This window comes from Tetrao urogallus (assembly GCF_951394365.1).
Source record: "Tetrao urogallus genome assembly, chromosome: 3".
Classification (NCBI taxonomy): Eukaryota; Metazoa; Chordata; class Aves; order Galliformes; family Phasianidae; genus Tetrao; species Tetrao urogallus.
The window spans coordinates 83,305,386-83,448,627 of NC_136815.1; the positions used below are offsets into that span (position 1 = coordinate 83,305,386).

At 42.9% G+C, this 143,242-nt stretch overlaps 7 protein-coding genes across 9 annotated transcripts in view; 3 read left to right on the forward strand and 4 right to left on the reverse strand.

Moving 5' to 3' along the window:
• The window catches only part of TFAP2A (transcription factor AP-2 alpha), a gene marked incomplete at both ends in the record, with an annotated part of 14,183 nt that extends 10,379 nt beyond the window's left edge, over window positions 1-3,804 (reverse strand). For 2 of the 3 annotated variants that reach the window (XM_079533091.1, XM_079533090.1), the window contains one exon: window positions 2,460-2,510. In XM_079533091.1, coding sequence (XP_079389217.1) covers window positions 2,460-2,510 — 51 coding nt within the window. Of the gene's footprint in view, window positions 1-2,459; window positions 2,511-3,771 lie in introns of those variants that run through there. The other variant, XM_079533092.1, reaches the window with a different exon arrangement.
• Window positions 3,805-21,733: 17,929 nt separating this feature from the next.
• Window positions 21,734-32,446, forward strand: GCNT2 (glucosaminyl (N-acetyl) transferase 2 (I blood group); the record flags this gene model as incomplete). The annotated part of the gene is made up of 4 exons (XM_079533025.1): window positions 21,734-21,988; window positions 26,213-26,879; window positions 31,074-31,166; window positions 32,256-32,446. 4 exons carry the CDS (start codon window positions 21,734-21,736, stop codon window positions 32,444-32,446), a joined length of 1,206 nt encoding a protein of 401 aa, XP_079389151.1.
• A 1,454-nt stretch (window positions 32,447-33,900) lies between these two features.
• On the forward strand, window positions 33,901-37,035 carry LOC306944607 (transmembrane protein 14C-like). The gene is made up of 4 exons (XM_079533187.1): window positions 33,901-34,011; window positions 34,173-34,274; window positions 36,459-36,543; window positions 36,913-37,035. The coding sequence occupies exons 1-4, from the start codon at window positions 33,936-33,938 to the stop codon at window positions 36,968-36,970; spliced, it is 321 nt and encodes a 106-aa protein (XP_079389313.1). The 5' UTR covers window positions 33,901-33,935; the 3' UTR covers window positions 36,971-37,035.
• A 3,720-nt stretch (window positions 37,036-40,755) lies between these two features.
• MAK (male germ cell associated kinase) lies at window positions 40,756-62,405 on the reverse strand (the record flags this gene model as incomplete). Its single annotated transcript, XM_079533303.1, has 14 exons — window positions 62,010-62,405; window positions 60,875-60,929; window positions 58,757-58,878; window positions 57,675-57,754; window positions 56,019-56,151; window positions 55,754-55,925; window positions 51,273-51,440; window positions 49,720-50,040; window positions 48,594-48,775; window positions 47,936-48,066; window positions 46,712-46,843; window positions 44,603-44,677; window positions 41,773-41,901; window positions 40,756-40,907 (listed from the first exon to the last, which is right to left on the reverse strand). Exons 1-14 carry the CDS (start codon window positions 62,108-62,110, stop codon window positions 40,756-40,758), a joined length of 1,953 nt encoding a protein of 650 aa, XP_079389429.1. The 5' UTR covers window positions 62,111-62,405.
• Window positions 62,406-68,209: 5,804 nt separating this feature from the next.
• GCM2 (glial cells missing transcription factor 2) lies at window positions 68,210-73,047 on the reverse strand (the record flags this gene model as incomplete). The annotated part of the gene is made up of 5 exons (XM_079533053.1): window positions 68,210-69,091; window positions 69,279-69,404; window positions 70,832-70,944; window positions 71,320-71,572; window positions 73,006-73,047. 5 exons carry the CDS (start codon window positions 73,045-73,047, stop codon window positions 68,210-68,212), a joined length of 1,416 nt encoding a protein of 471 aa, XP_079389179.1.
• A 546-nt stretch (window positions 73,048-73,593) lies between these two features.
• Window positions 73,594-95,345, forward strand: SYCP2L (synaptonemal complex protein 2 like; the record flags this gene model as incomplete). The annotated part of the gene is made up of 29 exons (XM_079533913.1): window positions 73,594-73,599; window positions 74,203-74,340; window positions 74,448-74,571; window positions 75,808-75,908; window positions 76,936-76,960; window positions 77,452-77,537; window positions 77,655-77,743; window positions 77,961-77,995; window positions 78,738-78,880; window positions 79,311-79,363; window positions 79,705-79,750; window positions 80,559-80,651; window positions 80,739-80,799; window positions 81,583-81,731; window positions 82,520-82,579; window positions 83,949-84,024; window positions 84,118-84,235; window positions 84,752-84,797; window positions 85,141-85,202; window positions 86,265-86,313; window positions 86,712-86,767; window positions 87,539-87,690; window positions 91,496-91,627; window positions 92,112-92,233; window positions 93,073-93,167; window positions 94,034-94,133; window positions 94,211-94,269; window positions 94,693-94,762; window positions 95,286-95,345. 29 exons carry the CDS (start codon window positions 73,594-73,596, stop codon window positions 95,343-95,345), a joined length of 2,406 nt encoding a protein of 801 aa, XP_079390039.1.
• Window positions 95,346-103,622: 8,277 nt separating this feature from the next.
• ELOVL2 (ELOVL fatty acid elongase 2) lies at window positions 103,623-119,122 on the reverse strand (the record flags this gene model as incomplete). Its single annotated transcript, XM_079533914.1, has 8 exons — window positions 103,623-103,751; window positions 104,194-104,328; window positions 105,127-105,251; window positions 106,299-106,470; window positions 107,363-107,440; window positions 113,317-113,504; window positions 118,836-118,899; window positions 119,054-119,122. 8 exons carry the CDS (start codon window positions 119,120-119,122, stop codon window positions 103,623-103,625), a joined length of 960 nt encoding a protein of 319 aa, XP_079390040.1.
• Window positions 119,123-143,242: the final 24,120 nt, after the last annotated feature.

The following is a 143,242-nucleotide window of genomic DNA, read 5'->3' on the forward strand; positions in this document are numbered from 1 at the left end:
CGGGGCGGCCGCGGAGGGGCGCGGAGCTGCGCGGAGGGACGCGGCCGGAGCCCGGCGCTACGCTCGGGGGGCAGCAGCGGGGCGCCGGGGCTGCTCCTGCTCCGCGCCCGCGCCGCCGGAATCCATCAGAACGCGCAGCGCCCGCCGCTGCCCTTCATCGGGTGCTGCAGAGCCTCTGCTATCCTGGCGCGGGGCGAGAGGTAAAGTTGGTCGATTTTTTTTGTTTGTTTGTTTGTTTGTTTGCGCTTTTTTTTTTCCCTTTTTTTTTTTTTCCTTTTTTTTCCCCTTTTTTTTTTTTTTTTTTTTTTTTTTTTTTTAGGATGTGTGTTCGTTTCTCAATCCTTTTTCTCGCTCTGTCTCTGTCTCGTTCTCCTCTCCCCCGAGCTCCGCCGCTCCGCTCGGGCTCCTCACGCCCGCTCCGCCGCCGCCTTCCCGGAGCCTCCTAGCAGCGGATATTCATGACTATTAATATTACACGAATACTTAATAAGGGAAGAATGGCCGCAAATCGAGCGTGAAGCGCGAAGGCAACTCAAGGCAGAGCCCGTTCTAAATGACGTCCATTGAATGAGGAATCGGTGTATCTAATCAGCGCCGGGGAGAGAGGGAGAGAGAGGGAGAGAGAGACAAAAAGGAGGGAGGGAGGGAGCGCGGCGCGCAGGGGGGACATGCCGCCGCGTCTGGCGAATCACAGGGAAGGGGCCACATTTTAAAAGGTTGCGGGGCATGCAAAAGTGAAAGAGAAAGAGAGCGGAGAGAGGCAGAGGGTGGGAGCCGGGAGGGGTGCGGCGGAGGTGGGAGAACCGTGCGGCGGGGGGGGGTGGGGGGGGATAAGGGGGGGGGGGGGGGGCGCGGGATCCCCTTTCCTTCTCTCCTTCCCTCCCTCCTTTTCCTCCCTCCCTCGTCGTCCCCAGCCCCGGGCGCACCTCGGGCTGCGGCTGCTGAGAGAAGCCGGGCTCGAAGGCGGCGGAGGGGGAGAAGAGCGGCCGCTCCCGGCTCCCGCCGCCCTCCGGCCCGCCGCCCTCGCGCGGGGGGGGCTCCGCCGCCGCCCCGTCCATGCCCCGCCGAGGGGTCCCCGCTCCGCTGTCGCCGCCGCGTCCTGGAAAGTTCTCCTCCTCCTCCTCTTCCTCCCGCACCTCCAGCCCCGCCAGCATCCGCCGCCCCCCACTCGGAGGAGCCGGGAAAAGAGGAGGGAAGGAAGGAACGAAGGGAGGAAGGAGGGCGGGCGGGACGCGGGGGGAGAACGAGAGAGCCGGGCACGGCGGGAGGGAGGCACGGCGAGCGCTCCTCCGTCCGGCCCAGACACGCCGGGCCCCGCGCAACCCGTCCGACTGGCTGCGCGACTCCGGCACCGCCCTCCGCGCCGCTCCTCTGTCCCTATGCCGGCCCCGGCTCCGCACTGCGCCGGGCCTTGACGGGACGAAATCGGCGCCCGCGGGGGCCGGGGCCGAAGACCCGACGGCAAGCGGCACGCAAACGGCTCTGACCCACAACCGGCGGCCTGGGGCGGGGAAGAGGTGAAGCTCTCGCCGTGCCTTCGGCCGACGGATGGAATAATAATTATAACAATCATAATAAAATTAAAAAAAAAAAAAATCTCCCTGACGCCCCATTGCCAGACATCGCATATCCGACAGCTCAGCCTCGCTCCGGGCAGCGGCTGCGTCCCAGCGCTCGGGGCACGACTGAAGCACCGCATCCTTCGGTCCCCGGCGGTTCCTCGGACCCTGCCCTACGCCGCGGCATCGCCCGGCGCCGGCTCGGCCCCAAAGAAGTACATTCGTTCGCACAGTGCAGTCCTTTTATTGATCCGTGCCGCAAGGAGAACTTTTGTGGAACGTGTGAGCGTGGCTTTCGTTGGGGATTGGCATGGGCTGCCCTCTTCGTTTTGCTCTTCTTCTCCTTTTTTTTTGTGTGTGTGTGTCAGACCAAAAGACACTCAGAGCGCGGCCGCACACACACGCGGCTCTGTCCTCCGACCCTAGTTGTTGGGGTTTAATTTTCCGAGCGGTCCATATACGACTGCTCGAAGGCCCTGAGAACAGGGAGGCTGCCCCAGAGCCGCATTCGGGACACGGCCGCACCGGGGAGGGATTTCAGCGGCTGTCCTGAGACGCTCTGCTCCCTTTGTCTCCTCGCTCTTCCTTCCATCCATCCGTCCATCCATTCTTCCATCCATCCATTTATCCGTCCGTCCATCCATCCGTCCATCCATCCGCGCGGATGCGCGCAGCATCCCACTGAGCCTCACGCACAGAGCTCTCCCTACGGCCGGGATTGCTCCGGCTCTCGTTCCGCCGTCGTTCCCCGGGGGCTCCCAGAGGCCCCGGCCCCTTTCGGCCGCTCCCGGCTCGGGGGCACAACTCCTCCTCAACGAAATCCACGGATCGGTGGATGCTGCGCGGCCCCGTTCGCGGCGAATGGCCCCGGGGCAGTGCCCGGTCCGGTCAGGCGCTTACCTCGCACTCCTCATACTTGATGTTATCCGTCAGCTTCCAGAGCATTTTCATGGGTCGGCGGGAGAGGGTCCGATCCCCCCGGCTCGATGCTGCGGAGCGCGGCTGAGCTGTGCAGAGCCGCTCTGCACTGAGCGCTCGGAGATCTCCCTCTAATGGCAGAAACTTTTCCCTTTTGCAGCGCTTTACCCGCAGCCGGAGCGCCTCATTAGCATAGCGACCGCGGCCCAATTGCTCGCCGGCTCCGACCCGCGCCCGCCGCAGGTACGGGGCCGTAGGGACGGCTCTGATGCCCGTGTGCGCCCACCGCGGGGGGGAAAGGGGCCGTGCTCTCGGGCGCGGGGCGTCCTCTGAGCTTTTTCCCCTTTTCTCCCCCCAAAACCAGGCAGAGGGGAAGCGAGGTGCGACCGTTTGCAGCCTGCGGAGGTGGCTCCTGCCCTCGGGGTTCGATGTCACCTTTTATTTTTTGACGGATTATTGAAAAGCCGCGTTCTTTCGAGAACTGTTCTCTTCTCCTCCGGTCCCGGTGGCTGCTCTCCAAAATCCAGCCCCAAATCCTACACGCCACACCCGGACAGAACGGCGAGGCAAAAACACGGGCAGCCAAAAACACACTTCTGCGAACGCTACAACGCAGGGACGGAGCGGTGACACCAGCGAACTTCGTCTGTTCCCTACGCGGAGCGCTCCGTCGGCCCCGCACGCTCTCCCTCCCCCGGGGCCCCTCTTCCCTCCTCCCCGATCCCATTCATTTCGCTCCCCGAGGCGCCATCCGCTCAGACGCTGCGTCCTGCCTCGAGGAGCCCCGGTTTACCCCCAGCGCCCAACCCCGCACCCCGGGGCTCCCCCCGCTATGTACCGCCCGGGGCAGCGCGCAGCGGGCTGCGGTGGGGGCACATCTGGGGCAAAGAGAGCCTAAGTGGGGGTACGTAACCAAGCCTAAGCTGGGTTAGTGCGAAAGTAATACAGATGTGTATACACACACGTATCTGTCCCATTTAGATCGCTTCTATTCGCGACCCCCCGATAAAGGACGCCAATTTCAACTGTAAAAGTGATTAAAAATATATTTGTGCTCACTTTTTTTTTTTTTTTTTTTTTTTTTTTTTTTTTTTTTTCCTTCAGTAAGGAATAAAGCAGCGAGGAGAGAGATCGGAAAAGTCAGGAGCAGCACAGGCACCGAACCCACCCAACCCTTCCCCCCCCCCCCGTGGTCGGATCACGCGTGGGAGCGTCCCGGTCCGTCCCGTCCCTCGATACCCAACTCCCGTCCCACGTAACAACCCCCCAACGAAATGGGGCAGCCCCCCGTTACCTGCCAGTCCCCCATCTTGGCGAGGACGGACATGGCGCTGCGGGCTGCGGCTCCCGCCGCTCACGGGCTGCGGGGAGCGGCGCCGCCGGCTGAATCCTCCCCTCCCCTCACCTGCACCGCGCTCACCTGGGCCAGGAGGGGCCGGCAGCTCCTGCCCGCGCCTGCGCGATGCCTCCCGCTGTTCCCCCCCCCAACCTCCCGGCTCCCACCCGTGGATTTTTTTTTCCCTTTCCCCTCGAGGATTCAGGTCTGATTTCACGCCCCGAGGGAGAAGGCAAAGAAGGGGGGGGGGGGCGAGATTTCCGCCTCTTTACGCGTAGTTAAAATGTGACTTTTTTTTTTTTTACTTCCCCCCCCCCCCCTCTCTTTTTCGCGCACCGCCAAAGTGTATCCGTGGGTGGGGACACCCGTCGGACCCATCCCTTCGCTTCTTTTGCACCGGCACCGCGGTGCGGTGTCCTCCTCGACTGCCCGCAGCAGCGCCGGTGAGCTGAGCTCCCCGGGACGTAGCAGGAACCGGGCGGGCAGCGGGGCCGCAGGGAGCGCAGCGGCTCTTTCAAAAGACACGTGCGGCTCTTCCTTCTTCTTCTTCTTTTATTTTTTTTTTTTTTCCTTTTCCTTTTTTTTTTTTTTTCTCCTCTTTTTTTTTTTTCTTCCTTCCCCTCCCCCCCTTCCTTTCCCTCTTTTTTTTTTTTTTCTTTTTACTTTTCTTTTTTTTTTTTTTTTTTTTTTGGTGCTTCCCATGGAGATGCCTCTCGGATGCGCACCGCCCGCCCTTTATTTGCCTTCCCCACCCCATCCCGTTCCCAGCTCAGCTCCGTTCCGAGACTCCATCTCTGGGGCCGCATCCTTCCTCTGAAATCGGATGCGCGGTGTTGTGTTGTGGGGCTGCCCCGGCTCGGAACGGGGCTGTAGGCTGCTGTTCGCTCGAGCAGAGAGCGGAGCAGAAGGAGGAAAAACTGGCCGGGCATTAAAAAATAATAATAATAATAATAAAAGCATAAAGAGGGATAATTAAGGGAAAAGGGAAAAACAAACAAACAAACACCCACGTAACCCGGGAAGTTCTGTGTGCATCCGATGGTGCGAAGGAAAAGGCAGAAAGGGTGGTGAGAAGAGCCCTGCCGCCTCCACCTGCGGCCGTTCCCAGCTGTCAGCTCCGCCGGAGCTTCTTCTCAGAGCGGCCGTTCCGCTGCGCGCAGCGCCGGCAGTGCGTGGAGACCCACGCGTGGGGCAGCGGAGGAACGGGGCGAGAGGAGAGAGACGGAGAGGAGGAGGATGAAGATGAAGATGTGCTGCCGGGGGTTAACGGGTGGGAAATCTGCATCCATTTCTTTTGTTTCAGTGTCAAATGAAGAGCTTTGAGGTGTGACTGGAACGAAACTTTTTTTGGAAGTGAGATGAAAACTCTTTGGGAGAAAAAAACCAACAATTTTTGTTTGTTTGTTTGTTTGTTTCTTCTGCACGTGGGTCCCGTCTGTCCTTTCATGTTTATTTGCCTGAACCAAGCAACCCGAAACAAGCAAGCAAGCGAAAGCGGGACGGAAAGCAAAGTGAAAATGGAGCGCAGGGTTCAAGCCGGGCGCACGCTGAGGACCGCCGTAGTCGCGCTGCTGAGGACGGTCGGGTGTCAGCAGGAGACGTACCGCACCGCGGCGGGGACACCCCGGCCCCGCACCACCCTCGCAGTCCGGGCCACCCAGGGGACAAACTCCCGAAAAGGGCATCCCGATGTGCCATAAATCCATCCTAAAGCCACCGAGAGCGTTTTGATTCCAGAAGAAATCCGGCTGGTATTTATTGGGATCCTGTTGCTTTTCGAGGTTTCGCTGTTGTACATTTCATTTGTTAAACACGGAGAAGCCCCACAGAGCTCAAAGAGAGGTGCTGCACTTGCAGTTCAGGCATAGAAACTGCAATGTGGGTCATTCCAACTTCTCACACGTTCTCCAAAATGGCTTTTGCACCTGAACTGCAGGCAGCTGGTTGGCCATCCACCTCACAGCTGTACCAACCATGCCACTGACAAATAACTTCCAAATACTACTACTACTACTACTACTAATAAAGTTTTAATTTTTAAAATTCTGCTTTCATTTTTCATCAGCAAAATGGTTTGTTGAAATGATCAGAAGGTGGTACGGGGCGCAGTCACGCTCCAGCATTATTAGGTCTCTATGCAGTGTTGTGCTTGGATCGAGATTTCAAAGGTATGCCATAAAACCTCAGACAGCCCTCCTCCCCCAGGGATATTTATCTTACACATTTAATTGCTCAGTAAAACAAATTCTGAATGCGTGTGCTTGTATGGAGAGGGTTTGGATCGGTTAATTTCAGTACATCCGCTGTTCTGCGGCAGCTCAGTGGGTCTCTGCACCAACATCCCTGGGACTTGGGATTTTCCATCGGTCCTGTGAGGAGGCAGGAGTCAGTGATCCTTGTGGGTCTCTTCCAATTTGGGATATTCTGTGATTCTGTGACTGTGGGGAAGCAGAGGCTGTGCCCAGCTGTGGGCTCCCATCCATCTGCTGAGCTCCTCATAACGCTATCTCCTGGCTATACATGAGGATTCAAGAAGAAAAACAAAAGAAAGTTGTTTAAGGATAGGCCAAATCCCTGCTCTGCTGAAGCAAATCACAGCACTCCACAAACCTGCATGCAGCAGAATAGGGCTCCTTCATCTTACTCTGGTATCACATTCAGACGGTCATTTTTCTAATGGCTTCCCTCTCGATAACGATGTGCAACAAACCCTCAAGAGATGCAATGCTATTAGTTTATCTGCCTTACAGATAACTGAAGGGAAAGATAAGTAACTTCCCCAAAAGCTGGCAGCTGATTTGGTTCAGATCTAGGAAAAGAAACCATAGGTCCATCCCAAACTGACCATTTTGCTCCCATTGCCAGAAAAGCAATATCCCATGAGGTGGTCAGAATCCCTGCAAGAGGTCCCTTCCATTCATTGCCTGACAGTGCTCTCCCATACCCAGCCCTGTGCTCCCCCATATCCAACCCTATGCTCCCCAATACCCAGCCCTGGGCACCCACCCATGAAGCTCCCAGCTTCCCCTTCCAATGACACATTGACTGCATCCACCCCAGCGTGGCACAGTGCACTGGAAGTGGGATTTCATTCTTTAGTGCGTTGAATAAATCATCCTAACAATTCCAAGACGTATTTACGAAACAAAGCCTGGCATTCAGCATGGCAGATTTGAAATAAAATCTACTTTGATATATCTAAGCTAACACGAGAACTGCTGTCTGCAAGGCATATATTTTAATGCGTCAAATAATTACAAAAGGGCCTATTACTGGAAAATGGCTGTTGGAGGCTCTGATGTCCATAACAATATTAATCTGCAGAAAATACTCTGAGTGACTTTTTCACCAAGGAGCTTCCAAGGCTGGAGCCTTTAATCCAGACCAGCTTGCGTGCAGCTGCAGAGCATTCAGCCTTTACCATCAGGTCTCACCATTGTCCCAGCACACCCCACGACACTCCATGGCATTAAAGCACCGCTGCGTGGCCGGAGCGACTTGTCACTAAGATGTATCACTTGGCAGAGAGCAAAACAAAACAAAACAAGAGAACAGAGTGCAGCCTATACCACGGCTCTGGTTTGCTCAGCTCCGTTACGCTCTGTGGTGTATGACACCAGCTCACTGCCGAGCCCCCACGCCGAGGTCTCCTTTCCTGAGGCTCTGGCGCCCCGGTGTGTCTCGGTTTTGGAGGACTCAGCAGCACCACACAGCTCAGTGCTGGGAACACAGCACTTGGGCATGCGAGATTTCTATGAAGACAGCATAGAGATGGTGGGCAACAGTCTGACTGCACACCCTATCCACCCTCCTTCAGATCCAGCCCTGTCCCCTTGCAGCTTCAACCAGAGCCTGGTGACAAAGAGGCTCATGTTTTAAAGCAACAATTAGAATAACAGAGTTTGAGTTGGAAGGGACCCTCAAGGGCCATCTAGTTCAGCTCCCCTGCAATGAACATGGACACCTACAGCTCCATCAGGTTGCTCAGAGCTTCTTAGTAACTCACCCTGAGTGTTTCCAGGGACGGGGCATCCACCGCCTCTCTGGACAACCTGTGCCAATGCCTCAGCACCCTTATGGTAAAATACTTCTTCCTTATATCCAGCTTAAATCTCCCCTCTTTCAGTTTGAAACCATTTCCCCTTGTCCTTTCACAACAGACTCTACTGAAGAGTCTGTCCCCTTCTTCCTTATAGCTCCACTTTAGATACTGAAAAGGCACTTTCAGGTCCCTGGAGCCTTCTCTTCTCCAGGCTGAACAGCCCCAGCTCTCTCAGCTTGCTCACGTAGGGGAGTTCCCATCCCTTGCATCATTTTTTAGGTCCTTCTCTGGACGTGTCCAGCATGTCCACGTCTCCCCTGTACTGAGGACTCCACGTCTGGACACAGTGCTCAAGGTGAGGCCTCACCAGCACACAGCAGAGGGGCAGGATCACCTCCCTCGACCTGGTGGCCACACAGAATACAGAATCACAGAATTACAGAATAGCCAGGGTTGGAAGGGACCTCAAGGATCATGAATCTCCAACCCCCCTGCCACATGCAGGGCCACCAACCTCCACACTTAATACCAGACCAGGCTGCACAGGACCCCATCCAACCCGGCCTTGAACACCTCCAGGCATCCACAGCCTCTCTGTGCAGCCTGAATAATGTAGCCCAGGATATGGCTGGCTTTCTTAGTTCATGAGGATTATCATAATCTTTTCTACATCCTCCCTTGTATCTTCCAGTATACATGAAGTACAGATTTGAGCCTAAATAAAAGAAGTAAAAATAAAGCATTACAACTATCTTACACTCTTGAGGGGTCAGATTCACACAGCGGATGGGCATTACTGCCCCTGTGGGAGATGCTTATCTGTATTTCTCTAACAATGACTGGAACATAAATCCCAGTGTTCTTCAAGGGTAAAGGCAGAGGTAGAGGAAAATCAGTTAAGAAATATAAGAAAATCCTAACAGTATTTGCTGTGATGTCCCGCATAATTATTGGCTGTGGGTGCTCCATCCCTAGAGGTGCTCAAGGCCAGGTTGGGTGAGGCCCTGGGCAGCCCTGCCCACAGCAGGGAGTTGGAACAAAATGTGGGCTTTAATGTTCCTTCCAACCCAAACCATTCTATGATTATATATCCCTTATCTTGAAGATAAGTTGTACACAAAGGAATGAAGAGAATGGCCTCAGGATACAGGTGGGCCAGCTGGACACAGAGGAAGGAGACCAAGACAGCCTGAGTTCTGCTGAGATTTACTCTACCAGAGGTCCTGACATCAGTGGGCTCTGCTGAAGAGAGACCTCTAAGCTTTTGCTTTCCTGCCTTCCAGCTGCTGGCACTTGCTTCAAAACATGCCAGGGATGTGCATGTCTGAGGGGCACGGTGTTTGTTTGGGACTATTCAGAAAACACATATGCTTTGCAAAGTGTCACTGGAAAAACACAGCACGCAAACATAGGCAGGTTATCGCTTGCCCTACAGTCAGCATCGCCTGCTTTGCACTTAACCTCACTAACCTGGAACAGCCCTCCCTGACACCTGCCTTGCCCTTCCCAGCCATTAGGCAGATGGCCCAGCTGTAGGACACGTAGCCCTGCCCTGCCTTTATGTATGGGTGGGTAGTGGTGATGCCTTTGTTTCCCACCTGGGGTGCTTAGTGCTCTTTTCACCAGCTCTTCTATGGCAGCCTCCCTTGTCCCAGTACATCTGGTCCCTAAAGCTGAGGGGAAGCCATCCCAAAAGGTACTGCTCACCCAGCCCTGCCTTCTTCTGCTCTCACAGTTTGTAGAATACCAAGTTGCCTCACAGAGGCAACTTCCTACTGAAGATAACCAGATTAAAATAACCCTGGAGAGGGTTGCCTAGCTCAGGGGCCTTGCCTAACTCCATGCTCCCAGGGTAGGGAATTAGGGCACTTGCCCCACTGCCCACTTCACCACTGGGGATGGATATGGGCAGGTCTTAACCCCTGCCTCTCGCAATGCGCTCTGAGATATGTTTCAAAATAAGCTGCTACTTGCTTAATCCTCCTCCAGACCCGTGGAGGAACCTGAGCTTGGCTAACAGTCCTGTGCTCATGTGGAGCCTCCCCAGAAGGAGAACCTTTCCCCATGAGCATGGGAGCCGTGCTCCCAGTTGGTCCTGGTGGCACAAGTGATGTGAGAACGTCCCCATCTGAGCACACTGAAGCTGTTCTGCTTGCCTCCATTTGATGCTCTTCCTTGGCAGTGCGAAAATAACTTTCTTATTATTACGATTTCATTTCAGAAGGCAAGAGTTGATTGCAAAAGCTCACGGTTTATCCTGTGGGCGAGTGTTGGCCAAACTCAGCACTGAGATTTTAAGCCCCAACTTCCTATGTTAACAGGCAATGCACTGGCTTGGCTCTGTTTACAGGCAGTCGATTGAGCACAAGAACTTAGAACAGGAATGAAAAATCATCCTGTTTGCACCTGCAACAAAATTAGCCCCACAGTGGATGGCCTCCTCTGCTGAATTACAACATGACTGAGCCCACACTGGGGACTGAAACAGAGTCACGTGGCTGGTTAAGAGCAGCATTATTAGGATTATTATCGGTGGCTGGATCAGGCCCAATATCATGCAATTATTCAGTACCTTTAAGTTACAATTAGGTGTGACAGAAGCAGCCTGAGTGGCTGATGGCAGAGAGTGTTTGGCCTTTCTGGCCACACAGCTCCCTGCATGCAGAGCTCAGAGCACAGACAGATGTCAAGGTGAAGCTCACCACTTCACCTGGTCGGAGGGATTTCTATCTCAAGCCACTCACTGCAATGAAGAGCTGTCAGAAGAGGTTTGGTTCCCAAGCTCCAAATGCTGTGGGGTGAAGCTCAGCACCTCGGGCTGTGATTTTGCATCAGGGAGTTCAACAGGAATAGCAGATTCACATCCTATTCTCCAGCCTCATGCCTTCTTTTTTCTTCTTCTTGTGAAGACCTGCTGGATGGATTTGCTTTGGGGAGAAATAAAGGAAAAAAAGAATGCAGCCCTTTGCCTTAAGCAGATACATGTTTCCAATCTGGCCTACCAATCGTGCAGCTGAAGGACATGGGGACAGCCAGTGCTGTCTTTTTTCTTCTTCTTGTGAAGACCTGCTGGATGGATTTGCTTTGGGGAGAAATAAAGGAAAAAAAGAATGCAGCCCTTTGCCTTAAGCAGATACATGTTTCCAATCTGGCCTACCAATCGTGCAGCTGAAGGACATGGGGACAGCCAGTGCTGCTGAGAGCCAGTGGTTGGGAAACCATGGCCTTACCTTATACAGTAATGAGCCTTTTGTGCCTCCTTCCATTCCTGCACCTGAAAAGCATTGCTGCTTCTCTGCAAGAGGCTGTCCTGGCCTTCTGCAGATGAGACGGGCTCTGCCGGATGCCGGGCTGCCCCACAGGGAAGGAAACAGAATTCACGTATGGAAAAGCATGTGTGTACACATAACATTGTACTACACGTGCCTTCAGCTCTGAGTTTGTCCCACCAGATTTTACATACAGCAGAAAACACTGCCTCTGTACAGTGAGCGCCGACCCACCATGTACTGGGAGCGAGCCGCTGCTGCACACGCAGCTTAGCAATGCGTTAACACGTTGTAAAAGGCCGTTTGATCGCCATGGAATTGCAGATGAGCTAAGGACAGAAAACAAGCGGTGATTCATAAATGACTCATTTCAGCGCTTCTCTCCATCGCAGCCGTTGCAGCAGGCCCTGAAACGAGCCCGGTGCGGTCCCCGAGCCCGCAGTGCCCCGATCACTTTGTGCAAAGTGTAAGTACTGTTCTAAGGACTAAATGGAACGCGTGGGTCTCGGTCGTTCCCATCAGGAATTCCCGCATTTAAAGTATAACATGAAAGTGAATATTTCTGCCGTTCGGCCCTCACAAGGCGGGGGTCCCGAGAAATCATCGCGTGTGTGAATGGGCAGATTGAGCCTTCGTGCTTTTCCCGTCGGATTTAAAATCGCATCGCTGATGCAAGCTTAAAACAGCCCTCCCCGGTGCGCTCCCCGCGGGCTGGACGCGGCCCCGGCCACGCCGGCCTCACCCCGCAGGGCTCGCGTTTCGTCCCGCAGCGGAGAACCGCGCCGATGCTCGAGCCAACATTGCCATCCAGTGGCACCGCGGACAAATGACACGGGAGAGGCTCGGCAGCGGCTGGCAAGTGTCCTGCATCGGGTCAGCCGCTACGGGCAGCGGTAAGACAGGATGCCCCGCATCACTCAGAGCACACTAGTGCAGCTGCATCCAGTACGCTGCTTGCCAGCAGCTCGCACCTGTACAATATGTATTGTATTGCAAACAGCGTAGCGTGCAGGAGCAGAAGGTGATTGTTCCCCTATACTCTATGCTGGTGAGGCTGCACCTCTAGTACTGTGTTCAGCTTTGGGCCCCTCACTATAAGAAAGATATTGAAGCCCTGGAGTGTGTCCAGAGAAGGGCAGTGAAGCTGTGAGCACAGATCTTATGGGGAGCAGCTGAGGGAACTGGGGTTGTTCAGCCTGGAGAAGAGGAGGCTCAGGGGAGACCTTATCGCTCTGTGCAACTCCCTGCAAGGAGATGGTGGTGTCGTTAGGGGTTGGTGTCTTCTCCCAGGTGACTGGTGATAAGACGAGAGGGAATGGCCTCAAGTTGCACCAGGTTGGATATTAGGAAAAATTTCTTCCCAGAAAACAGTGGCGAGGCACTGGAATAGCCTGACCAGGGAGGTGGTGGAGTCACCATCCCTGGAGGTGTTTAAGGAAAGAGCAAATGTGGCATTGAGGGACACGGTTAGTGGGTATGGTCAGGGTGGATTGGCAATTGGACTGGATGGTCTCAGTGGTCTTTCCAAACTTAACAATTTTATGATTCTATGAAAAAAATGTAAGCTTTCTTTTCTAGAAAACGGAATATGTTGATTTGGTCTGGGCTTTGGGACATATCCATCATCTGCTAGATCTCTGTGTCTTGGCTGTGCTGCCACTTCTGCTCCTCCAAATCAGCTGGGTTCCTCTCCCAGCCCAAAGGAGCCAGTGACAGACATTCTGCATTGTTGTAACTTAGGGGAGTAATCTGTTCAGTTTTAAGTAGTTGCATAAGAAGAGTCAAAAGGACTGACTTCTTCCTGCCAAAGCTGGGAGTACAGCAGTGAGGTTACTCCACCTCCTCTGAAAGGCATCTGTATGCCAACAGCAGGCCTGGTTGGAGGAAGAGACCAAAAACCTACCTACCTTTGTGTAGGAATGGGGACATCAACAGAAATGGTGCACCTTTAGACCCAATGTAATGGCATGTAAAACACCATAAATTTAATGCTTACACACAGCAGCATCGCTAGAGCTCAGTCCCTAAGCAGGCTGGATATTAAACTGATCAAAGTGGTAATGAAAGTAGGAATTACTCCATCTCAGCTGACACAAGGCAGGTGACCTTATTAAAAAATATGCCAGTGTATTTAATGGGGTAGGGCAGTTTCTTGGGGAATTAATGATTAATGTGGCTATAACTTTGGAGATCTCATAGCTAACGCCCCTATAGTGGAAGAGAGAAAAAGTCTCTCTTCCACTGTAAGAAATGGATGAAATTCTTGGGCTGGGACAGTCTGAATGCAGGTGCATGGATTCAGCTGAGAGGTGTCCCATGCAGATATTGGAAGCTGAGGGCTATGAAAAAGCAAGGAAGCAGGGCAAGCAAACCCAGCACATTTCCTCACACTCTTCCAACCTCCAATCACTCGCACTCCAGTGTCTTCCTGTGATGGATGTGCTTGCTGTGTATTCAGGAACAGTCCTCTCTCTTATCAATATCCCAGCTACTTCTTCAGTGCACCTGTGAGTAGAGGGAGCTTGCTGAGATTTATAGAAAATTATTGGAAAGATCACTGAGCTCATCTAGTCCAACCACCAACCCTTCCCTGCCATGCCCTCTGTCCATGTCCCTCAGTGCTACATCTACCCTTAAACACCTCCAGGGATGGTGACTCCAACACCTCCCTTGGCAGCCTGTGCCAGTGCCTCACAACTCTTCATAAGAGGAAATTTTCCCTAATATCCAACCCGAACCTTGTCATGCCAAATCCAGCAAGAAAATTCTCTAACTCCAATGTGGTGTTAGACAGAAAGAATCCTTTATTCCTCATGATACCTACTGGGCGACTTGATAAACAAGCACACTCTCAGAGTTCAGGTTCTACATTTAAATGTAAACAGTTAAGACCTACATATGCAGTACATTGGCATTCATATTCATTCTTTTCTATTGGTATATGCTAATGTCCCTCTGGTCTTGCATGGTAGCATCCAGGGTGGTCGTACCCCCACTTACTTCATCCTCATTTTTGTCCACCATCAGTTTCACCACTGAGGCTTTTGGCTGACATTTAGCTGTTTTTCCCCAGCTTGGCAAATTCCCACTGCTTGTTAGGCCATAATGAGTAACTTCCAAAACAGTACATGTGAAAATCCAAAGAAAATGTCCTTGTACCTGGTGAAATGCAGAGATAAGTAGTGCATTATGATTCCAGTGCTTCTTGTGAAGCAGAATTAGGCTGTTCACACACCAAGCAAAATTGAAACAGAAAGTTTTAGAATTAGTACTCAGTAGTACTTGATCATTAGTACTTGATTCTTCAATCATTAGTACTTGATTCTTCTTGCTAAATTAATATATTGGTCTTTCAACTAATATATACTGATCCCTATTGCTAAACAAACCAGCCTGTATCAACTTCCCCTGGCACAGCTTGAAGCCACTACCATTCATTTTGTTAGGAGTATGCTCTGCTGCTGCTGCTGCTTCCTGTAGGCTTGGGGAAAACAGGCTTTTGCACACATTCTTTGCAAATAAGAAGGAGTATAGGAAAAACTATCCCAAACATAAGCTAAGGGTTCAAGCCAAGGAGCATTAGGAATGTGAGCAACAGGCAGGACGCTGTAAGTAAGAGGATTTGTGCCAAAGTAGAACAGGAGAAAGATGCTAGGAGAGTTGTGAGACAGCAAAGTGGAGCTACATGTTAAATGGGATCCAGGCAAGCTCCAAAAAGATCCGAGAAATTGCCATTAACTCATTACAAGACTTTGAAAACCCATGTCGGGGTTCCAGCTGCCAGGTGTGTGTGGTAAGTGGCAAACCCAACAAGAAAATCCTGGTCTGAGAAAGGCAGTTTTGCTGGAAGGGACCAGACAAGGGGAGTCTGGCTGCAGAAGCTGAGAATCATAAAATCATAGCATGGTTTGGGTTGGAAGGGATTTTTAAGAAGCTAAGGAATGTGATGTTGTGCAAAAGAGGAGGTTTCCAGTACTCTTCTAACTGTCTGATAACCTCTAGTGACCCAATACAGGGAGACCAGATTGTCTCAGCTTCAGAAATACCATCAGGGGCTGCTTTGGACCTCATGGGGCCTGGCAATTGTGGTCACTGCCCTTCCCATAAGAAGGCCATAAAATGATTGTGTAAGCTGCAGAACAAGAGACAAAATGAGCACTAGCCTCCACCCAAAGCAAGGGCAAACAGAAAGGTGCTTGGGAATGAGAAGCATCTGGGAGCTTGTGGCTGTAGCTCAGTGCTGTTTTGGGTGTAAGACAGCAGAACTAGCAGAGAATTGGGAAAAAGGCATAGGAATGGATGTGATATAGAGCCTGAAGTAGACTGGTTCTGAAGAGGGTGATACTGGTTAGTTGGTGTGAATGGCAAAGGCAGCGGGGGAAAAAAGGAAGACTGTCTTCAGGTCAGAAGCACAAGTTTGGGGCTTACAGTGTGAGATTACCAGCAGACCACCAGCACAGTTTGCTTTACCCAGACTCTTGGTTATATAAAGAGGAGACCTTGACATACAGTAAAGCCTCTGAAGGGAAAATGAGGCAAGGGAAGCTTATAAACCCAAGACAAGCCTTAAGAAAGTGATACTTAGGTGCAACAAAAGGAGCTGTTTTCACTTCTGGGAAGAAAACTGCAGCTGTGTCATACAGGCCAACTTCCTCCACAGTTTGACAGCCAGCCTTTGTCAGTGGCCACAGAAACGTTTGCCATTTGCGGGTGGCTCATCGTGACTCACCAAGAAGCTGGCAGGCTCTAGCAGCCATGGCTGTCTCCTGTGCAGAAATGGAGTGGAAATATCTGAACTACAGAGAAACCCAAGAAACTCCCCCAAAATCCGCCCCTCAAAGCTTATCCTTTAGCTACAGAAAACTTGCAGCTTCTGAAACAGAGACTCATAAGTATGGCTTGTGCAGGAATTTCATCAAGTTTAAAGTTCTTTTTCAAGCCTTAATAATGGGTCTGACCTGGTAAGAAAGACTCTCAAAGGGCAACAGGTGCCTACCAGGAACATCTGAAAGGTAAGTCACTGGAGGAGTAAAAAGATGAAACAGGCATCAAACTGTTTTGTGTGAAAAGATATGAGAGGTGGAACACATGCTAAAAAAGTCAGCTGCCACAGATTTATAATTTAAGTGCTTTTCCTTCCTATTTAGGGTCAATAACAAAATTATTGCACGAGCACTTTTTCCTTCCTGAGTGCTCCTGGACTATTTTGAGCTTACCAAAGTTGCAGTGTAATGGTAACTAGAAGAGATGACAAGCCTATTTCTAAATGATGACAGAGTTTTTTGTTAGTGTTTTCTTACAATTCCTGGGTGTGACAGGATCCCCAGGCCAGCTAAAGCCAAGCAAGGTGATACAGTAATAGAAACAATCAGAGGCAATAGAGAAGGAAAGGAGCTAGAAAATCACCAGGTCTGGACCAGTATGACCTGTAAAGCAGCTGAAAAAGCTGTGCCCAACCTGCTCCTCAAAACCATCAAAAGAAAATTCCAGCCTCTTCAGACCATCTAATCTACAGTCACCTGCTTAGCACTACAAAGCTTCTCTAATGTCTGATCTTCACCTCCACTGATGCTATCTATGCTGATTAGTTCTTCTATCCACAGAGAATGCGGAGAATCATAAAATCACTTGAGTTGGAAGGGACCCTTAAAGGCCATCTAGTTCAGCTCCCCTGCCATGAACAGGGACACTTAGATCGGGTTGCTCAGAGCTCCATCCAGCCTCACCTTGAGTGTCTCCAGGGACGGGGCATCCACCGCCTCTCTGGACAACCTGTGCCAGTGCCTCACCACCCTTATGGTAAAATACTTCTTCCTTATATCCAGCTTAAATCTCCTCTCTTTTAGTTTGAAACCATTTCCCTTTGTCCTATCACAACAGACTCTACTGAAGAGTCTGTCCCCTTCTTCCTTACAGCTCCACTTCAGATATTGAAAAGGCACTTTCAAGTCTCCCTGGAGCCTTCTCTTCTCCAGGCTGAACAGCCCAAGCTCTCTCAGCCTGTCAGAATCAGCTACTCCCTTTCATATTTGCATCAGGCTTTGCTCCAAATTTTTATATATATACAAATTATATATATATATACAAACACAATGTTCAAAGACTTTCTGGTTTTTCTGATTTTTTTTTTCCCCACTAGATAAGTACATATTATTTCAGTCATTCCTGACAGATATTTTCCAGATCTTCACGGGCTTTCTGCTTGTTTTGCACCCAGCAACAAGTCGCAGAGCCAGAACTGTGAGCAATGCAGGCAGCAGGCTGTGGGCAGCTGTGCTTTGCAGATCAGCTTGCTCACAGCCTGGAGGTGGAGTTGTGTTCTTCCTGTGACTGCTGGGGCACCTATAGCTGAGGACAGACTCCCAGTTTGTGCAGACAGCTGAGGCTTAACACTATGCATCTTGGAATTAATTTTTCTCCAGTAAGCCAGGCCTGTGACTGGCTTTGGATCACATCCGTAAGTGGTAGTGCTCAGTAGAAGACAAAATCTGAAAGCCCCAGTGGCCAGACTTGATGCTCCCAAAGGTTCATATTCGTTAAGTTAGTAAACATCCAAATGTTTGCGAAATCCATTGTGAGCCATCTTTGGGCACTCCTCTAGTGCAAATAATAGCAGCATGAGTACATTTGTGCTCTGCTGTTATGCACATCAATCTGCATTACGAAACAGCCTTATCTCCATGCCTTGTCTCTACCAGTATAATCTATAAAATGCAGTTGTATTTAACAAAAGAACACCAATTTCTCCATCACAGTTAGCCTGTCCTCTATTGGAACATACTTAATTACAACTCACTTTTCCTGCACAAGAGGATAGATGAACAGTGAGGAGGATGCAGCGCTGCTGCTCCTGAGCAGCTGGTGAGGGGTGGTTTTTCACACAGGTAAGTACAGGTCCCTGCTGGAAATTAATTGGAAAAGGGAGCAGAAAAGCACTCTGCGTTGGAGCAGTCATGTGTTTAAGTTGAGAATTGTGTGCTCTGCTGGAGACCAGAGAACCTGACATGCTTCTGCTTTCTTTGTATTGAAAAGCCTGCTGCAAATTCAGGCCAAAAATGAAGTTCCTGCAACGTCAGAGGCTCTGTGTTTGAAGCCTGGGAGCACTGCAAGATGATATCAGATGCGACCGTGCGCTGTCTGGCCTTTGGTGTTTGTGCAGACAGATGTGCTCATGTGCTGCATGTGATTAGATTACTTGATAGTTGTGGTGAACCATGTGAGCTGAGCTAGCATTTCCCTCGATGTGTCACTTCGTCTCTCCTCCCACTCGCTGCAAGCACTGCCGCGATGTGACTGTCCGGTGTCAGCCCTGTGCCTGCCTCGGAGCTCCTTTTCAGGTAGGTTTGTGCTTTCTTCCTTTTGAACAGCCACTTTATTGCTGGCTGGCAGGTGTGGGAATGCTCTGAACAGCAGAGAAGGGAGGGCAGGAGAGGGCAGATAGAAAGAAACTCCAACTGTTCCTCTGCCTGACTCTGCTTTCTCCTTTCCTGTGTTACACTGTGGATACACACCTTCTAGCTCAGGCAGGGCATATAAGGCACAGGATAGAGGAGTACACTGCCAGGCAGAGCTGTTTCAAGAGCTTTGTGGAGACTGTGCACATTGCATGGCACTTAGGAGCAGCACAAGACTGAGGGAGTTTCATTCTGATGCGAGGAGCAAAGGATGGGGAGTGCCTTTATGCGCAGAGGTTCAGAGGATCTGAACCAAAAAAAAAAAAAACCCCCAAAAAACCAAAACAGTGAGGAGAAATTGCTTGCTTGCAGTAGCCTCTCTAGATTTTTAACTGGTGCTGCTTCAGTCTGCCAGCTTTGTGTATGAGGGATGTGAAAATGAATGTCGTGATACAGATATTTCTGTCCTAACAACGTAAGAGAAAATGCCAGATAACCCCAAACAGATGTAGAATATGTAATGTTTGTCACTACTAACCAGGGCCAAATAGGAATTTGCAACCATGATGTGCAAAGCCCATGCACCTTGCTTTTTAATTTGCTAGCAAATTAGCTGAAACCAATTACCTATATTGATTAAGCCAGAAGCATTTTACTAAATGCTAACTATATTCCTAGGGTAAAAACCCTTGGTGACTGGAAAGGTCTGTTCCCATTCATCCCCAGGGAAGTCATTTCAATAGCTAATCTTACTGCTGAGTGTGTTTCCACTGTGTGAACTGTACTAAAATCTTCTTTAATGCTGCAATGAGAATTGCCACAATGAAGGTCCAGGGAACAATAAAAAGAAGCTGCGCTGCAGATCTAATTCAGCAGCAGATTTAGTTCTACCAGCACTCCTCCTACATAGCCTCTTGAAATGCATAGTATAGTTGATCTCTTCTGTAAGCACTGTTTTTGCATTCAAAATATGCCAAGGTCGAATACAACCCACGCCGTGAGAAAACATAGATATCATGGTTTTTTTCCATTGCAGTTGCTCATGTGGCTTGAGTGCTCTACTTCTTTGTTCCCTTCCTCTCTGTGTGCACGAACATGTGTGTGATTTCTGCCTGTAACCCAAGGTATGGCTATTATTTCAGAGGAATCATCACAAGGTACAACTAGTTAGAAGCAAAAATGAAACAAACAAAGCAAAAACAAGACAAAACAAATACTTTCGATAGCTTGGATTTCCACGGCAATTATTTGCATACATGTTTTCAGATTTTCAGATACATGCATATACATGTATACATAACTATACATAGTTCTCAAGTCTTCCTCTTTTAGAAGCACCTGGGCTGAGTTTCAACAAAACCCAAACACTCTGGAGGATCTCAACCTTTGATACTTTGGAAAAGTTGCCTGAGCTCTCTGCCGTAAACTGAGATATCCCCAAGGAAATCTTGACTCCTGCAGAGCAACTGACACACCTTCTCCCCGTTTGTGCTACTGAGGTGTTTGTCTGTGTTTACTCCTATAACAAATTATTAGGAGGTAGCAGTGTTTTGAGGTCTGGGCAGGTCTGTGCACCCTGGGACAGCATTCACTAATCATGTGTGAATTTTCCTTCACGGTGATATTTGCTGTGTATTTCTTTGCTAGAGTTGGATAATGATGTCAGCTAAGTATTCACTTCTCTGAATCCTCCCTTAACAAGGTCTACTGTTGGGCTGTGATGGCATTTTCCAGTTGACTTCTTGGCAGTGTCTGGCAGTTCTTCATTATTGCCTGGGACTTTTGCACACCTCCATTCCAGACCTCTGTCTCCATCAGAGCCAAGTGTTGGTGAAGAAGTCTACAATGGAAGAAGCTCAGCATGACCATGACTGCTCCTACTCATTCTTGACTCCCCAGAGAGAAGTTGCTCTTGAAGAAACTACAATATATGAGCAAGCTTAACTTCCAGTTCTGTCCAGTGTTCTGCATTGGTGAACCTTCTGAGGGACATTCTGGGCACAAGTATCTTCTGTTACAGCTTATCGCTGTACCTGATGGGGCTGAAGCCACTGCAGTCCTCAGTAGCTTTGAACTGAGTGTTTGGGATCAGGATGGGAAGAAACAGCCCCAGAGGGCACCAAGAAGAATCTGCCAGTGCCTGAGATAGACTGTCTACACAAGTTGGATGGTATTTCCACCTTTGCATTGTAGCACATTGGATTGCCTAATCAAAGCATTTATTGGTGCAATCTCAGATAATCTAACATTGTTGCAGTGTTATCTGATGTTGGATCAAAACAACATGATGTTGGAAAAAGCTTAAATCCCCAAGAAGTGCTGTTTTATGTCAGGAGATCCAACATTAGCAGACTCTCAGTTGGAAGGGAGTGTTACCAGTCATTTCACCTCAGGCAGAGTCATGCCACAATCTCTGACTGCATGAGTATGGCAATGTACCTGATGCATGCATGGCTCTCAGAAACAAGAATGTCTTGTTAGGAAAACAAAGGTTAGCTTAAATAGTTTCAGTAGTAGGAACCAAGCCTGGTTCTTTGTAATGTGTGTAAGCCAGGAGCTCAACACAACTAATACACGACAGAAAAAATTTTGCAGCTTTCAAACGTAAAATGAATAAAAATATTGCTTCAATATTGTTCTGATGTAATTCTAGACAGAGGCAAAAAGATTCTTAGGCTTCATGCAAACGAGTGTTGATAGCCTTACATGGTGTGCTGCACAAACCTTTCATAATTCTTGAGCAGCAATGATTGATGAAACTTGAATAGGACAGAAAAAAGTTCCTATAAGCGAAAAAGAAATCAGTTATAGAAAAGGTAAATCTGAGTTTTTTTTTTTCTGTTATATTGCATACATAGGTGTTTCATGGCTGGCTAATTCTTTAAAGGAGAGGGAAGAAGGAGCCACAAATTGTATTCAGAGGTAACAAAGCACATGGTAATTATTTAAGTCAGTAATTATGTGATATGTCTGTTTAATCTTTAGGGTGCTGTGGAGGAACTTCTGTCAACAACACGTTCTCTACTCGTGGTGCTCCCACATCAATGATGACTACAGATCTATATTAAAATCAAGACATCAGCTGGATACTGTGCACTGACCTGATGGATGCATTCTCCAGCATGAACCAAGAACAGAAAATGAAATTAACTCTTTGGGGTGTCTGATCTGACCTTCTTATAGGGTTTCACATGTGACTTCTTTTTCAAGCAGCAATGAGTGTACTCAGATATTACTTCTTTGTCGTCCTGATTCTCAGTGTTTCCCTTCCATTTGTTTTCTATGCTATTACTATACATGCACAAAAATCTCTCAGGAGGCTCAAGTTCTCAGTGAGTTCAGCTTTAGCAGAAGACTGTAAAGCACTTACTAAAGATAAGGTGTCCTTTCTGAAGGAAAATGCTCTAAAAACATCCTTCAGAATATTCAATTGCACTGAGTACATCGCACAGAATCACTACATCACCCGGGTGCTGTCAGCCGAGGAGGCGGCCTTCCCCCTGGCCTACATCATCACCCTGCACAAGGAGTTTGAGACCTTCGAGCGGCTCTTCAGGGCAGTCTACATGCCCCAAAACGTCTACTGCATCCACGTGGATGGCAAGGCGCCGGCCGCCTTGCAGCAAGCGGTGCGGCGCCTGGTGGGCTGCTTCCCCAACGCCTTCCTCGCCTCCCGCACGGAGCGGGTGGTCTACGGCGGTGTGTCCCGCCTGCGGGCCGACCTGCACTGCATGAGGGACCTGCTGGCCTCGGCCGTGCCCTGGCGCTACCTGCTCAACGCCTGCGGGCAGGACTTCCCCTTGAAGACCAACTGGGAGATCATCCAGCATCTGAAAGCCTACAGGGGGAAGAACATCACTCCCGGAGTGCTGCCACCAGCACACGTCACTGCACGCACCAAGTATGTGCACCGGGAGCAATTATATTCTTTCTTTTCCTTCATGCTGCCGACGTTTGTGCACAAGGCTCCTCCACCACACAACCTGACCCTCTACTTTGGTTCTGCGTACATTGCGGTCACCCGGCCCTTTGTAGAGTTTGTGCTGCAGGACCCGCGTGCCATCGACTTGCTGGCGTGGTCTGAGGACACCTACAGCCCCGATGAGCACTTCTGGGTGACGCTCAACAGGATCCCAGGTGAGCACACCTTCTGTTTAGTTTCCTGAGGATACATGCCCACAGTAATGGGTGTACACACAACATACACACGCACTTCAGACTGACTTTAATTAAGTATACATCGCTGAATAGAATCATAGAATCATCCTTCCAGTTGCCGGGAACAGTACTGAGAGGAACAGGCAGAGCCAGCTGATCCACACATGGATCTATCATTGGCACAATTTTGGGTTTCTCTATCATGAGATGATCTACACAATATCGGGGCTGCTGGCAGCTGATGGGATGCATCTTTCTTAGAGGGGGAATAGGATTTCTGCACAAGAATTAACTGGGCCGATTGACAGAGCTAGATTGACAGAACTAGATTTGAAGGGGGAAAGGGATGAAATCAGACTTGGCTGTGATAAGCTATGGGATGGCATTTCAAAATTTGAGGAACTGCATGCCAGTGAGATCCTTCAGTCTGCTCTTGAAGTGCTGGGTACAAGGAAGAAAATTTGAGATGTTTTTATACCAATGAGGAACAAACAAGAGGAATCAAAGCCTTGTTTCAGTCCACGAGCAATGATACCACTGGCATAAGCAAAGCTGGTGGGCAGAGCCCTGTAACTGGTATGTCATGATGGACAACACTGAGCCCTTCTGTAGGGACAGGCAGGGCAGGTGATGCTGGGAATGACTGTGAAGGAGGGGCTGGGCTTTACTGAGCTCATAGCTGACAATTGCATGGTTGGGAGCCTCTGAGCAAATAAAGTGGATATCGCTTTTCCCCTGCTATAGGCTACCCAGCCAGGATGATGACACTGATGAACTCTTCATTAAGGAACTAGGATATAGCTCTAGGTCAACCACCCTTAAGTTTATGGGTAACTTCAACTTCCCAGGTGCAATTGGGAATGCCACACTGCTAATACATGGAGGTCCAAGAGATTCCTAAAATATCTTAATGATAGCATCTTAATGTGCCGTTTCTTTACTAAGGGTGAGATCTAAATGTTCATTGACCCCAAAAGAGGAAATTTCCTCTGCTCTTTCACTTCTCTTCAGCTTTACATGAGAAAACATATACACAAAATGAATGAATTTAAAGATCTGTCACTCTTGAAATAGAAGTGCCTGATGTGAAAGCTTTTACTTCTAGATCTTTGCCTGAAAGAGGCAGACTAACATCTGACCTGGAATACCCAAGGCTGGGACCTCCCTTGGTCATGTACATCCCTCCACAGAATTGGTGAATGGTCACCTGTAGTAAGGGAAGTCTGGGGGTATGCAGGGAAAATGCTAGGCCAGAATCGCTTTTATTCCTCATTTGTGCAAGAAGCTTACAGCTGTGAGTATGTGTCCCAGAGAGAGGAAAGAAAAAAAGAAAGGCTCCCTACGTCATTTTTGCTCATATGTCAATGATTGGGATGTAATGAAAAGGATGGATACTTTTATTAGCAAGTAGTGTTTTAAATCACTCTCAGATTTCAAAAGTACATCTGCACCATCCTGATGGCAATATTTCAGTTAGGAGCTGAATAGCAGACAGAAAAATAAGGACAGTTGGCATACAGTATACCTCAGGTAATGGCAGACATGTGGCAGGTAATGCTGTGAGTCAAGCTAAGGGTACAACCAAGGCAGATGGGAGTTCTCTTTGTGCAAGCAAAGTCACATAAAAAATTTAAAAACAAAGAACTGGTTGATGTGGTTCATTAATGTGTTAGCATTGCTACCCAGCATTTTCTGGTATTATTCTTGTCTCATACCCACAACCAAAGGACGTGAACAAGATGTTCCTTGAGAGCCACCAGCTCTCACGTGACTCTGGAATTACTGCTGCAGATAAACTGAAGTTTCAACAAATAGGCCTACTTTGTTGTTGTGGTTTGTTTGCTGTTTTTTTCCATCTCTATATATAATTTATCACACACCAAGCTTCTCACTACAGTAACTTAATCACTCATTACTACTTTGGTAACTCTCGATTCCTCCATTGTTTCTAGAGAGACTCTTGCAATGACCTTTTTAGCAGTGCATGCATCATACTAATTTGCCACTGTGGTTGAGTTTTGCCTCCCAGAATTGTTTCTTTTCTTTTCTTTATGTTAATGCCCACCCTTCAAAAGACACATGTAGACAGAAAGGCAGAAGCTTTTTGTATGATTCCAGTCAGTGACGCTAGTTGAATAAGTGATGCTCTCTAGAAGGAAGTATTTTGTATCTATGTCTGCAGCATTACTCATATAACTAACACTTGTGCTTTTGTTTGCATTTTTCATTCTTTAATAAGGTTTCCTGTTTGAGCAAACACTTCTTGTAGAAATAAGGTATAAAAAAAAAGAGATTTTCCTGTAACTGCTATTGAGTCTTATGCCCACAAAGCTGTTGCAATCTCATAATCAAAACCTTTGTCTCTTGCCAGATCTGCTTAAGGAAGATGTTGCAATGCAGCAAATACACCTGCCTTATGGCAGAATTTCCAGAAAAAATATTCTTGTCCTGTATCCTCCATTCAGGCATTACAGTTTATCACAAAATATAGGATTAAAATATGGTTAAGTCTAGATGCAGTCTTCAGCTGTTAATTTAAGTGTTGCTTTAGTGCAAATTTTCTCCTACTGAAGCCAAACTGCTTTACAACCAATCTTTTGCTTTGCACTAAAATACTACATAGTGATGACAGAGTAAGGAAAGACATGACTTCAAGGCTTTCTGAAAAGCCACAGCTAATAAATGGACTTGCACTCCTTTGCCTGATTCCCCAGTATCTTTGTATCTATCACACACTGGTGTAACAGGGTTCAATGGGCAGCTCCTTGGAAAGCAGAAGCAGAATTACAGCACTTTAAAGAAGTGTTTTCATCTAAACGCAAGCTCATCTGACCACAATGAAAGTTGTGTTGCACATGTTGAGAGACAAAACCTGCAGCCAGCTGCCTGCCTGGGCAGCGGCACCGGAAGACACCAGAGCCACGGATGCTGGAAAAAAGAGCGTGTCCTGAACAGCGGTGCCTTAATTCAGACCGCTGCCTTGAATGAAGCAGCTTTCAACATGCTTCTGTTCCCCGGGGTTTAATTTCCTTCTCAACGAGTTGTGAGGTCTGCTTTAAAGCTTCCCAATCTTGAGTTTATTTTAAATCCCACCCTTGCCTACCAAATTTACTGTTCTAGAGCCTAGATGGCACTACAAGGACAGACCCCTTCCAGGGTCAATGAGCTGTTAACGGGCATTACCGGCCCGGCCCCTCGGGCTCAGTGCCTGCCGCCTGGCAGCAGTTCCAGCCCGCAGGCCCCGGCCCCGCGCTCCCCGTGTCACGGCCATGCAGTGCCGAGCGGCCATGCGGCGTCGTCGGTTAGCGATGAGTCTGACGGTGGTTGTGGTACTGCTGGGTACCGCCGCGCTGCTGAGGCGCCGTGGAAGGAGCGGGGCAGGGGCTGGTAGCTCTGCTGAGGGTGCGGCGCTGGAGCGAGCGTGTGACACGCTGCTGGCCGGGCAGGCTCCCACGCTGCAGGATGGGGGGCTGCGACCTGCGGCCAGGGACTCCTCCTGCAGCGAGTACGTGTCCCACAGCCACTACATCACCCGGGTGCTGTCAGCCGAGGAGGCGGCCTTCCCCCTGGCCTACATCATCACCCTGCACAAGGAGTTTGAGACCTTCGAGCGGCTCTTCAGGGCAGTCTACATGCCCCAAAACGTCTACTGCATCCACGTGGATGGCAAGGCGCCGGCCGCCTTGCAGCAAGCGGTGCGGCGCCTGGTGGGCTGCTTCCCCAACGCCTTCATCGCCTCCCGCACGGAGCGGGTGGTCTACGGCGGTGTGTCCCGCCTGCGGGCCGACCTGCACTGCATGAGGGACCTGCTGGCCTCGGCCGTGCCCTGGCGCTACCTGCTCAACGCCTGCGGGCAGGACTTCCCCTTGAAGACCAACTGGGAGATCATCCAGCATCTGAAAGCCTACAGGGGGAAGAACATCACTCCCGGAGTGCTGCCACCAGCACACGTCACTGCACGCACCCGCTTCATGCACCTGGAACGGGGTGGGAGCAACGTCTCAGGGCTGGTCACCCCCCAGGTGCATAAGGCTCCTCCACCACACAACCTGACCCTCTACTTTGGTTCTGCGTACATTGCGGTCACGCGGCCCTTTGTAGAGTTTGTGCTGCAGGACCCGCGTGCCATCGACTTGCTGTCGTGGTCTGAGGACACCTACAGCCCCGATGAGCACTTCTGGGTGACGCTCAACAGGATCCCAGGTAGGCTGTGGGGTCCTGTCTAGGCATCCATATGGTTTTGTTACTAATCTCACTAAAATAGACCGATGGCACTAACTTTCCATTGCAGAGTGTCAGCTGATTGTGGTGGTCCACCACAGCTCTCTTCACCATGGAAGTACTTCTCAGTGACGTTCACCACTAGGTTGTCATCACTCCTGCAGGTTTATGTAGAAGATCACCCTGATGGGTGACAGCCTGTGTTAGCAACAGTAGTGACAAACCACGGATGATATACTGAGCAATCCCAAATTTATCTTCCTGGGAATTTCTCCACTTGGCCACGCTGTCTTTTGGTGGGAATGGCACCTATAAATGGGCAGCGTGGTGAGTCCAGTGAAATAATAGCTTTTCTGCTCAGCCGCAGTAGCTTGGTCCTCCAATGGCACAGGCCTGAAATAGGCTTAGGTTATAGCAAGCTTCATTGATGTTTGAGCTGTCTATATTAAGGTCTTCCTGGTGTCCTTGAAGAGTGGAAATGGACAGTCCCTGCTTTGAGGAATGACTCTGTTTTGTCATATTGGCTCTTTAGTCCCACGTGTATTTGCAAGTAATATATTTGTGCTTCAAAAGCCACTGTAGGGATTTGTGAATTTTCAGATCCAACTGCACACCTTTGTTCATGGAAGAGAGGGTGTGCATATCTTGCACCAAGCCTGGAGTGTTTCCCAAACATAAATATCTGGCCTCAGAGTCCAGCACAAGTTACTATCATTTTCAAAATCTTTTACAGAATCACCAAAGGTGATTTGTGCACTGTTTCACTGTTTTGAGTGGATTTATGAAGTGTGTCTTGGTCAACCTGATGTGCTGGGTGAGGGTACGGAAGGATTTTCTGTGCGCCATCCTACAAAGCGCAAGAGAAAAGCTTAGATCAGTTGATGGTGCAGAAGGTGAACTCATCTCGTTCCATAAAGAGAGCTGCAAATGAAGAAGCACAAAGTCTTCTTGCTATTGAAGACTGACTACCAGCTTGGCTTTAATTGACACACTGGGTAGATCCTGGAATTACAGGTAAAGGACTTAAAATTTCAGAGTAAATCAGGCAGCCTATTATCCTATTGCATTTCCACCTGAATATGAGTTTATGTGTGATTACAGAAATGCAAAAGCAGTGGCTCATTTTGTGTAAGATATGGATGTCTTTCTTGATGATAGCTGGTAGCTGGTGCAAGAAGGAAAGGGAGTGGGCTCCTTTTTTGAGCCAGCGCATGCAAATCAACTCTCATTGGGATTTGAATGGCAAAAAGAAAAAAAAAAGAGGAAAGGGGAATCTTAGTTGAGGAGCATATTTTGTCGTGCCCTGTGGTTGTGGTCAATGTTCAGAACTGGAGTGTGTTTTTCCTACCACCAGACCTGTGTCTGTGTGCTCAGCACAGTGCTGTGAAATGCTGCTCAGGGGAGAGGACTGGGCTTTGCTTCCCAAATGGTGTTTTGCAGCCACCAGAACTGCACTGGTGTGTTGTGAACTCAGCCACAGCTGACTGGAAAAACGGGTCAGCCCCTCCAACACTTTTACTTTCATTTCTTCCCTTGGTGCGTACTTGAAATTCACTTACTTTGCTGCAGATACTTTCAGATTCCTGTCACATACATGGGTGATCCAAGCCGTGTGAGATGAGAGCTGAATAAAAGTAGAGTGAGGAGCTCACACCTGAATTTATATTAATGCTTACCACCAGCATAACTCTTCAGACAAAGTGTTTTATCAAAAGGTCCTGAGAACAACTTCTGAATGTGAAATCAATTGGTAAGGATTTGACAAAGATGTAAAGGAAAATGCGGTAAACTCATATTTTTTTTTAAAGTGCTGAGCTATGTTATTCTTTACTCTTTAATTAACTTACAAAAATGCCTAGTTTACTTAATTTGAGAGCTGGTGAATAATGTGAAGTCAGTAATTTTGTATTCCTAGAAGGCAGTGCCTCCCATTGTTTTTGTGGATGTCCCGAGGTTGTTCCTGTTTTGTCAGTCATCTTTCTTCCTTCCCACAGCGTCAGCATTTTCCAGAGTTTATCATCACACCACGCTTACTGCCAGCTCTTGTGAACAGGTTTCTAATTTGGAATGACAACGCATGTCCCAGGCCGTTTGAAGAGCATATCCCCTGCCATCACTGCCTCTTTTTGTCTTTTATCAAGTGTTGTCTCTGCGTGAATGCTTTCTGCCATAGAATAACGTCTTCTGAAATTTCCCCGGGACAAAATCTCACTTTGGCATGTTATTTTATTTGATAATAGGCCAGTACGCAGAGGAGAAACAAGATTGTGATGTTCTGCTGGCAGGTATCTCTGTTTATAGAAAACTGCTGCAGTGTTTCTGCTGTTGGATCAAGTGGTAATATTTGAAAGCACCTATCCATAGTTATGAAGAAATCCCTACCTTATGAGGAACACACTATCCTTAAAAACCCAAAATAGAGAAAGAAAAAGGAAATAAAAACCAAAAACTGATGCTCAACTTTTCTCCCATCAAATCTCTCAAAAACAGAACAACAAGAGTGAATAAACCTTTGACAATTACACAGTGCCTTTCTTTGGGTTCACTTTTGCCCTTCACTGTGCTCTCTTCAAGCTCACAGGCAAAACAGTTGTTAGGTTGCAGTTACTGTGAAGATATTGTGCTTAATGCCACTGGGGAAGGAAACAAAAGAACCAGAAACTTCCTGTACTTTCATCTTTCCTTTTCATAGAAGACTGAATTATCACTGGGGTGATGAGTATTTCAGTTACCATTTCAGCACTGAACGTGGCTTCTTATTTGTTCTCCCATTGCTATTTGAGTTTGTGGTTTACAGAGCTACTAGCAGATCACCTCTGTTAGGATTGCAGCTCACTAGCAAAATGAATCATCTAGATTAATACACAGTTTAAACGACACTATGAAAATCAGAAAGAGGGCTAATTGCTACTGAAGAAAAAGGTCAGAAGTGGGGATTAAAATACCTGCTTTACTTTTCTTAAAACTGTATTTGATGGACTCGGGTCCTACAATTCCAAATCAAGGTGTTTTGTTCAAGCTTTAAAAGGCTTGCTGTAAACTGAGGAAAATTACTGTGTTTTTGGTATGTATGTATGTATGTATGTATGTATGTATGATAAGTATGTATGAAATAATATTGCTGCTACTCAAGAGACTGCCAGGGGAGGGAGCTGCAGCTGCAGCTTGCAGCTGCCTCACAGTGCATGGGGAGCAGCCAGAGTGATGTAAATCCTCTCCTCCCTGACCAGTGCTACCAGTCAGTGCTGTTACTTCTACTGCACTTGTTAAAGCTCCTGACTTGCAGGTACTCCTACGCTAAACTCTTTGCATTTGAGCAAGTTACTCTTTTCGTCTTGTAGCAGAAATGCTAAGTCAGGGCTTGAAGCACTGATTGAGCACCTGCTGAGAAGGCAGGGCCAACCCAGAGGAGCTCAGGTGCAAGCAATGCACTGAGTGGAAGGGGTGGAACCAGGATCCACGCCTTCCCAGATCTCATGTTAAGGGTTGATGGAAACAAGGTTATCTTGTTTAGAGGTCCTTGCCTACCTGAGGTCTTCCGAAAGTAAGTTGTTTCTTTCCTTTATTTCTATGCTGCATTTGCACAAACTCTCCCTTACTGCAGCCTGTGACCTTGCTGTCATTGCTTCACTTTCCATTGTGTTACATGCCTGTTTTCAGCCTCGTTAGAAGAATGCAAAAGCAGCATCTATGTTTTTGTACCTGCTGATGTACTTCAGGCTCCCAGCATGTTGCCTCTTCTGCCATTTGATAACTTAGGTGCAATACTATGGTAATTACTTGCTAGGCAGGAAAGAATAAAATATGTTGAGCTTTTTTTATAACCAGGCAAATAAATTATAGGCAAGTGTTTGTGTTACAGTGAGAAGTTGGTGCTTTTCCAGCTTTCCTTAGGGAAGTGTTTTGTGTTTTGGAGATCTTCCGTTACTGACCTGAATTCAGTATTGCAGTGCAGATCAGCTGCAGAGGTTTTCCTAGCTGGAACTATCCAACCATCTCTTGTGTTCAAAGGCCAGTGCTTCATCCTATGGCAGCCATCTCTTTGTTATAGCCTAGAGCTGAAGGTACTGCATTTTATCCCAGTTCCATGGAGAAAAGTCCTAGAGAGGAGAGGTAAAACCAAACATACAGATGTTCAAAAGAGTGACAGTGTTATTTTCTGTTACCTAACTGCAGGTGTCCCTGGGTCCATGCCTAATGCGTCGTGGGAAGGTGACCTGAAAGCAGTGAAGTGGATTGATATGGAAGACGTCCATGGAGGTTGTCATGGTAATGCATATATTCTTCCTCAGTTCTTCTTCTTGTTCATTTAGTGAAAAACTTGACTTCTTCCTGTAGCCCTACATAATGCAAGTCAGTTCTTAAGCAGCAGTTGATCAGAAATAAGACGTTGAAAGCTTTGTCCTTAGGTAGTGAATAACAGTAGTCACGTTAAAAAAAAAAAGCAGTTAGAAATCTAGAACAGTTACTTCTTCATCAGGAACTTTGATAGAATACATCAGAAAGGAGGGTGTGTAGCAACGCTTAATGCTTACAAGAGTTAGCTGACTGTTTTCTTCCAAGTGTAGGGGAATCATCTCGTGGGTGATGGGGAATAGCCCATGTATAATTGTAACTCACAGCATGGGGACACAGAACCACTGATGTAGGCACTGATGCCTGCTGGAGCCACACTGGGTAGGGAACCTCAGGAACTGCAAGCTGACAATGTTTAAATATTGAGGTTTTCCTGTTTCATATTGCTTCATGACATAACATTAGTGAGTTATAATTTCTATGGCACGCTCAATTTTTTTGGTCACTGATTTGTATTTTCTATGATGCTACTACTTTTGGCATGTAAAAGTGAGAGGAAAATAGAATATGTATTTCATAAACTTTTAATTCATTGTTTGTGTTGAGGAGGAAAAAAAAAAAGATGATTTCAGTCAGCTTAAATTGCAGCGGTTTCACATTATTGTGACTACACCAAAATAAGTGACATTGCACCAGTATCAACCCACGTTATTTAGTGGAGAGTCTTGCATAAGTAAAAGGATCAATTCCTCTTCACTGACAGAAGGAAGTTTCCCTCTTTGCTGTGTCTCAGCCTTGTCTCAGAGTCTTAAGTAATAAAACTTCTGGCCTATCTCCTTACTCAGGAATTATGCTTATTATTTACTCATAAGCAATTTCCTTCATGCCATTTTGTTGTTCATACTTACACTGTGTGTCTAGTAAGCCTTTTAGGATGTGGTGTAGATTTATAGTGGCTTTGCAGATAAAACTTATCCAAAGAAAGTTTTGGATCCATAAGCATGCCTGTAAAAAGAAAACCAGGTTCTGACATTTCTTTTATGTTTCTTTTTAATTTGGCAGGCCATTACGTCAGAGGCATTTGTGTATATGGAACAGGTGACCTCGAGTGGCTTTTAAACTCCACCTGTATGTTTGCAAATAAGTTTGAGCTCAGAACATACCCGCTGACTGTGGAGTGCCTGGAGCTGAGACATCGAAAGAGAACCTTGGCACAGAGTGAAGTTCAGGTGGAACCAAACTGGTATTTCTAGCTAGTGAAAACCCAGGACGCATCAACAAAAGTGGTCAGAATTACACCAGAAATCTAATTTCTGTTTTGCTGGAAGAACACATTCATCCAACAGATTTCTTTAGGATGTGCAATAGTTGCAGCTCAGGTCAGCTTGTCTCACTTTGTCTGCAAATCTGTCTTTTCACTTCACATTTGGAGACCAAAATGTGGGAGATTCCAAAAAGAAGCAAGAGGGCACAGCTCTTTTTACAGCTGCCCTGTTTGCACTTTTGTAGTTTTAATGGCCTGTTACCCAGCCCTAACTTTTTTCTTGCTACACTGACATTGCTGCCTGTTTCTATAAAAATGTATATAGAATCAGGCATCCTTGGGACTTCTCATTACCTTAAGGACAAGTAGTGTGCATTGGTAAGCAGAAAGATAACAAGTCACAGTGAACAAGACCTTAAAAAGAGGAACACAATTGGTAGCCATGCATGCAGCTGCCGTTTGGTCAAAGATACAGAAACTTAGCTCACCAGGGAAGTACTGGGAATGGGAGAAAGGTGCTGAACTGCTGTTCTAAAGTCTGTTCTTTAAACAACTGTTGGTTCAAGGTTTGTAGGAGTATAGCACCTTTTGCTATGCAAAAGAAAGATCTGATAGGCTTTCAGGCACAAGAGCTCTTTATGAAAAGTGAAGTCTTACTTATTTGTTTCACTTGGCCAACTAATAGAGCTGGAAACCGACTGACACACAGATTTTGGCCTGCCAAGTGTCCTCAGATCATCATATGTAAGGACACAAAGGGAGGGGGAGGGCAGTGAAAAGGGATGCCAGGACTGAAAGATCAGTAGTTGAGCTTTGGCAGTAAGTCTGTAACTTTGTGTCATGTTTTGACAGGGACTGAGCCTCCTTCCCAAGCTTACTTCTTTTGAGTGGTTAATTAATACGTGTAGGTAACACTGAGCTTCACAGCCCTGTTTTTGTTTCCCGATTGCAGCCACCAGAGGGAGGCAGTCAAATAGCTGAGCTGATACTCATTCCTAAGCCTACCTAGCCCTTCAGCATGCAGTCTCCGAAGCAGAATTGAATGGTTCTTCCTGCAGTGATGACAGGCTGTATTCCTGGGGTTATTTTAGCACGTTGAATGACCCAGCTAGCAGCACGGTGGAGCACCTTGGCTCAAGCAATGGTTCCTGAACAGTATCTACTCCCAGCTTCGTTAAACCACCGCTAACTTCCGTGTCCTTTTCTTTTCCTGACTCGCCGCCATTTACAGCGTCGCTTCCTTTTTTTTTTTTTTAAACGAATGTTACGCTTTTCTGCCAATAAACCCTTTAGCTATCATTGTGCGACTGATTTCTGGGCACGGCCGGTGGCGGCGGCGTTGAGCTTTCCCGCCCGCGGCCGGAACTCCCTGAGGCGCCGCTCCGCCCCGCCTCACGCCGGGAAGCGCCGCGCCAAGGTCAGAGCTGGCCGTGGCCAACCGCCCCCAGGCTGCAGCGGGCGGTGGAGAGGCACCGCACATGGAGTACGACTGGGTCGGCTTCGGGTACGCGGCGCTGGTGGCCTCCGGGGGCATCATCGGCTACGCCAGGGCAGGTAGGCTGCTGTTAGCGGTGGGCGAGAGGAGGGAAGGTCGGAGCGCGGGGTTCTGCCCTTTGAAAGGGCTGCCCGCCTGCGCGGGGACGGAGGGCTGCGAAGCGTCTTACTAATTGGGAAACAAATGCAGGTTGTGATTTGTGTTGCTTGCTTTCTTGAAGGCAGCGTCCCGTCCCTCGCTGCCGGCCTTTTGTTCGGTGGCCTGGCAGGGCTGGGTGCCTACCAGCAGTCCAAAGAGCCGAAGAACGTGTGGCTTTCTCTTGGTAAGTGCTTGGCATCCGACTGTTGACACGGACGGCAGGAGCACCTCCGCTATCAGGGCAAGCTGAGGGAGCTGGGCTTGTTCAGCCTGGAGAAAAGAAGGCTGTGGGGTGACCTCATTGCAGCCTTCAGTACCTAAAGGGAGCCTACAAACAGGAGGGAGTCAACTCTTTGCAAGGGTGGATAACAGCAGGACAAGGGGAAATGGTTTTAAATTGAGGGAGGGAAGAATTAGGTTGGATGTCAGGGAGAAGTTATTTACAGAGAGAGTGGTGAGGTGCTGGAACAGCTGCCCAGAGAGGCTGTGGATGCCCCGTCCCTGGAGGTGTTCAAGGCCAGGTTGGATGGGTCCTGTGCAGCATGGTCTGGTATTAAATGGGGAGGTTGGTGGCCCTGCATGTGGTAGGAGGATTGGAGAGTCATGATCCTTGAGGTCCCTTCCAACCCTGGCCATTCTGTGTGATTCTGTTCCAGCTAGCTTGTGTCCCTTTATTTGTACAAGTGCTGTGAGCATTGGCAGGGCTGCCTGCCCATAGCTGGGAAGCATTTGTGCTAGAGTTCTAGCTCCTTGCTGTACTGTCTCTGGGAGCCATGCTGGGTGGCAGCTACATATCCCCACTGCCAGGTGAGGTACTGTGTTAAATTAATTCAGGCACAGGGGAATCGTGTGGTAAAACAGCTGCAAAGGAGCATTTTTAAGCTTAAAAATGTTTTAATGTATGCTGTGGAAAGAAATCTTAAATCTACAAAAGGAGGGAAAGAACTGTTCTCTATTGCTTGTCCCACTTCTGTTGCTTACGATAGATGGGACAAGAAGCTGTGGGCTTAGCTTGCAGCAAACCTTTTGAGGGAAGCAAAAAAGATGAAATGATAGTGGAAGGTGTTGGGAGGCATTGGGAGAGATTAGGTGAAGCTTAAGGAACTTCCATTGCTGCAGGGCTTTAGTAACTGGTCAGGTCAGTGCCCATGAGGAATTGGTCACATCTTTGTGCACTAGGTTGAGCTCTTAGAGCTCTGTAACTGCATCAAAGTTTTATTAGCATTTAGATATTACAAGGATTTAAGGCTGTTTACAAACAACAGATCTTGGCCATGCAATGTGCTGAAGGGCTTTATGGGATCCCTGGCAAACACTGCAGAGGACCAAACTGTGTGGTGAGTAGAAAACGAGGTGCAACACACACAGCTCAATGTGAAGCACAGCTGGTTTGTGCACTCTCTCTTCCTGTGTGATGTGTACTAGGAATGGCCATGCATCTCCCATCTCCTGCGCTAGTTTTTAGACAGTATAGTGAGAGAAAGATGGGTTGCTTCTGTACTTCTTGATTTTTGGACGTAGGCATAGTGGGCCTCTTGAAGGCAGCATAATGTCCTGGCTTAGTGTAATTCCTTATTCATCTGTTCTATTTTATGAGGTAGTGAAAGGATGAGGGGAAGTAGTTTTAAACTGGAAGAGAGTAGACTTAGATTAGATATCACAATTTTTTTTCTTGTGTGAGTGAGACACTGGAACAGGTTGCCCAGAGAGGTTGTGAATTCTCCTTCCCCAAAAGCATTCAAGGCTAGGATGGATGAGAGGTTGAGCAACCTGGCCTAGTGGGAGGTGACCCTGTCTATAGCAGGGGGTTGGAACTGAATGCTCTCAAGAGGTTCCTTTCAACCCATACCATTCTCTGATCATTTCATGATTCTGTTTCTCTGCAGCCTCCTATGATTTGCTGTTGTGGCTCCAGCTGAGCTTTAGATTGCTCAAACTGCATCAAATAGGAAATGTAATAATATTTGACTTCCGCATAGTAATCTTTATCAACCACCCTAGCTTTCTAGCAGTTTTTAGGTTATCCGTATTCAAGGAAATAATCCTCCTTCTTCTGCAAATAAATGGAAATTGAGGGAGTGTTAGTGATTTGCACAGAGGAGTGGAGGTTATGGGTGATGAAGCAGTGTTAGTAGCTGGTTAGGTCTACTCATTTGTAATGGACAGTGGAGCAGGCTTACCAAAGCTGCCATAAAGCTTACAGCTGCTCTGCTGCTTAACAAAAATAAGTAAAATATTTGCTTTTGAGGGGAGGAGAGACACATAGGGCCTGTTGGCACTGGTAGGTGTGTAACAGGGTTATAGTGCTGCACTGGCACTTCAGACCCACTTCCCTGAAACTGTTCTGACTGGGCTTCTCTTTTATCAGTGGCATCTGGAACCTTGTCTGCTGTCATGGGGATGAGATTTTATAACTCCAGAAAAGCGATGCCTGGGGTCGTTGCTGGTGCCAGGTACTCACATCTTCTGTTCTTGTCTGTGTTTTGAATAAGCATTTTATTTAACTTACACATTGATTATATTGTGTTCCAGAAGTGTTTAGATGTTGTACTGAGGGACATGGGTTAGGGGAAATATGGGTGGTAGGTGGACAGTTGGACTGGATCATCTTGGAGGTGTTTTCCAACCTTGGTGGTTCTGTGATGAGGTTTTTTTTTAATGTTACTTGGTAAGTTGTGTGAGAAATGAAATCTTGTGTTGTAGTCCATCTAAATGAATCATAACGTTTTCTTCGGTGGTGGTGTTTGAGAATTTTCCCCTATCCCTTTCTTTTGTTTCTTCGTGCTTTCTTCCTTTGTTTTAACAAATATTCTGTTCAACAGTTTATTGATGGTTGGAAGACTCATGTTGCAGATGATGGAAAAGCCACTTGAGCCATAAGTGAACGTCACACCACTTGAAAATACATGAGTAAGAAGCCTGAAAATGCCACTGCCTGAATGCACTATATAAAAAAATGTAACAGACACTGCTGTCTGTGCACTGTTTTTTCATATCCTTATGTGTATGGGTTATGTCTTTAAATGAGAGAAATTGAGAACCCTTGTTATGTCTTCAGAAGAGGTATTTGTCTCAACAGCTGCACTGTGAAGTAGGAAAATGAGTATAGGATTTGTTCAGCTTCTTGTCCTGTAGTTTATGCAAAGGTCTCTAGGCCCTTGTGTGCAGACAGTTGCAGGAATGAGCCTTAAATATACATCTGGACTTGTGCTTGTAAAACCCATTAGACTGCTGAAACAATGGGACACAATTTGGACTAGATGAGCCTAGATGAGCTTGGAGGTCTTTTCCAGCATAGGTGATTCTAAATTGCCAATTTATCATTGATATTTCCTATAACATATCAGCTTTTTGTCACCTTTCCCTCCCACTTCCCTGCCAGCTTATCTGGTCATCATGTTTGTCAATCAGGGACTTTGTTCTGCTAGCACTGCGTTTAGAACCTTGGCCTAAAAACACAATCGTGAAGCAGGGGGTTAAGTTTCAAATGTAATGCAATGAAAGTAAACCTGTTACTTGAAATTATTTATAAGGAAAAGTGCCCAACTAAATGTAATTAATTTGACTTTTACAGATTATTCTTTGTAAGAAATAAAAATTGTACTTCATTAGGTAATGCTGAGTCGCAGTCATAGCACTTGTATGAAAATGTTACTTTAAATAAACCAGCCAACGTAATATTGTTACAAATTTCCTTTCTGCACAACTATTTTTTTCTTTAATCATTCATTTGGACTGATACATTTAGTGCCTCTTCTGTAGGTAGTCTGGATATATCTGTGAACATGAATTGTCTGATAGCCCAGTTCCATTCCTGGGCACAAGCACCTATAAATATTACTTGAACTGGGGAGAGGAGAGACAGAAAAAGCAGCATACAGTCTTATATAAAAAGACAAGTATTACATTAAAATCTAATTTTTATTTTTCTGAGAGAAATGTTCTGTTTCAGATTCGAAAGACTCTGTGAAAGTTTATTTAAAGACTAAAGGACTCAGATGCTTCCCTGAGAAGTGCTCTGTTGCCTGAACTCATTCTAAATATAGACTTAGGATGCAGAAATAATCCTGGGAGTTATGCATGGATGGTAATGTATCCCTTTTCTGGTCTGGTTTATCTTGTGTCTGTTTTTGCACAGGACCTGAGCTTCGATTTCTTCAGCCTTTGTTTTGGTGGCCGATACTGTGAGAGACTGAAGCAGGGGGGTTGATGTGTTGGAATAGTAAGGCTTTGGAGCCTCGTTTGCTCAGAGTTCTCTAAACATCTGGCCAGTACCTCAGCAGGAGTGTGATACCTTGTGGTTTGTTTCCTTTTTACTTTCCCTTCCTCTTTTCCTTCCCTTCTTGTTAAATAACTTTAGTCTCTGGAGATGGAGGGGGAAAAGCACCTGGCAGGGAGCAGCTGGTTTCCTCACAGGAGAAAATGATCTGGGAGTCAACAACTTCAGCAGATGGTTTCTTTGTAAGTTATCCTTGTAAGTGTCTAATTCCAGGCTCTTGACCCAGCACTGGTTATCAGGTTGTCTGAATGTGTTTGCTATAGCTTGAGAAGGCTAGTAAGCTTTGTATTAGGAGAGAAAAGCTAGAGACTTGTGTGCTTTTCATCCACTTGGAACTCCATAAGCATTAGGTGCATTTCTGCACTGACAGTGTGTATCAGTGAATCAGTTATAGTGACTGTACAACACCTACTAGTGCCTGACTGCTGTTTTGTCTTGTTGCTTGTGAGAAGAATTTCTTCACTCTAGTCATGCTTTGATCGTAGACATGTCAAGGCTGTTACAGTTACGTCAGAATAATGTCTGTGTTCACTAGCATGTTGTAAGGACAGTGTGTTTCTTCTAGTTCTATTTAGTACTGCCTGTTCCTTTTTCTGCTCTAGGTGACTTAGTGAGCTTTGGACACATCATTAGCTAATTGCTTGGTTAGTGTGATCTTACCTAAGTTACTGGCATCTGCTACCAGGGCTGAGTGATTAATTTCTCCTGGATTTCATTAATAAAACTAGTGTATTTATGAACCAGAACTGTTCTAGAAAGTGTGAGGGTGGTCTTCATTTCTACAGTGAGTTACAGATATATTCTACAGCTACAATAAGATATGTCTAAATAGCATATGAAGATCTGTTAGTACTAATGGAGTGACAGGTATCTGAGACAAAACCAATAGTAACTGAATTAAGTTTTCTAGTGTGTTACTAACCAGTTATCCAGATCTCTACAAATCACTTCCAGGATTAAAGTAACATTTTCTTTTGGTGTTTGTTTTTTATTTTTTAATGCTACTGCTTCAGTTTAACTTCCAGTAGGTTATATAGCCCAACTATTACGGCACATTAGGTCAACAGCAGGAACTGAGAACTTTATATGCAGTTTAAAAACAAAAAAAAGTTATCAACAGTTTCGCATCTTTAAAGAACATACTCATTTTGTATTTTAAAATGGCAGGTTTAATATTACTACCAAAACATCTATTCTAAACACAGCTGTGAACAGAAGTAGCCTAGATCAACATTAAAAAAAAAATATATTTATTGTACATTGGAAGGTCCTTTGCAAGATATTTCTGTAAAACTTAGCATAGGTGCCAAGGAAAGTATGACATGAGCATATAAACATTGAGGTATTGCATTATTAAAGCTTGTATGTGGTCTCACATACAGGACTTAAGCTGGCTTTAAAGATCTAAAAGAGAAAGTAACTTCTTAGAACAGCAGCTTTATTTCCTCACATGATTCACAGGGCTTCTTTGAGTTATGAAGAATCTGGTTCGTGTCATCACCCAGTAAGGCGGTTACCAACCACTTATGCCTTTTTAAATTCACCTTTAGAACAGCTGATGAGACTGGGATTTGGATTCCTTAAAACGTTACTGTGATATACCTTTGACAAGGGAGATGTAATTCTCCACAGATCTTCAACTGAAAGCGGTCATAAGCTAATTTTAACAGTACAGTCTGGTTTTAAGTTTCACTACAGCTCAGTGAGGTAAGTGCAGCATTCAGTACTTGCTTAGCTGTTTTCCAGTGTTGCCACTGGGACATATTTTCAGAGCTTCCAGGAGCAGGAATTGTCACCATATTGCTTCTGTCCAGCTACAAGGAGTTCTCATTTTATTTACACATTACAGACCCTGAGCAACTCTTTAGGTACAAGCGAGTTCTGAAATCCTTAGAGGACACTGGTGTTCTTCACAAAGCCCAGTCTGTGCTTTCACTTTGATATTTCCAGGAAGGAACCAGTGTATCAGCTGGGAGCCTGGAGCTGTTCTGCTTTAGCCCCAGTTCTAGCTGCTTGTGACCTAAGCTGCTTTCATGTACAATGGTGGACTTTTGCATAGGGCAAGAAATTAAAGCTCTTGTTTTTTAAGACTGTGCTGATAGGAAGTCTTCTATAGAAAAGTGTCAGGTGAAATCTACTTCTCATTGCTTCTAAATACGTGATAGATTTGGCAAGATGTGTTGTACAATACTTAATGAAATCCTACTTAATAGCCAGTATTTTAAATAATGTGACTTTTTTGTGTGTGTCCATAGATAGTAGAACACAAAGTTGTCTGTTTCTGTCTTTACTATTGCATAGGTCTTAGGAAAGATTAGAGCAGATAGGCATTTCAGGCAGGAGAACTGTGCAGATATCATGTGAGCCTCGTTCAAGATGGCATTTTCTATCTGTGTCCTCCATATTTAGCCATCCAGTCTGTTCTTCCATGGACTGGCTGAATTGTTGGTGCACGAGTTAAAATATTCATGCTTTTTGCTGAATTGTAAGTAGGACCTGCTAACTGAGCACGAGCAGCTTTGGTTTTCCAGGAATAATCTGAAAGGAACAAGAACTTGGAATTAATGATGACTAAAGTAGTATTTTACTACTGCACAGACGTGAATGAGAGTTGAAAGATGACTTGTGGTACTCAGATATATTAACACATCAGAGACCAAACTGTCCTTGTTTTCAGATAAGGCTGATGTTTCCTAGAGTTTGCTTATCTTACTGGTAATTCTCATTTATTGGATACCTGTTTTGCAGCAATTCCTGCAGACAACACTGAGACAGTTGTGGAGCTTTTTACTGAATTTCAATCTCCTATCGCAAAACTGCTGTAGAAAGGAAGTATTCTTTCTTATTTATCTCAAGCACTTGAATAAGCATACAGTAACAAACCCATGTTGTTTGGCTTTTACTTCCTATAATGTAGTGATGTCTACACTTTCACTCCAGAAAGCACTCCTTTTATGTTTCATGGCTACAAGAGTACTGTCAGCTACTGGGGTGACACTCAGACTTGCATAGCTAACAGTGGGATGAAACAGTGAAAACCTGTCTTAAATTACCACTACTAAAGCTGCAGAGCAACCCCGTAGAGCTAATAAAGAACAGAACAGTTTATTTTAATACAGTGCTTGTACTGTATATGTAACACTACTTGTGGATTTACTGAGTCATCTGAGGGAAGTATTTATCTTTTCTGGGGTTGTTTAGCATACTGTAAGCATGGTTCAGCATTATTCAAGTGCATTAAATGGCATTATATTTAAAGACTCAGGACTGCCACACGCTGCAAGAAAACCTCTGTCAAGAAAATGCCTCTAAACCAATTTAAATACGAATATTTTTCTGTTTAAACCTGAATGTATCTACTTTTCATACTGGTGTTAAGAAACAGCATACACATTTTTCTTACCAGATACAGATGGAGCAATAGGAGCCACCTGTATCCGTTGTCCAGCTGATCCAACTTCTTTCTTATGAAAGGAAGGGATGTATCCTCCTGATGGGTTGTAAGCAGCACCTCCCACAAAGTCAGAATTTCCTGTGGATATTACAGGAGGTTTTAATATTTTCAGTTGCATCCATGAAATATGCATTTTCATAGTCACTTCATAACATACTTGCATGATCACAAGAATAATGAGTGAGTGGTGTTCTTCCCCAGTGCTTGTCTGTAGGGAAGAAGTATATATCTGCAGTGCAGCAGCAGTGAAGATAACAGAGTGGTATGACCAGTTCCTTAATACTTTCATTAATCTTATATTGCCTAGCAAGAGTTTGCACTGAAACTCAATATAAGACAGGATCTTACCTTTTATTTACTGAAAGCAGGTTTTAGCACTTCAGTCTTGAAAATCAGCATGCAACAGTACTCCTATGCTCAACATGTATGACCTGCATCTATCTAAAATGGAACCACAACTCCTCTTGTGGTGCATCAGTTGAAGTTGACTTAGCCAGTTCCCTGGCTAAAGGCCTGCTACAAAAGTAAGATCTAGTTCCCCTCTCTTTTGAAGCCTGATATTTACTGTGCTTGGCTTTAGTCCACAACTTTCTCTAAGGGAGTGTTGCCTTGGGAAGATCAACGTAATCATCCTTTCCAATCCATCATTAGGAAGCTAAGAAACATTATGCATTTACACATGAAATTATTACTGAGGTTACTGTACAGTGGTGTGGAATCAACTCAAATATTTAGACTGTTCCAAGCAGATTTGTCTGTCATCACCTAGACACTCTTAAAAAGCTGTATGATAGCACAGCATTTGAAGAGAAGTGCTTCCATCAGGATAGTTCCAACAGTGGTTGATAAAATATACAGTGTGATTTGACAGTTTGTTCTCCTAAATCACTGGCCGCAGTGCAATCCCAAAACCCTCCTCCTCACACTTAACACCCTCAGTCTTCTGTGCTAATGTCAGAATTAGTGCAGTGGCTCTATAAGGTGCAGAACCGATCATCTACAAACCACAAAAGTATCCTCAGCTAATTACAGCTGTTTTGGGTCATCATGTACCTCCTCTTGCCCATAACCCCACAGTCCTGTCAACAGGTGGGTCCCTAGGTGGCTTCTGATGCCAGGCTCCAGTGGAATAAAGGATGACACAGATCCTGATGAAAAATAAAACTTTAATAAGGTACTCAAATTACAACTTCCTTGGGAGTTGTAAGTTCTTCTCCGCAATTTTGCCTGAAAAACAAAATCAACAGTTTTAGTGTTACATTCCCTTGTCTGCATAAACATACATGCATGTATGTATTCCCCACTTCCTAATCTTTTCACTGGGACTGCTTCATAAGGTATAATACTGATCTGTCAGAGGATGTCTTAAAATTCTGAAATCTGAGACCATGGCAAGCCTTAATATAACCTCAAAATGACTCGTTCCACATGTTTCTTAGCTACAGCTCTGCAAAGCTGCCTGTCAAAAGTTTTTCACTCATTTTTTTCTTCTTCTTACCTCTTCATATCCGATGTTCTTTATGAACTCTTCTGTAGAAAAGGGACAAGCACAGCCCAGAGGAACAGTCTGGGTGAAACTGAGAGGACTGAAGGAATTGTCTTTTCCTTGGACAGAAGAAAAATAAGAAGTTCAAGGCAAAGTTATGACTGCTAACATTTCAAAACCACGCATTGAGAGGTATGCAGTAGGTCATTCCTTACCTCTGGCAACTGCCATGCAAAACAGAAGTTCTTGCTGTAGAAGTCCATCAGGCATCAAGGAGGGCTGGCAGCAGATGTGTAAGCAAACACAGCTGTGTGCCAGCAAGTGTAAGCATGGTCTGGGCAGCATAGCTTAGTGCATACCTGATTCTTCTCAAGGGATGAAGCCATTGAATCATTCATGCTGGGCAACAAGTTGAGAAAAAACTACAAGTAGTTGCATACAGTTACAGTTGGATACAGTACACACCTCAGGTGCCAAAATGGAGGGAGAGGTGAAACATTACGCCTTTACAATGCTTGCAATGAGGAGTGTGTTTAGATATGAACATGGCTGCCTGGAAACCCTAGTTTCCATCTGTTTACACTGAGGTTAATCAATCAAACCTGTGCAATCACAGTGTGTAAATAACAAAGAATTAGAATGCAGTCAGTGGTGCAAGTGGCAAGCGATATTAGGAGCAAGCATTCCTTCAGGGATGCATGTGTTCCTCCTTTAGGATCCCAGAAAGAAAGTTATGAAGTCACTTACTGGAACATTCAGATGTTATTTAAAGGCATTTGTAAACATACATGTAGTCACTTCATTCTCTCAGGTTTCAAAGAGTGTACCGAAACAATCCAGGTTAACGTGAATGAGTTAGTTTACATGTGATGAGAAATTATCTGCCCTCCTTCAGCATAACACCACTTAGTTTAGGTGCAGATTCAGAAGGGAAACAATTTTGTCAGTATGAAAAACAAACAGACCTTACTTATATGGCAATTTTTTTACTTTGTCTACTTCTAAGAGTAAAAATCAAGGTAGAAGCTGTTTTTCACACTACGTTACACTGTGGTAGATGGACCTCTGCTGCATGTCACTGCATGAGTTGCTACACCGTAACTCATAGGGCAGCAGACCCTGCTTGGTCTAAAAGCAGACATAAAGAAGAGAGCAAAGTCGGACAAAACACATTACAACTGAAAATGAAGGATGTGATCTTTTGGAATCTGCACTGTAGGTGTATTTTTTGGGAGAAAATGTAAAACAAATATGAAATGTGCAAAGAGCCAGGTTATAATTGCTATAAATTACCTTTTGGATCCTCTAATTTTTCATTCAAACTTTCTTTGCATGATAGTTTTTCAATGGGTGTAATTAAGTTCTCTTCTGTAGATAAGGAGAATGAGAGAGAGAGAAAAAGATGGAAAGACAGAATTTTAGAGAAAGTATATGAAGAATCTGGTTAGGTGATACCAAAGAAATGAGGAAAAGCAGAGCAAGAAAGAATACCTGACACTGACGTAGCTATAATTTCATGTACCCCTTTGTTTAAGTAACATCTGCTTTTAAAACTGTTTTCATTCATTAGAAAGTAGCTCAAAAAGTAACTAATTAACCAACAATGCAGTCACATTATAGTCATACCAATGCACAATTCACAAGTTCAAGCATTAAGGCATATTTGCAAAGTTGGTCACAGCTTCACCATTCCTTACAAATAAAGCTTTCGTAACTATTTGTTCTCATGTTATTTCACCCTAGAGCAGCATTGTGGGTAAAGAAAAAATAAAAGCACTTGAAGAAACTAAACATAGTTATTTAAACACCAAGCAACACAGTGCCAGCTTTCAATCCTATCAGTATGAAAAAGGAATACATACATCATACATCTACCAGATTACTCTGGTCAGTGGTCCAACTACCACAGTTTCCTCTGTGTCTGCCTTAAGTGTTGTTGCCTGCCTGGTACATAAAACCTTAGTGTATGTTATTTAAGATATCAATGGAAATAATGCTCAGTGTTTTCAAACACTTTTTTTTTTAAAGATGATTTTTCTTTAACTTTTCAGTTGCCACAGTAAGACAAAAGTGAGGTTTTACCACTGGCATTGACCTAAGTTTGTTTATAGCCCAATTCAGTACATAGCTGTCTGGCTTACTAATACATACTTATGGAAACAAGCTCTGCCTTTTTCTGTCTCTTCCTATGCAAGAGTATTTTGTCAAAATCAACTTACTTCAAGGCACACAGATCTAAAATTTCTGAAACCCAGAAAATATTTATGGTTACTTTAAAAAGTGTTTTATTCCATCGTTCCAGTTGCTGCTGTTATTTTTCCATTTCTTAAGTGCTCTCCATGATTTCAGATGAGCAACTTAAACTTCACCTGACTTCCAAAAGGAAAATGTTTTGATAACACAGCTGGGAGGCTACTAAAGTTTTATTAAAAAAGCATGCAGCAGCTGCATATGAACAAACCTTCTAAAGTTCTTGTACAAACACATTAGGTCAGATGTTAGATAGGTCAGATAGGTCAGATAGATACACTATAATGTACAGAAACACAGAAGAAAGACTGCTTACCTTTGGAAGGCCTCAGGTAGGCAGGGACCTTCAAACAAGATAGCTTTCTCTCCACTATCAACCCTCAACACGAGATCTGGGAAGGCACGGATCCTGATTCCACCCCTTCCAATCACTCAGTGCACTGCTTGCACCTGAGCTCCCCTGGGTTCCCCTGCCTTCCCAACAGGTGCTCAATCAGTGCTTCAAGCCCTGACAGCATTTCTGCTACAGGTGGTCATTAGCATCGATGCTGGGAGCAACTGGTGCTGGCTTCAAAACTGTTAGAGTGACAGGACTATCTAGTGTTCAGAAGGTAGATTTCAGTCTCAAGTCCTATGCTTACCTCAGTGAAATCTCAGATAAGCCATTTTACTTGTTTAAGCCTTAGTCTTCTCTCTATAAAATGCTGATAAGAGCATTTTCCACAAAAGCTAGTACAAAAGGCAACTCACTGCAAGTTCCTTGCTGAAAGTGAGGGGACTTCCCATCTGCCAAGCTGGTATCTCTAACTGATGTTAGGCAACACCTCACTTGTTTTCATATGTGAGACTGCTGTTTCATAGTGTTCCACATCACGCTGACCAGGCAGTAGTGAAATCAAGCTATTTCCTTAAATTATCACAGTGAGATAATCAGCTTAAGAGGATTACAGACAAAATTTGTCCTGACAGAACTTTATTCTAAGAGCTAGTCTGTACTTCCTTTATGGTCTGAAAGCAAAACACATGGCTTAGGTATGAAAAGACTACTTTGAGTCTCTGTTTAAATTAAGAAAAACAAATTTGGCCTATAAGCAAATTAATTAAATAAAGTATGATGAAAAACAAGGTGACTGCTGTTTATTACACTTATACCTGTATTATTTCTGTTGAAAGGCAATCCTTCTCCAACATGTGCCAATGGCTTGGAAAACAGCTGGTTGTTCCAGGTTCCATGAGATCCTTCTTTATTGATTGCTACTAAAGAGACAGTCTTAGGGTTTACACCTTAAAAAAGAAATTATGGCAGATGTTAATTTCCAAACATAATTCAACCAATGAAAAATCAGTCATTTCTAGAACAATAAAACAAAACTCTATTTCTCACATAACATAAACATTATTAGTGTAAGTCAAAGGACAACATCCATTGGTTAGGTTATATTTCTCAACTGAAAATTAGATACATTGATTTTAGAACTCTTGTTTTCGTGCATTCAAGACAACTGGTAGTTTTACTGCAGTTACTTGGTGTCTTTAACATCATAACCTTATTGATATATAAGACCCTCAAACAATTAGCAGAAATGAAAGAAACCCATTGAAAACAAAGGTTTTCGAGGCTAAAAATAAACTTTCTTCTGAGGATAAGTTTAAAAATAGGACAAAGAAGTTCTTGTTACTTCAGCATGTCATGAGCATTAGTGAGTTAATGGGATTACACAGCATGAAAGCAGCTCACATATCCAGTGGTAACAGAGCTATATTGATATGGATAAATAACAAATACGCTTCTTGGAACTATTATTAAGTGCAGAAATATATATATTTAAACTACTATGCCACTCTCATTGAAAACTAATAAAAATAGGGAAGTATTAGAAGCATACTTCGAAATATAAGAAGTGTAGATTAACTTTCTATTTGTTATCTTTAGATAGGAAAGCTTTTTTCCCCTCTTTTGGGCAAAGTGTTGAGTCTTAGGGCATCCTATTAAGCACTGAAGAAGTGATTTCATACTTAGAAGTTATCACTGTGCTATACGTGGACATCTTCCTCACTTCTCAGATACATTGCTCATGGTCAGTTAGGATATATTTCCAGGTGTCCAAAAACTGAGGGTTTTATATGTTGCTGGTCATAAGAGCTTCTGTGAACATTTACACTGTACAAGCAGTGTTGATCTCTTTTCCACTTATGCATAGCCAGGACTTGCTGTATTAATAGTGGAAAGATATGTTCTTGGAAAGGCATTTAGTCCAAAAATGTAGCTTGAGTAGGAAAAGAGAATTACCCAGTGTGAAATCTGAAGTTTAAGTGTGCTGCATATAGATTGTTCACTGTTTGCATTTTCCATGACATGTTGACTTTTCCTCTTACCTGGCAGGTATCTTGATTGTCTTAGATAGTACTGTTTTGCTGTTGTATTGGACCTTCCAGAATCATTTCTCATTACACCTTTATTTTCTGCTCCTGGCTGGGTACAGTGTGAAGCTTTTGGTTCTGGCACACTGAAAAAAAAATCAAAATGTTCAAGCTGTGTAACCAACAAGTCCACCTTAGAATGCCATGAGCTGAGGCTGGCTTAAGGATGCACTGCTCTTCTCTTATCCTGCTTTCATCAGTAGACTTCATTCCCACAGAAAGTAACAGCTAAATCTCATATCTCATGAGAATTTTATCTGAGAATATGAAAGTGGAAAAAAAGAAGTGTATACAATATATAGACTTACAAGTAATTAAGTAACTGTGGCAGAACTTCCCCTAGCCTCACTGACATGGGAAATCATGTACCACTTCAGTAAAACACTGTTAAAAACAAGATAGACACCTATGTGATGGATAGAATCACAGATATTACTGGTGCTACATCAACACCCAGCTCAAAGCTGGCCTGTTCACAGAGCCCTTTGCACTACTGCAGAGTTTCAGCACGTTAATTTTTAGCAGATCTGTTTTAACCAATCTATAAATCTGCTGATCATTGTGTACTAAAAAACATTTTCTATAAAAGTGATTTTATAATTCCAAGACCTACCTAAAGAGACATTCCTTGTTTTTCTTTTCTTTTAACAGTGCAATGCTAGGCTTCTTTGAACACGACATTCCAAATTCAGCATCGTCCAGTTCATCCCAGCTGTCCACAGCCTTTATCAAAGTCTGACCCCATCGTCTCCTGCAACTTTTAGCACCCACTGTGCCATTCTGAGCTGCTTGTTTCTATTTCAAATACGAACAAAAGAAGAAAAAATACAACTCTAATTACTAAAACTTTATATTTTACATATAGTTGATTACTACTGCTTAAGAACATGGAAGGATTTTTTTTTTTTAAAACCATTGCACTGTACCTATTTTGGTCATAACCTTAATGATTTTAAGCACAAAATATATGACAAAGTTGGCAGGTATTTTGGACTGCCAACTTCAAATGGCTCAAATCTAGCTGACATACTCAATTAACATTCTGTTTGAAGGCCCAATTCAGCACTCAGGCTCTGTTGCTGGTATCCTGCTGAACTCACACTCTTACTGGTGGTACAGCAATTGTATGAAGCTAAAAACCTTACTTTTAAGATTCTTACAAATTAAGAAATTGCAGGGTCCATGTGATTACAGGAGTTGCTCGGTTTGCAATCAAGAAAATGAATGCCATAAAAAAGGCAGCTTGGATGTGTTTAAAAGCAGTTTGGATGTGGTGCTCAGGGACATGATTTAGCAGAGGGTTGTTAGAGTTAGGGTAGTGTGGTTAGGTTGTGGTTGGACTTGGTCTTTTCCAGCCTGAGCGATTCTATGACTCTAAAGGTTATTATAACAGACTGCAAACTGCTGTTAGAAGGAAACCAGGTATGTTTCTTCATGGCCCAGCACAGCTCACAATGCAGCCTATGCATAAGTGGCCCAAGACAGTCCCTCTCTCAGCACGGCTCAGGCATGCCAAGAAGTCAGACATCCATGAAGTAACCTATTTTTCTCATTTGCTGACAAAATTTCAGTAAGTGATCAGTTATATTCTCAAAGTCTTAATTATCTGACTGCTTTTTATTTTTTTATTTTTTTATTTTTTTAATAAGTATGGTGATTTTCAGAGAACAGCCACATTGAATGCATTAAGAATTTGTAAAAGAACCACCTAAGTTAGGTATCTACTGAAGACAACTTACCCCAGATGAGTCTTTATTGATAGCTGGAAAAAATGGCTGCACCTGTGTCTGCTGCTGTTTTGATACTTGCTGGTTAGCTGTATTCTGGGGCACCTGAATTTGCTGGAGAGGCTGGTGATTAGCTTTTGACAATGACTGCGGCTGTGTTGTGTCAGGTTCCTCAGGTGAAGACAGAGGCTCTGGCTTGGATACAGCTTCCAGTTTGGGTAAAGTTGGCTTTGGTTCTGTTGGCTGCACTGGTTTAGTAGGAGTCTGCTTCTCCAAATATTGTGGGGGAGGTCCTAAAACTTGGCCAACTTGAAAGTAAGGGTACTTCAGTGCCTAGAGAAGAAGATATGACACACTAACTGTACTTCAAAAAGTTGACTTTGGTAACTTCTTTGAGGATGTGGGCATGTTTCTGAAGCATTTGAGTAATCTCTACCACAGCAGTGAAAGACAGATGCATAAGGAGTTCATGTGTAAATGTTGTATTTATCCAGCTGTCAGTTCTGCATTTTTAGCTTTCTCTGCCATATAGTTTAGTAAGATGGATCCACCTGTACATTTAATAGAAGTCTTTTTCTTCCTTCTGTGTTTGGTGAAGTCTGTTTTTTTATGTGCATTTTGCATTTAACTCCATTCTATATTCACACAGTAACAAATTACAACTTAAAAACAAGTTGTTTCTACTATAGTAAAAAATTCCCTATTGCATGCTTTCCTGCTAACTATATTACATATCTTACAAATACACCAGTTCTTCCTGTGGAACAAGTTCTTCTGCTATCTCTGGGTCAACTCCTCTTTGTTAGTTCTCAAAGAGATCTCTTGCCTCAGCTGTTCTTGAAAATCACTGCCTTTGTACACCCTTCTATGAAAACACATTAAACTTTCCCTTTTGGTTATGGATTGCTGCTTCCTTGCCAACTCTCTTGGGCAGAACCTGGTTGTTTGCTGTCATAACGTACCATGCAGCATTCTGCATAGAGATGTATAGCACTGCACTACAGTTTGATCTCAGTGACTGTAACAACACATATGCTTTATAAAGCAGACAAATATGGTTGCTGTGCTTTGCACCTCCTCCTTAAACACTTCTGAATCACTTTCATCATGTCCACCTATGATAAACTCATCACCTTCCTTTTGTTTCTCAACTGCACTCTCATACCTTCTAAACAGAATTGCATTAGCTATACATACTCAAAAATAAGTAGAATGTATATATCTTTGAAATATCTATACCTAATTTTCTAAAATTAACCTAGGAAAAAAACCTGTGACCTTGGTGACTTATTGACATGTTCTTCTCAAAGTTCTTCCCTTATCACTCAGTACATTGTACAGCCCATTTCCTAGTAAAAAAAAAACCCATTATCCTGCACTCTCCCTACTGCATTCCATCTGCAACTTCACAAAAACAAAGCTTTGTTTTCAGCGTCTCCCAATAAAGTGTTCAAAAGTGTACTCTAGCCTTCATTATGATGACAATCAAATTGTATTTCTGCATCAACCAATTTTTGCCAATGCAAGACAATGCAGTCTTGTCCTTATAATTTAGGTGCTCAGACCTGGCTTGCTGTAGGTCTCTTCTTTGGATTCCAGTTCAGCATATCACTCATAAGCTGTATGGCTTCACTGCTTGCATTTGGGATGAGAGTTTTTAAACTTATAGGGACGCATTGTGGGAAACGGAAATTCATGGCAGAAGAGAGGTGGTATCCTTCTGGCCAGTCACTCTGTTTAAAAGGAAAGAAGAACAAGTTTAAGAAAAGACTAAGTGTTTGAGGGATTAGATTAAGTTGTATTTTTCTGTAGCTTGAGTCGTGCTTGGCCTGTGTAGTTCCTTCCTATACAGTGAAAAACAAGCATTACTGTTTTTCATTGCAATTGCGATGGCACCAGTCAATTCAGCATCAGTCTCAAGTGGCAGTCCTTCTGTAGGTGAAGGGGGATCTGTCTTTGTGCATACAACACTTGGATGTACACTCTGAAGGAGAAGAGATTGCAGTAGGTATCAGGAGCAGCTAAGCACGTCCCATCTATTACAGAAATAAGCTTAAACAGTTGATTTCTATGTACTTCCTACACGGGAATACCAGAGTTGAGGCCTTTCTACCCAGCTGCATGGAAAAATACAGATCACAGCCTGAACAGGTAACTTGCCCATGAGAAAGGGCTCATGTTTGGTTGGGAACACAAGTAAACAGCCTACAGTTTCTGCATGCAGCTAGAAGAAACCTGCTTGTGAGAAGTTCCTTGGCAGCTGTGACCAAGTATCCTTGCTTTCCACAAAGGATCTTTCTTACCCTGATACATGATGCATTATTGTCTCCTGCTGTTATATATATGGCCACAGTACTGAGGGGGGTTAGGCTGGCTGCCACCATTATCTGGGGGTTTCTGGGGGTAATCCTAGGGTGGACATGCTACAAGCCTGCTACTCTTAGTAATGAGGACTCAGCAGAGACTGACTGGCTGGCTAACAGCCCCATTAACACAAGTACTCCCTATTAAACTGATGATTATTAACTTGCATCTGTGTATTTTCTTTGGGATCAGTAAAGCTTGTGCAGAAGCACTGGCTCTTTTGCATTACACCACCCTACCATGTTTGTGCAACCATTCAATCTATCACTGACTACACCATTAAGACATTTGGTGATTTAACTATAACCAGACATTACTGCAATAGGAAAATCATGATCATAATATGAGAACTTAGTGGGTTTTTGTGTGAGAGTGTTAAACTTTCAAGAAGTAAAACCTGAAGTCCTTGGTTGCTTGATAATTGCACTGTTTGAATACAGAATCCTAGGACTGGCAAAGATCTCAAGAGATTATCTAGTCCATGCTCCTGCCTCTTCTTCACAGGTATTATTGTCACAGAGTTTGCAGTTCCACAGCCAGAACTGCTATAGACAGTCTATTGCATAGACTAACTGCCTTCCAGAAGAGAAAAATACATGTTTCTCTCATAGCAATATGAGACCATTGCTGAGTATGCTATCATCCCTGGATACCAAGAACAACTACTGCTTTTGTCTCTAGAACAGCCTGTTTATAAATTAGGTGTATTTCTTGTTCTTTCTTTCCATCTTCCTTTGCAGAGGCTAGAGAAGATCAAACAATTGAATTCTTGGATCTTGGATTTTCAGGTTTTTCTCCTCTGGTCTCTGAAACATAGAACTCTTCATTGAAATGCAAAACTTGTAAATGGAACAGAAAGATTAGCTTGTATGTCAATGGACTGTACTTCTTTCTCTACGCACTGATATGGTATTTGTTTCAACGCAACACTGATGTACAATGTATTATACAGCTCCTACATCTTCTTCTGAAGAAATATTAGCTGGGTAGTTATCCTCAACTATTTAGTCAAGAATAATTAGAACTGCATAAGTACAGCAGTCAAAGATCTTCAGTAATATGTAAACTGCAACTAGTCTTATAGGAAATTCTGAATTCTAATCTTGTCTTCTAATATACTCAGTCCTTCCTTGCCTGTTATCTGCCAATTTACAAAGGAAAATCTATTCCATCAGTAGGCCTTCAGTCCTGCTCACCACACCATTCCTGATCCAAGCCAGGATGAAATAGAGCGAAGTAGTTCCTGTCACTACTAAATATCATTAAACAAAAGCCAAAAGCAACCAAATCAACCAACAGAAGTCATCAGCATGGTATCACAGACTTAAACCACTAAAAGGAAGGCAATTTGGAACAAAGACAGCTTCTGGGCATAACTCCTGTCATTCCTTACAGCAAGTTAATGGAATAAACGAGTCTACATCTAAAAATTCAATTCATTAAAACTTTATCTGCAAAAACAGAGTACTAAAAGAACTGCTTGTGTTTTTCATAATACAGATAACATTTCACCATAAACAAGTCATTATTTGTGGTGATCAATTGTATTATAATATTTAAACACCCTTCTTACACAGTGATGTCCCTGAAGAATGCCTCGGCATTGTCATAAGGAGATAAAAGTTCCAGGACTGCCCAACAGATGACAGAGGCACAAAGCAACTAATTACAGCTTTCTGATCTTAAGAGGGCTGACTTACAGTGTCTCTAACCCACGAGCTCTTTCCAAGAGGCTACAATTTTCTCTGAAATATTCAGGCAGTTGCTCCCTCCTTTCTCAAGCAACCAGCTACATGCTTCTTTTCAGCAACTCATAAAGTTACAGAGCCACACCAGTGACTTCAACGCTGCTCTGCTACACTTAATGTTAAGTCTCCCTCTGATCTGCTTGCATGCCCGCAAATTGTGCTATGCACTGAAAATGTTCCAGAAGCCCAAGTGTTGTTCTCTTTCTTAGATGATTTGATGAGCTGCTAAACGTTCTCATCCTAGTCTTGTGAGCTGCTCAAGAAAGAATTAACATCTGGGTTTGAAAACTCAATTCTTGAAATACTGCTACATATTACACATTACTCCTGATGCATGATTGCCACAGAAAGCACTGTTTTGTATGTAACAGTTTTCACCTACTCATCCAGTCTCAATTTTCACTGCCACCAGTTATATATATCTCATATACAACTCCACCTTTGACCTTTCATACTCTGCTCTCTCATGAACTTGCACCTGTTTCCCAGTACATTCTCTTAGATCTTTTCCCATCGCTTTAAGCTCCTAGCTAAACTTACTCTACTTTAGTTTTAAGCTTTCTGTTCCTCAATTCTCTACTGACAAGAGCTCCTCTACTGTATGAGAACTACACTTTATTTTATATTGGCACAACACCAATGGTTTTCCACAGCGAGAGACTTCGTTCAGTCAGTAATTTCACAGGTATCTATTTACCTCATAATACATCTGTCATCTCTGACCTTAGCCACCACAGTTGTCTTCTGTAAACATATTTTTATTATATTGCCTTTTTTTTTTTCTTTTTTCCCAACTGATTCAAAATTTGGAAGGTAAGCTTATTTCCTTTTATTCCAATTGATTCTGAAATCTCCCCACTGCTTCATTAGACACTGCAGTGTCATGATGTCTATCCCTGCTTACACACTCCCTTTTTCTTCATCCTACTTTGCTTTCTGCCATCACATTCTTTGACTTTTGTCAAGCTACAGTGTTCATTTTCTCACATTCTTGGTTTGCACTTGTTTTGAGCACTTCTTAGGAATTCATTCTCTTTTGAACATTCTTTGACAACTTCTACAAACTCACCGACTCACCTTTCCAACCTGTGTTTCTGTGTGTCTCTGTGCATTTCAGCTGTTGCATTCTGATTAGTTCATGTCTTTATTCAGTACAACTCACAACACTTGTAATTCAAGGATTAAGCATATTTAGTTGGTACGAAAAAACCCAACACGTCTTGTAGGTAACTTGCAGGAAGTATTTGTTATGCAAAACAAACTCATGTTCATATACCCATTTCCTGAAAACTTTAACAGAAGTAGATATAACTGTACACATTTTTACATGCACTACCCAAGTCTCCCTTGTAGGTCTTAATTAATTTCTGATAGAGCTAAATATCTTGAGAAATCATTCTCCTTCATTGCTTTGTCATTAAGGACTCTATACAATGGATTTGTGCTTGAGATCAAGTATTTCTTCTATGCTTAAAAAGTAAGAAAATATCACAATTCAACTTACTCAGAGCAACTTCCACAAGCTCCAAATTCTAGGTACCAGCCTTGAAAAATTGGAGTTTTGGCAAAGGAAAACTAATCAGTTGTGGCAACATGAAATCCTAAGACTAGGGGCTTTTTTTTGGTTGTTTTTTTCCCAGTTCTTCTGATGTGCATGTCTTTAGTTAACTAAACAGCTTTATCTGACTTTCATCACACAGCAGCACAGGATTGCACATAATAGCAGGATATAAAACAGATGCTTATACAGTACAGAAGTCCAGTATTCTGTGCCTTAGCAGATGTTTCAAAAGACAGAGTTGAGAAAACTCAACTCCGCAATAAAATTACTAAAACAGACTACATGTATGTTCTGGAAGTGCAATAACAATAAATAAATAAAGTGATTATAAAATATTGAGTAAGTGCTATTGCATGAGTTCTAGAAGTCTTACCTTCTTTGGAGTCCCTAATACTTGGCAAATCTTGAAGATTTCATCTACTTCACTTGTGCCTGGGAAAAGGGGTCTCAGTGTGTATAATTCAGCCATGATGCTGCCGACTGCCCATATGTCAATAGGTGAGCTGTAAATGGATGACCGCAGCAGAACTTCAGGAGCACGGTACCTATGAGGATGGGAAAAGTAGTACATAAATTAAAACGGTCATCAGAGAAAGGTAGTTCATTAATACAGTGTATTAATTGCATCCTGGACTTACCACCTGGTGGACACGTAATCTGTATACGGTGGCCGAGATCTCAGCTCTCTAGCCAAACCAAAATCAGCTATTTTTACAAGTTCTGGACCAATACAAAGAAGGTTTTCAGGCTTCATGTCTCTATGGAAAAATCCTGCAGGAGATTAAGGAGAAATTAGGGTAAATTGCGTAATTATTTCTTAAATAGCAAGGTCCAACACTCATCCAAAATTTTGGCTTTTTTTTTTTTATTTCAACATAACTGAATGACAACCCCACTCCCAAAGCACACATTTAACCTCCTGTGATTATTACACCACATATTCTTTAAATTTAAAAGATGTCTGCGTTGTGCTCAGGAATGCTAATATTAGTAATTCAGGCACATTAAGTTTCTTGAATGCTTAGTGCTGGGCTGGCTTTAGCAGCTGTGTGTACCTGGAAAGGAGGTAAGTACTTGAGCAAATCAGTTCTGCTGGTTAATTAGTAGACGGGATCTCTTTATAAAGCAAATTGATTGATATTCACTTACTACACAGCATACTTACTTACAGCACAGCGTACAATTTCTGCACGCAAAAACTGACAACCACTGAGAGCAAGTGGCTGAAATTATTACAGTGAAATGCAACTGCTTGAATTTACCATCTCTCTTATTGCTAGATACTTGTGTAGAAAGCAAAACACTAATACAGTAACTTAGAAATGGCAGTTTTACCATGTATTTTAGCTTTCTCATGTATTTCATGGAGAAGGAAGGAAGGAAGGAAAAGAAAGTGCTAATAATCAGAGAACAACATATGACCTTGATCAGAAAGACAGAAGCCATCAATTTCTGGCTATCTGACAGCACTAAATGGAACTGAACCCATCAACAGGCTGTGCCAGAATAAGTCAAATCCCATCAGAAATCACTTTGAGTGAAACTTTAGCTCTCTTTGGAAAGCTTTAAGGATACCACTGTCATGTGAATGAATGACACATACAAAATAAGAGTTAACTAAGAGAATAGAAAATAATTTCTGAAACGCAAAGGAGTTCAGTGTCAGTGTTTCAGAATGCAGTTTCCAGATGTATATCACACATGATAATCAAAAGTGCTGTGAAGCTGTTGTTGATGCAACCACACAGCACCCTTTTTTTTTTTTCGAATGTGCTTGTAATTGCTTGAAAGTCTCAACTCTTAAAATATTTCAATGCAAAATATATTTGATAAGGAGATTATTTGGATTTTTAGTGACGAAGTTACAGTTAAATATCTTTTATGACTAAGGATGCCATATTAGTTATGATATCTCAAGACAGGCAAGAACTGCCATGTATGAGGTATAAAGGCTCCTTAAATAGATCTTTCTGGAGTAACAGATGTGCACAGCCCAGCATTTGAGCTTCTTTAGTTTGTTTATTGATACAGTATCTAAGAAAAGATAAAAGTACTAAACGTGGAACTAACAATATCCAGTGTTTTCAAAAAGAAAGCATATCTGATTATAAAAGAGGTAACTTAGATGTTGTTTAAAAACACCATATTTGAAACAGTCTGGAAAAATTTTTACTAGAGATTGTAGTGATAGAGATGAAGAGCCTTTGATGAATATTTTTATTCATGTTATTACTGTGCATTGTCTTTTTTTCTTATGAAAGCATTACACAAGCAAACTCCAGTGGCAAACCTACCGTGTTTATGGATGAAAGCTAACCCTTGCAGTATCTGATACATCATGTTTCTGATGACTGACTCAGGGAACAACTTGTTTCTGTGAAGACAGATTAATAATTTCACAAAATTAAGAGACTGTTTTTTCCTGTAAGACAGGACACACATTTCCTCATTTTGCACAGTGTGTCCCAAACAGACTAAAACAGACCTGTTAAGTTTTACATGCATAGACTCACATAGCATATGTCAAAAATACTGCTTCCAAGCCATAATTCTGCTCACTATCTTTACTGCAGAGTGACTTCTCAGCAGAGATGTCTACTTGCAGATGAATCTGGCTGCCCTGTAATATGCTTGACCAAATGAATGCACACACTGTATCAGAGCAAGCACCTGCATAGCACCATTGTATATGTGCTACCCAGTGGTGCTCTTATGGAAGCCTGAGCAAGAGCAATGCTTTGCAGCTGTCAGTGAACATCACACCAATGTTGCTAACAGCTACTGAAAGGCTTTGTGCACAAGGAGATAAAGGTACATGACAGAACCTGAAGGAAACACAGTAAAGGCAAAAAGAATTCGAAGAAAAATGTTATTAAAATGGCAAGTCCTAATCTACAGTCCACCTGAAAGCATTGCTTTGTGCTGTTTCTCCAAGCCTACCACATCATACAGCACACATAATGATCTTCATGTACACTCGTGCATGTTCACGAGAAGATGATCACCCCCACCTTAAGCCAAATCCATTAGCAAAAACAAAATGAATGGCATTGGTCCAATCCTTCATGTATTGATGAAGGCTAATAAAGAAAAAAGTATTTGGAATTTCTCTTTTGGCTCAATAAATACGAAAGACATGCAAGTTATCACATTAATAACTTCATGAAGTCTTACTCTCAGGAATATTACAATGTGCAATGCTGTTACGCTAAGCAGTGCAGAATTTTACCCTCAAATAAGCAGGTGCAGCAGATTCTGTTCACATCAGTAGCACTGCAAGAGCCTAAAACAGAAATTCCAGTATGTTCTTCAAGACAGTGTAAGAAACATACATAAAGGATGATAGCACACTACTTGTTCTCTGAGAAAGACGTACCTGTCCTTCATCAATTGATAGAGATTTTCCTTCATGTATTCAAACACAAAGTAAAGGTGGTCATTTTCTCTTATGACTTCTTTCAATTTTATTACATTGGCATGATTTAGCTTCTTCAGGGACTGTTTCAGAGACAAATACAGGGTTTCAGATAACTTGACATTGACTGTCTCCTTACCTGAGCTGCATGTGTACTATGTAAAAGTTTCTAGTAAGGAATTAACAGAACACACCCCTCAGGTAGCCTCTAATTATCTTGTAATCTCCCTTTTCCTAACAAAATAGCATTTTAAATTAATTTCAAAATAAAAGCACAAATATTAAACAGCTTAAAATTCTCTTTGTGGGGATTACATCATAGCTGAGGTGAAGAATAACACAAGAACTTAACTGCCATTCTGCACCTGTAACAACTTTTGCTTAGAGAACTGAGTAAGAAAGCCTAGCCATTTTTCTGTTTGGATCATAGAATTACCAAGGTTGGAAAAGACCTCCAAGATCATTCAGTCCAACCATCCACATACCACCAACACTGCACACTAAACCACATCACTCAGTACAACATCTAAACATTTATTGAGCACTCCAGGGACTGTGACTGTTCCACCACCCTGGGCAGCCCGTTCCAGCACTTGGCCACTCTTTCAGAGAGGTTTTTCCTAATATGTAACCTGAATACCCCCTGGCACAAATTAAGGCCATTCTCTCTAGTCCTATCACTAGTCACACAACAGAAGAGGCCAATCCCCACCTTGCCACAACCTCCCTTCAGGTCGTTGTAGAGGGTGATAAGTTCCCCCCTGAGCCTCCTCTTCTCCAGACTGAACAATCCCAGCTCCCTCAGCCACCCTCATAAGACTTGTGCTCCAGACCCCTCGCAGCTTCGTTGCGGATGCTCTCCAGGGTCTCAATGTCTTTTTCGTAGTGAGGGGCCCAAAACTGAACACAGTACTCGAGGTGCAGCCTCACCAGTGCTGAATACAGAGGGATGATCAGTTCCCTGCTGGCAATGCTATTTCTAACACAAGCCAGGATGCCGTTGGCCTTCGTGGCCACCTGGGTATGCTGCTGGCTCATGCTCAGCCAAGTGTCAACCAACACCCCCAGGTCCGTTTCCTCCACCCAGACTTGCAGCTGCTCTGTCCCAATTGCCTGGGGTTGTTGTGGCCACAGTGCAGGACTCAGCACTTGGTCTTGTTGAACTTCATACCATTGGCCTCAGCCTGGCTATCCAGCCTGTCCAGATGCCTTCATGGGGCCATTCTACCCCCCAGAAAATAGACTGCCAACTTGGTGTCACCTGCAAACTTACTGAGGGTGCACCAGGTCATCAATAAAGATATTGAACAGGACAGGCCCCAGTACTAACGCCTGGGGAACATCGCTCATGACTGGTCACCTGCTGGATTTAACTTCATTCACCACCACTCCCTGGGTCTGGCCATCCAGCAAGTTCCTTACCCAGCAAACAATGCACTTTTCAAGCCCTGGGCTGCCAGTTTCTCCAGGAGAACACCATGTGTCAAAAGCTTTCTGTTTTAATGAATAAGGATGCTCCCCCTTGCAGGTTTCATTTCTGGAGACATTATGTGCTACTTCTGTTAAGTTAAACCTAAACTGTGGATATTCAAGTTATGGACACTCAATTCCTCTGTTAGGGAGTTTTGTATTTACAGAAATTCAGAGGCCTGAAACATGGGACAACTTGAAATTTAAAGCAAAGTGTTCAAGGTCAGGCTTTATTCTGTCACTTGGGTAGCCAAGACTTCCAGTGTTTTTAAAAGTGTCCCAGATACATGATATGAGGACTGCCTAAACACCTAGAAACACGTGCTAGCGTAGGCTGGTAAAACACATGAAAAATGTCAAATTAATTGTCTTCTCTCAAAGACAAGAGGCTTGGCTACAAGACATGGCCACTGCATGAGAATGGCAGGATATTCCACAAAGCAGAAGCAGCTCTAGGAGTTCCAGAAACCCACAGCTTTTGGAGCCTGTGACTCCCACTTAAAAAGTTCACTGAGTTTGGCCTGATGCTTGTGCATAGTCTAAGCCCTTTTCCTTCAGACAGACCTAACCAGATACTTATTTTCAAGTGTGGCATGTTGACCATTTTACCTTGACTTCTCTCAAATTCATGCACTCATCCCATGAATAGAACTTCCTTTTCATTCTGAAATAAAAGTCAAAGAAAGTATCTTCAGTAACAGAGGATGCTTTGAGAACAAAACAAGATCCAGCTATGCTATGTTCTTAATACAGCACTACCTCTTTCTTGGACCAAATTTAAAACATTCCACAATACCTTTCAGCAACATAATCAAAGCAAACATAACTCTTACATTTATTAGAAATTTAAAATATCTCATGATTGACTGTTGCAAACATTTGTAGTTGAGTAGTTAACAGGAGACAATTTATACTATAAAGTATTTCTAAAAGCATCGAGGACGCACAATCCTGTTGCATCACTTGAATTGTGCCCCTAATAAGGAGGACAGCAACAGTGACACTGAAAATAAAACATGCATTTTGAAACAAGAAAAGCTACTTCTTTTTGCCCAAGTCACACATTCTAGGAAAACAAGAAAACTTGAGATCTGCAAAGCATCTTAACTGCCTGAAATTATAATTGGTCAACTGTACAGATCAGTCCTTTTTTTTCAAGCCTATTCAAAGATATTAATAGTGAAAAAATAACGTCATTTTTTCAAGCAATATCCATACATAAAAGTATTACACTTGTACATAGACTGTTGTGTTTATTTGGAAGTCTTAGGTAAAAATACGGGTAATTAGGTGTTAATCAGATTTTGGGACTGGGTTGTGAATGCCATGTCCTTTACTGCATTTCTGTACAGTTCTAGATCCTACAGAGCAGCTATTTAAAACTAATATTTCAAGTAAGAGGCATTCATCTTCATTCAAAACTATTCCCTTTCTAAATCCCCAACCTGAAAAAAATAATTAAAAAAAAAAAAAAAATCACACAAAACAATTCCAAATCCTGAGATACCAAGAATGGAAAACATTTCTCATAAAACGTTGCTCCATTTGCCTGTGAGTTATACAGATGAACGCATCTCCAGATGTATTAGAAGGAAGTATGACCCACACTCACTCACTTAAGCAACTGATTTAAATATTTTTAAAAAGAGACATTCTTTTTTTCTTGTACACAGACTGCACAGAGCAATAAAGTCAAAATCTTACATCTTTCCAAGTATCTTTTCTCTGTGCAGACGTTACGTACCGTTTGATGGCCACAAGCTCTCCTGATTCATTGCTCTTTCCCATCAACACACTGCCATAGGTGCCATCACCCAGCTGCTTCATGATTGTGTAACGGTTCATTTTTTCTTATCCAACTACAATTACTAATTTATGAAGTTCTGGATGTCTTCTGTATTTTTGAAGGATTTTTTGCCTTTTGATTTCTTTTTTTTTTTTTTTTTTTTTTTAAAGAAATCTTCCAGATAGCCTGAGGTTGCTGGATGTTTCCTCATAACAGAGCAGGATGGTCACCGGTCTCCTCTGAATTACATGTATTTTGAGATCCACTGAGAGGTAGAAGAGCATGGTAATTCTCAGCAGATCCTGAAAAAAAAAAAATAAGTGCAAAAAAAATAAGGCAAAAGACACCTTGTAATTTCTTTATAACAGTAACCTGAGATCTATTTGTGTTCTTTAAAATAGAACACCTCAGTATGACTTTACCTAGTACCCTAAATCCTTCAGGTGCCGAGTCTAGGATTAGGGTCAGAGTAAGCAAGGAACAGACAGGCAAGATTACTGTCACCATTCCCTACTCCTACAGAACAGAAGAAATTTAACCAGACCCAGGAAAATCTAACAACTGCTCACTGCAGCATTTATTTACTGTAACCTAAATGCTTAAGTACCATCTACTGTTAACCTAATTCCAGCATTATCTCTATGTATCTGCTGTTTAAAAATCCAGAATAACTCAAGTGAGTTGACATGCACTGTCAGCCTACTTCAGCAAGAGATGCAAAATTCAGCATGCAACTTTATCCTCATGCCAGAATTAGCTACAGGTTGGTAAGGCTGTCCAAACAGATTAAGGCACTCAAACTCAGTAGGTGACAAATCTCAGGCTTGAGATTTACAGGTCTGGCAAAACGCAACAATAAAATTGGCCCTTTGGGAGCGTGAAACCAACAAGCTGGAGCAGGCATCTGCTCAGTAAGAGAAATGCCTGCCTGGAAAAAGCACTGAACAACCTCTTCTGGTTGATGTACCAGATGTCAGGTTGGTGCAGAAGCCTTTCTTTCTCTTCTTTGCACCCCTTTGCCAAGTCCAGTTCCAGCTGTGCCTTGTTCATCTGTACACAGCTTAGCTGTGAAATTTCAGGATGTTCCTTCAGAAGTCAAACAGAAATGTCAAAATCGCTCTGTGGAAAGGCATAAAATCACACGAAAACTACATAACTCGACATCAATATTTAAGAACCATAATACACATCACATACATTCACCATAACATGAATGCATGCCAGGCTGTTCTACTGATGACTCTCATGAACAAGTTGACATAGTCACTTATGTTAACAGTTTGATAGTGATAGGACAAGCAAGAAAGGTTTTAAACTAAAAGAGAGAAAACTGAGGTGAGATGTTAGGCAGAAATCATTACTCAGAGGGCAGAGAGGCACTGGCACAGCTGCCCAGAGAAGCTGTGGTGCCCCATTCCTGGAGGTACTCGAGACCAGGTAGGATGGAGCCCTGGGGAGCAGAGCAGGTGGGGGCAGCCCTGCCTAAGGCAGGGGTTGGGACTGGGTTGGGTTTTAAGGTCCTTTACATTCTAAGCTGTCCTATGATTCCATGTTTCCATGCTCTAGACAACCAAATTTTGCTACAATCAACATCTGCACGCTTTGTAAAGTTGTCATAATAGTTCTGTCTCCCAAACAGATGGGAAATCCTATTGCAAACAACAGCTTCTTTTATACTCTTAATGACATGCTGCCTATAATCTCCTCACACGGGATTACGGAAGGATGAAAGCAGAGGACAAATAGAGGACAAAATGCAAACACTGGAAACCATCCACTGATTTGTGTAAACTTAGAAAATCTGAACTTTCTAATTTTCTAATTTTAAGCAATACTACTAGTGATTTTAAATGCCTGCCTTTCAGTTTAAATCAGAATTAATAACAGCCAACTATCTGCATTTCTGCCATACCTGAAATAGCCATAACCAAACGTTCCACCTCCACACATTAAACGGGCTGCCCACATTAAAACACAACCCGAAATACACCACTCCAACAGACAGAGCGGGCAGGCAGGGAAAACACAACCCGGTTTACACCAACCTGTCTGCCAACGCGGAGCTCAGCAGCCCGGCTCACAGCGGGGCAGGGCACATCCCACACACGTCTCTAAGCGAAACATCGCTCCTGACCCGCACCGCTGACCCGCGCCTCCTGCCCCAGCCCCGCGCCTCCCACTCACCGCAGCGCTCCGGCCCGGCGCCGCCAACCGCGAACCGCCGCCCCGCCGCTTCGCCCCGTTACCGGGGCGATGCAGCGAGTGAGCGGGGCCTATGGAGGGACACGCCCCTCCGTGATCACGTGGGAGAGCGGGGGGGGGGGGGTTAAAAGCCTGAGCCAAAGGCTGATCGTGGCCGCAATGCCTTTTCTTAAGCTGTGATGCAGCTGTTTGCCCGCTTTTCTTACACGGGAATGTGAGCACACTCACTGCTAATTTCCTGTTGAAAGAGTCCTCTTTGAGTGTTGATGCTTGGCTGGAATGCTAAGCATCGTAGCTTGGAAATGGCTTTGCAGGCAGTGACAGCGGGCATGCTGTAATTAATTGGTGTTGTGTGAACTTCGCTTTGCTTTTGTTTAGGTTATTTTGATGAGGTTATTTTCCCACTGATGGCTGTGTTGCCTATGGATTCCTGCAAGCCCATGGAGGTGCCGTATTGAAATGCCCTCCCCTTTTTGTTCAGTTTTAACCGTAGTACTGCATTAACAGCAGTTGACTCCTTCTCCCTTTGTTCAAGAGCTGGAAGACCTCAGAGGTCCAGGGCTGGGACAACACCATGTGCTGTCCTCACTAATTCTCAGGTAGGTGAGCTCTAACACCCCGGGCTAACTTCTCGCCCTTGGGAAGAACTACGCCAATCCTACGGCCTTGGTTCCTTTATCTGCATGTTGCTGCTGCTGCTAACGATGGGAATCATAGATCGGAAGGCACCTTAGAGTTCCAACCCTGTGCCATGGGCAGGGCTGCCTCCACCTGCTCGGCTCCCTAGGGCCCCCATTGAACCTGGACTTGAACACCTCCAGGGATGGGGCAGCACAGCTCTGGGCAGCTGTGCCAGCACCTCACCGCTCACTGAGTAGGGAATTTTTTCCTGGTATCTAATGACATGAATGACACACGAGCTTTCAAAGGTGTGTAGCTTGTCTCCTCAGAAGATGTACCCCTGCAAATTTGTTGTATCCGGCTGCATGGTCCAGCTTTGTGAATGGGAGTAGCTCATTTGTATTAGATAACTCCCCCAAAAAAGACGCAGGGGAAAACCCTATAAATCCAGAAAGAAACCCCAGAACCCACTCAGGAAAAAGCAAGAAGCAAACTCAGGAGTTCTGCCCCGCTGCACCGTTAATGTCTCCAGAGGAGCCCTGCTTCCCGCCTTCCCGCTACTGCCTGTGGAGATGATGAAGGCCTCAGTGGGTGCCTCAGCACAGAGCAACCGCTGAGATCAACAGAAGCACTCAAAAAATTGTTGAGCAGCCTCTTGTCTCTGGAAAGGGATCCTTTATACACGCAGGCTTTCAAGCCTTGCCATTAAAAGGCTGCTTTTTGATATAAAGGGCATCCTCAGCCTGGGGACAGCTGGTGCTTTCCTCAGCAGGGCTCTTGTTGTTGGTGTGAAGCTGGAGCCACAGGTGGCTGAGTTCAGAAAGCGCAATTCTTCCCCTCCACAGCTACACTGTGACAGCAGGAATTGGTTTGATGTGAGGACATCTGCGGGCAGCCCAGAAACCGTGCTTGAGGAGCACAGTGAATGGAGAAGCTACTTGAAGACTGAAGGGAGCGCATCTTTCTTCAAGGCTGCTGCTTCACTCGAGAAACGCGCTTTTAAAGTCAATTCCACAGCTCTATTATCCAGCAGGGAGGCACTCGATTTCAGCTTTTTGTTACAGGAGCTAGCATTGCATTCCAATTGCTGTATTTTGGACAGAAAACTGTACAACGCCAAATTGAATCCATCTGCTCTTTTATCTGGAAAGGTTCAGGCATAGGTACATTGTCCCAGACACTTGTAGATGAAAAGCAGCAGCACAAAGACAGGCTGCAATAATCTTCAGAGTTTTTATTTGAGGGCCACAGGTGATACAGTGAGCTAATTGCTACCATACCTTTGTATTGTGCTTGAACAGCTGCTGTGTTTATTAAATCTACCCCCAAAAGTAGCATTTTAACAGTTGTCTGCATTTACTCAGCTGATGTACAAAGTTCTGCTTAAAAGGCTGTGTTTTGAGAGCATATAGCATAACAATTTAAGCACACAGGTACAGCAACAAGCTTTATGCCAGTATATTAACAGCGCAAAACCCCCCACAGCTTGTCCTGGCATTTTTAGCACATCTGAAGGTAGAGTCACAGTCATCTAATTTCCCCAAAGCCACAAAATGGGGTAGCTTACATCTTTAAAACTCTTTGACTTTGAGATCTTCTATGAGTCTCTTTCCAGTCATTTTGCTGGACCTTTATTCCTCTCCCCACCTATATTCCTATTTTTCTTCTAATGTTGGGCAACTTTGTCTTAATTTTTATTCTACTCCCAAACCGACTTGCTATGTTTGAGAGTACAGATAAGAAGTTTCAGTTCTGTGTATAGGTATGGTGTGCATGTTTCTGAACCCAAAACTTGGTTCAAATTTTCTGGGCAGCAACTTGCCATTTGCTTAGCTTAGTATGTAGGCTAATTATCTAACTAATGTTGTTCACCTGACTCATTTCTGTAATCTAAACCACCTTGTAGAACTGCCACAAAAATTTAAAAAGAGCCTGGTGAGACAGACGGCGAATACACTAGAAGTCGATGTAAGCTTGATGTAGATGAATTCATTTAGTCACTTGATAAATTCCAGCTTCAAGGGACTTGAGCTTTTAAAATGCTGATCAGTCCACTGCTGAATGTTGTTGGTTAATCTGCTGTGCAACTGCATTTCAAGTATCAGACTATGTGCATTGTTCTCATAAAAAACACAAAGTTAAAAAAGCTGTACACCAAATACTGTGACTAAAACCCAAGTGTTTGTACACCATACCAGACAAATAAGTTTTTGTTATTAATTTGAAGACAGCACTGGAAGATTCTGCACGTTGAAGCCAACTGGTGAACCACTTGTGTTGGATTATGTGTTGTTTTGTGCTTAAAAGCATGCTTATTAAAAGCATACAGTAGCATGCTCAAAAAAGCAAAAATGTACAAAAATATTTTCCAAAATATTTGAGTGCCTAAAAAGTTAAAATACTCAGTAAATAATAATTGATGCTGTCACCTCAACCAAATCCCTGCATACACAGCTTTCTTGCAAGGCATACTGTTCTGGTTTCATTAAACAGCATTAGACAGCAGCTTCCAAAATATGTAAATTGAAACCAGCAATGCTGTCTTCTTCTGGGCCTACTGGAGAAGGGTTTCATTAGCTGAGAGCCAAGAGCTGCAAGTTCTCGACTTTTCTTTGTTAATTTTGGTTTTTGACCTCTTGCTTTGTTGGTTGCTTTATTCCCAGGAGAACGTCACTGCTGGGGGAGAGAGGGGGAGTTAGGAATTGCTTGTAGAAGTCCCTTGGAGGAAAGAGAAAGACCTAATGGTGAGGCAGGGAGAAGAGTAGTAGTAATTGACAAGGTTTGTTCGCACTGACCTGCTGCTTTTAAACAAAAATGCAGTTTCCATGCAGGTTTATCATTTCCCTAGCCCACTAGTTTTTGCATTCCTTACATAGATCACGGCAGGTGGATAGATCAGATAAATGATCCTACAACTTGTCTCACTCTCATTTCTTTCTGTTGGTTGTAATCTGTAGCCGCTTCTATTTTCTTTTTCAATTGCCTGGGGTGTGTTTTCCTTTCCTAGTTGGAGCACTCTCTCTCCAACCTCTGGCAGGAACAGTGGCTCTAAACAGATCACAGTCTCCATTAAAAGAGTCTGCTTTCTTCCCGAGGTGCTTTGTCTCCACACCACCGTCTCCCAGTCATGTCTGGACATTTCATACTACTTTAGAGGTACATATATTGATTTTTTTTTGGGAGGGGGATGGGGGCATGGGGAATATGCTTCAGTTCCAGAAAGCAACAATGCACTGCTTTCTCACACCTCCTCAAATCTCAAACAACATACCATTAGCGCAACCATTGATTTCTCAGTTGACCATCCATCCCAATAGAATTTAGGTAACATTTAGTCAATATTCACTACTCTCAAACCTTAAGGCTTGTCCTTCATGCTCAGCATAGCTGTTTCCCAGCGGTATCCCGTACCGATAGGCCTCCACGCTCTCCACTGGTTCGGACTTTGTGGTGATTGGGTCATGCTGGTAGAGCAATGCCGACTTGATCATCCCAAAGTCTTCCTGAATCTTCATCCCTGAATAGATAGTGCCTGAGACATTTTCAGCCACATGTGTATAGCTCTGAAGGTTTTTCATGTCGCAGAGGTTGTCGCTGTATTTCAGCATGGATGGCTTGTAGGCCTGGTAGGACACTTTTGTGGTGGTTGTGATGACAGTCTGTAGTGGTGGGGCCATGGGAGAGGGGCTGGGACCATATTTGCTGGAGTACTCACCACCATAATAAGGGTGGTTAGTGTTTGTTTGCATCTGACCATAGTCGCTCCTGTCTCCACTACCAGTTTTCCCCCAGATTGGTTTCAGTCCATAATGCCTACCAGTATGGTCAAAGCTCTTGTCAATGCTGGTCAAGGAATTATAGTGAGATCCATTCAAACTGATAGGGTCTGCATCGAGGGGAGGATTTGCTGGATCTTTATAACATGATGGGTAAGGGCTGGAGCTAATGAAGGGAGGAACTCCAAACTCGTAACTACATGGCCTGGGCACAAAGATCCTCGGATTGGGACACTTCTGGTATGGCAACAGCTGGTCCTCTTGGAAGCTGGCCGAGTCATAAGACATCTTGTAGAGGTCGGTATTTTGCGGCAAAGGGTAAGACTGAGCTGGAATTGAAAAACTGGTGTCTGTGACGATGCTGACTCTTTCTGGGACATCTATGGAGGGCAGATTTTGCATGTTACTGACATAACCACTGCTATCATGGTATCTTCCAGCCTGGAAAAGATAAGAGCTTTAAGATTCAGGAGTGGATTCTGCCTACAGTGCATATCCTGACACTTGGACTACTGATCATTTCAGTCCCAAATAAACAAATGTGGCATGGTATAAAACTTTGTGTTGTCCTGAACTTCCCAGTATGTCCTTCTGACAACTTTTTAACTGACTCAAAACCTTGACTTACCTCTGAGTTTAGAAGTCTCTTTTTCTGAGAATTCTGAGAAGACAACATATGCTTCTTAATTGCACTTCGTCTTGCCTCTGCCTCCAATTTACTCTCTGGTCTAGGGTGGTCATGGACTCCTTTAGCCTAAATAAGGATAATCAAAGAATGATATGTGAATTGCAAGTGGGTAAGAGAAAAAAATGCAGTAATAAAATGAGTGGTATCCATGACATAACCGATAGTCTTGCACAAGAGAGTTCAGAGGAGAAACTAAAGAACAAGGAAGGATTAAATTTAGAAATAAATTAATAAAACTCAGTTGTGACTTGCAGGTAGAGAAAAGGAAGAACTGATGGAGGAGAAGCCAGTGATTACTGCAGAGCTGCAAGACAGAATGATGAAGGAGCAAAGGCTCTATCCATGCCTAGGGATTCAGAAGTAGCTGATCAGAACCAAAGGGGTGATGGTGGGGAAGTATTATAAATTGAGTTTAATTGCTTTTCTGCACTCAGTTCTGCTTGATAACATCTGCCACTAAAATGACAATAACAGGCTTTAAAGAGATTTCTCTCTACTTTAAAGCAATGACCACCTTCTTGAAGGAGACTGAGATACACACCCTGGAAAGCCATCGAAGAATGAAATATCTATTGCAATATTTGTGAATACACAGATGTACCCAAAGCTATATTCACATATGATAAAATGTATGATGCATGCCTCTATTACACTTTTCTAAGTGGACCTTCACGTAGTCCCTAACACAAACTAGGAAACTTAAAACTGCTTTTAAAATGCCATCGTTTCTCAGATAGGTGTTAACTTCTAAGTGAGGAAGTATCAGCAATTTTGATAAAGATCTTTTCAGTCTTTGCGTCTGTACAACAGCATATCTCATTAACAGGAATGATAAATAACAGGTGAGAATTTGGAAACGTCATCAGTTTGCTTCCATTTACTGACTGGAAGAATAGAGTTCACTGGAGTCTGGGTCAGGGAAAAAAAACAACAACAACACATTCAGCAGAGAATGTCATCCCAAAACAGAAGCTTTTCTGAAGTTTTTGTCCTCACATGGCTTAAAAAGAAAAAGCAAGAAATCAATATGAAGTTTCAAAACAGTTTTCTGAATATTAGTTTTTTTTTTTCAGCAAGTTTTAAAATCCTTTTAAAAATGTTATTTTCCACATAAAATGAATTTTTTAGATTAGTTCTTAAGTGAGATTTTCCTCATTTTTTAATCTTAGTAGAAAATAAATCCTGGGCCCTTGTTGAGATTCGGTCATCAGACACACGCTGAGGTGTTGGACAAACCCTGTGTTCCCATTTGTGTAATGCCATCAAAAGAACGTTGGACGTCTATGATGGTGTTATAGCAAAGATGGAAAACATTAAACTCAAGTGTTCTTAAAAATACACTGCTTTTTTAAAAACACAGCCAAGTGCTGCCGTTTGATTAGTTGTGCCCATGTTTATAATACACAGGAATCTGTGCAAAGACTAGAACTCCACCATGCTCACTCTGTCCATGCACTTATATGTGTATATAATTTGAAATGTGTGCTTTTTACCTGGAAAAATATTGCTTTGCCATCCAGTCTCCAGAAGTTGGTGACAGGATAGCCACTGTGCCCACGGCAAGGGATGAGCTGCAGGGCTGCATTGCAGTTCGGACAGGCTTTCTCTGCAAGTACAGATAGAGAAAACACTGGTTTGGAGGGAAGGCAGAGTGCAAGTACAGTGCACTTCACTGAGATTCACATTGAGGTATGATACTGAAGTAAACAAGCTGCAGAGTACCAAACATAACTGAATGGTAAGGACTAGAGCTGAATACTTAACAAAAGCTAGCGATGGAGAGCATTGTAGGCCCATTTGTCCTTAGTTATTTACAGGCATACACTGACAAAATTGGGAACTAAATATATCCCTCGCACTCTTCACAACGCATGCAAACACACGCAACCCGTGCAAAGCAGACTTTCAAGCAGGCAAGGCCGATCTGCGTTCAGAAATCAGGCCCAGCCGAGGGAATGAGGTCCCCCGCATCCCCCCTCACTTTGCTGCTTCTGCCGCGCCTTGTCGCAGATGGCGGGTCGCAGCTGCAGCCTGGCCCCGCCGGGCAGGGCACAGCTCCCTGCACACACCACCACGCCCAGGCAGGACTTTTTCAGGATCTGGCAGTTGTGGTTGTTGGTGTTGCGCATGGCCCAGCCGCTCAGGTGCCGCTGCGCGTTCTTCTCCTCGCTGGAGTAGATGAGGCGCACGTAGCCGTCCGGCCATTCCTGGAAGGCATCGAAGCGCTCGGGCTCCTGTGACGGGGAGAGCAAAGGAGCATGAGCAGAAGGGGAGACTTGATGGCGGCTGAGTTCTGCTCTCTGGTGACAGCGACAGGATCCGAGGGAACGGCATGGAGCTGCACCAGGAGAGGGTCAGGTTGGGTCCTTCACCAGAGGAGTGGTGGGCATGGAACAGGCTCCTCGAGGCAGCGGGCACGGCCCCACGGGCTGGAGGTCAGGGAGTGTATGGGCAGTGCTCTCAGACATTGGGCTGGATTTGGGCAGTCCTGTACGGAACTGGGAGTTGGACTTCAGGATCCTCCAAATCAGTCCCTTCCAGCTCAGCCTGTTTTATGATGGTGCCACCTTGGGGTTTTGTCCCAAGGCTTCTCTCTATGAGCTCTCAAGCAGCAAATTTGGAAACAGCGGAAAAGTATTTTTTAAAGAATAGCTTATTCGGAAAGAGCCTGTAACAAGTGAAATGCAGCCTAAGCTTCCATGCCTCGAGAGTCAGGAGCCATTCTCTTTTTGCATGATTTCTTCTCATAAGGATCAGCAAGGCAGTGGCAAAGGCTGCCCAGGGAGGTGGTGGAGTCATTGACCCTGGAGATGCTCAAGAACCGTGTGGATGCGGCACCAAGGGACATGGGTTAGTGGGCATCGTTGGGATGGGTTGGTAGTTGGACTAGAAGAGCTTAATTGGTTTTCCAACCGTAATGATTCTATGGTTACCAGTAATAAGAGGGTCTCTTGTCACCAATGCCCCTGCACAGTGAGGCTTGCCCAGCTGTTGGACACTGCCTCATTACCAGCACTCCCTGGCTGCCCACCACCTGTGTGCTCGTTGTGGAGCTGTGCACCTGAAGTGCATCTATAGCAAGTAGAACAAGGAAAGGAAAGAAGAAACAAAACCCCCCAAAACAACCCACAAACACATATGTTCCACTATATAAGTAGTGGTTCAGAGAAAGAATGCTCCCATTTGGGATGTCACCAACTTGCTGGCATTCCTCATCAAAATGTAGTTGCCATAAAAATTAAGTAACGCCTAATATTTTCAACTCCAAACACAGCAAAAATAACAATTTCCTGCAGCGTCCCTTTAACACACATATACAGCACATGTGAGCCATCAGGTGTTTGCAGAATTAATCCATTCTGTAACTGCACCTTATGTGTAAAATTAGACACACAATGAAAAATAAGTGGCTTGAAAACATATTAGGAGCTTACAAACAGAGGGAAAAAACCCAATCATTTCCAAACGCATTCAATCAGATGTGAGCAAACAGGTACAATATCCAGATGGCTTGGATGATATCAGCAGAAAACAGTCAACCTTAGATTCTTTGGACGTGCTTAACAGGGGAAAGACAGAGAAAGGAGATCGTTTTAGGAGCTCGCACGCAGCTGGATCAGACCGTGTATTAAAGCACTACGTCCCACCCGCAGCCATGCCCCGGTACCTGCGGCAGCTTGGGGTCGTTGATGTCCCAGGTGAGCTTCATGCTGGGGGCAGCGGCGGGCGGCGGCTCCCGCTTTTATCGCCTCGGGGCGGCCCGCACCTCCCGCCCGGCCCCCGGGGGCGGCCCTGGGGGTGCTGGGGAGAGGGGGGCTCCCCGCCGGCTATGGGGGGAGGGCTGCAGCCCCCCGATATCGCCACAGCGGCGCGGGGCTGCTTGGAGCGGCCCTGGGGGCTGGTTTTGCTGCAGGTTGGGAACTCTCCCTCTGAGAGAGCCATCGTGGGTTGCAGTTAATTAGGAAGTTACGCACGCTGGCTTTTTAGGGGTGAAAAACAATCGATGCTCCTTCTGTTTAAAAAAAAAAAAGGGGGGGGGGGGCGTGTTATTTTTTTCAGAAACAGAAAGGTAAAAAAAAAAACACAACGCTTTTGTGATGCTGTGGAGACGCTGGGTGCTTCGTGCTCCCGTAATGCTTTAAACGATCCCACCTGGCTAAGAGCTTTTCTCGTTCGCTCCTCTCCCCTGGGAAAGGCGCTCCGTTTCCCTCTCTAACGCGAAATAAAGCCGGCCCTGCAGCCGCACCGAGACAGGATGCAGGTACGGTTTTGGGGAGAGGTGGCTGCGAGCGAGGAGGATTTTAGTTTCAGCCCTTCTCTAGCGGCGCTGGGACTCGCGGCACTGCGGAACGCCGACGGTCGCTTCCCCCGGGCGGTGGGTGGGGGAGCGCAGTCTGGGCCGGGACTCTGTGGGTCTTAGAGGCCCCCAGAAGATGCTGAAGTTTCGTTTAGGAGGTAGAATGAGCCTTGGGGGAAAGATACGGGGACTGAAAGTTTGTCGGGTTTTGAGCAGAAAAGTGTTTTATTTTTCTTAATTGTTGGTGCTTCCTCTTATTTTCAAAGAAAGGAAAACAGTGAAGGACGGAGTAGAGAGATAAGCAGCAACATGGCAGCCCACGCAGAAGACTATGTAAGGAGTTTTAAGTACATCTTTAGTTTTATTTTGCGAATGTCTACCTGCATATACTTACTTAAAAATACTTTCTTATATGAATGCAGCAGTAGGAAGTAAATATAGACAAAGTCTTCAATTCTCCAACTTTATAAATGGCACTGTGAGTGTTTTCTCATAATCAGTCCTCCAGTGCTTCAAATGTTTGCCTGTGTTAAATCTCTGCTGCGTTTATTTCCCTTATCTCCGCAGCTCGAATCGCTGCTCATTGATGCCTTTAAGGGGAAAGGGTACCAAAAGATAAGTGACCTGCTGCAAGAGAGAGAAACAGACACGCTGCAAAAGTACAGCAGCTCTCTCCTTAGCCAGCTCGACAAAGCACTGAGAAGGGTGAGTACCACAGCCCGTGTACCAGAGCTGATCTTACCCACCCTGTAATGCTGCCTCTGCTCCCCACGGACTGGGATGACAGAGCGCAGCTCCACGTCTTTCCACAGGAGCTGGACAGGAATGACTTCCACAACGTGTCCCTTCTGCTGAAGTGCATCCAGCTCTACTTCAAGAGTGATCTCCAGCAGGGGACGAGCTTGTTCATTGAGCAAGGACTGGTAGAAAAGATGAGTATAACACCCTAAGCAAATTACTAATGTGACCCAAAGTTGCTTAATATCAGGGGAAAGGATTTGTAGTGAGAGCTAGAACATGGCTTATATGGTTCTGCCAAAAACGTATATATTTTTTTTCCAGATGTATTTCATGAGCTGAGTGAGGAAAATCTTCTACCTTCCTGACATTGTTTTCAATGCAAAAACTAATATTATGGTTATATCTATCACCTGACTTAAAAGGACTGGTTTCTTTCTTTTTTTTTTTTTTTTTTTTTTTTCAAGCTGACAGTGAAGGGAGAGAATGAATTGATGAAGCTCATTTATGAAATAGTAGAAATATAATGAAGAGTAGAAACATAATATTTAATATGTATAAATCATATAATATAATAAAATAAATTTGTGAAATAAAAGAAATATTCTGGTTAAATTTCAAGTGCTGCAGCAAAATACTGTGTTAGTAATGGAACTAATGAACAACTTTGTGCTTTTATAACTTCAAATGCTGCTCTCCAAGCAGGTCTGCTTTAAAGTTTAGTGCAGGATCTGCATTTAATTTGTAATTGTATTTTCTCTAATCAGCACAGTGCTGCTTTCAGCTGGCATCAGTTGTAGCAGAAGAAAGGCACCTGTGTTTGAGACTAATGGCAGGCTCTGATAGGCTCTGTTAGCAGGGCTGTGTCCTCAGCCCGACTCACTGCACCATTGCTTTGTAGTGATGCTTTTTAGGGATGTGGTAGCTCAAAATTTCTTTCCAGATTGAACATTAACCAATTCTTGCTTGTCTGATCTCTGTACCTCCAGAGGTGCATAGATTTGTAGCTGCTCCTAGGTGTGTGATGCTGCTCAGTGTCTTGGCTAGCATGTATTTGTAACATACAAAATCAAAAGCTTGGAAAATCTCTTATGTGTTATTTTACTTCCAGAACTTTTGGAGCAGGTAACTTTATAGCAGCTGTGATGCTGCAGAGCAGAACGACAAGGGGTCTCAGGCACCAAGGGCAGGTGCTTTGTGACCACAGAGGAGGGCAATATGGAGAGGAGAAGTGGTACAAGTGCTGCTGAGTGCTATGAGTGGCAGTGTGTCTCAGCTCCTTCACAGCATGTGGCTTTTAACACAGTATGGGGCTGTGAAATGCAGGAGTTGAGAGCAGTTCTGTGTGCACAACTTCTGTTGCAGATACATGTAATGTAAGGTTTACTAGCTTGTCTTGCATGGCTTTAACTGATTCTCTTAATTTTTACATGGTATCTTGGTTTGAAAGAGCAAGAACATTTGTGATCCTCATTGACCCAACTGAAAATAGTTTTTTGATGGTACTTCTGGAAGACTTCTTTGACTCTGCATTGGTATGTGCATGTATTAAAGGGAGTAGAAGGGCTGTCTTTATTGTACAAGATAACCATCATTCACAAACAGTTTTCTATCAAGTGCAAATGCTTTTGCTGAGGTGGTTCTGGCTGTTTGTCCCTGTGCTATTTGAAACAAATTATTTACTCATGAAGACTGGTCTGTCATTTAGTACTTGTTTACAATATTCACAACTTTAAGCTTACTATAACACTCATATTCCAATAAGGAAAATACTCCAGATCTCACTGTCTGCACACATGCTCTTGGGTATGTGTGTGAACTACTCGTGTGTGTGCAGGCATCAGCCTAGCTGGTTATCTTATTTACTAGAGCCATGTATGATCTGATTGCAAGAATTAGATCAACTGCTTATGACTTGTTAGCTGTCCCTGGCTGCAGCTTGATTTTCTTTTACCATCTCCATATATATATATATAACTTATATGTATAAGCAAAATCAGGCCTTTTTGTTTCTCCTTGAAATTATACAAAAAGGCTCCATAGATAAATTATTTGTCAGTTTGATGCCTTTGTCTTTCTGGCTCATTTCTTCTGTATGTTTTCACTGTGGAGGACAAGGTGATGGTTCTGTGTTTCTTTTTGTTATCTTTGTTTTTTCTGTCCATTCTTTTTTTTTCCAAGTGACTCCAACACTCTTCAGATACTGCCTGCAGCAATACTTGTAGTTGAAGTGTGTAAACATAAATAGTGTTGTAATGCAAGGGTGCCCATATGTGCACCAGAACGTGCTGGGATGTGGGTTTTGCAAGAATCAGAGGGTGCTGCTGAATTCCCTGTGGGACTGGGTGCCCTGCTCCTTTGTGCTCTCTGTGATGCTGGGTAACCATATGTGACAGCTGTCCTGGTTGGCAGTGCTTTAATGGATGTGGGTGCAGCAGTGTTTTAGGCTATTTCAGCCCCTGAGAGGTGGGATGGTAGGGACACGAGCACTGAGACACTTTGGCTATTGCTATTCTTGAGTTGCTGTATGTTAATGAAAACTTCCCTTACTTCTTCCATTAGGTGATTTGCAAGTGCAGTAACGAAGGTCAGTATATGTTATCTTTCCATTCCTATGTCTTCTGAATCTCAGCCTCAGGAGCACATTTCTTAATGCTATTTGAAATCTATCCCCTCCCTCCTCTCCTCTTCCTCCTCCTCCCTGTAACACGTACTTTAAAATCTCCTAGTCTCCTTCCAGTTCATTTTATTAATATACATACCAGCACAAAACACTTTCATTTTTAAAAAATTTTCTTACACTAAACATACTAGCTGTGGTACCTTGTTTAAATGGCCATCATCAAGTATTTTGCTCAGCAAGCAATCCTGCTGAAAGGATGCCAACCCACATGCCATCCCTTTGCAGAGCAGTGTGGTAACTTCCCCCCCCCCCCATAAGCTCTGTTGAAAGCTGAATCTGTGACTGGGGCAGTTTTACTTCTTCAAGAAAACACTGCAAACTGATGTTGTTTCACTTATCTGTAATGCAGATGTTATGCTCATTGCTGACTGCAGCCTTGCAAACTCTTTTCGTAGGGAAGAAGCAGTTGGTGAACTTGTTTCTGCCTGAGCTAGGGCGTCTGGTGACAGAAGCAAGCGTTTGCTGTGCCCTGCGGCAGGAGGTAAGGCCCATGTGTTGAGAAGAAAACACAGGTGGGTGTGTGTGACTGAATACAAGTGTGAGAAATATCTAACTGGCTTCTTTCTGTCCCTGCTCCATCCTCTGCTGGGGGAGAAAGGCTTTGAGGACTCTCAACTCTATACTTGATAGCATCCCACGTGAGAGCAGAAAGAAACTCCCGCTGTCGGAGGAGGTGTGTTTCCTTACGTAAGTGTTTCTCCAGCCATTGCTGTTGCAGGGATGGTGGCATTCAGTTGGGCTGCAGCACTCTCTGGCTGCATGGGCACAGACGAAGTTACTGAGCTTACTATTGTGTTTCATACATGATTTTTTTCATAAAGTAATGTTCTGTAATGTTATGCTTCTATTTAGTCTGTTAGTCCAACTTCAGTGTTTTAAATCTTGTTGTGTTCTGTTCTTTCAGGAAGGATCTTGCCAAAACAATGCTGGAGGCTGGTGGTAAGAAGTACTTAGTGGTTATTCTTAGCAGCAAGGGTTCTCTGCCTTCATCTGCTTATTTAATGCAGATGGATTATGATTTAAATTATTTCCTTGTAGATGGTTGATTTTAGGGGAGGAAAATCTGATGGTAATTTAAGAAGTCTTGTAAAAAATGATTGGATGCAACAATTGTGGTTTTTCTAACTAGTATTAGTGATTCTTATTTCCTAATAGGAAAATCTAACATATATGTAGAAATGTAATGATGAAGGTAATTACAAAATGTGCTTGCAGTTATTCTTAAACAAAACAATCAACAAAGCCAACACACCCAAACTTTAACCACAGACTTCTGTGAACAAACTGCGGTTAAAGGAGTTTTATTGGCTTTCAAGTCAAATCTTCATTTAGTTCTCCCCTAGTCACAGCACTTCTGGGGCAGTGGCTGAGTCACATTGCATGTGCCATGATAAAAGTGTGGTGGCAACAAGGGTTTGCTCTCATCCTCTCCCTGCTGTGCAAGAACATCCCCCAGTGCAGCTGTGTGCAATAGCTACTGCATCCTTGCCACCTGGGTACCCTCCCTGCTCACCTTTACAAGAGTTACTGTCCCTGGCTACTCGACACTATTATTTGCCTGGGTAAACCCAAACAGAGCTGAGGAATCAACTTATAGAGTGTTAGTGTAAAAGTAGCAGTACTGATCCTCTGTGTTGCTGGAAGGGAGTATATTTATCCTGTGCTTATGTTTGCCATGTAGATTATGACCTTCAGGTTGCCCTTTCGGAAGCACTCTGTAGGCTAACGATAAAAAAATGGAGAGATGACCTTGTTAACCACTGGTTTGAAGATAAATATCTTGCTGAAGCTTTCAAAGAGATCAAGGATAAAGAATTTGAGACGGTGAGGGTGCTTATTTTGAAAACAACATATTTGACAAGACTGTATAGGGGCTGGTTTTGTTTGAGTTCAGTCAGGATGTCCTTGGAAGATGTTCCCAAAGAGCTGATTTTATAAATATGAAATTACTTAGTTATTTGTGGAAGGTATTTCTTTCTAGCCTGACAAATATAAGAGAGAAGATCTCTTCTTTCCAAAGTGCTTACTTGTATGTTTTATGTTCAGAGGCTGACTGGTTATACATTGGGTTGAACCCTCAGTAGCAACCTGGGTTTCTTTTTGCCAGTGGCTTTTGTTGCCACACCAATGAGTTAAAAGCTTTTAACTGGAGTAGAGGCTATAGATCTCCAATAACCTATCACTTTTTCCAAAGGAAACACAGCCTGATTTTTATTTTTATTTTTTTTTTAATACAATGTTATTTGTCTTGAAGGACTGCAGGAAATTTCTTAACCAGTTAAATGAAAGGCTTGGGGATAAAAGAAGGTAAGCTGTGAAGCAGGAAACTAAACTGCAATCCATTTGAAAACTGTTGGGGAAAAGTTGTTAACTTGTGTTATGTTCCACAAAAATGATTTACATCACAGGCATGAATAATCAAGTTGTTCTTAAGAAAAGGATTTTATTCATTCTAGTCGTGGTTCTTTGGAAAGCTGAAATTCATGAGGTATTACTTTGTTTTTCCCCTAAGCTTCTCTAAACTTCTTGAAAGTTATCAAATTTTTTTGAACAGTAAAATTAGTAGCCAATCTTAATGGCTTCAGCTTTCAGCAAGTTACATTTTGACTGATGTTGAATGTGTCACATGAAGTCTGCTTTTCTTCCAGAGTCTATTCATTTCCTTGCCTGTCTGCTTTTGCTGACGTGAGCCAGGTAAGAGATAGTAGTGCTGGGTTGCATTATCTACAGTGCTACTGCGGTTCTTTGTGCAGAGTATGTTTCTTCATCTGATTTTTTTTTTTTTTTTTTTTTTTTTTTTTTTCCATTAAAGAACTCAATTTTCCAGAGTACAGCATGTAACTCTCCATTCTACTTCAAAAGTTTGCTTGTTTGTCAACCAACTCCTGACTTACTGCTGCTGACTTTGCTTTTGTATCAGCCAAATGACAGAGGCAGCACTTCTTTTCATGGTGATGACTGAAAAGAGATCTAAAATGCATCAGAAGGACTCTGATTCCTCTGGCAGGGCTCCTCCCAGGCTGCTAGAAAACGAGATCAGCTTGATGCCCATGTAGGAGAGGTCACAGTTGCGGTTATAAATTCTCCAGATTGCTTTCTAAGTCTTCAAGTAAATGTACATATTTGTGGCACTGTTCCTGACAGTTGTACCAAAACAAAACAAAGTCACTAAAATGCTTTGTTGAAAGCTGGTACTGCTGCTTTGGCTTATCTAATGTGCTCAGAAATCCAGAAGGCTTCAGAGTCTTTACTGGATGCCAACACGCAGGCATTTGCACGAGGTATTTCCTTTCACTTAGCTGATGTACAGCCCTGTTCTGACTTGTTGGGTATGACTAGATGAATGGTAGGCTTGCAACTCACAGGTTGATTCCAAGTTAACTTTCTGGGAGGCATACATATGTGTATATGTAGGGCAACTTTTTTCCAATTTCATCTTGTTAAAGAAAACTGAGAATGATATGTCAGAGGAAGTGACAACACCACTGCCACATTTTCCCAGGTGAAGAAGCCATCAGATGAGAAGCTGGACAAGTTCTGGATTGACTTCAACACTGGCAGTCACAGTGTGACTTTTTACATAGATAGTACTGAGGTAATGAAAAAGCCCTGGCAACCCTGAGTTAGCCTAATGCAGCAGGTGGATGTTCTATTGCTGATGTGTTGGTTTTGGTTCTCTAAGGGTGTTCTTTGGGACTCTGTAAGGCTGCAGAAAGAAGCAGTCAGCTGTTACAGTCTGAAGGGTAAGACTTGGCTGCTTGCCTTACCTTCTGTTTGTCCACAAGTCTGCAAGGCAAAGGGAGCCAATGTAAAATATGGGAACTCTTTGGTGATAGTGATGCCTTCCCTTCTCTATGCTGAGTAATTTGATCACTTTGCACCAGCACTCCCTATGCTGATTTATGGCTTGTGCTTATGTTGAAGATTGGGTTTTCAGTGGCCTATCACAGTGGTTGATTGACTGGTGTGAGTGAACAACTTCACTAGCCACGTCAGGCTCTACAAAAATTCATTTTCTGAATGATGCTGGGGGACAGCTACATTGCCATTAAAAGCAGAACCAAAGCAGTGACTGAATGCTTGCCACCAGTGCTTCTCTGAGCCTCACCAAGCTACTGTGTGCATAGATGACTCTTCCATGTTGTATCCTGCAGTGGCAGTAGAGAAGGAAGAAAGGTTTGCCTGTGTTGTTCAGTACTGTGCTTTCCACATGGCATCAACTGCAAGACCCTGCTTGCAGTAAGGCTCTGTAAGTTACTGAGGTGGTGAAGGAAGCAGGTTGTTCCTTGCACCCAGTCAGGATGTATTGAGGGATCTCATCTGTAGCTACGAGGGTAATGAATGCATAATCACCTGGGCCCAATGAGAAAGAAGTGGATGGGCAATGTAACTGGAAATGCCACGGGCAAGGTGTGAAAGACGCTGCCTAAAAATTAAAAGAAAAAAAAACCCACAAACACAAGTGTTTAGGATGATAGACTGAATGTCTTGGTCTAAAAGAGATCTGACTTTTGCTTTCCCTACAGAGGATGGTGGAGAAAAGATAGTCAAAATTTATATGAAGATACCTGCTACTCTTAACAAAACAGAAGTAACAAAAATCAAGTTACATTTCAGTGCTGAGTATGAAATCTTTAGTATACTTAAAAAAGTCCTTGGAGATGAGAAAATGATGGTAAGCTCTTAGCTTTTCTTTTTTTTTTTCTTTACTAAACTGTGTTTTATTGATATATGATTGGTGAAAACATCAAGTGGCTTTTTTCTGACCTGTTTGTTATGTATTATTCTTCCCCTTGAGATTTTGAGGCACTGAATATGGCTGTTCTTAACTTTGACCTGAAATAGATAGCAGGTACTTCATAGGAAAAAAAGCTTATAGGGATTCTAATTTATACTTCAGAAGTTGGAAAGGTTAAACTGTCTTATTAATCAGTTGATTGATATGATTGCTTCTGCTGGATTTTTTGAAGAGGTAATAAAGCCTGTTGCATTTAATTGCCTTCCTTGAACTGAACTGTGAGCAAGTTCTCACACTCACTTTTGCACAGGTTGAACAAACTGTGAGACAGAAGCTGATGAAAAGAGGAACTACAGGACATAGACTGACTTTGTAGATACTACTTTTAATCTAAACAGTAGAGGGTTTTTTTTTTAAGTTTGCTTTTATTGTATAATGGAAGAACACAGGAGGGTGCTTTTCTTTGATTATTTATCAGTTTGATAATTTCTAATACACTTAATTCATCTGCAGACCGTGGGATCTACAGAAAATCTTATGTCAGAATAAATAGTTGCAATACAGTGGCAGGGGATGAGACATTTCCAAATGGTCAGCTTGGCAAGTGTCCAATGATTTGCTGCTGGTGATTAACAGATGTTAATTATGCTATGAAGTAGCTAACTGAATTAGATAAAGGATTCTACTTTAAGGTCATTTCACATAAGATTCCTTCACATTAACAGACAAACGTGGGTGAGGAGGAGCCCATCCGCAATGAGAAGCAACCAGGCAGAGTGAAGAAGGTGATCCCTTTTGTCATTGTTTTATTTTATGAAATTTAAGTTGTTCAGTTTCAAAATGAGTATCTTTACTCACAGTCCACTGCTTGCAATTAGCCACATTAGAAAAAAAAAAAAGGCAGGGAAACAGCTCATGGAGACTGGATGTGTGCACTGGCAGCTACAGCGTGTTTCAGTTTTCCTCAGACAAACATCCAAAAGAGCTGCTTCTATCTGCAGATATGGGACAGCAATTCTTTCAGTACTCCTTCCCATTTATCTCCATTTATAACCCAAAGTAAGCTCTAATGGAAGTCCTCCAGGTGCTGAAGGCACAGGTGAGGAAGCTCTTTCATCAATGTTCACCTTGAATAATGTACTCAGGTACAAGGTGGACTCTACTCAAAGCAATCAAGCAGCACAAAGGGTAGGATGTAGTTTGTCTGTAGATAAACAACCTTTGTAATGCATTTTGGAGAATCTAGCAGTAAAACAGATAGTGGAAGTTCTAGTCTGGTACTTCAGTGGGATACAAGAGGTTGTGCCACGTGTTGCAGAGCTAAGGGTTAAGGCAGTAATTGCAGTAATCTTTGTGTGTGATGAAGGGTAGGTTCAAGATGCTTATTTATTGAGCATTTCCATTCTGCCCTTGGTAACTTAGGCTTTTTTAATGTTTTACTAAGCGTGATCTTGATGTTTGTCTAATAGCTGGTATGTACTGTTACACTGCTGCATGCATGCTTAAGAACAGAGAGGTGTATGTATTTAAATGTCATGAAGATATTCTCATCTAGATTGTTGTTCTGCAGTGACATCTCAGTCCAGTGATCTACAGAAGAAAGATCCTGAAAACTTAGAAAACATGGACTCCATAGCAGAAAACTTGGTCTCGCAGCACAACGAGCAGTCAGTGGGCACTGTAGCAGTGAGTGTTTGGTGTATGGCAAAGCTGTCCTTCTGTCTCCTTTTTCTTCCCTCCAGCTTTTCACAAGTGTACTTAAAACCTTCTTTCCAAGAGGCCTGGTTTGTACTCGGAATTGACCTATTTTTAAACTCCACCTTTCTCATATCAGTGGGAAAGTCAGCCTAAATACTTGTCCCCAGATCTGAAATATTGGCAAAATGCTTTAAAAACAAAACAACAACAAAAACCAACCCACGACTTCCATGCCTTTCAGGACAATGGTGGAATGATCTGTGTGGTGCTCACAGTATCACTCAAATATAACTCAAAGACTTATTGTATGCGACTAGCAATGATCATGTAGCTATTACTGCCGTAGGCTGGCACTGAAATTCTGATCTTGTAAAACAAACAAACAAAAAAACCTGAGAAAACCCCACTTTATTAGTCATAAATGTGCTCTGTTGCTGGTTTCATGTCTCCAAGCAGGAAACGTCTAACTCTGTTGTCACCGTGACTGCAGTGAACCAGCAGTCTGGCCTGGACGAAGCTGACCAAGGCTCAGGTCAGGCATGGCTCTCTTCAGTTCCTTAAGCGTGACCCAGTTAAGTGTCACCTGGGTGACCTGGTGAAGGTTCTGCTTTTGTGGGCTTTCCAGAGAAAGCAGGCACGCAAAAACATTTACTAGTTGCTCCAGAGAGTGAAGCTGTAGTTTCCTTGTCTCCTTCAGCAAACAAGTCCAAAACTCTATCTCCAAGGATGGATATGAAGTCTAGGTAAGTGTCTTTTGGAAGCTGGAAGGTGTTGGCTTTTTTTTCCTCCCCTTACCTTGGGTTAAAGTGCATGTGATTATGAGGTTTGTTTCATCAATTATGAAATGAAAAAAATAAACTGCTTTGCCACCCTGCTTAGCAAGGTGATACTGCCTCTCATGCCTAATTTAATTAAAATGCAATGTAAGTGTATACCTGTATTACAGATAGCTTAATTTCTGTTGCATGCTCAGTTCAAAGATATAGCTGCTTGTAATAAGGACCATGACTTTTGTGGAAGATGATGTGAAATTGTGTCCACTTTGGTGTTACTGATACCGTTTTTCAGAGCTGTGAAGGACAGTGTTATAGTTAATGAGTTGCTCTTCTATAGAGGAGCTTTTGTCCCTATGCACATGCTAAACCACTGCTTCAAGGCTTATTGGTACAAGTTCCTTTCCTCTTAATACTTCATGAAGGGACTCTGGGCTTTAAAACACTATCCCCTCAGCACTGTGCTCACTCACGTATCCTCCACAGTGGGAAGCCATCAGAAGAGAAACTTACGGAAGCATCAACGCCCAAGGTATGTTTTCCTTGATACTCACTGAGTGAAGACACATGAGGCAAGAGATGAGATGTTCTGGTGATCTTTCTTCTATGTTTTTGTCATACTTAACCCTGCACAATGAGTTCAAAGCTTCTAAACTGTTTCTTTTATACCCTCAATGCCCTGTCCCTGATTCCAGCATCAGAACTGCCATGCTTTCTGGTAGGAATGAACTACATAGCTACAGCTAGGCTGTTGTTGGGATAGGAACACTGTTGTTTCCTGATATTCCTTACCCCTACTTTTATCAGACTTTAGGTTGAATATATGACTCTGCATATAACAGCTTTTGATCCCATAACACTTTTCTTTTTAAAAGGTTGGTACCTTGGAAAGGAGAACCAGAATAAAAGGTTTGGTCAAGCAGAAGACTGGAGGCAGGTATGGTGCAAGCACATAGTGGGGGCTGGTATCCCAGCTGGTTTTATCTCATAGCTGCAAAAATGGAACACGGCTGTCATAACAGGATCCCAGTTGTTTGGTATCTCGTGTCCTGGAGCTCTGAGATGGCTTTTTCTCCCTGCTGTGGTTTTGGTTGTGTTTGGCTTTGATGTGTGTCCTGTCTAATCCAGTGATTCTTAGTTTATAAGACATGCTTTGAATTTTTTTATTGGTTGTGGATAGAAGTAGAAAAACTTAGCACAGAATGTCAGCATCACTGCGTAGTCTGTGCTCTAAGATTAAGTACCTTGGTGCTCCCTCCACTTCAGAAAACAGGAATAACAGTATCAGGCTGGAATGGAGATGTGATTTAAGCGCAATCGTTCTGCTCCCTCTAGTGCTTCATCTGAAAATGAGCATTTCTTTCTAGTAAGAAGTCTTACTGAGAAGTGTGATTGATTTATTTATTTTACTCTTTTTGTCCTTTTACTTGTGAGAAAAAGGAGAGTATGCTGTGTGTTGAGAACTAATTGTAGGACTTTTAAAGTAGCTGTTATTTGTGAAAGAGAGAAAAATACCCTTCATTTTAAGTAATTAAGGGCACAAAAACTAAATAAGAAAAGTGATTACGGAACAAATGTTTAAATTTAAACTTCCAAAAGGGAATTAAATACTGGGGGGAACAGGGGGGTGAAACTCGATGATCATTGCGGTCCTTTTCAACCCAGGCCATTCTATGATTTGAAAATGTTGTTGTTGTTGTTTTTAAATTTTCTTGAATGCTTCTGAACTTATATTTCATTCATGACTTTCTCCTACCACGTGCTAAGGAATGAATTTATATATACCTGTATAATATATGTAATTATATATATTTAATTATATATATATATTTATAAATTTGTTTATAGTAGAGACTGTGAGAACACCATATTTAGGCATATGACACTTATTTAATTATGAACTTCAAGTAGTAAAACAGTTTATTCCCCCTCCCTCAGTACTTCTCAGTGCCTTTGGGTGACTGCTCATGGCAGCCTGCCACGCTGTGTTCTCTTGCAGGAAGGACTGCTATGACTTTGAGGTCTCAGACTCTGCAAGTCATGAGAAGGTAAAACTGAGGCAGCTCTCGGGCTGTTCTGAGCTCATGGTTCAGCAACTACCAGAGAGCAGAGGCTCACAGTGGGGGAATGCATTTGGTTACAGATGTGCAGCAAGGGTGGGTGTGCTCACATAGCAAAGCAGGCAGATTGTATTTCTCTTTAGTGTTATACTTAAGGAATGGTTTTCAGAAGTGGGAGAACTTCTGCTACAAACTGGACACCATCCAGTCCTCTCTGCTACCACTGGGTGTCAGCATGAAATCTTGCTATGTGATACACTGCTTGATGTCCTGACAGCTCCATCCAAACTCCATCTGGGCAGAACTGCTCTAATTTTGGAGATTATTTTACAGAATAAATAAACTTTAAGACAAGCATGTGTATGTTTGATTTTTTTTCTTATTAGGTTTCTGAAGCCAAAGAGAAGGTTTTCAGGAAGAAAAATTATTCACAAAATCAGAGGTACAGGAGCACCATCCATGAAATGCTTCTTTGTTGTAAGAACAGCTCATTGCCTTAGTTAAACTGCTGAGCCTTAAGATTAAGAAGGCTATGGTATGTTTCCAAAACAGTAGTTCCTTACTTAGCTATCATAGCATCTGCAAATGTTGGATGTCACCTACAGCAGCATTTAAAGAGAATCTGAAAATGTGAGAATTACTAAAGAGAAAACTTACTCTTGCATACTTTGGTAACAATAACACTTGAGCTTTCAAACTGGTTTACCTTTATAAAAATATTGAAGTCCTCTGCCTTTCATTTAGATGCTAAATTTTGGATATTCCCAAATTATTAGTCTTAGAAACCAGACAAAGAAGGGAAAAGTGGCAATAGAAGTGTTGAGTTCTAACTATGAATTTATCTTACTACTGATCTGTATATTTTTGTAATTGATGAATTACTATTAACAAATTAAACAAACAGTGCAATTGATAAATGAACTAGTAGTAGTGGCTGTGCATGAACAGCTTACTGGTATCATAGCATGACCTGCTGTTGCTGTTTAGTTATGAGAGGAGGCAGGAAGATGTTCTAAGCCCTGTATTAGCAAAGGCAAGTATCTGCCTTTGTGCTCCTCGTTTTTATGCAGCTTGAAATGCTTCAGGTATTGCATTGTGGGGAGGAAAGAATGAAGTAATTTCCTTTAGAGGAAAAGAATGGCTGCTGAGCTTTCTGGGGAGGGGCAGAGGGGAGCTGGCTGAACAGGACTCCTAATGGTGTCTTTCATCTTAGTTACAGGAAGCATCTCTTCTCTGAAAGCAATAATGAAAAAACAAGCAACAGTGAGAGTGAGAAAAGCTGGATCGTCAACTCCCAGAAAGAGCCACTGCCAACATCTTTCAACTACACCCGAAAAAGGCGCAGGGTGAGAAGAAAATTAAAAGGTAGGCTTGGTTCACATCATGCATGGTGAGCAGGTAACGCTACAGGTTTTCTTTTCCTTTTTCTTTCTGGCGTTTTTAGCCGTGCTGCAAACCAATGGAGATGGCTCCCAGTTGTATTGCTGGTAACCAGGTAAAACTTTCTCCCCACAGTGCTTCCAGTGTCATCTCCAAGCAGCGGCAATGAAAACCAGATGGAAGAGGTGAGGAGTTTATCATGCGTAGATTTAGAAACAATGTTGATACAAAACGTGAGCAAGTGAGTGGGAGCCAATACATTTGAATCATCTTCTCATATTGTTCTAATGAACAAATGCCAGTTAGATATTGCTGATGCTGTTGGGCTGCTAGAGGCTGAGGATACAAATTCTCTCCTTCCGGCTATAGCTTCTGGAAAGCTAGCCATGAGTTATATTGACAGGCAGCAAGTGGACCAGGCATACATAAAGCAGAATAAAACACAGTTGAGCAATGCCAGGCTGTTCTAGTGCCCAGCTGTTAGGTGCTGTATCTGAAATGTTTTGAAAATGGTCCTACCTGAACACAGCAAGTATGGGAAAAGTTTCTAGAACTTGAAGCTGCACTGAAAATTTTAATCTTTCCCTGGAAACCTTTTCTATTTTCTCTTGACTGAAAATGCTTTGATTCTGCTGCTGAAAAACTTACTACAAAAAAAAAATCTACTACACAGCTTTACTGGCTAAATGCAGAACTTTAGCATGCAGATAAATTCAGGGCACAGCATTGAAGAGAGCTATCAGTTTGTGTTAGGTACACCTTGAGGTTTCTGCTCTTACAAGTTCTCAAAAATCAATCCACTCCAGAAAGACTATTTGTACTGTTTAAAGAAAATACGTACTAAGACTTGGTTTTGTTTTAGCAGAGAACAGCAAGACGAAAAGATGAAAAGAAAGTGTCAAGGAAAAAACACACATCTACTTCTAAGGGTGATGATTTACCTACAGTGGATCTTGCTGGTATTTCTTTTTATACTGATGTCCAGTGTATTAGAAAAGTGCTTTGCCTCTTTTCTTCGCTTTTCCTCATAAATGTCCTGCCTGGTAACATTTCCTGTAGTGACTGCAAGGCCTGGCTATTGTTGGTAGGTGAAATCCCTTGAGCAGAGAAAGCAACAGCTGGGGCTGTTGATCTGGTTTCTGTGGGAAGGGTATGCTGTGTTTGTGCTACCTTACTCTATCCAGACTGCTCTGCTACCTGTACTTAAGTGCCCGAGTATTGTTTCTTGGAAGAAAAAAAAAAAAAAAAAAAGACAGCTCCCTTCAAGCATTATATTTTAAAACTTTAGGGAAAAAAAATTAGTGTGGATATTAATACAAAGGAATTGGCATTTTATTCTGCGTTGGAAAGCAAGTACTGAACGCAGACAGACTGTGGCTTGTATTTCAGGCTGAGTTTTCTTCTCTATTCTGCAATGCTGATTAACTTTGGGAAAAAATTATTATTTTAATGGTAGTTCATGTGCACTGTAAAACAAATGATGCTCATGGTAAAGATGCACACAGCATTTATTCTGGTATGCAGGGGGCTTTACCCATGAAGTATGGATGGTGTTATTCATATGTCATGGTGAATGTGGTCACAGACAGGAGTGGCTGAATCCTTTGGCTACCTTCTCACTCAGGTGACGTGCCATCAGAGGAGCTCACATGGCAGCTACTGGATGTGTCTATGGAGGAGCACTCTGTTGTGGAGAAGGATGTGACACAGGTTCTGTATGCAGTGCTTGAGTTCTCCCAACCTACCCTCAGCCTGCTTCTCATCTGCAGGCCATCCATGTACTGTGTGATTTTGCTTAATCTGCAGCCCCTGACAGCTTGCCTGTCTCCTGGATGCTGCCTTATTTTCTTTTCCATCTCTCCTTAGAAGTTTCACAATGTGTCTGGTGAAGAGACAAGAGAAGAAGAAAGCTTTAAGCGGAAGGACTCGGGTACATTGGTCTCAATACTATGGGAGAGCTGGTTAAAAGGCAGAAAGGGATGTTGAAGGAGTTGTCAATTTCTTTCAAAGGCCAATAAGCAGGGAGGTTTTTTGATATTTAAAGGATGCCTTTTGCACAGGAAATAGTTTCAATTTCTATGTTTTTAGTATTGTGGTAGGCTATGGCAAGATGCTTTTTATATAAACTCCTGAATTCATCACTGTATGGAACAATTGAGTCATGGCCTGAACCACTGACTGATCACCTGGGGAAAGCACCAAGTCAGCCCTGGGAACACAGGGTGAAGGCAATTCACCTGTGTGAACAGAACGGGTAGAGCCTGGCTCCACCTCTATTAAACCCTATTTAAGGGCTGACTGCCACTTGGAGATGTTGGAGATCCCTCTCTTGATTGCCAGAGAACTAGCAGCGTAGCTGGTCAGAGCTTGGAGACTTACAAACTGGTAACCTGGGAGTAAATATATGAAATAAACAAAAGAATAAACCCTAAATCTAATGATTTGGAGGTGCAGTGCAACTGTGTAATTTAAAAACAGATGACACTCTTCAGAAAGCTGTTGACTTTCTTTTCCCTTAATAATATAGACATAAGCAGTGATTATGAAGGTAAATGGTGACATGCACTGATGCTTACTGAAGCTGTAGCTTTCTTAGGTAACAGGGGCTAAGGACTTGAAGTAAGGACTTGAAGTGAAACTGAACTTGCACAGACTCAAAACTGTTGCACAACATCTTTGTTTTTGGAAACAACCAAACTTCATGAAAGTCAAGCAGCAATAGGCTGTCTTCATCCTATTATTGTCAATGCAACTCTGAGAAGAACGGTTTTAAAGTTATGGTTGGGAATATGACCCGAGTCACTGAAGTGCAGATTTTGGACAAAAGCACTCTCTCTTGGGGTGCCTGTGTTCATATGTCAATATGACTCCTATTTGTCTAGCACTTGCAGATTATACTTCCACTGTGTTAATGCCTCTACATAAGTTTGAGGGAGTGTAACTTCGAAGGCTTGTTCTTGATGGTTGTTTACTGCACAGTGTTATGGTGGGAGAGAAGCTGATGCTATATAAAGGCAAAAGTGGGGTTCTGTTCAGAAATGCCAGGTGTGGTCTGTGATGGCATCTGATCGCGTACTCTATGAAGCCTGAACCTACGCTGTGCTGCTGCAGCATGTTCCTCATGGCCTCACTGTCCCCTCATCCTGGGCTCCACCACCTTCCTGATCCCTGCCCTGTGGAGGCCCCAAGAGGCTCAACCACAGGCACCTCACTGACCTCAGAGAAATGCAGCAAAAAAAAAGTCACCCCTTACACAGAATGTGCAAGTTTGACTTAAATACAGGCTGCCTCTTCTTGCTGTGTTCCCAAGGGTGTCTTTAAGCTAAAAGCAATTGCATAGCGAGGTTTTGAAGATCTAGAAGAAGCAGCTGTTATGGATGTTCAGTCTTTCTCTCTCTGTATTTGTTACTTATTCATGTATTTTTTAAGTTTTAAAGTAGCAGATGGAACTGCTTAGAAACAACTGAGCATAAACAGATTGTCAGCTTGGGATGGAGAAGAGTTTTTCTTGGCCAGAATAGTGAGACAAGAAATAACCTCTGAGATGGAAATACAGTAGTTTTCTAGTTAGCTGCATAGTACAGTCTGGTTGACAGCTTTTGTAGGGGGAGACTTGCTGGTAGAGTCTTGTCCTGTGAAAGTGTGATGCCACACACTAAACTGAAGTTGCCTGCTTTTCTGCAGTATTGGTAACTCCAGTAGTGCTTTTTGCTTGTGTATCTGGTAGGCATGGCTACTGTGTGTCTCCTGGTAAAGAACAGGAGAACTGAAACCTCTCCTCTTCTCCTAGATGCATTAAGTGGCACTGTTGTGAAGAAGCCCAGGTTTCTCAGTTCGGAAACCAAGCACTTGTCCTCTGAGTCACCCTCTAAACCAAAGAAACTTTCGAACTCAGTTGAGAAGGAAGAGCAGATGAAGAGAGGTAAAGTCAAATTGGCACCTAAGGTGAAGTATTGAAATGTTTTCAGCTTTTTTTGTTGGTAGACATCAGAATCATGTGAAAGCTTGAGGGGGGAGAGAGATGTGGTGGGAGGATATCCTCTCCAAAAGTCTGTGTAGGAGAAGGCCTGTCTTACGGTTTGCTCACTGGATGCCACATATTTGGAGATGTAAGGAAATCTGGGGTCCTAACCACCATCTAGTCAGGTAGTAGTGTTTTCTATTCTTTCTGAATAGTGATTGTCAAGAGTTATTAAAAATAATTTCTTTTATAGAAAGCATACAGATAATGGACAACCAAACTGCAGTTATTGGATAACTCACCTCTGTCATCTTGCATTGTTATCTGTAAATATGCTGCTCCGTGATAATGAAGTTGTTGTTTACATCTCCCTGCAGTATCACATGGGTTTGTTTCCCACTAGGGCTCCAAGTGTGGTACTAACCAGGCACATGCTTTCTTGTAGGTCAGGAGATGGTTGATGTGAGCGCTGCCTTTTTTTCCAAGATGCAGCACAAAGATTTTGGTGATTCAGGAGTGATTGCTGTATTTGAAAGTTTTACCAACCAGCTAAAGCAACTGTTCTGGGTAACTTGCACTTTCTTAATGTGTATGCCTTGGGTGGTGGTACTTTGGCTGTGGTGTCTGTTATCTTGAAGCTCTTTCAGTAGCCCCTGTACTCTCAGAAGTGCTACAGGAAGTGTAAGGAGTGAATAAAGGAAATTTTAATCAGGTTCTTCCTTTTTTCTTGTTTCTGTGCTGGAAAATAAGTTGTTGTTGTTGTTTTTTTTTTAAGGCACTTTGCACGCTCTTTTTAGAGGAAAAGAATCAAAGTTTCAGAGAAACTCAGAATAGTTGCAGTGTGCCTAAATCAGGGATATATATAGTTGCCCTCATGGACAAATATCAGAAATATGAAAGCTTTGTTTTAGAGCACAAACTCCATAGGTTTCTCCTAATGAAAAATAGGAAGCAATGCAGACTGCATCTAGTCACTGAAACACAGGTAGATCTACAAGGACGTGTTTGTATCTCCCAGATCACAGGTTTGCAGAGGTGGTGGTTTCTCAGTGAGTAATATGTGTGCTGCATATTGTTGGTTCACTCACAGTGTGGATGTACTTGAGACGCAGCGTGGGGAGCCTACTGTTACTGTCAATTTAGCTTTAATGAGTAATGATGGCATGAACCCAAGTCTAGTATGAGAGCATGCTATCAGAAAATCTTGTTATAAAGCTTTAAACAAGCCAGGCTCTCATCCTATCAGATTTATATGGGATTGACACTTTGTACCAGGCAGCAATCCTGGAGTTTCTATACTCTTAAAAACTTTGTCAGTGCGTGTTCATGGAAATGTTTTGCAAACTGGATTTTTAGGCTTGGGGTTGTACCACATGCCTGCTCCTAATGGTGTGTTCTGTGGTCAGTCCAGGTACAAAGAGATGGAGATGTCTGCACAGAACACGCTGAAGACTTCTGAGAAGAATGTTTCTGCTCTGCTGAAAGAGATTCACAAGTGCAGGTGAAGTGTCTGCTGAATGGAAGCATCTTCAGCTCCATGCAAACTGATTTCTTACAACGAAATGCCTCTTTGTGAGAGGGCCTGACCCCTATGGTTTTTAAGGCAAAGTTGGTTGTCTGCCTTTTCTGTAAGGAGAGTTTCAGAAGCATGGCTTCATTCCTCTTCTCTTGTAGAGGTACAGGAGTTGGTTGATTTCAGTGCAAAGAATGCTTGAGTTAGGAGTGACTGAAGCTATTGACTTCTTGTTGTCATCACCGTTAAATAGATCTGAAGAACAAGGATTTTGAACTTAGCAGCTTCTCTTGTGATGTTTCAAGAGAGTGAACAAAGGAGGCAGGCTGATTCATTTTAAGAAGTGGGGGAGAAGTACTGGGGGGGGTTATTTATCCATGCTTTGTTACACAGCCATTTCTGTGGATTGTCTCTGTGTGTGTGGGGAAAAAAAAAGTCAGTTAAAGGACTTTCAGGCAGTTGCCCAAGGGGGTTTGTCTACCCATGAATTTGCTGTAAGCAAAATAAAAACATGACTGAAGTTGCATGTAAGCCTATCAAACCTCTATCTGCTACACTTTGTGGGGGTTGGGTTAAGTATAGTATGAAATAATATCCTTTGTTTAATAACTGCACTGGGAGTTATTAATAGCTGTACGCTCTGTGCTGAGCCCCAGGACCAGTGTGTAGCTAACCAAGCCTCTGATTTGGTGTGGGACAGCTATTTGTGTGCTCTGAGAGCAAATCTTCTCTGTTAGTTTCAGCAAGGAGGTCTGACTACAGGTGGATTCTGTGCTGAAGGCACATGGGAGTGTCCACAGCTTTGCTCTCCTACACCCTGAAGTGTTGAACCTGTCTCTGTTTTCTATCACTAGACTGAACAAGCTGGAAGCCTTCAAGAAGATTGTTGTGGAAGAGCTTGCCAGCCTTGAGAAAGATACTCAGATCTTGAGGAACATGGAGAAGGATGCAGTGGTGTGTAGTACTCCTCTTGTGCCAGTTCCTAGAGTGTCCCTTCTAAATTAATGGGATTTTCTTTGGGCTCTCTTTAGGACTTCTGGAACGCACAGCTGCACAAACTGAATTCTTTCTGCAACCAGCAGAAGCAAAGGTACACATTTACCTGTTGTCCACCCTGCTCACAGGTCCTCTGGTGGTTGAAGTTAGCCTGAAGGTGGTGTGGCACCTCCACTTAGCGCTCATTGACAGAGTCTTTGCAGCCCATGAGGACCTTAAACTGGCACTAGGACTCAGTGAGGGATTCTGCATGGGAGGTTGTGCATGATGGGCATGCACTTGGAGAGGTTGAGGTCTGGGATGCACACCATCTCTATGCAGGGATCAAAGAAGGTGACACTTCTGTGTTTAAAAAAAATAATTAAAAAAAAAAAAAAGCTGATGTTACCAGTGCTGGGCACAAAGCTGTGAAAAGGATAATCCTAAATTCAGTTTTTTTATTGTTAAATATCACTGTTTTATCTGTAAGCAATAGATGCCTAACAAACCAACTCATCTCAGCTAACTTTCCCCATAGAATTCAGTCTGTTGATTCAGCCCTGGGTGAGACAGCTGAGAGTTTTGCCAGTACGATTGTCAACACCACAGTAAGTGCCATTTCTGTTTAAAACTGAGTGTTAAATTGTGCTGAGAAGGTTCTTATTGGTTTTGTTATGATTGGTTTATTGGGGAAAAGGGAGGGAAAGCAAAGTGGCCAAAAATCACTTGCCTAAGGGAGAAGATAAGGACGAAGACCATCATGTGGTGATACTTCTCCTCAGTACATACCTGAGGGATTCCTTTGTCCACAGGTTGTTTTGGTGTTGTTAGGGATCCTTGTTGCTAGTTAGGGAGAAGATTCCTTTATGAGCACTGAACTGTCAGAATATAGGGGTACAGAATTGCCCCTGGTTAAGGGACTGGAAGAGCAGCAAGCACATGTGGAATTAACAAGGAGGTTACAATTGCATCACGGGAGCTGCTCATCCTGCAGCACCTTATTCCAGGCTAGGTATTAGGCAATTAAAAGCTGAATTTAAGTATTCTTAGCTCTCTGCAACTCTTATCTGGCACAACATAAAAATCTGTACAAACTTGAAATGTTTTTCTTACCTTTTTTCTCCCCTACAGCACAATGTCTCAATGAAGACTGCAGTAGAGAATGGTGTGTTTGTTGTTCCTTCTGACTAGCAGCCCTCTGATTCACTGGAGTGTTTGAAAATGCAGATAAGATGATCTCGTGAAGGAGATGATAATCTATTTTAAATGGAAAGAAAAATGAGGAGAGAGAAAATAACATTGATAGTGAGTTTTTGTTGTTATTTGGTTTAAGAATAGCTTATGCTGGTTGAATTGTTCCATTTTGACCTGTGTCTAAAATGTTGTTCCTGCAAAACTGTAAGATAGGCTCATTAAATACCAAAGAAATAGAAAATGAACTAAGTATAATGACTCAGCCAACAAACTGATGCACATGGGCCACTAAGCTCTGGACTGCAGAGAAGAAAGCATGAATGGATCTACTGGATTTTGGCCATGTGCCTGGTGGCATTCTGCAGACTAAAGGGCAACAAACCTGGAGCATTGCAGACATAAAGGCAAGTGAAACTAGAGAAATTATTTCTAAATCCAGTAATTATTGCTTGCTGTACTTTGTACTCTCCAAGAAGCCAATGTTAGGATTAGATAAGTAACACCAAAGGTCTCTTGAAAACGAACAGCAGATAAACTGTGTTATTTAACATCATCCTCTCTTTCAACAAGTTGGTTTCCTAAATTGCAGTTGCTCTTCACAGCATTAAATGCAGCTTGTGACAAACTTCACTTGTGCTGCTGCATCTTAATGAATGTGTGGGAATGTGGCGTGGTTCCAAGCTCTGTTTCTACCTACTTGCCTTGCAAAACAGACCTCATGTTGCTGTGTGAGTTAGAACCAAGGGAATCTCCCCTGCACACATTGTGCCTGCATGGCAAAAGTCCAGCTCTGCCAGAGTTGTTTCATCACTGAAAGCCTTCAGGTAGCTGAGCTTGCTCCCTCTCAAAAAGGTTGCAGTGTTATACCTGAACTGAGAACAGTGAAAATCCACAGCTGCTATTGCTGAAACACTTCCTGCACGTGTAGTGCTTGTTCCTTTTGCTGAAGTATTCCTGGGCTGGTGTGAGATAAGGCTGCACTTCCCTTTACGTCAAGGGGTGGCTGGTTCTTTCCAATTTGATTTAAAAGCAAAGACTTATTCACTCCTGCCCTTCCTACAGATCCAGAACCACTGGTCTGCCTTCTGCCATTTGTGATGTGTGAAAGACTGGAGCTGCTATTTTGTGACTGTTGGTTTGCCTGTATTTCCTTGAGGGCTGTCCCTGGTTACCTGACTGTGGTGCATCCTTCTGCTGCTCTGCAGGGTCTTTACAGCAGTCACTGAAACTTTGCTTTTGTAACCTGTGACCTTGGGCACTGTCACCTCCTTTGAGGGGCAGATGTTGTCTTGACTGGCTTAGGCTTGTTCACCTTGTTAAGGTAACAGCATGTTCATTGTGCAAAGGGAAGGTTTGACACAGGAATCATAGTGAGAAATAAGGGCTCTCCCTGACTTAGGTATCCTTTTTTTTTCCCCTCAAACTATGATAGCAATGGCCATTCATTTCTGAGATCATTTCTGGTGGTTTTACTTGCTCTCCAGGTTAGAGCAGCCAAGCATGTAAGTTTTGTGAGCACAAGGAAATAGATGTTGCAAGTTCTGTTTTGCTACGTCTCCCCACTGTTGGTGAATGGTGATAGAACACCATTTTCATATCACTTATAAATGTAAAAATAGGCACGTTTCTCATGTAATTATCTGTGGTAGGGCACTTAGAGGAATAAAACTGCTGCATAGTGTATTTCTTGTTGAATCCCTGTGTAATCTGTCAGTAAAAAGTTTGAAAGGTGTGTTGAGCAGTTCAGGTGGCTTGAATAAAGGAGAAAACATCCTCTTTCACTGAAGCATGTATGTAACAATGGTAACTTTTATTGCTTTTAATTATTTTACTGGACCCCATAAGGCTGCTTTCCCTGTTAGGGTAGGATGGGACAGGGGATAGAGCTGCCATATAGCTTAAATGACACTTTCCCCAGCAGTTCTTTTCTATCCTTTTATATAAAATATGTTATCTATTAAGCAGGATAACAAGTTAAGCCTGACAAGCTCTGAACAGCCTGAGCTGGGATGGTGTGCTGGAAGCTTTGGTCTTTCCCAGTGGTCTTCACATTTGTGCCAGCAGCACGTACAAGTATAGACAACATCTGGGTCAGGAATGGTCTCCTGTGTTTGGGCAGCCCATCTCGTGCCATTTCCCATGCTGTTGGGTCAGTTTGGTAGCTGAAGTCCACTTGGCTTCTGCAGGTGATGTGTTGCAAAATGGCCTTGTGCAAGTTACCCTAAAGTTTTCTACAAAAGATCTGTTTGCTGACCCTGGTTTTTCTGTTGTTTGATTTCTTCTGAGCTGGTCTTATCACTTACTGATGCTTTTCATCAGCTCAGTGGTGCTCTTGTAAGAATTACTGAGTAAGTTACTTTTTTTTTTCCCTCCCTTTTTTTTTGGAAAGTAGATAAAGCTCAATTTTCATCCTGTTCTTCTGAGCGAGGACAACAAAGATGAGTTTCGCCCATGGGTGCTGAAGATGTGTGAAGGCATCAATATCCAGAGAAAAAAGCTGGAGAGATAAAGTGTGTGTTCAGGACAACTGCTTCATACTTGTTAAGTTCTTGATCAGCTTAATAATAAACTGTTAAAGGCCCTGCTGTATCTTTTGGGGAATGATGCTGGGCCAAGTTCTTGTTTGTCTGCATGCTTTACAGTAGTAGAATGGGCCATCCAAGGTCTGGAGGGCTTGTGCTGCTCATTGCAGGAAGCTGTATGGCACTGTGACAGGGTGTCTTCTATAACTGGAATACACTGGCAGAGTGACCAGGAGCTGTGTACCCACGCTTGCCCTGCCTGTGGTCAGCATGCCCTGCCCCTGGCTGTTTCCACAAAAGTGGTGCACATGTTTGTGTAGTGAAAGCAAATGCAGCAATAGGAGCCTTCCTTGTCACGCAGGCTGACTTTTATGTATTGCAAGCAAGAGTCAAGAAAACATTCCCAATAGCCAGTTGGTTAGGGGAAGCCCTACAAAGCTGGGGCTGAGTGCACAGCAGCAGCCTGATTTCTTTCCTGTCCTTCTGGGATTCATGGAAGGACCTTCCAAAAGCTCGTTTTCTACCTCTTTATTTCCCATTATCCAAAACTAGCAAACCAAACTCAATAGCTTTCTCTCTTTCGTTTTGCTTCGCATTCCTTCTGCAAATAAATGTGCCCTGTGGTGAGCCCAAAACTGCTGGGCCGGGGTTTCTGCATTATCCTCTGTACTTTTAATGTGAAATAAATGATATTTTTGAGATTGTTTTCAGTTGAGACCTGGTAGCAGAAAACTGAGAGAGGCAGAGTTAGAATCAATCTGAGAATCAGATGACCTGGCCAGAAAGTATGAGCCTTGAACAAGCAAGTTGTTCACACACTGGCTTTGTTTGATAGGTAAGTTTCTGCAGGTAGTGAGGCTGAGCATGGAGATTTAAGAGGTCTCATCTACAATACCTTGCAAGATAAAAATGGTATTAATTGTTTTGATAGTTAAATATAACGTTAGGTCAGAATAGATGCAGTGTGCGTGGCGTTTCTGTGGATGCCACATCTGAATTTGTAAGTTGGCCAGAAGTCTTAGAGATGGGTAAATGTAATTTCCCAAACTCCAAGGTCACTTTGAGAACAGCCCTCCTTTCTGAGCAACTGTGATTCCTTGCAGGGCATTACAGCTGTGAAGAAGTTGTGTATGTACATTGTGGGTGTATTTGGGGATTTTGATGTATTTAGGGAGGATGGGTCACTTAGTTTCATTGATTGGCTTGTTTTGGAGTAGAAGAGATTTCAAAATTTGTTGCCAACACAGTTTTTGGTAAGTAGACATTCAGGAAAACAACTGTAACAAACTGCAATGCAGATGATGAATGACTGGTGGAAAAATTGGTGCAGGACAGTTTGGTGTAATGTTTGATCTTTCACGGATCCTGTGTAGGTGATGCTGACACCTAACCAAGGGAACCGTATCTGTGAGTCTGTAGGTCTGCTTCTGTGTAGGAGCACCTTCCCTGGGCTCGAGCACTCTACAGGAGGAGGCTGCTGTTGGCAGCAAGAGGCCCTTGTTACACCCATCCAGTAGAACAGTAACACCATGTGGGAACTGCACCTATACACAGCAAAAGAGAGTTTGTGTAGGAGAGGAGAAAAGCACCTACTGAAGGACTACAAAGATGTCAGATGCACAGAGGTTGTCATTTTCCATGAATGCAGTTTGGAGCATCCCATGGATGTGTTGCCTGAAGCCCTGATAAGCTTGTGTGGGGGTAGGAGCAGCTTTCAGACCAGTTCTGTGCAACCATCAGCACTTATGTTGCCTTGCTCATTCTGAGTCTGACATCAGCTTTTTCCATCCATGATGACAGACCTTGCCTCTTTGTGGTCACATCTAGCACAGGGGCTTAAAGCAACATTCCAAACTGCTTCAGTAAAGTTGGAGAGTATTTTTGTGATGGCTTGCTTGCAAGCTAAACATTTTTTTTAAACTTGTAATATCTTTTATTTTTTTATGACAATAAAGCTCTAGACTTTTTTGGTTTTCTTTTTGGGTGAGACAATGACAGTCTTTTCTTTTACTGTCCCATCTGAAATTCCATGGCTGAACTGACTCCAGACTCCCTTTTTTTTTTTTTTTTTTTTTTTGTTAGTTTCAAAGAACCACTGGAGTGATGTTTTCTTCCACCCCCTAGGAAACATGTGTCAATTAAAAATATCTCTTAGTTGCCAAGTTTGTGCACCAGTACCAGTCATTGGAAATTCATATGCTTCTTCCTAGGCTGTGTTGATTGCTGCTTTATTTACTTCTTTCTTTTTCTACCAGGTAGAACTCTTAAGTGAGCTATTTTAAAGCCTTTACGTAACAAGAGTATTAGGCACAAGAAAGTGTATTACTAGTAGGGAAGCCTGTACCCATTAACAGGGTTCCACAGAATGGTTAAACCAAACTCCTTCCTCTGCATATTGGTATGTTTGGAATGCATCAACCATGATTTGCCAAATATGCCTCATTATGCCTTCATGCCTTCATACAAAGCAAAATCTAGAGGTTTCATGCTGTCGGTGATTGCCTGCTGTCAGGTTTGTCTGCGAGGCCTCTGTGCTCTTGATGGAATCAGCAGCTCCTTCTGGTCTAGCGTTGTCTGCAAATTTGCACAAAGCGCCTTCTAGTCCTACATCCAAGTCATGCATCTGAACAAAAAAACTAGAGGAATGAAGACAGGAGCCTGCATTGCATTTTGAGCCACTACTAAGAGGTAGGGCTGCTGTACCTGGGCAAGGGCATTCAGTTTGGAAAAAAAAAAAAATAATAATAAAAATAAAAAAAAATTGAAGAGGAAATGTAAGAAAAATCCCTTGTTTGCACACTCTAGGAAGCCTCTACCCATCAACATAAATTGTGTGTATGCATTCAATATGCAGAAATACCACCTGTCCCATCAACGAGGGCAGAGCATAGCCAACACCTGTACGAAAACCACAGGGGAGTTTTACAGCAGCGTGAGTGGGGCTGGTGGGTGGTTACAGAGGACGTCTCTCACTCTGAACTGAATGGCCTCCAAGCTTATGAAAAATGAGTAGTCTCAAGTAACCATTTTATAGCAATTTTGTGCCTTAAATGGAAGGGAGACACTCTGATATTAAAACTTGTTTATTTACATCGTTACATTTTACAGGAAAATCGGTATAAGAAGTCACTGCTTCTTTTTCTTCATAGTTGCAGCATTTTGAAGATGTTAAGACAGATTTGAAGGATTTAAAATACATCTTATTCCAGCCTTCCTGACTGGCCTGGATCTGCAAGGTGAGACCATCTTGGTGGTAGTTGGTTTTTTTTCTTCCTATTTTTTTCTTTTTTTTTTTTTTTCCCCTCAGCCCTTTGAGCTTCAAGTAAGGCATTTATTTATTTATTCTTTTTATGAGGTTTAAGCAAAACAAAAGACAATCAATTCCTGTGAGGTTTGTTGCCGTAACGTACTTTAACTTTTAACGTGCTTATGTTGTCCATGCTGGTAGTTAAATACCATTTACATTGAAATGTAAAAGGACTCTGTTCATCCTAATATCCGTGCTTGGACATGCAACCATTTGTTGCCTTTCATAGACAAATGGTTCAGCTGCTTGCCTGGTGTTCTACTTTGCTGGTTCTTATGATATCCTCTGCCTTTATGCTTTCTAGTGGTGGTCCTTGTCTTACACTGATATCTGCAGAGGTTGAAAGCTTCTACTGGTCAAACACCTGTTCTTCCCCCAGTCTGTATGACTTCTTCATGCCCTTTCCTTGCTCTCCATAAGCACTTGTGGTTGCAGCCAAGCTGTTCTCAGCTAGGCTGGCTGGCCAGCCTCTTGTCCTGGGACAAGACTTCCTCCCTTTGCACCTACTGTCTCCAAGACCCCCATGGTGAAGATCAGCTTAAGGGGAAAACTGGCTCGGGATGTGGAGAAAGATCAGAGGAACAGGACTTGATGGAGCGCTTCTTCTCTCTGTGGGTCCATGCTGCTGTTTGGTTCCCTGTTTTGTTCCCTGCTGGCTCTCAGACACATGATCTGATTTTTGGGTGGTTCTTTGTAGAGTCAGGAGTTGGACTCAATGATCCTCAAAGAATCATTAAAGTTGGAAAAGACCTAAGATCATCTAGTCCAACTGCCAACCCTTCCCTACCATGTTCTTTAACCGTGTCTCTTAGCGACACATCTACACATTTCTTGAATACCTCCAGGGACTGTGGCTCCACCAATTCCCTGGGCAGCCTGTGCCAGTCACCCACTCATTAAGAAGAAGCTCTTCCTAATATCCAACCTGAACCTCCCCCTAGTACAACTTGAGGCTATTACCTCTCATCCTATCACTAGTTACTTGGGAGAACATGCTGACATCTCACTCTAACTTCCCTTCAGGTCACTGTAGAGAGTGATAAGGTCTTCCTGGAGTCTCCTCCAGACTGAACAATCTCAGTCCCTCAGCTGTTCCTGTAAGACTTTGGATTACTTAGGATCCTGACCAACCCAGGATATTCTATGTTCTGTTATATTCTATGGCTTTGCATGCATGGTTCCTTTCCTTCTTAACTGGGATCCCACAGGGTGATGGGAGGGCTGTCGTTATCACAAAAGGGTTTTTGTGGAGAGAATTTAAATACACCAGGCTGGAGGAGCCCACAACTATTTCACTGTGGAAAAGGGGAAGGACAAGAGGCTGTGACTCCTCTGTTAGAGACTTTGAAGGGGGCTAGGTTAGAAAAAGGCACAGCAAAGGTTCCCAAAGCTAACCTAAGCTGTTTTTAATTTGTAATCGTTTAAGTGGGAAGTAAACACAGCCAATTGAAGCAGCAGCACTCTGCTGTTTTGTTGTTGTTGTTGTTGTTTGTTTTGCTTTGTTTTTTTGTTTTTTTTTGTGTGACACGGCATCACAACTGCAGGCTGGAAATTGATTTGCTTCCCCTACTGTAGAAAGTGCAGGAATTCCTTTATGACGTACTTGGCTCCTTTTGAGGTTTACTTCGAACGCTTCCTTCACCTTTGTGAATATTTAGCACACTTTTTTTTTTTGCTTCAGATAAAGTATTTGTATATGGTCAACTTTGTGCATGTTTACACTCCAAGAACCTATCTTCTCTAAGTTGCTGCGCTCCAGTTTATTCCAAAATCCATTTATCATAGAATGGCTTAGGTTGGATGAGACCTTACACATCATCTAGTTCCATCCCTCTGCCATCCAACCTGGCCTCGAGCACTGTGCCAGTGCTTCACCTTCCTCTTATTGAAGAGTTCCTTCCTAATAACTAATCTGTATTTCCCCTCTTATAGTTTAAAACCCTTCCTCCTTGTCCTATCAGTATCAGACTGTAAGGAGTTGGTCTTTCTCCTCCTTATAAGCTCCCTTCAAGTATTGGCAGATACTCCTCAGATCTCCTCAGCACCTTCTCTTTTCTGAGGTAAACAAGTCCCACTTCTTCAGCCTGTCTTCATAGGAGGAAGTGCTCAAGGTGTCAGTCTAGCAGAGCCCTAACCTTCTGAAGACTCTGAATGTTTCCATCCAGTGCTTTATAACGTGTTTTTATGCCAGCAGTACAAATCACAAATATTTTCTTTTTCACGTGAGAAAGATGTTGGCCTTATTGTTCTGATGGTGTTCTATGACAGGGCAAATAAACTTACTCGTGTTAAAACTTAAATAGCAATACATTAATGAGTGTCTGGTACAAATAACCGATAGGTATAATCAAATAGGTTTTAAGCTAAAGCCTGTAATTCAGTCTCTTGTTTCATTTTTTTCTTTTCTTTTTCTTAGAAAAAAGAAGATCCCAGGAAGTACTGTACTTATTGTGCTTTCTTATTGTTCAGGAATCCATTTGAAGCAGCAAAGTAGTTCTTATGGAATCCATTCTTGACTTCTGTTGTGACAGGGGTTTCCTTTGCAGCTGTTCTTGAAGGTGCTTTCTGGTATGTCTGCAAAAGCAAAATTTCGAGTAGCTAGTTGCATTTGTTTAAAGCAATAAAAGCTGAGTACTATTTCTGGTTAACTGTAAAATAGAGATGCCTAGTGTTTGTTGATGTAGATATACACTTGCTTCACACTTTAAGGGAACAGCATTAGTTTTGCTGCTGCACATGATATAACCTGACTAGTATTACCTGTAATACTTCTTGGTGTCAAGAAGGATTTTAAGCCTTTCTCACTGGATGCTGTATGTATGCAGGCAGGCTGGAACAGTCCTTGCTAAAAACGTGTATACTCACATATAGATGTGAGTGTGAACTTATTTTAAGTACTGACCCTTGTTCTACTTGTTTGGCATACAGTTTGCAACAAGAGCAACGTGCAAAAATTTTGTTTTCCCCCCTCTCCTTGTCCTTCTCAAAAGGGGAAAGAGAGAGAGAGGCTGCTTACCTTAATGTAAAAGTTAATGAAGAGGATGACCAGTGTGGCCATGTAGGAAGACTGGAACATGAGGCAGCCAAAGGGAAACCCACACGGCTTCACAGCTGCGCTGAGTGTGTGCACAATGGTGAGCAGGAACTGGATCTGGAGTAGAAAGATCGTGCCTGAATGTTTACTAAGGAAGGACTGATACCAGCTAAATCCTGTGCAATAACCTTACCTAGTTCTGCTCTTTGAAATTTGGAGGGGTTCTTTTCTGAACACGTGAATGTATTGTGAGGGTTAGGTTAAAATGATGCTCTTATGACTTAAAAAAAAAAATAATAATAATAATGAAGCTGGATGTTTCCAGGAGTTTTTAGGTCAAATGGTTGGCAAAATGAAAGCTCTTTTAATAGGGATTGTTATGTTTTCTAGGCTGTGTCATGCAAGCACAGTGTTGTCTCTGGGCAGAAACCTGAGAAAACACTGGAGACTTGAGGCAATAGCTTTACAAGTCTGAACAGAGAAAAGGAAATCCAAGGTGCAAGAAGGTTAGACAGACTGGTGTTAGTCAGGGACAGGGAAAAACAAAGTAAAAATGGCAGAGAAGGGGGGGCTGTCAATGTTTAGGGCTGTGGACCACAGCTTCTATCTTGTTGTCCAAGAGCTGTTTATGTCATCCTCTATTTTATAGTTGTATCGTAGTTACATATCTTGTTAGAAGTAATCTCATTCTCACTTGAATGAGACACCAATAATAATAAAAAAAGAAGTGACAATTTTTGAGCATCATTCCAGTTACTAAATTTTACTGGGCTGTACTAATGAATTAACCTTCATAATAGCTTTGTTATAATTTAATGCTACAAGTGTCAGTATTTGCTTGCCATTCCTTTTGCTCCCTCTGGCATTTCTGAAGAATTTCTGTCAGTTAAAAATGAAAGTAATGTAGACACATACCAGCTGTGCCTGGGTGAGGTATTTCTTCCACCACAGATACTTTCGCATAGAAGGGATGACTGACAGTCCGTAATAGGAGTACATGAGCACATGGATAAAGCTATTCAAAGTGGGTCCAAAGAAACCTATAAAAATGCAATGCAGAAAGCATTTTATGATATAAGCTGCTAAAAAGTGACAAGACGTCATTTCTGTACACAGGAGGTGTTGCTGAGTGATGTTCACTTTGTGCTGTGGGTGCATCTCAGCTTGCCATTCTGATGCAGCAGTGAGTGCTTTACCCTGTCTCTGAATGAAGCTTACCTGCTGTGACTTTATCTGAGCATTGCTCTTGCTTTATTCAGTGGCTAGTTTTCTTATTTTCTAAATTTTCTTATGAACTCTGCTAAGGCTGCAGGGAGTCTCCACTTGTACAAAGCCCTGGAAAAGTGTGCTATGAGACACTTGAAATAGTTATCTACCCTTTGGTAAATGGTCTGTGGCCCTTCTCCACCTCAGCAGGGGAGATGAAGCTTGTTGTGGTGTCTTAAAAGCTAAGTCACTTTGAATTGCAGACTCGTAGAATCATAAAGGTTGGAGAAGACTGCTGAGATCATCTAGTCCAACCATCAATCCATCGCCACCATATCTGCTAAACCACGTCCCCATGTGCCACATCCACGTGGTTCTTTAAACCTCCAGGAACCTCAGTGACTCCATCTCTTTCCTGGGCAGTCCCAGTGCCTTACCACTGTCTGAGGTCAGTGTTGTAAAATATGTTAGATCTAAGTGTAATGACTCTCAGAAGGCTGATGTTTCTGCCATTTCAATGCGAACTGTAAGACAGTACGCACCAGATAGAGCTGCCCTGTTCAGAATTCAGGTAGTAGTTTTGAACCTTTGTGTATCATTCATTACCTGTCTAAAAGTTGTTTGAAGAAATGTAAACGCGAGCAGTTGTGGCAGCTAAGTGGAGAATCTAAGGCGTAACATTTCATTTCTTTTTTGCACTGAACTTTTAACCTTGCTCTTAATTTCACTGAGATCTGCACATATTCAGCAATTCTGAGTGACAAGCTGTGAACTCTATGCTGTGCTGTAACACAGGGAAGCACTGGCTTTGCACAGTGATGTGATTCCCCTCCAGCTGCTGGTGGTGCATCCCTCAGGTGATGGACAGAACAGAGACTTACTTTGCCCACAAGGTATCCAGTTCAGAACGCACCACCAAATGTTAAACATCGTGGCATGGTGATAGACGTGGAGGAAGGTGATCTGACTGCTTTTCTTCCTCAGTACAAAGAAGATAGTGTCTGCAAATTCAATTACTTTAGAAAAATAATACCACCATAGCACCTTGGCTACCTGTAAAAGCAAAAACAAAGCATCAGGAGATCAATATCTGTCCAAAAAAGGGCTTAAAAACTGCTGTACTTCATCATTAGGTGCACTACTCTTCCAAAGGCATCAAAGTCATATTGAAGGAGGAGCACAATCTCTGGCTTGAGTTTTATTTCTCTTTGAAGAATGAGGCAGTTTATAGAGAACTGATCACTCTTAAATGTGATTATCTAATATAAATTTACAATTAACAATTCTGAATGTTTTTACAGTTTAAAAACATATTTCAATGATGGACCTTCTAATCATTCTGTTTGTTTGTTTTAATCAAAGATCTTTCAAGGATGTTTCTGTTTACACTTTCTTGATGATGGGAAAAGGCATTTAACTGACGCTTTCCTTGCCAAAACACAAATTTTGAAGGCTGAAGAAAATAATGGGTTATCTAGTCTCTCCCCCTCAAGCTCTGATGTTATCTGGAAAACAACAGGGCTGAACACACAGACTTGCTGTGATGCAGAAATAAGGTTTGAAATTAGAGATGAGCCAAGGCAGCAAAAAGGGATCTGAAGTTTTCTAGAGTTTTGAGTTTGGCTTGAATGTATTTCCATCTACAGCTCAACGTTGCAGGTGACTGATTTTTCTCCTAGGTTTTAAAATGATCCACATACTCTCAATAGTCAGGACAAAAATATACATAAAACATTTGTCTATATGTATATATATGTATACACACATAGAATCATACACATACGTGCATATGTGTGTATGTATATACGTGTGTGTCCTGATGCATGGCTTGTAAAAATGCTCCCTGCCATGCTTTCTATAGTGAGGATGCATCTGCACCGAATCAGGAAGTAAACATCTGTTTGCAGCAGGACTGCTGCTGAGGCTGAGTGCTGTCTGTCCTCACCCGGATGTCAGCCTCCCCAGCGCTGTGGAGGTTCTGGCACTGCAAGTTGTAGCCTCCTTCCCACGTGGCGAGGATGAGCTGGAATAGAAAACACAGCAGTGATGTTTGGAAATAGACAAGGCAGTCCTCCCCTTCTCCTGTAGCTGTTCTGAAGCAAAACAACGTCATGAGAGTATTGTAAGTTCCCATGCATTCTGTAAACTGATGCTTGCAGACCAGACAACTTGCTAGTATCTTCTGTTTTACACTTGCAAAGGCTTCAAATTCTTTTGGAAATATGCACTGAAATAGTGCACCTTTTACATTTCTCTGGCTTTACAGCCTTCAAGGCATCCATGAATATCTCTTGTTACTTAGTGCAGTGATCCTTACTCTAAAGCTCACGACTGAGTATTTTACTGTTTCCTGAAGCAGTATGAACAGAGCTTGACAGACCTACTAGTGAGGAGACCCTTGCTGTCCTTAAGAAAAATCCTGGCTACCAACCAAGCAAACAAAAGGTAAAACCAAAGAAGTGCAAAAGGAAAAATATCTCCTTATGCTATAAGCAAATCTCCGTATTGTATGTTGTTAAATGCAGGAAGAAGGGGAGAGTATATGTGGTGCTGAGTGGAGAAATGGGCAGATGACCAATTTCAAGGAGGCTATCTACTATGTAGAAGGAAAGCAGCTCACCTAATGGAAGGTGCGAAATGAGCCAGGTACGTATCTGGAAGAGAAGCTGGGAACTAGACAGGGGGCATTCAGTTACTAGGTCTCTGTTTCTCTGATATTAAGCATGTTATTCTTACTGGCTCAGTTGTGTTCCTTTTCACATGGTGAATGCTCTTACAATTCTTTAAACATGATGGTATTGTTTATAGAATCATAGAATGGCCTGGGTTGAGAAGGATCTCAACGATCACCTAGTTTCAACCCCCTGCTATGTGCAGGTCACCAACCAGCAGACCAGGCTGCCCAGAGCCACATCCAGCCTGGCCTTGAATGCCTCCAGGGATGGGGCATCCACAACCTCCTTGGGCAACCTGTTCCAGTGTGACACACAGGAAGATTATATCTCCTATCTTGGACAGCTTTTGTATGCTACCTTGTATGATGTGATAAACCTTGTCATATGAAATTTTGCTCTTGATTTCCAGTAATGTTCTACGAAAACCTATTTGAAAAAGTAGGTGAGATCAAGTGCTGCTTGGTTAACAAACTGACTAAAAGTTGTACGTAAATGCAGAGCTCAGGAAGGTCATTAGGAGAGACATGGAGAATTCAGAGAATGAAACCTGAGCTATGAGGATGATGTGTCCAGCAAGAACTGCAAATGAGAGCAGCAAAGTCAGCTCCTCAGTTCTCTCAACAAATACTCTGATTAGGGTAGAAGAATGCCTGGGAATGTAATTCTACCCAAGCTGCATTCTACCTTGTTCAAAAAACTCAGTTACTTTTGTCCTGATGCTTCACTGCTTTGCACAGCCTTGTCAGTGACCTTTTGCTGTCCACATTTTGCACCTTCTCCTATTTTTTTTTCTTTTCCTCCAAATGATAAGAAAGCATACCTCATTTCTTCTGATTGCTCTTATTGTTCTTTTCTTCTTTCTTCCCTAAGTTTACAATGGTCTTTTTGTCCTAACAAAAGTGTTACTTCAAAGGAGGCCATCAACTCAAGTACCAGTCCTTGTTTCTCTGCTAAATTTAGGGTTGCTAACTGCTTGACAACTTGTGAAGGACTAAATGATTATTTATTACAATATTAAAGTAAGTCATTTTGTTAATCTGTTGACTTCTGTAGCAAAACTCCAGGACAGTTGAAAACAACTGGGATCTAAAATGATTTTTTTTTTTAAAACTTTCCTCAGATCTTCCAATATTCAAGCTCTATCTGCTCTACTTTTTAACATTTGCACAGTAAGGAAGCACGTGCTTCTCTTTTTAGGCATTATAATAATGAAATAAATACAATTTTATTTCAGTTTGCCTTCTGTTATCCTGGCATCATACTGAGATGCCATCCCAGTTGCGATGTGTAGGGCTGAAAATGGTGGCCCTAATTATGCTAGCATTAAGCTTTTGACCTTTCTCTGCTCTCAGAGAATGCAGAGAATGCAATTCTTGAACTCCTGGAAATCCTTCCATCATCTTGGTACTTATGATCTGCTTTCAGGTCATAAATCTAACTCAGAAACTTCAGACTTACTGTGCATTGAACTTTCAGCTCCTGGAAAAATGAAAAATAGAGGTAATCATGATGCTTTTTTCTAATCTAGCAAGGTATAAGAATTTTATTCTGGTCTCTCTAGAAGCTTGGTGCACTGGGCTCATAGTACTTGTGCAATTCTGCTTTATTCCTTCAGCACCCAGCAGGCAGCTCTGACTTTTGCTCTGGATTGACAGGTGTCACATGCAAGACCTGCTTACTCACACAGATAGGTTACTTGCTTACAATCCTTGCTCACCTCCTATGGATTTGTAGCAAGTCCGTGGATCTACCTGAGGATAAAGACACTCGAGACATCACGCCACTCATATGCTAATGACACATCTCTAGATCTTTTTAATCTGACCTAGATGGTACCAGAGCCCTGGTTTTCTCAGTGCCCAACTGACCAAGGACGGGTGGAAGCATGACAACTAGCTGAGATTTAATTTAAATAGGACAGTAGCGATAGTGCTGGGGAAAGCAAGCTAAGACACTGATAGAGATTGTCTTTTCCTCTTAATGATAAAGAGTAACATCATGGGAGTAGTTTCTCAATTTAGACATCAGTGTTTGTCTGCCTTGTTTCCAGGCATAATTCAGCAACAAAATTGTGAAGATTTCAACCTGCAGGTCTATGGAGTGTGGTCTGAGAGTTGACTTGCCCATGAATTAATTTTAAAATGCTTAAAGACTAGACTGCTTTTAACATTAAGCTGGTTTCCTCTTCACAGTTGGCACCTTTGCAGTATTAAGCATAGATTTGTGTAGAGGAAAGGCATGTTCTTGATTCAGTGAAACTGTTAAAGGTTTTGATTTTTATTAAGATGACAGTAGTTGTTTCATGCATGGTACACCTTGAGAACTCGAGGGATTGGTTGGACTCACAGTTAATGGAGCTAAAATTGGCCCTGAGATACCTCATGCCCTTGGTGTGATGCAGAAAGCTTCTGGATCAGAAGTGGAAATCTGCCTTTGAAGATTTAAAAACATTTTGTTAAGAGCTTTTGCTACAACCTCTGACTTCCTGCCTTGAGGTTGCATGATTTGGCTGCAGTTAAAGGACTGTGAAACTAGGTTAGGCACAGTGAAGAGCTGAAGAATTGCAGCACAGCTGGTTTATCATCAGTTGGTTTATCATGTTTTTTATTAAAGCTAGCATATTGGACAGTCTGCATTTGGGATGTACTCCTAACATAGACAAGGTCTTTTTCTTTTGAACATCTAAGAAGTACCCACTCCCTTCTGGAGCTATCACAAGAAAAGATGCGTGGCATCTTGTAAACAAAACCAAGAAGAGAAGTAGAACAATTTGTTATTCATCTTTATAACAGAGCACATTATTTTGTGGTTTATCTCTGTTACAGAGGTCAGAGTTGGAGATGAAGTGGGAGGATGGAGGAATAAGGCCATTGTTATAGATCTCTCTAATTAAGAATTAATCCTGAATCATACTCACTGGAGAGATCAGCTGTGTTTACATAAACTACTGTGGAGAAGGCTCTAAATATAGGCAACTCCTGTCTTAAAGAGCTTACCTTCCATTTAAGACAGAGGGAGTAGGAGCCAGAGAGAGGCTTTGGAAATGAGGTGTTTTGAAATGTGGAGACACTATACCCTTACTCACTACTGAATATTTTTGTCCTCCTGTTCAGTGAAGCACTGGAACAGGTTGCCCTTAGAGGTGGTGGATGCCCCGTCCCTAAAGTCATTCAAGGTCAGGCTGGATGGAGCTCTGAACAGTGTGATGTAGCTGTAGGTATCCCTGATCACTGCAGGGGAGTTGGATCAGATGGTCTTTACAGGTCCCTTCCAGCTCAAACAATTCTATGATTTGCCCGTTTCCCTTCAGAAGGGACGTTCAAGCTCTTCAGGCAGGTCTGCAAGTCTCAACATCCACTGTGCTCCTTCACAGTAAAAGCTGTGAATAGGAACCAGGCAAACAGGCTATGAAACAAGTTATTCTATACAGAGACTCTATTATGAAAGAGTGGCATCTGCAATGTACAGCCAGCCCGGCCGACAGTCCAGAGCTGTAATGTGATGCAAGTCAGCAGCCTCCAGCTACAGAGACCAGGTCTGAAGGGACTTGTCTGAGGACTCGTGCAAATTAGTGACCATCTGCAGTGAAGTTAGCCTTGGGAAGGGCAATGAGGCAACTGGAAGGGAGCCGGCTTCCTGTCCCCTCCCTGGAACTGTTCAAGGCCAGGCTGGATGGGGCTTTGAGCAACCTAGTCTAGAGGGAAGTATCCCTGCCTACAGCAGGGGGATGGAACTAGATGGTCTTAAAGGTCCCTTCCAACCCCAACCATTCTGTGATTCAATGCAGTTCCTACATGGATATGAAGGTAGCAAAACACAAGTTCACTTAATTCACCTGCAACTTGCCAAATTTCTTATTCGCTTGCTTGTGGCAGGCCGAATCAGCTTATAAGGGGTAGGGAGCAGTATTTCTCAGTACAATCAATCCTTTTTGTTGAGTTTTGCTACTAAAGACAGATTTCTGTATAGATTTTCTGTTCAGAGTTGTAAACACTGAAGTGTTAATGTAAATTCTGGAGAAAAATCAGTATGAAGTCATCAGACCTTCCAGCAATAATTGGGCTTGTTTCTTCTTAGTTCTGGGCCTCATCCTGTGCTCTCAGATACCCAGAGTGACTCCAGAAGTCAGAGGTTTGACCAGGACCAGCTCACAAGGTCCCACTTCACCTCCAACTCTCTGTCTTCTTCACAAACGCACAAATCTGAATTGCTGTTTAGCTTTTTGACCTGGTCACTCACCTGGGGTTTAGCTCAAATTAATTTAAAACTTGAAACCTTTTTAGGGTTCTGTTTGGCCTCTGAGTGAAGCACAGTTTCCTGACCAGCTAAAAGAACAGTCTTGGCTTTCTCATGGAAACTGCTGTGTAGTTGAGAGCCCGTAAAGCAAGAAATGCTGAGAGAGCTGCACAGGCAAGAGTGTGTGGTGTCAGCTCACACCTCTACAGATGACACTAACACCAAGCAGAACCTTCAGCCCAGGTTTCTGATGCCCTGAGTCGTTTTTTTGCCAAGTCAAAAAATATTTTAGATTTTTTTGTCTTCTAGTGTTTGTTTCATAGCTCCCTTCTGGTTCTGAAGGGATCCTGATTTCTGTGAGCAGTCCTTCCTGATAAACACTCAGGAAATAATCTATGAGACCACATTCATCCTCCCAGTCCCCAGAGCACCTGCTCTTGGCTGAAGTGGCAGGTTTTTATCATCTGTCTGATGTTTAATGTTTCTACTATCTGGCCATGTGATGGAAGCTTTTTAGTCAGGACAGCAGAAAAATACCATTGAATTGCCAGTATAATAAATCAGTACCAACTCTCATGTAAATCAGTATACATTTAAATATGGGCATTTGTACAAAACAATAATTCCATCAACAGTCATGCAAATGAAAAACAATCCTTGAATGTACTTGTGTGCTGAACAATGAGGTGTGAGCCTGTTTTAGCTGAGCAACTGCTTAGATTCAAATCCAAACTTGTAAACGCTGCCCTGGCAGTGGTCAGTTGTCTCCAGGGATGGACTGGAGCTCAGAAAGGACAGCTGAAACTGGCTGAGAGCTAATCTGGGGAGGTACTCTGCAAGTCTGCCCAATTGCTATGTGCTTGATGTTAAATTTACTTTGCTGTTGATATCAAATTTCCTTGTAAAATTATGCTTCTAAGTTTTTCTTTTTGCTAAAAAATGTATGTTTCTCACCTTTGTCAGCTGTGCTGCATTGAAGAACACTTACCTCTATGAGCATGTACAAGGAGAGCAGCGTAATCCCCAGGTTATATACAATGAGGTGAGCCCTAAGGGAGAAAGGCTGCCTATTCTTCATGAACTTGTTGCCCAGCCATATGCACAGCAGGTACGCCACAGTGAGGAAAAAAGTAGGAAGGTAAGAATCCAAAAGGAACCATCCTCTAACTCTGGAATCTGAAAAGAAATGCATGCAGGAAGCAATTAATGTTATAGTGCAATACTGCTAAAATATGGCAGGTCATATTGTGAAAAGCCTGAGAGTGGATCTGCCATGCTCTGCTCACCTTAAGAGCCATCCACTGCTATTTCCTCCCCTATGCGGCATGCTAGTTCAGAGAATGTGGTGAAAGCCACAAAAAAACATTCCATAGCAATCTAAGGTTGCTTTCACCTCCTTGTTTTAGCAAGAATGAGAAAATGAAAAGAAGAAAATAATCCTGTTTGCCTTTTAATTAATGTGTTAACTTAATATTTAGTTAAACCACACCTTAGCCTGTTAATGGACAGACAGCTTGAAGATAGTATTAAATATGAAGTATGCATGAAAGCTTGTCAATTCACACATTAACTTTGCATTTATGTCCATATGAAAGTAAAATGCTTTTGCTGGAAAACATTTCTACAAAGTTTTTTCCAAAGACATTGTATTTAAAAAAGAAATTGCAAATGATTACTTTGACGGTTATCAAAGATATTTACTAATGTAAAAGCTTGCTTTCTCATGGTTTCTGTTCCATTTGCCTGATTCTGGAATGCAATATTAAGGTCAAATCCTGCTTGTCTTACTCACACAAGTAATCTCATTGACAGTAATCAGATAGTTCAGTGTGTATGAGCAAAGCCTAATCCTGCATGCCAATCTGCAGGGACTGTTCTGTTGCCCTATGAGCAGCTGGATATCATAAGTAAGAGAATTTTTTTTTCTATTTATTTTTTTTCAACGTGGAGCAACATTTGAAGTTAATTCATCACAACAGCATTCTTTGGGCGCTTATCTAAGGAAATAACAAGGAGCATCGTGGTTTTTCAGAAAGGCTGTTCTAAATCTGTATGTGAAGAAGTAAGTTAGAGAGAAGCTATTGTGCAGTTCCTTCTGCTTTCAGAAACTGTTCAAAATTTAGTACGTTTTATAAAAACACTGACATATTAATTAAAAGGTGTTAGGTTAAAGGACAGGTGTTCACAGTGCATGAAGAGATCTGTATTTTCAGTCTGTGGTGAATTTAGAAAGGGCTGATCAATGGGTGATGCACACACCAACTGTGCCTGCATATTTTAAAAACTGTTGCACATCACTGTTCTGCTTTGTTTGCTGTCTGGCTATTCTTTCTTCAGAAACACATTTGCAGAAGTATAAGTAAAGTGACATTTTAAATGCTTATGAACGTGGTTTGCTTTCTTGCTTATTAGTCTTGCTCCACTTCCTACCTCACTTCCATTGCAGTGTCTGTCACTCTCTGCTGTTGGATTTGAGCTCCACATAGGATGTAAGCTCTTTTGCTGGAAAGCCTTTCAATCAGACATAAGTTACCACGGAAGTCCAGTGCTCTCCTGGTTTTGCTTTTTCCTTCTGGACTCCCAAAACAGCTCCTCTCTCTGGTAGAGGAGAGGTGTATGGCTAAACCAGACACGAAAGCACAACCATGTATTGCAAAGCACCATCCTTCCTGAAGAGTGGCCTTGCTTTGCTGTAGGTTATCAATGTAGAGAGCCTGTTTTCTATTTTCAGGTCTCAATACCTATTTAAGGTCATCTTAATGTGACCAACTGTGAGAGTAAAATGCTTCCAACAACCCTTTCAAAAGTGACAAGAGGTTTGGGAAGCTCTGGAATGGATGTTTTTGAGTTAACTCTGCTCCCATGGGGCCTCTAAACAGGACACAGAAGTCAGAGGACTGGTGAAGGTTGTATGTGTAAGAGATGATCTAGTGTATATTTTAGGAGTGAAAGGGTTTAACTTATTTAACTGGTTTCTCCAAAATGAAGATGAAAAAAGCAGTCATATCAGCAAGAGTGCTCTCTAGAAAAGATCTCCCCATTGGAGGATACAACGTTTGGTTTACAAAGCTTGTTTGCCCAAAGGCCAACTGGTATCAGATAAGTAAGCAGCATGTTTGCTCAACAAGGAAAAGCAATTAGAAGAGACAAGAATACAAATTAAACAGTGCCAGATCTGTCCTAATATGCCCTCAGAAAGCTAGTTTTTCCTCTGCAGTGAGTGGCCACGACCATGTGGCCTGATCCATACAAAATCAAAACTCCTCGTGTTTGCTCAGGTCAGCATGACAAGTTTATGATCTGTTTCATTTTCAGGTGTCTAGAGAAATCTAGACCCAGTTTCCTTACTGATAGTTTTCCTACTTGACCCTGGTACCTTGAAGGGTAAGATAGTTATCAGTAAAAAGCAGCCAGAGAATCCTAATAGTTTTGTTTCCATGTCATTGAACCACAAAAGAGGGAGGTTTTTAAGTGGTAGGAAGGCAAAGGAAAGGGACTGTATTTAAAAAAAAAAAAAAAAAAAAAAAGCTGGAGTATTTATATTGACTGACAGTAGGATACTCTGTGTTCAAGGAATACAGTGTCAGTGAGAGGAAGCATTATTTTTACACTGTTGAACCCATCCATTATCTGAATTTGAGACTACTGCAGTGAATAAAACCACAGTGTGAAAGTGCTGGATGACAACACGAGTAGGAGCAGGCGCACCCAAGCTGGCTGTTCTGTGAATAAGCTCATTCACAGCCACTGGCCACGATGTGCCAGGCTTTTGGGGCGAAATCTTGGCTCCTTTGAAATGAGTGGCAAGCCTCCCAGGCTCTTTAGACCTATCAGTCTTTTATCAGTGAGGCTGAGAAACGTTTTGATCGAGGTCACTGCATAGCTTTGGCCAGCTGTTGTATGAGTAGATTCTCATCTTTTCAGATGCTGAGGGTAGATGGTTCTGTAGCAATGCTTTACTAGTGTTTATATTCAGTTGAGTAGAGAGAGTGCTCACTACTTTATCCTACTTTGTTAAAACATGTCTATTCTTTTGCTTCTTTGACAGATTAAAAAAAGCAGCCCATTAACTAGATTTGGGTCCTACAACTCAGTGTTGCTTTGTGTAATGCTAAATAATATCAGTAGAGCGTGAAGGCCCTGAAAAAAGTTTTTTTTTTTTTTCTAGAGCAACATGTATTTTTTCACTCTTAATCATTTTGTCTTCTGTATAGATAGTCCATCCAGGGTAACATGGACAAAAATCAATTTGTAAGACCACTTCTTATCAAGAGATGCAACTGATAAGTATGTATGCATCTTCTGTTCCCTGATCCAAAGGACTTGGTCTGTAAGGTCAAATGTAAATTTGATCTAAATCTGTGTGCAAAGTCCAGCTGGCAGTGAAAAGCACAAGCACAAAAGAGACCTTCATCTCAATCAAATTTGTATCTTTGACAGCACACCCCTTGTTCTAATTGTGCAGTACTGCAGTTTGTGTTAATCTGGTAACTACAAGTGTGAGCAGAGATTGCCTCCAGGAACTCATGCCTGGTTTTGTCCCTGATTTGGCATCAAGTAATGGTAACTATAGCCACTGTAGTGATTCTCCTATTTCAAGAGTTGCTACCTAAAATATAGACCGCATATACGGGACTGATTTGAAAAGAATAGAGCACTGATGTTTATTTGTAAGCTGTCTTGTTGCCGAATGAAGTGGGTATAGTATATGAAAACTCGTGCAGAGAAAGAAGAGGGATAACTTGTTGCTTTTAGACAACTGGGAAAACTCTCCCAAGAATTCATTAGATTTTTGTTTGTGGGGGCATTCTATCTGATTTAAAACAGTTTGCATATGACTGTGAATTATTTATGGGTGTAAACATTTTGGAGGAAGCTTTCTTACACCCGAAATGTATGATGCAGTATCATTATACAACCAGTTCCAAATAAAAGAGCATGGTGAAGAGGCATGGAGAAACAAACGCTATCTTCAGCATTTATGTCTGGAGAGGGATGGTGATGATGGTGATGTACTTGGCAAGTATTACAGATGGTACACAACTGAAGTGCTTTGTAAAAATCCAGAGAGATCTGTGTTGGACTGACTACAACTTGCCCCTTCAAAAAAATGTATTCTGAACCAGTGAGGAAAGAGAAGTGGTGGAGAACTTCACTCCCATTAAAAAAAAAAACAAAACAACAACAGTACTTTTATGCTAATAATCAGGTTTTGGTTTTTGATAATATTAAAATACATTACTGTAGAGGCTGTTAATTAAGACAGATAGAATGAGTTTGTTTAATTACTTCTGCTGCAGTTCCCAAGCTGTTGTTTATTCACTAGAAAGCTTTCTTTCAAGCTTCACATCTACAGCAGAAAGGATGAAAAACATCTTGTACTCAGCCAGACAGCAAAAAAAAAAAGAAAGAGAATTTATTGGTTTTAAGAATGTCACAGTTTTCTTTCCCTTCTCCTCCTAAATCAGCAAGAACTGTTTCTGCAATTTAGAGAATACTACTGCAACAAAATGAGAACATATCATCCATCCCCACCAGCAGCAATTTTGGCTTTAAGCACTGTTCCTGAGATTGGACGCCCTGAAAACCAGGCCTACCAGCAGCAGGATTGCCTCACAAGAGCCTTCCCTGATGGCTGGGTCTGCTGTCTAAACTCTTCTCTTGCTTTTTACTTTAGTTGCTTGGCCCTGTTCTAATCTTAATCCTGATTTTTGACATTTCCATCCTCACCTTGCAGTAGCCCTTCTCTTTCTTTCTGCAGTCCTACTTCATTATTTTTGTCCCTGTCTCTAACTGTTGTTACGGCTATTACCTGTGCTCTATTAGGACTGAAACTAGGCACCTCCAAGTTCTGCTAAACAAGCACTATGGTAATTCAGGTTATTTTCAGCATCAAAAGATGCACCTGTTCTTTCACACCATCTATCAGGTTATTGAAATTGTGGGTGTGATCCTGCAAAGTGCTAGAAGTGCTTTATTGCTGCTGTGCTGAGCATCCTTCTGAACTATGCTTTTGTTTGGTAGATGGGCCAAACGATGCCTAGATTACTGAGTGTCATTCCCTCAAGAACAGAACTTCCACTTTCAGAAAAATCATAGTTTTCATTTTTTAAATTTATACTGAGATGTAAAGCTGAAATCTTATTATATTTTCAGAAACAACGGACTCTAAAAATGTGTGATATGTGTAAGCTTGAAAAAAAATGTTTCATTTCTTTTTTCATCTGCATAAAGTGACTGGTTTTAATTTGTGTTACAGGTAGTACGTCAAACAAAGCAAGAAATGAGTTGGCTTTCTATAAATGCAGAGCTTTGACAGAATTCCTACAACAGTGTTATTTTCCTGCCTAGGAATATTTCACGATTCTGCCTAGTTCATATTTTTCAATTTTACAAACTATTCAGAGAGAAAACATTGGCTGTTGAGTGTTTTTAACTATCAGAATATTTGAGTGGTAATCTGTATGGGCAAGGTTTCCCAAAAGGACTGTAGGTGGAGCAGCTTACCTCGAGGTCCAAACATATAGTCCACAAATGCATTTACTTCCCGGTCAAAAGCTTTCAGGTGCTCCTAAAAATAAATAAATACATAAAAAATAAAGATATAGGATATAAACATCTTATAGCTCACATGGACAATACAATTAAACAAGCAATAACCTGGCAAAGAGCTCAGGTATTTCCAGGGTATGATACATCATGTCTCCTGGAAAGAAAAACCAAACCTCTTTAGAGATGAAATGAGGGCAGACTGTTGTGTAGTTGACAATAAAGGCCTCACTGCTGGAAACCATGTTGGAAGTGAGGTTTACAAATAAACAATAATCATCACAGCATCCATGACGGATGTTGTTTTCTCTCTTGTAAATATTCTTCTCTTTTATCTATCTATCTATCTATCTATCTATCTATCTATCTATCTATCTATCTATCTATTTATTGCTTTTATTTTGCTTCCACAAATGAAATCACTGGCAACTCCTTTGGTAAGCTTCACAACACTGTATAGTTGTTCCCAGACTAGCAACAGTGCATGACCTGAATACACTGATGCTTTACTCGTAAAGAAGGAATGCTTTGTGTTGAGCAAACAGATTTCTCTAAATGAGGTACTGGGTTCCTGAAGAAAAGTTGAAGGACATTTCAGATCTCCAGTGATGAAGGTTAGGTTGTGGAGGGGAGGCAGGCAGTGGAAGCAGGAAGAGGAGGGCTATTTCACGGATTGTTTTTGGAAGTCACTAAAGATGTGTCACCTGAGCTGGCAGGCTTCAACATTTGTGGCTGTTGGTGACTGAGTAGGGAGCTAAGCTGTGATCACTGCAGTCTTTCCCTCAGTAGGCACAGAACAGGCTGCCCAGGGCAATGGTCATGGCCCCAAGTGCCAAAGTTCAAGAAGACAATGCTCTCAGAAAAATGTGTTTTAATTTTGGAGCCAGGAGTTGGACTCAGTGGTCACTCAGTGGGTCTTTTCTACCTCTGGAATATCCTATAATACAGTATCTCCACAGTGGCTTAGGATGCAGCCACCATTAGTAATGTGTCTCTTAAAGATCCACGTTTACATGCTGGCGGGTCCAGGTGCTGGGTTCTGGTCTGGGCAGGAAGAAATCCTTGCGCTCCCCTTGTGTTTCCTCCCTTCTCAGAATGTCCAAATATGTTTTAGTTCTCAGAATGCCCAAACTGAACAGCTTTTATGCAAATACATGAGTACAGCTAAGATCTTCCAGGGAGTGAGAAGGTTTTGTAGCATCCCAGGCTGAAATGCTTGGTTTCTGCAAGATGCTGCTGTGCTTACCTTAACTTAAAAAGAAATACCATCACCACCCAAAACAAAGGTCTATTGTTTTTCTCTCCAATTATTTCTGAAAAATCTTATTATTATTAATATATACATATCTTTATCAAATCTACGTTAGGCTACTTCTAAATGGAAATTAGAGACAAACCTCTTTAACCAATTCAGTGGAGGAATGAGATTTGTAGAATTATCATTAATAAGGAAGAGCAGAATGAAGGCCTACAAGATCATAGAATCATAGAATGGCCTGGGTTGAAAAGGACCATAATGATCATCTAGTCTCAACCCCCTGCCACAGACAGGGTCACCAACCACCAGACCAGGCTGCCCAGAGCCACATCCAGCCTCGATCCATAACACTAGGACTGCTTTTTGCACAGCTTACTGATTTCACTGTTCTAGCTTCTGATATTTTTTTCCTCTTATGCCTGGCTAGGATGAAGAGACAGAATGCGGAAGAGCTGAAGCAGTTGAAAGCTAAATCTACCTCCTTATGTGTGTGCTGAAATGACCCAGTGGGGACTTGGACCAGCTCTCAGCTTTGCTCCAGTCTACCCTCATTAGGACTGGATCGATGCAGTGTCTGGCTGGCTTTTCACAGGTAATTTGAAATGTTTGTAGGAGGTCCATCAGAATAAATAAGTGTACTTCTTAAAAGTCTCACAGCTTATTTTAGATTTTGGGAAGAAAAATGAAAAACACATTTGTTTGGCTGTCTTATGGATTTAAAAGCTGTTAAAGACAATACTTTTGTTTATATAGCACTACAGATTTGGGGGAAAAAATGTAGATGGTTCTGTGTGAGTGGTCTGTCACCTTTCTGTTAGTTCCTATACAGAAGACCAGACTATATTTCAGGCCTTTAGAACATGTCCTTAAGAGTGCCTCTAGACAGGTTAGATGAAAATGGCATGCTTAAACATGATCTACTGTATTTTTGAAGGCAAACAAATAAAATTAATCTGCACAAAGCTACACGCTCAGAGGACATACTTCTCTCTGGCAGTTCACTATAATAGCCTTTATCAGTGAAAGAGTTTGAGCTGTAAGGCTAGAGATTAATATGTGTTTCATGATTTCCCTTCTGTTGTACAGGGCATCGCTCTGGGCATTGGCAATGGTGGCAGTTTGACAGGATTTAGGATAGATTAGTGGTAGAACTGTATACCTACACCTGAAAAAAGACATTAGGTTAGTTAAGCAAATCAAATCCCCCATGTGGAAAGATGGAGAGGGAAAATAAAGCCAGAGATGATCACGCAACACAGACATTCCTTATGAGTTTCAATATTTTTGCAACAGCAAAGGGACTAACTTTTTTGATCCTTTGAGAAAGACTTAAGTGCAAGAACAGGAATGGACAACAGGCTAGGGAATGCACCACAGGTCCTAAGGCCTCATAGCTGCAGCTGCAAAGCCTTTGGAAGGAGAATTTGACCCCGGGCATGGGATCTTCACAACCAGGAAAACTTTGAAGTTTGATATTCTCAAACTAAAGACTTCTTCATGTTCAGAGACAGCAATACTGGTCTAACACTGGCAACTAAGCTGGAATGATGAACTTCTATTCAAAGTGTTCTTAGAATGCGTAAAATACTATTACAGACAATAACCTTGGTTAAAATACAAATAATTATTGATTAATTACTAAGTATTATTAAGCATATGTAAGCATGCATAGGTCTGTGAGGCTCTTTTGATTAGGTGGATTCTAAATTGCTTTATGAAATGAATTTCCCACAGATGAGTAAGCTGCATTCAATCTTGCACTGCCTGGAAACCTTTTGTATTAGTGGTTTCTTTTTTCAAGCAATAGCCTGGAATGGCGTTTAGTATCTCAAGAAGTCCAGGATGATTTGTTATTTGTTCTTACACAGCTGTGCAGAAATTAAAACACTCTTTACACAAAAAAGATCTCATTCCAGGCTTCAAGCAGAAACCAGGAGTAGGTGCCAGCTTCTGGAAGTGAACGTGATATTTGATGCAACCATGATAGAAAAAAATATACATTGACTGTATGATGATTTCTTTCCTCTTATTGAGGTGGCATCTTTTCCTTAATTCCCTAGAGATTTCTGCTCCACAGCAGTACTGGAATTAATCTGAGTTTATCAGCATGTTAAAGAAACTTATTTTAGGCACCTGCACGTATTTGAATGCAGAGTTATTAAAGAAGTAGTGGCTGCAATAGGGGCTGAAATGAAGAAATATATAGACTAAGATAAATCTCAGGACTGCGGTGTAACTGCTTGTAAAATGAATTGCTTATCTTTTTATTGACTGGAGAATTTAAAATTAATCTGGAACAAAGGTGTGCACTGGGAGACATTTCTTCTTCAGAAGTTTGTTTCAGACCACTTTGGGGTTTTTTGTTGTCTTTATCTCTTATGATTTCTGTGTTTTATCTGTAGAGGAAAGCGGTGGAGATAGATGAAGCTGAAGGCAGAAAGGTGAGCCAGAGGCTGCAATGGGGTAAGGGGAAGTTAGATGAAAGTGGGAGACAGGACATCCAGAAGCTGATAGTAAAATGTTGCTTTATGCAATTTACAATTAATTTATGGAGCTTTCATTGGAAGAAAGACCTAAGAGCTTTTCTTAGATCTTTTTTAGCATTTCAGATTAATGATTTCAAGAATCAGAAACTGGATTCTGTACTCGATACGGGAATTTCTGTGCTGCGCATTCCTGGGTATTCATTCAACTCTGATGACTGACTAAGGTTAAGGGATAGCCTACACTACAAAGTCTTAATCAGCCCAATGATTGCCACAGCTCCTAGAAGAAGCACAGCCCTCTCAAATAAAGGTTGCTACCCAAAGGACTTTATTTTTTTTGCCTGTGCAGGATACATATATGTGGGATGATTTGGTAGCACAGCAGTCTTCCTGCTTGATTCCTTCCTAACAAATGGCTTTGCAAAGCCAGCAACATATTTTCTAACTGGACTTGTCCTAAGAAAGAATGTAACTCAGTGTGACAGCAGTGACCCACACCATTTTAGAACAGTGCAGAATTTCAGGAAGGATAGTTCTGCTAGTGATCCAGGTCCATCCAGAGCAGTGCCCATGTAATACATGAACAACATCTGCTGGTGCTCTTGTTTTGCAGAAGACAACCAAAAACAACTAATAGAAAGAACTGCTGATGACTCCATCTAAAGACACAGTTCTTATTTTAGAGCTACAAGAAAAGAGAAATCTGTGTCTTTGTTTTGGAAACGCAAGTAGGACTTGTAAAAGGTATCAGCAAAGGCCGTGTTTTGTTTGAAAGCAATTTATCTGAATTTCAATATTTTTCAACCAGGTTGTATTTTATTCCTATTGTTTTCTCACACTTTGCAATATACGCTGCGTTCTGCTGCTAAAATTTGCATGTGTATGTGCAATCATCTGGGACATTCTTCAGTTGCTATTATGAAATTCAGCACTTTGTGTGACTAGGAGGACAGCATCCTTGCAGCCAAGGGTTATTTCTACAAATATTTGGAATAGAGGTTGGCATCCCATGTGACACTGATAGCTTGCAGGCCTGCTGGTTATCTGACTGAATAAGTTGGTGGCAGAGCTGAGCCATCACATAGGCTGCTTTCTACATTTTCTCCTGAGGATGTAGAGGACAGCTGCATGAAGAGTGATTACAGCCAGAAGTGCTGAGCACTTTCTCCTGTGCTGATTTAGTCACCATAGAGAAAGCTGAGTTGCTAAAGGTATTATTGAGGGTGAAAAGATAAGAAAGAGGACACAGCAAAGGAAGACTCACAAATACTGCCTTGGTAGCTGCTTGGCTTACACTACCTAATGGGACCACTGTGTATTCAGTGGCTTCCTCAATAAGCAGAAGAGCTGATGATTCATTGTATGAAAATTGAATGGAAGAATGCAAGGTTTGTTAAGCAGTTAAAGCTAAATGTAGCCTCAAGTTTTACCTTCAGCAGGTATGGCAATGGGGCTCCCCAGGTGGCTAGAATTTGAATAATAGATATTTTTTCTGAAATATTTTGTCTAGCTTCTCCTCTGATACCAGCATTTAAAAATTAGGATGGTTGTGTCTAATGGTTCTCTCATATTGTTGCTGTTTGGAGACATTCACTGCTTGGTTTAGCAGTGCCTTCAGGAAAGGGGGAGGCTGCCAGTAGAACCTGTAGCAAGCAGAACACTGGGTCTGCCTGAGTTTCCAGGAGCTTGCTAAAAGGTGCTGCTCACACAGCAAGCTGAATTTTTTCCTTGCTTCCTTGTCTTTCAGTTCTGCATTCTCCCTGCATCTTTTGAGGGACAGTTAAATCTTCAAAGGGGTCAGTGGTGCAGTTTGCTCACAAATCTACCTTACTTCAAATTATCTTCACTAGGCCTGAGCTTGTAGAAAAAAAAACTTAACATGAACAGGAATCTCACTGTGAGACCCCTAACAAGGATTCACCAAATCTAGTCCTCGTTGTATGGGTTGAAGACTGCAGCATTTGTGCCTGCTGGTGCTTGGAAATAAGGATGAGAGGATGTGGCCCTGTAGTGCAAATTCCTGCACAGCGTGCCTGTGCTCTGCAGCCAAACTGTGTAGACTGGAAGGAGATCTGCTGTGCAGGGAACACTTTTTGTTCCTTCTTTTCTCCTGCTGTTTCTGGGGGGGATTATTGCTGGTTCCAAAGCAATTGGATGGTGCCTTCAGTGACACCACATCAGCTGGTAACTTTGTGGCCTGAAGGTGGAAAAACTGCGTCCCTCTGTGAAGCGTGGATTTGGGTGTCCTGCATACAGGGAAGGACACAGCTCTCCTGACAAGCCCCTGCTTAGACATTCCACAGCTTTCAGGGAATTACTCCCAGAGAGCATTAATAGAAAAAGCAGCCCACAAACAACAGGGCTCTGCCACAAGGCTCAATGGAAAGGCAGAACCCTTCAGTGAGCTTGCTTGTTGCCCCCCAAAAACGTGTGCTGGGTGAGGGGCTCTCGATGAGGTTGATGCTGATCTCGATGATGCTGAGAGTTAATCCCTGAGACAAGCGCTGCCATCCAGACTGCATTTCTCACTCCTTTTTTGTATGGGTGGAAATCAGTGCCTGATGTGGTTTGCAGTTGTCAGTGATGTACTTTCATCACTGTGCTTGGGACAAATGGCATTGTCTACCAGGAATGGATGGATGGGGGCTTGATGGTAGAGGAGGGAGCATGATTCCCACCTCCCTGTTGCCTCTCACCCAGTGCCCTGCAGTGCTCCATCTGAAAGAGAAGGCTCTTTAAGAGCCTTCAATGAGGGAAAATACGCAGCCAGAGCAGTGCAGGGTAAAGCGCTCCCTCTGAGTAGGGAATTGGAAAGGTAGGAACCTGTCCTTCCCTGCAGGCAGCATGTTGTCCTGGAGCAGAAAACAGCAAACATCTGCTTCAGGAGGTGTCTGTGCTTCAGACAGTATTTCACCTGATCAGCTCAGGCTGGGGGAGACCTACTCAAGAAGGCAAGTTATGCTGGTCTTTCATGCAACATGCCTGGCTTAGGAGTCTGAGCTGCTCTCAGGTGAGGAGCCAACACGCTCCAGGTTCATCACTTCTGGAGAAATGGCACTGATGCTTGGGTCCCCTCTGCTCTGGGATTTTTATTTTTGTTTAACAAGATGTTTCTTTTCAGCAGGCATTTTGCAGTCTGGCTCAGTGCTACTCCTTCTCAGCCCATATCTGGCAATGAAGACCTGCTCAGTGCTACGCCTTCTCAGCCCATATCTGGCAATGAAGACCCAGGTGGAGAAATACCTGTCTTACATCCTCTGTCAGGACTCAGATCAGATCAAAGCACCATCAGTGTCAAAGGTGAGTATGCTCTGTGAGGCTGAACAGTTTCTCATGAAAGGTCATTACTTACTTACAATGTTCTTTAGGACATAAGTGGTTTTAGACTATCCAACTTGCTGCAAGTCATAAAAAATACACTGTTAATTTGTCACATAGAATAAGGTAGGGCCTGGCTATTGACTGTGTTAGTTACTACTGTGTTAGTTAGCTACTGTGAGATGGCAATATCATCATGAGACAAATTTTACTTACAAAATTAATTATCTGTTTCATTACTTTAAGGACAAGGAAAAGGCATCTGGAAGCTTTTTCCGGTGTTGGTTTTTTTTTTCTCACTACAATTTCTTGGGTTAGCATAGAAGCATTTTAAGAACCAATTAATAATCATTTGCTTTCCCAGCATCTATTTATAATTCAAGCACTTGAAAGCATGCAACCTATTATGCGGTTCTCATTGTTTTATGCTTGAAAAATGTGAAGTGGTCATTCTCTCCAGGATGGAAAACATCCTTTCTATAATTGCTCTCTATGGGATTTCCCTTCTACAGCTTCCAAACTTTTCTTTTTTTTGCTCTGTTCATTATAATTGTATCAAGTAACCACTAAAACAAAACACAGTAATCACAGTGCTCCAAATAGAATTCATCTGGTCTTAAAAGAAGAGCAGAAAGAAAGAGTGGCTGTTGTGGTCCTCTTCGCATTGTCAGTCACGTGCCATCCTGAAAACCACATCTTTATATTCCATCCACTTGCTTGTTCTCAGAGTTTCAAAACGAAACTGTCACCAGAGCAGATCAGTGCAATCCTTTTAAAAGTAATCTCCTTGATTCTACCTACTACACAGGGGAACATCAGCTTAACTTGTAATTAAAGTAGATTTCTCTAGGGAGACCTTAGACGTGGCCTGTCAGTTCCCAAGAAAACAGCAGCAACTACTGACCTCGTTTTTCCTGTGCTCTACCATCAGATACCATCAGATTTAAAAGGATGGTATGAACTGAGATGGGGCATGATTCCTGACAGTGACAGGCCTGTATGGCTGTGAGAGAAAAAAATAAAAAGGGAGAAAAACCCCTACTTGTTTGATTAAGTTGCTCTTTTAGGCAAAGCATGAGCCTCCTGGAACCAGTCCTGGCCTGAACAAGAGAAAGCTTCCCTGGGTGCAGGGAGGTTCTTATGTTACAGGCAGAGCCTCAATGAGGTTTGTGCAGAGGGGATAATTACATTAGTTGCTTCCTTATTACTCACTTCAGCTCTTGCTGGTCTTTCAAAGGGCTGAGAAGATGGATGGGTATCAGAACTGACTTTACATCAGCCTGTATGGTTTACCATATCTGCTCCTGAACAACTACACTTGATGAATGATGCCAACCCGAGCTACTTAATGAAGGAGCAGTGTGTCACCTTGTGTTGCATAAGAGCAAGATGGACAGCTGCACTGTGAGAAGCACAGAAAAATAACTCCACCAGCACAAGAGAGGGCAATTGCTATCCTAAGGCTTTGCATTGACCAGGGTATCTTTCTTCAGAACAGAATATTCCTCAAAGCCTTGTCTGTGTAAGCAGCTTCTGCTCCTTAGCTACCACATACGTGGCACATACGTTGATGCCAAGTTTTTTGCAGCAAAAAATCCAGCATCCCAAATTTTGACCCATGCACTGAATTAACAAGATGGAGGCAGAAAGCAAGTGGAATGGTAGGGAGATTTACAGTAAGAAGTTTACGAGGCAGCTCACTTTCCCAAGTATGCCACGTCATGATAGTTCAGTTTCCCTCATATTTTCAGATTTTGTCACTGCACAGCAGCTGATTTTGAGAGTTGGCATGACTTGTGAAGGGCTCCTCTTACACTTGGCATACGTGTTTGGGCATTTATGTGGAGAAAGCAGAAGTTACAGACAACGTGTCCTTGCTAAGTACTGCATCTTTTCTCAGTTTTCCATTGTAACAGGCTTTAAAATGAAAGATGAATAGAAGATCTTAAACCTGTGCGCAGGATCTCATGGCTAGACAATGAACCTTGCAAAAATAAAGCAAAAACAGCAACAAAAAAACACCCAGTGTGTTTTCCCACAATCCTGGCAGTGCAGTGAGACAAAGGGTGCTCTATGCCTGAGAAGTAGGTTTCTTGGTTGCCGTCCCAGACGTCTGCAATGTAATGCCGTGTCCCCACTGTGGGGATTAACGTGCAAGGGACTGCCTGCACCTCCTGTTACAGGCAGGGGGGATCAAAAAGGATTTTCTAAAGTGTGTTCCCTGAGCAGGGCTCTCCAATACTGAGCAGTTTTGCCTGTCTCCCTTCTGCAGCTCGTTCTGGTGCTGCAGCAAAGGGTTAGGAGCAGTAATCTCATGTGCTGGAACAGGATCAGACAGATGTTCACATGCTTGGTTAGCTTTGGTAGTTACTTCTCTAGTTACTATAGATCCTCCAAACTGCAGTCCTGAGATAAATTCCTGTTTTCCTAAATTAACATGTTCTAGAGGTTAAAGTTAAGCTTTCAGATGTGTACGAAGTGGGATTAAAGCCCACAAAAGCACATCTATAGCAATGCCCATATTATTTTTATGCCTAAAAATGCCTATGCATTTTTTTTTTCCTGAACCCTGTAATAGATGTTTTGTTTAATCCTCGTGATAAAGCTACTGAGATTAATTCTACCCAGTTGTATTTCCTTTTTGGAAAATTGCACGTGTGAACAAATTCAAATTGGGTGAACTAATTTCACAAAGACACAGTGCATCAAAATGCTCCATCCATTGAATTATACAAGATATAAACAACAAATTCTCCTATTTTCTTGCCATATGGGAATGGACCTGGAAGAAGTAGGAGACCTAAGAGGGAGATTGCGTATTGCATAATTATATCCCAACACTTTTTGAGTAAATGCTGAATGCCACTGGGACCAGCAGAGCTGCACACGGGCACAACGGCCCATTCGTCCAGACTCACTGGACATACTGCTAGAAGTGGGGCCTTAGTACTTTAATTTCTCTTCAGACCTTGTAATGAAAGACTCTGGAAGAGCAGCCAAGTGCTGCAAGGTAGTTGTGGCAGTGTCTTTAGCTGAAGGTGCTTTAATTGCTGGCCTTGGAGAAAGGGCAGAGCTGAGCCAGCTGTAAGAAACCAACCAATTTTTTTTCCCTATTCGAGAGCATGGTTATAGGCAGCGTAAGATGCTAGGGCTAAGATGCTAGGACTAGAAGATGCTGGGGCTAAGAATAAAGGAGGTTTGTCCTGAATAAGAGTAAAATTGACACTCATGATGTGTTCTTTCAATTTTCCTCCATTCAGAGACTGGTATGATAAGCCATGTTGTAGCCTGCTTCAGCCACATCCTTAAAAGCAACAGCGCTCAATTTACAGATTTGTTCTTACAGTTAAGGTGAAGGAAATCTGATTATATTTATCTGCCTGTTAGAGAAATTGTTAGTGTTCTGCAGTCATTTGCTACACTCTTTTTTGCTGCCCCAAAGCAAAGATACTTGCCAAATGATTCACAGGGATGGAAGAGGAAAAGGGGGAAGGAAAAGAGTGGAAGAGGAGGAGGTGTTTGCAGTATGCTGCTGTGGATTAGAGTTCAGATCCAAGCTTCCAAGGTTTCAGCCTTAATCTTGCAACACAAGCAAAGCCTTTCAATTTCACTTTGAGGTCGTTACCCAAATTCAAAACCATCAAACTGCTGCGTGGGGAATGCAGGCACACAACTCAGTGCTGGGAACTTTATAGTTGTGAGTGCAACTCATTCTGGGAAAGAAGTGCAAAGTTTTAGGATGACGTATTTGTTTATAAAACTAAAATCTGCACATTAAACATAAACTCATAAGCTTCAAATCTGTTTTATTTAATAAATTCTAATCTTCTGATTTACTGGAGTGATACTAGTTTTCATTTATGATTTAACTGCTGATTTAAAGTAGAAAAGCAAAAATAGAAAAAAACCTAAAGATTGAGCATGTTGTGATAGCTAACACGGAAAGAACGCACACCCAGAAGGCTTTCATTGCTTCAGCAGATATGTTAGGCTGAATATGAATTTTGCTTTCTTCATTATGAACAGTATTAAAAGATTGGCCTTCCTGGCAGGGGCTTTCACACAGTTTTCTTCATCGTGCTGGGAGACCACCTGCTAGGCTTAACCTAAGCTGACCTGAGGGCTGTCCAATGATAGGACAGGCTTCCTAGTGAGGCGGTATGACCATGCTGTCAGTGTTCAAGAGGCACCGGGACAACACCATCAGAACCACTGACTGTTCACCTGAACTATTAACCCTGAAGTGGTTGGGTGGTTGGATTTGATGATCTTTGTAGGTCCATTTCAACTGAACTGTTCTACTCTATCCTGAAGTTGGGAATTCCCATGTGACTTCTCACTACATGAAAAAAAACCTGTACTACACTGACTGTCACATCCCTCTGGATGGATTTAATTACCTCTGAAAGTATCGTAGCAATTCTTAGAGACACTGCAAAGTTGGAGGTCATGTGGAAAAATACTGGTTCCATCAGTTGTTAGGTATAGATGAGGTTCAGTACTGCCTGGAGTAGATAGATAGCTATTAAAAGGAAAACAGGGTTGCTGGCAAGGTCAGCCCAAATTGAGACCTGATATACATCGCAGGCACCGATCAAGTCTCTAGTGCCTGTTTCCAGAAAACGAGCTCCTTGTGAGCTCAGGTTTCCAACAAGTGAAGCAGATGTTCCAGATCTCTTTAGTTTTGCTGTTTCTTCAAAGAAGCAGCATCATTTCTTATTTTGCTTTTCATGTGTGTTGCTGGGAATTGCATTTTGAAGAAATGACGATTTCTTATAAGTAACCATAATAAATGCATTCATTTTAAGTGACATGTTAGAAGTGGCATTGATGGTACCTAGAGCTGATGATTCAGATGATTTAAGTATCACTACGTCTATCTTTAAAGACACAAAATGGGAAGCTGCTTATCCTAGAGAACAAATAAAAGCAGAATGAAAAATAACCAGCAGGCGCAGAATAACTATTTGGTAGAAAAATCTGTTGTCTGACAGAAGTGGAAAAGGTAATGATGAAAAATCTAACTATTAAATATTGTAAGGTACAAAGGAATTAAGAAAAAAAGAAGCAGCAGCAAAACACAGTGCACCTCTTTTGAAGTCTGTAGGATTTGTAAATGCAGTGGGGTGGCAAATGTACAATAGCAGCGAGGGTTATTCAAGCAAGTGAAGTAAAAGAAATGCAAATATCCACAGTCTTTAGAACAAACAATTTACTTAAAATGATTAATTTCAGCAAGATACTAAGACAGAAATCACTAGGTGGCGTCTGAAGATGTCCTTCAGGACTTTTTCCAGCTAGGTGTAAGCACTGAGCCATCTGAGGGTTCTAATGGAATTGAACGCTTCCTTCAGCCTAACTATACACATTTCTTCTTTAACATTCAGATACAATTTTTTGTTGTATTAACTTGAAGATCTGAACAATGGAATGTTGATCATAATATGTCCCAAAATGGCTTATTGAGTCAAGTGCAAGATAATTTCAGGTAATAAATATTCAAACCTCATCTAATTCTGGAATTCTGGAGCTGAGGAATGAGTTCATCATGGGAGTTTAATGATCTCATTTTGCTTTTGGGGTCACAGAGGGTCATGTTGCAGTGAATCCCTTGTTATTTAGCTCAGTATTGCTTTACACGACATCACTACTTCCACATTAGCGTGTCGTCCTTCATGTCCACCTTATTGCAGCCAGTGAGAACTGCCAAGCATTGGTGTCTACCAATGCAGTCATATTTGGTGGAGAACATGTGAAGGGTGGGGACAGCACAAAAAAAAAAAAAGGAAGGCACACGAAGCCCCACATTTGCTGAAGACTAGGAGACTGATAAGGGTTTCTTTGGTTTTAGCTTATCAGGATATTCCTTATCTGCTGAGTGCTTAGGACTTGAGTATTTCTGAATGCATTTATAGTAAGTGGAGCCATGAGCTGTGAGCCAGAATCTTGAAATACAAACCCTCTTTTGCACTCATGAAAACACATCTGGAGGGAAAATGATACAGCGCTGTGTCGTTTCTCCCTTTTACACCCGTTCACCTGAGTTTGTTCTCTGGGTTAGGCTTCAACTTTGCCATTTGCAACAAAAACAATCTCTGATCTAAATTCTGCCATCTCTCAAAGGTGTCGCAGCAGGAGATGACTTCCTTTTGCACACACTAAGTGAGAAAGCTAGCATTTTAAACTTCGATCTTAGAAAAGATACAATCAAGGTATTATTTTCTTTGAGCACGGATACGTTATAATCTTACCATAGGCTACAGCTTATACTTGATTAAAAATAAATTTGTTCATTAAAAGTTGCATTAAATGTAGTCCTGAGGATAAGTTTCAATGATATCCGGTGTGAAATAGCATGATGCTGGTAATTTAGTAAGTGTAAAGTGCAGGAGGGGAGCAGTGCTTTACGCTTTAGGGTAAGCTTGGGGGATATTCTATGATATTTCTGAGTTTTTCATTGTAAGCAAAATAACTCTCATCTAGTCTTTTATCTTTCAAGGTTGGTTGGTTTTTTTTTTTTTTTTTTTTTTTTTTTTTTTTCAGATACCATTCAAATGCAAGCTTACAAAATCTCCAGCACTAAGGAAGGAATAACTGCACTAAAAACAAAAGGTTCTCTATGTTGCCTTTCACTGAAATGGAAAGCTACTGATATTTCTCAGAGCAATAAACTAAATGATACTTCCCCCATTTCTCTGCACAAATTGCCTAATTTTGAGCCAATATTCCAATGCGTTTCTGCTCTCAGAAATCACAAGGTGTGTCTCAGCTTTCCAGGGATGTGTGAGTATCCTGTGATGCTTTTGACACATAACAGAAAAATAAAAATCTTAGGCTTCATAATTAGCCTTCTACCAGAAAAGAGAAGCTTGGAAATTAAACAGTGTACCATAAAACCAGGAAAGTTATATACTTTTGACTTCTGTGGTTTTTGGCATGGACAGATTCATGATGCTTCATCTTTAAGCTTCCAGTTAAAGCCATTTGCTCCAGTATTTGGAAAGGAAAAAATCCAAGGGTGCTTTTGAGGGTCAATCCAGCATCCTTAAATACCTTTTTCAAAGGAAGGTGCTGATTTCTAGGGGAAGGTTTGCATTTCTGAAGCAATTCATGTGTAATGCACTTTGGAGGAGGAAGACAACTGTGCTGTTATCGAGCACACCTGTGCACTGGCAGGCTTAGAAGGCATCTGTCATCTCTGCTTTCTAAAAGAGCAGAAGGTGGGGAGAAGAAAGAAATTTATAAACACCTTCTTAATCTGAACTGGTTTTTTTTTTTTCATATGCTTTTTCCTTGATGTCTTTTTCATCATTGGAAATTATGAGGTTTTTGTATTGCTTCACACATGGCTTTCTGTCGATACTAAAAGGCACATCTCAGAAAGAGTGTAGGCCAAGCCCTAGTTTGGTTCCAGGGGGAACCAGTACAGTCAATATTCCTTGTACCATCTCCTGTGTAACAGCAAAATGACACTGGGATTCTATCCCAGGAAGACGAGTAAGGAAACATCATCCCTGCTGAGAGAATTGATGCAGATGTTTTTACAAACATTGCGCCAGGATGCTTTCTTCAAACTAGAAAAGTTCCTGGATTTGTAAAGAAGAGCAGCTTTGAGCAGTCAGTCCATGTATTTCAACTATGAGGAGAGATGAATAACAGATCAACAAGCCTCAACAAGATACAAAACCAGACTTTGTGCCATTCTCCTTGGAATTGCCTGGACTATTGACAAACACGGGAAAGAAAATATGTGCCCATAATAAAATACTGTTCTGCCACAAATACCAAGTTTTAGCAGATGCAGAGCTCACACGACCTCCCATCTGACCTTCTGAACTGCAGTAGAAGTAACTTGGCTTGCTGCAACCAGTGACAGGAGAGCAAGTGGGTGTGGATGGTGCTATTCAGAGCTGCCTTACTGAAGGATGTGCCAGTTCCTTGGCATGGAAATCACCCTGGATGACTTTGCCAGCCATTTATTCCCTGCCAGTTTGAGAGCACATTACTTCTGGGAGCAGTTTTATCCAGCCCAGAGTGAAATGCAGGAAACGAGGTATTTTTTACTTTGTTTTGGCTGTGAAAATGCATGCGTAGTATGGGGAAACAAAGAAACGGTATCTGATGCATGTTTTCCAAAGTGTTAGATGAGAACACATCACAGCACTTCAAGAGGAAAATATCTCCTCCTTCTGTTAACTGCTGATTACTTTTTCCTCTCTTTTTTCCCTTAAATCCTTGAGAGCAAAAACCCGGATTTCAAATGTTATTTCATGTTTCTGACTTCAGTTGTGATGAAAGAAGACTAGGTGAAGAGTGGAAAGGAAGTGATGGCCGGTTTTCCAGTTTGAAAAGGAAGCCAGAAAAAAGAGCATGGGAGTCTTTCCTCCACCACCTCCCCCCACAACTCTAAATTTACCAATTTTCAAACCTTCAATGAGAGCAATGAACTCCAAAATCACCTCTTTAAAGGGTATGGAACCCCAGTAAAAGAAAACAGTCTGCTGGCGCGGGATAAGAGGGTGCACAAACTAATGCGCTCCCTTCCTGCCTTAATGACAACAGTAGGTATCCCAGAGTCTAATCCACATATAACTGGAATGTTGAAGTCCAGAACTCTTAAACCACCATGGAAACATCCGGACAGCTGCTTCTCTCCAAGCAAAATAGAAATGCTAATGACTGTGCTGCTTGGTGAGGCTCCAGCAACACCATGTGTCCGTAACAGCATGAGCTACTGACACACAGAAGAAATAAAAGCAACTATAGACTTCTCTTCATCTCTGTAGGGTAATCCTCCAGTTAGACTGCCATAGTACATTGCCTTTGCTAGCAGCAAAGTGTCTTGGATGATAACTAGGGACTGGCTTACTTTAGCAGGTCTTTAAGAACTGAGAAAAGAATGGTTTGTTGAGATTCTGGATGCTTGATTTTAGGATAGTTATTTGAAACTCGGCCACCCATTTTCCAACTGCCATTCCTTGCTGTGTTTGGCCTTCAAATAATGACACAGAATATGAAGAATTTACTGTTTCATTTCCATATCTGTCCTCCTCTTGGGGAAACGAAGCAAAATGTTCCCCAGCAATGATGAAAACAATCTCATTTTTTTGTCCTCTAATTACATATCTTCATATAGCTACTTCTGAGACATCAGGCTTTATTTCCTTCAGTTTGTGACATCTGACTTCAATGACTGTGTACTGCTGTCAGTTTTGACTGGGAAAGAGCAAACGCAGTGCAGTATAAAAGTTATTAGCTGGAGGAATTTAAGATTAAAGGAAAAAGAAAAAAAGCAACCCACTTAGTTGTTGTTAGAGTGACATCTAAACAGAGTGCTTTCAGTATTAATGCCAATGTAACTGAAGTTGTAAAAAATGATCCCTCATCCCCTCCAGAATTAAAGCTTTGAGTTTCTTTTTGTTTTTGTTTGTTATGCTGTGTTACCCAGGTATATAAGTACCTCCACAGAAGACATAAGTATTGACTTGATTTCATGCTGAATCCTACTTGTAAGCTGGGCAGCAGACCTATGGGTAAAGATGAAGCCAGGCTGCTTCAAGTATTTAGCACATGGTAAGGCAAGGCATGCAGGCTGCATGCAAATAATGGATTTGTAAGCTCAGCTGTTGCCAAGCTCTTACAAATTGGCTAATAAATTTGAAATGCCTGAGTTAAGCGTGTCATTTATAATGTGGCAGTGCTGCAGGACCCTGACTCACCAAGTGGTGCTTTTCTGGTGTAGCAGGGGGATGCTACGTATGCCCTTCCACGGCACCTTCACAAGGCAGACTCATCCCAGCAGCTCTTGGCTCTGTGGTACACTTAGTTTTATCCTCCTAATTTATCTCCATCCTTTCTTCCATGACAAGTCAAGCTGCACTTGTGGCATATTACTTTATCACTAAATATGGATTTGAGTCTCAAATTACATGCGTTTGGATCTGATCAACTATTTTCTTTAATAAAAATCAAGAAATGCTATTAAACAAAATTAACATTAAATGAAGTACCTGACAAACAATGGATATTTGTTTCTTTTACAGGTCGCAGTGATTGTAATGAAGATGCAATGGCCAGTCTTAAAGAATGGGGGGAGTATTCCTAGGGAAGAAAGGAGTCAACACCAAGGCCGGGATGCAAGTTGATATAACAGGTATTTATAAGAAGCTGTGCAAATAAGAATTTACTTATCAAGCATCATACTCTGACATGATGGCCATGGTTCTTGGAAGAGTTAGGTATCCTTCATCAATCTCAAATTACACTGGTTGCCTAAGTTTCTTAGAAAACTTAAAAAAAAATAATCTACCTTCTATCTAAATAACCCATCTGCACCTGGACTGTTGTAGAGCTACTTGAACCTATTAATTACAGTGTCATGCCATCCCCATGTTTATGCTTACCGTAGTGCTATCTAGCCTCTTTGTAAGCATTAGTTGCCGTGCACTGTGCAAGGTTACACACTCTCTCACTCTGTAAATGTGGGATTTGACCCCACAAAAAATATACTGACAAATCAAAATTTATAATCGGTTTAAAGTTCAAGGGTGCAGCCAAATCCTTAGCCAGTGTAATTTGACCTAGATCCACTGAAGTAAGCACAGCCATACTGAACTGCATAAGCAGAACTATCTCACTGTGGTTGCCTTCATAGTGTGGGGATAAAAAGGAAACACTGAAAGCCTCACAAAGACTGTTGAAAATGAATTTAAGAGTCGTTATGCTACATTCTATAAGTAACAGCGATGTAATGCCTATGGTGTTGATGAAACTCTTAGAGTAGAAGGGACATTAGTAACACATACCTGCTTGTGCCACTTCAGAAAGGGATGATAAAATAGCGTTCATACTTCCTGGCATTAAATCTAAGGTTATTATTTCTTTGCTCCTGGTACCGTCAGTAGCATCCTCCTCTCTTCCCTCAGTCAGCTCCAAGACTACCTAGACACTCATGGGCTGCAACTTTTAACCCTGGATTAGTTTCATTGCAGCAGTTTTCATCAAAAGCTTGGGTTTCGTCTTCAGGCATTAATGCTCCCATGACACTCTTTCAAACTTTTAGAGCCAAAGCAACCTTTGGTTAGGGGATTCCACCAAATTGGTCATTTTCCCCTCAGAATGCGTTCATTTATGAATAATGCAAAATCTAAGCCACTTTTCAGCAATAACAGATAATTGGAGATACAGGAGAGCAAAAACTTGCTAATAGAGCTCATGTGTAACTCTGAACACATGTGTCTAGCTAATGCTGCCAGCTGTTCAAAGAATAATTCAAAGGTTGAATGGAACAGCTCTAAGAAACAGAAATGATAGGTTAGGCAAAAGTGTCAACTATAATTTCCATTAGCAGGAATACAAAGTTGTTGATATTTGTCATTTTTTTATTTGTACCCATATGATTGATGTCATCTCAGTCCAAATGAGATGAGCCCAAATGAAATACTTTATCTGTTTCAGGCTATTCTAACTTTCTTTCAAGCTGTCTCAACCTGGATATTACTTGTACCAGTCACTGATAAATAACACACATAGCCTTCTGGAACACCAGTTTTATCTGTAACTGTAATCATTATAAAATAAGAGAGATGGTATCAATGGCTGGTATTTCAGGCTTTGTGTAGTTGTAGTATAATAGAATTATAGAATGGCTTGGACTGGAAAGGATCTCAAAGATCATCAGGTTCCAACTGCACTGCTGCAAGCAGGCTTGTCAACTGCTAGATCAAGTACTAGATCAGTAACTTAGTCATGTTTTGTTTTCCTGTCTTACCCAGCACTATAAGAAATAGCTCTTCAGTAAAGTAGTAGAAAGCCATTCTGGAGCTCCTAGGAAGTCATGGCACTGAGCTTGCCAGACTTCAAGAAGCATCTGAACAATGCTCTCAGGAATATGGTCTGATTTTTGGATGGTCCTGTGTGAATCTGGGAGTTGGTCTCAATGTGACTGGGACTTGGATCCTCATGTGTCCCTTCCAACTTGGGAAATTCTATGATTCCATAATTCTATAAATTTATGTACTGTTTATCATAGAATATAGAATGGCTTGGGTTGAAGAGGACCACAAAGATCATCTAATTTCAACCCCATGCTATGTGCAGGGTCACCAACCACCAGACCAGGCTGCCTAGAGCCACATCCAGCCTGGCCTTGAATGCCTGCAGGGATGGGGCATCCACAGCCTCCTTGGGCAACCTGTTCCAGTGTGTCACCACCCTCTGAGTGAAAAACTTCCTTCTAATATGTAACCTAACTATCATATACCTCTGAGTGGACTGCAAACACACTGAATAGGAGAAACAAATTCAGAATTACAGAAGGTGACTGTTAGGAAGAGGACTTAACTAATGGAATTGAATATCATTCATATCTTAGCTGATCACCACAAAGGGGATTCCAAATTGATTTGTACGCGTGAAGGGCAAAAATTACAGTGTATACTGCAAAATCATTTGGGAAAAAAGCAGTGCTGTTAAGTTGTATGAAAGAAGAATCAGGTTGTGAAGAAATCATGCCACCACTTCTGATACGACAAGCTTGGACGGGGTATTCAGCCCTGTTATGCCTTGGAGTGCAGAATGCATGCACGGTGCTCTTGTACTGTGTAAGGTCAGTGCTACGCTTCGTGCCTCGCCGTTTGCAAATGGGATGAGGTCCTCCGGGAAGTTACCATGACGGCACGACACGATGCGCTTTGCAGAGAGTCTCCTACTTGCTAAACAGATGGCTGCACTGTTCCACTTTGACTCTCCTAAACGTCAGACTGGAACCTAAAACTCCATTGTTCATTCACTTCACTACGCGGAAAAAAAGAAAGTGTGCCACGGCAGATTGTATGGCTAACGCGGCCGCTTCGATTATCATGCCACCGGCAGTAATCTCTTTATGTAAGCTGCTCACACGCGACTCGAAATAGAGAAAAACGCACCTGCTTGCAGGCAGGGAGATAACGGGGTGCACCTACCCGAGCAGCCCCCACACGCTTCCAAGGGGACGGCGCACCGCCCAGCCCCGGCGCCCCCCATCCCGCTCCTCCGGCTGCCTTCCCCGCTCCCCGCCTTGCAGCCCCGGCTGCCCGCTCCCTCCCCGCGGCCAGGGCTCAGCCTGCGGTCTGGGCTCCTCTCGTGTCCCGGAGCCGCCATTTCGCGGCCTCCCGCACTCACCATGGCGCCGCGGCTGTGAGGCGCTGTCCAGGGTAGCGGCCCGGCTCTGCCACCGTTCCCGCCGCGCCCGCCCTATAAGGCGCCGCCTCCGGCCCGCCGCGCCGCCTCCCGGCCGGCAGCCCGAGGGATGAAGCCCCGCCACCGCCCCGCAGTCGGCGTGGAGAATGGCAGGACGCCTCTGAGAAACGGCGGGGAGGGTTCGGCCCCGGAGGTGTCGGTTTGGGAGCGTGCGGTCGGTGCCCAGGCACTCGTACTTGCCCTGACCCGAAGCCTCGGTTCTTCCACGCGCTGTGCCAAGCTGAGATCGATGTCCCTTCTCTACGTAACTGGGGCAATGGGTAGCCACGTGTTTGTTTAGGTTGGCCCGAGAAGAGGTGAAAGAGTGGGAGCTACTGGCCCCCTCCGTGACGGCTTAGATACTAAACAGGAGAAAGGGAAGGGGGGAGGCTTTGTGCCTGTTAGAACAAAGACAACAATTTACACCTTCTAAAGTGATTTCTGATGTGAATGCAAGCAAGGCATTATATCTCCTATAAAACATTTATTTAAACTCCATCTGGAGTACTGCATCCAGGACTGGGCTCCCCAGCTCAGAAAAGAAGTGGAGCTATTGGAGCAAGTCCAAAGGAAGGCCACAGAGATGATCAGAGGGCTGGAGGTCCCCAGTGAAAACAGGCTGAGGGAACTGGGCTTGTTCAGCCTGGAAAAGAGAAGGCTGTGGAGTGGCCTCATTGTTGCCTTCGAATATGTAAAGGGAGATTATCAGCAGCAGGGAAACCAACTTTTTGCATGGTTACATACTTATAGGGCAAGGGGAGATGGCTTTAAACTAAAGGAGGAGAGATTTAGATAAGATGTCGGGGGGGGAAGTTTTTCATGGAGAAGCTGGTGAATCTCAGGCTGCCCAGAGAGATTGTATATGCCCTGTCCCTGGAGGCATTCAACGCCAGGCTGGATGGGGCCCTAGGCAGCCTGTCTATTGTTTGATGTAGTGGTTGGCAAGCCTGCCTGTGGTGTGGGGGTTGGAACCTAATGATCTTTGAGGTCCCTTCCAACCCAAGCCAGATGATTCTGTGATTCTCTCAAGGCTTATTGAAAATGTCTTTCCCCCAGTATTTAATAAAACAGCCTTTGGTTTGTGAATTTAAAATAATCTTTCCCAAAATATTAAAATTATCCATTTTAATTTTATTTTTGACATAAAGAATTGTCAACAACAACGTGCCACAAATGACAAAGTGCTTCCGTCGCTGTCCACTCTGTTCTGGTTGCTCAGAATCTAGCCAAGCAGAGCTCAGTGACCAGCCTTTCCCAGAGCCAGGGGCACAGGCCATGGAAGCAAGCCAAGGGACCATGTGCAGTGTGCAACAGGTGGCACCTTCACAAACTAAAGTGTGCTTGATGCATAAAGCCTGTATTGATCCAAAACGTAGCACTGACGTTCTAAACCTCAAATCATTCCTGAAGAGCTTTGTTCATATGCTACTCTACTTGCTTTTTCTTGGCTCTAGATTCAGATACACCAAATGTAGTGAGAATGGCTAGCATCCCAGTGCTGCTTGCCTGCCCAGAAGAGATGTGCCAGCAGTCTCACGTGTAAGTATGTCCTCGTGTAACATCTAGCCCACTCTTATAGACTCAAGCTTGTTTGCTTGAGCTTTCAAATTCCAGTGTGTTAGTCTGTACCAAAGTACCGCAGTTCCTGAAGTTGACCTGCTAGCCTTTCCTCTCATTCATCTTTTTACTGTAGTTTCAAATACTAAAAGCATCATTAAAATGGCATTATACAAAGAAATAACAAAATTGTTAGCTTTTGCTAACTGATTCCATGCAGTCTTGTTACCAACAGTTCTTAAGCACACTCACTGAGAGTTAGCCCAAAAGCCTATGACATTAACCTGGTAACTCCCCATAACATCACACTTAAGGTGCCTAACCAGTGTTCTCTGTCAACAGAATTAGAAATAGAACTGATGAGACAAGAATGATCACCTCTTCCATTTGAGGTTGCTGCTCAGGGAAAGAAGGTAGTTTTTTCAGTGATTTGTACAGGTTCTGTTGACAGGGCAAATTTGTGAAATAGGCAAGTCCTGACTTTAATTCCAAGTTTTGAAGGAGATAGTGATGAAGAGCAGTGATTGACAATTCTACATTGTCCATCCTGTTTCCTTCTAAGCTGGAAACAAGTGGGACCTGATAGCTCCAAAGTCAATGCAATTCAAAGGTACCCTTCCTAAGATGCAGAGATGCCCAAAGCTTGACTGGATAAAGCCCTTTGCAACCTGGACAACTCTGCTTGAGCAGGGGGTTGGATCTTTGCTGCCCTTCAGATGTTCCTTCCCACCTCAGCCTTCATAGGTGGCTTCTGACAACCAGCAGCAATCCCTACATCAGCAGAACTCAAGTTAATACCCTGTGGTATTTCATCATGAACAGTAGTTATGTAACAGCATTGTCCCTGAGCTGTTTCAATTGTCTCCATTTACTCTCTGTGTTTCTGAGGAATTTCAGCAGTTCTGTTTTTCCACACGTTGACTTATTTTTCTGCCTGCTCTTGCAGCAGAACGTGCTGTTCAGCAACCACTCAAAGATAACATGTGTGCTATGCTCAGTGCCTGGGATCCAACCAAATGCATGGTGTCACCTTCCATGCAAAACAGGTGAATCCAACCCCTGCCTCAGCACACAGAAATAATACAAAACTTTTTTTACAATGTTTTTAGTTTTTGAAACTATAGCTGGTGTAATGTGCCTGTAAATGTAAAACTAAACATTGTATTAAACTGCCAGCTGTGGGGTTGTAAAATAAAAACTAAGCCGTAATATATGCTGCAGAAAGTATTAATTTGAGGGATTGCACAGCTTTGTAATATTGTGTTTTAGCACCCTCTTTCGGAATAAAGGAATACTTGCAGGTATTCACTCTGCTAAAGCTGGAATGCAATTGCAAAACGTCCAGGAAAAGTCCCTGGCTGTGCTCACAGTTATAGTTTAATTATGCAGCCTAAATTTCCACAAATAGAATCTTCCCATCCATCTTACACTTAGCATCTTCATATAAATAGCCTGTGTTGCTCATTTAAATCAGCCAAGAACCAGGAAAAGATTAGTGGCTCTGAACCAAAAACTGAAGGTAAACACAAGAGACTGTGCTTAGACATTCTGTTGTTCATTGTCCAAATATCTCTGGTGAGGGTCTGACGGTGGTAGCTTGCTTGGAACTGCACAGTTTCTCTCATACATTTAGGATTATCATAGTGTACAGAAGTCCCAGCTGGGGATCATTGCCCAGCTGTGTTGAGACCTACATTAGGAAGCATGTCCTTCTTCAAGGAGCTTATAGAATGAGGTAATGCAGGGGGAAAGTGGTGCACCCAAGCTCTTCTCTGTCTCCTTCCCTGGGAAATAGTACTATATAATGTCAAAAGTCAGGGCATTCTGGGTAGAAGAAAGGGCTGCATTTTGCACTTTCTGCATGACCTATTACTACTCAGCCACCTTCTTGGGTAACTGGGTCAAATTTGCAGTTTTGGCTAAAGCATTTGGTGTGGTTACCTTTAAATGCATTTCTTTTGCCAAGACAAGGATTTAAAAAATAGGACATGGTAGAACAAAAACTGCCTGGATTACTTTAGCTTGCTCATCTTGTGCATATTCATTTAAATAAGCCTTATTTACTTTAGTAGCCTTTGGCAAGACTCCTCCTTCATTAATGCACAGAGTGTATGATAAATGAAAAGCAGGCTGTGAACGATGCAAGGGTGTTGAAAAGGAGAAAAGATAATCTCATTAAGTGTCTGAAATTCTTTAGGAGGACTAGAATACACTGATTATATAACATAATTTTCATATGATTATGGGTCAATCATTTAAATATTTTTATTTTCTAGAGCTAGTTAATGATTTTTTCTTCCTTCTGCTGTTGCCTTAGGGTAATTCAATGTAGATTTGTCAAAGTGCTGAGCACTTACAGCTGCAACTGACATCAGTGAAAGCTGTGCTACAAATAAATTAAATGCAAGCAAAACATAAAATTTTCCCCATACGTGAGCTGAAAAGAAGGCCAAAAGGGGCAAGTCCAAAAGCAGTTGATACTTAGAACATAAGTTTCATTCAACCTGATGAATGACAGGTGAGAACAT

Excerpts from the sequence above, each read along its gene's own strand:
- LOC306944607 (XM_079533187.1), top strand. The coding sequence starts at position 33,936 with ATGGAGTACGACTGGGTCGGCTTCGGGTACGCGGCGCTGGTGGCCTCC. Across the intron at positions 34,012-34,172 it reads CATCGGCTACGCCAGGGCAG|GCAGCGTCCCGTCCCTCGCT; the intron begins GTAGGCTGCTGT and ends GCTTTCTTGAAG. Across the intron at positions 34,275-36,458 it reads GAACGTGTGGCTTTCTCTTG|TGGCATCTGGAACCTTGTCT; the intron begins GTAAGTGCTTGG and ends CTCTTTTATCAG.